The sequence below is a fragment of the Ostrea edulis genome, chromosome 6 (assembly GCF_947568905.1).
Source record: "Ostrea edulis chromosome 6, xbOstEdul1.1, whole genome shotgun sequence".
In the NCBI taxonomy this organism is placed as follows: Eukaryota; Metazoa; Mollusca; class Bivalvia; order Ostreida; family Ostreidae; genus Ostrea; species Ostrea edulis.
The window spans coordinates 32,069,412-32,204,411 of record NC_079169.1 but is presented as its reverse complement, the minus strand read 5'-3'; the positions used below and the strand labels follow the sequence as shown (position 1 = coordinate 32,204,411).

General features: G+C 34.7%; 6 protein-coding genes and 1 long non-coding RNA gene across 7 annotated transcripts in view; 2 read left to right on the top strand and 5 right to left on the bottom strand.

Moving 5' to 3' along the window:
• Positions 1–12,657: 12,657 nt before the first annotated feature.
• On the bottom strand, positions 12,658–27,978 carry LOC125647175 (homeobox protein Hox-A1). The gene is made up of 2 exons (XM_048873861.2): positions 27,288–27,978; positions 12,658–14,382 (listed from the first exon to the last, which is right to left on the bottom strand). The coding sequence occupies exons 1-2, from the start codon at positions 27,835–27,837 to the stop codon at positions 14,048–14,050; spliced, it is 885 nt and encodes a 294-aa protein (XP_048729818.1). The 5' UTR covers positions 27,838–27,978; the 3' UTR covers positions 12,658–14,047.
• Positions 27,979–28,936: 958 nt separating this feature from the next.
• On the top strand, positions 28,937–30,053 carry LOC130046720 (uncharacterized). The gene is made up of 2 exons (XR_008795708.1): positions 28,937–29,286; positions 29,836–30,053. It is a non-coding gene; the product is annotated as an uncharacterized LOC130046720 (long non-coding RNA).
• A 41,493-nt stretch (positions 30,054–71,546) lies between these two features.
• LOC130047011 (uncharacterized) lies at positions 71,547–72,201 on the bottom strand. The gene is made up of 2 exons (XM_056141127.1): positions 71,923–72,201; positions 71,547–71,822 (listed from the first exon to the last, which is right to left on the bottom strand). Exons 1-2 carry the CDS (start codon positions 72,136–72,138, stop codon positions 71,556–71,558), a joined length of 483 nt encoding a protein of 160 aa, XP_055997102.1. The 5' UTR covers positions 72,139–72,201; the 3' UTR covers positions 71,547–71,555.
• Positions 72,202–72,767: 566 nt separating this feature from the next.
• Positions 72,768–74,840, bottom strand: LOC125647108 (zinc finger protein 862-like). Its single transcript, XM_048873799.2, has 5 exons — positions 74,013–74,840; positions 73,646–73,858; positions 73,330–73,536; positions 73,097–73,215; positions 72,768–72,993 (listed from the first exon to the last, which is right to left on the bottom strand). The coding sequence occupies exons 1-5, from the start codon at positions 74,838–74,840 to the stop codon at positions 72,768–72,770; spliced, it is 1,593 nt and encodes a 530-aa protein (XP_048729756.2).
• Positions 74,841–87,671: 12,831 nt separating this feature from the next.
• On the top strand, positions 87,672–90,580 carry LOC125661418 (uncharacterized). The gene is made up of 5 exons (XM_048893412.2): positions 87,672–88,210; positions 88,307–88,439; positions 88,660–88,801; positions 88,959–89,129; positions 89,646–90,580. The coding sequence occupies exons 1-5, from the start codon at positions 88,034–88,036 to the stop codon at positions 90,361–90,363; spliced, it is 1,341 nt and encodes a 446-aa protein (XP_048749369.2). The 5' UTR covers positions 87,672–88,033; the 3' UTR covers positions 90,364–90,580.
• A 1,565-nt stretch (positions 90,581–92,145) lies between these two features.
• LOC125661454 (uncharacterized) lies at positions 92,146–99,718 on the bottom strand. Its single transcript, XM_056141126.1, has 7 exons — positions 96,963–99,718; positions 96,068–96,389; positions 95,880–95,957; positions 95,398–95,753; positions 93,805–94,059; positions 92,760–93,627; positions 92,146–92,654 (listed from the first exon to the last, which is right to left on the bottom strand). Exons 1-7 carry the CDS (start codon positions 97,449–97,451, stop codon positions 92,293–92,295), a joined length of 2,730 nt encoding a protein of 909 aa, XP_055997101.1. The 5' UTR covers positions 97,452–99,718; the 3' UTR covers positions 92,146–92,292.
• Positions 99,719–122,670: 22,952 nt separating this feature from the next.
• Positions 122,671–135,000, bottom strand: part of LOC125647172 (uncharacterized) — a 29,964-nt gene continuing 17,634 nt past the window's right edge. The window contains exons 3-4 of the mRNA XM_048873858.2: positions 130,463–130,689; positions 122,671–125,429 (exon numbers count right to left, since the gene is read on the bottom strand). Of these exons, the coding sequence (XP_048729815.2) occupies positions 123,960–125,429; positions 130,463–130,689 (1,697 nt within the window). The 3' untranslated portion in view covers positions 122,671–123,959. The remainder of the gene's footprint in view (positions 125,430–130,462; positions 130,690–135,000) is intronic.

Here is a 135,000-nt window from a genome sequence, read left to right as displayed (position 1 = left end):
CCAAATGTGCTGAAAACACTGCAACGCAGGTAACAGATGTGCTTCAGACAAATTATGAGTTGCCTCGCTTACATTTATGGCATATCAAACGTCGCAATATTTAATCTTCTCTATTTGTTCAACTCCCTTGGCACGCAAAAGATCGTTTCCCTGATTTTTGAAAAAGAGTAGGCTCACTGTGGGCCGTCAAGGGAAACTCAAACACCCACAACCAAACATATTTCAATTAGTTAACCGCTGTAAAATGGCTAAAATATATTACCAAAACGACGTAAAACTATAATCAATCAAATGAATGGTATATTTTCCATTTATAATGTATAGATTTTCATTTGTATCGTATGTTATCCATTTATATTGTATAATTTTCCATTCGTATTGTACCCAAGGGGTTGCTTATTTTGATTTGTTATGAAGGATTCCATTAGTCAAGTTTTAACCTGTAGCGTGATGAAAATGAGCGAGATGTTCCGGATGCTCAAGCACAAGATAAACTGGTCCCCAATTTCTATGCACGACTAGTTAAACACAAGGTTCTAAGAAAGAGAAAGTTCAGTATAATCTATATGTAAGTAAACATATATTGCTTGATAATCGAATCATGGTTTAAACCAATGAAATCCCTCGTAACAAATCAAAATAAACAACCCCTCGGATACAATACCAATGAAAAATTATACAAAGCAAATGAAGATTCAACTGTCTCGTTTAAAGTCAACATTTCGCAAATTCTATGGCTATTATAATGATCTAGTTTGCCAATACAACCTATCATTGGGTTTAATGTTGTCTGACGTGTTTCATACCGATTGTTAGGCCGTTCTTGGCACACTGATTTGTGAAGGGTACGGTGGTAGCTATGTTATTGTATTTATTGGCGGTCCATGTTTGTTTGATATGTTTATGATTTGTGTGGCTGATTTTCTTTTTTGTTTGCTATGGAGTGTTTTTATTAAGCGACTGGGAGGTCTAAGAATATATGATGAATATATGTGAAAACTTTCACCCCAGTTGTTATGGTAAGTTATATAATTATGTTACACAAATTGTTGCTAGGAAGATGTATTTGAGTTTATTTCAAGTTTTATTATTCGCTCAGACCACATTTAGTGGTATATGAAATACAAAACATATTTAATCATTGTTCGATTACAACAAAGGCACATGTGTATAAAGGACATTGGCTAAGAAAAAGTAAAAAGATATAAGAAATGCACAGTGTACAATTGGATATGGACCCATCGTTAAGGAGGACAGGCATGCATTGTTCTGTAAATCTACATGAAAAGTGAAGATAATGAACAGTGACGAATCTCATAAATCCCATCAAGAATACAAAACTAAGAGTAGGAAAAACACGTACCCCTGGACATACAAGAGGTGGGATAAAGTGCCTAATATGAGTGATCATCCCCTGTTGACCGGTTACATCCGTCATGGACCCTTTATCTTGATCAGGTAAACGAAGTGGTCCATAGTCCAAATCAGTATGTAAAGAACTGCCTAACAATACGCCAGTTTCGAGACAAGAGCTCTCCTGTGTAGGAGGTACATTTAGTAGAACTTTGAGTGCCTAAGTGGACAGAGTGAACCTACAGTCAGTGAAGAAGACGATCAAATATATTAAAAGCGGTTTCTCTTTAAATATGTAAATGTAGGAAATACAAATTACTACCGAAAGAAAATTTTTTACTAAAGGAGAAACCAAAAACAATGTCATATTTGAAACTAATATCCTGGATATGAGACCTACGACCAACGAAATTACGTAATATAATCTGTATTTAATTACTCCCTGAATACTTATCACTTACTTAGCTTGTATATCAGTTGAATTCAGGTGATGAAACAGCGTATGAGAAAAATGCTGAGTACATTTACAGTGAATAATATTCGTCCCACTCCCGCATGTAAACAAGTTGTTTCGTGCCTTACTATGTTCGAGAGTTCTTCAAAGGAAAATAACTCGAACGTATCTCGAAACCAGCGTATTGGTATGAAACACGTCAGACAGCATTCAACCTAACAACAGGTGGTATTGCAAATAAGATCATTATAACGACCATCGAATTTGCTAAATGCTGACTTTAGACCAGACTGTTGAACCCCCGTAGCATCACCATATTTGTTAGTAGTTTGTCTCGATTTAAAAATTGATCACACGCAGAACATACTCTCACGTATCAAATCAGTTGAAAAACACAAACACCATGCATATGCAGGTGATTATGGAATGAAAGGTGAAGATCTAAATAAATATGGGAGTTGACGGTTGGAGAAGCTGAAATCGACCCGTTTGTCATAGAGTGGAGTTGTTAGCTTGCTGTTAACATAAATGTTCAACAAAATATCCAAATGTGAAGCAGATTCGGAAGACTCTGTGGTGTCTTTTATTTCAAGTTCTCTGGGATATATCGAATCAAAATATGAATAAAAATGAACATTGTTAATAGTTGATAAATAAAAGGTCATTCATAAAGCGAAATGTTGAGTTGAAGCCCATGGCAAAAGAATCTTTTTCTTTACTTGTAGAAGTTTTTGAATAAATTCTGCTTCATGAGAATATAAGAACAGGTCAGCTAATGAAAAAATCACAATTCGTGCCCATGGGCATGTTTTTGTATTGCAAGATTTAAATTTGCTCACAAAATTGTTTACTTTTTGTCGTTGACAATATCTTTCTCCTAAGTATTCTTTTCTTATTTTAAAGAAAACATTACATTCTAAAATAAAATGGAATCCATTGGCTATTTGAAAAGTGACATTAGGTACATAGTTTTTCGTTGATTTGAATTGAACGTATTTCATTGTATAAATATACAAAGGTATTGGTCACAAGTTCTAGCAGCTTAGACCGTTCGTTAAAGGAATATCAGACCATCTTCCAGTTTGATTTGTCGAACTTAATTTTACTATGTGTTTTTCTAAGTTTCAAAGGCAGATTCTGATAATATTCATAACAAAAATGGCTTTAAAATTCTATATATTTTGCCCTTTGAAGAATTAAACATTTCATTGAACTACTTTTGTATGATCTTTGTTTCTACGATACCTGTGACATAGTTTACATTAAAAAGATCCCGTCTGGTTCCATATGTCTGGTAATCCACACGTATTCAGAATATTTTGGATACACTCGATCTACGGATTGTGTACTAATATATTTATACAAGGTACAGTCTACTCCGGGGGACCGACCTGAATTGTTCATTATATACAAAGTTCAATATAACCAATGCTGAACTACACAAATATTGCTACTGGTGGATTTATTTAAACTTCATTATAACAGATATTTCAATATAACCGACTTCAATATAAGTGGAGTGGACTGTATTTACTATTTTATTTTCTGGTCCCAATGAAAGTTTTGTCCAGTATTTTAACCATTCTGGATTAAATATACAAAGGAAAACGACCTGTTTGACGATATACTTTAAATGAAGGTGTTGAACTTTTCGAGTGCAAGATATGTTTTAAAAACTTTGAATGGGTACATTCTATGACACATAGATTCGCATAGCCCCATATCTCGCATCCATATACATATTATAGTAATTCTAATTCAATGTATCATATTTTGCTGTAACCTTACCTCCCAGCTTCAGTTAAACAATATTTTATTGTGTATAACATAATAAGGACACGACAGCAGGCTGATCCTATATAAGTCTTCTCCTTTAAGGTACAAGGTAATGACCCTATAATGAAATAAATGAGAAATTACAATGAATACAACCTGCACAATGAATTATAATGATATCTCAATATACATGTATGTGGATTTAAAAGATTTCATCACAGAAAGTACATTTTGAAATAATATAGGAAGTATAAGAGAAAACAGAAAATAATTTCATATGTATATAGTGCACTAAACAGATGAAATAAATGATTTTCACGTCTTTCCACCACAAATCCTCATTATTGAGCAAAAAAACAAAACAAAACACACAACCAAATTAAAAAAAAAAAAAAAAAAAAAAAAAAACCCAAAAAAAGAAAAACCGAAAGAAAAAAAAAGAACCTGCGGAAATGGCAGTCCATAAAAGAGGATTTGTGAAAATATTTGAGCATAAAATACTTTTCTGATCAAAATTTATCCTTGCAATGTGTATTAAGTTTCTGATCTCGGCTTTAATCACTCCAACGTTTTGTTTAAAGTAGTTATTAGTTTCCCCCCATAATGTCATTATATAACCATGCAGGGTTTTTGTCTGTAATTTTTCTTTCTTTCTGTAATTCGTAATAACTATGCATATGCCGTATTCAATCCACATTTTATCAAATTCATCAGATTTTATTGTATTTGAAATTATCGAATTTGCGTACGAGAAATAATCAAACGTATCAATGATAAATACTACCGCCTTAAACTAAACAAGCGTAGTGAGGATGTCGGCGGGGACTGTTGATGAATTAGATCACCTGTTTTCTCCATTCATTATCATCAAACGCGAAGCGTTAGAGGTGGCGTAGGGATACAAGTGCAATGGTGTAATTTGTGATATCTTGATATAAGCAGTCAACTGAAGTACCAAAAACTTTTGTTTTCGTTCGTGTGATATCCTAAATATCACCCTTCGGAATATTAGTTTAGGATATCAGATTTTTAAATGGGCAAATAAAAGTCCATGATGCTACATGCAGGTCTCTGTAAGAATACGTTGGTCCCCAATATTAAACGTTAGCGAAATTTGTGACATAGAATCGAAACACGTTAACAATTGTTTATCAATTTTTCAGAGAGAGAGAGAGAGAGTCCTAGTACAGAGACGTCCATGTTGAGCTTTACAAAATAAAACTCTACTTATAAATATAATGTCAAATACGTCAAAGATCATATACTCAGTCATCACATTTTTATGTCAAGATTAAGTTTTGTCACATAGATCATGTACATATACCGGTAGTTTGACTTTGTACAAACTTTTAATTTTAAACGATTGTACAAACTTTTAATTCTATACGATTGTATAAACTTTCAATTTTGGTCTCTTTCACTGTAAGATCTTTTTTTTAAAACAAACTTATTCCGTTTTGTAATTCGCCAAATTGCTAAAAGTTCTATATCTTCCCTTTCTGTTTTATCGCAAGGAGAGTCCTCATTGTTTCATAAACTATATAAGAATTCTACTTTGACACAAACAACACTATATTCTCATGTTGTATGTTAATTTCATACCAATAAAACAAATCATTATATATCCCATTTTATTACTAATTACACAACATTTCCCTTTCAGTATTTTATGTCCATTAGTGTTTTATAAATATTTTCACTAATAAGAGTAAAACTTTCAGTAAAACAGACTGAAAGAGACTCTGAATTTCCATGCAATAAATTTTCTAATTTATGTTTTTACCGATGATTAGGAGCTTTTCTCCTGTGGCAAGATGACCCGCGGCCTGATGGATTGGTTAAACGCTTTTCAATATTAGATGGAGTGGTGATCATCCATCAGAAGCTGGCTTTGATCCAAAGAGACCGACCAGCGCTCAATGGCCGCGTGTGTAGGACTACGAGGTCCCAGTCATCCACCGTGGACCGTCGAACTCATAGAGGCGAGAATGATGCATCGACTCTAACCAACATTTTCAAATACTATATTGATCATTTAAAAATCAGTACACTTCCTAAACTTGAAATAACTTTTTTGTGTGAAAACAAACAATCCTATAACTTCCAGCCCGTGAATTACTACACCTATATACACTTTTGCAAATAATTCTTGTATCCATACTCTGAATTCTGAAACTAAGTGTAATTTTAAAAATAAGTTTTTAAATCTTTTGTTCTATGTTTATTCACAAAATTTCAGTACAGGTTAACTATAATCTTAAATACCTCTCTTGCAATACACATTTAGCAATAATTACTTTTGGGATTTAACAGAAGGCGTTTATTGGATTTGCGGATTAGAGCTGAAAATAATTTTGACGTGATTATCTTGAAATTAGAAGAAAAAAAGATAATTAAACCCTCGAGAATTATTATCAATCACAGGTAACAACAAACACGAAATTGTTTTCTGGGTACAGTTTGCAATTCTTTTTTTTTTTTTTTTAAATATATCATTTCTTTGTTTCAAGAACAGGTTCAGTATTAATTCTTTTAAATAAAATGTGTTGCCATTGTAAACAATAAAATCGCGCGCTATATTTCGTCACGGTAGACAACTCGTGAGTGCTGATTGATCACCGTTTATTACCATCCACGTGTGGTAGATCGGTGTGTTAGATTGGGAACTCCCAGGTCATTCTTAGCTTAACAGATTCCTTATAGAAACCTTTTTAGATTATCCGTAATTGGTTTGACTTAAAAAGGGACCCATGATATTTCAATAATACACTTTAAGATACGTAAAAATACTTCTACGTCTTTCTTCCATATTTTAAGAACTACGTTTTATTTGACAAGTTTACTCATTTACAGGTACTTATCTACTCATTTACATATAGATGAACTAATCTACTCATTTATATATACCTATCTATACTCGTTTACATCTATACTCGTTTACATGTACCTATCTATACTCATTTACATGTACTTATCTACTCATTTACATGTACATATCTACTCATTTACATGTACTTATTTACATGTATATATCTACTCATTTACATGTACATATCTACTCATTTACATGTACTTATCTACTCATTTATAAATACGTACAGTATCATATTCCGATAATATAAAAATCGCCAATTTATTTTCCTTTGATTAACCATGATTCAGAGCTTAAAGAGATAAACTTACAGAGTGTTTATAACGGACTTCTCGCCAGCTGTTAAATTGATGTTTTACTACCTTATCAATACTCAACTTAATAAAAAAAACCAGACATACACAAGTATGAATACATTATACATGTATGATGTTATAACAATGAAATATGTGTTAAATAGTATCATAAATTCTAAACAAATGTGTTAAATAGTATCATCAATTCTAAACAAATGTGTTAAATAGTATCATCAATTCTAAACAAATGTGTTAAATAGTATCATCAAGTCTAAACAAATGTGTTAAATAGTATCATCAAGTCTAAACAAATGTGTTAAATAGTATCATCAATTCTAAACATGTTTGTTATCAAAGTTAAAATTTTAAATTCAATGAGTTAAGAAAATATTGAATATTTGTCTGGATTTTAATGCAATTCTTTTTTTTAAAAATGATGTCGAAGTCTATATTTTGAAAAAATATTTGTAATGAAAGAGATGTAATCAAAATTTTATGAAAATAAGTCTCTTTTTTTCCCCATCTTTTTATTTGATTTACAAAACGTGTATAATTCACCGTAATGTATGTACATACTGTACTTGTACGTTTTGGCGAATTTGATCATAATAGCTAGGAAACAATAACATTTAAAAATCACCTATAATACTTTTCCCCCCATATTGCACATTAAAAAGCGAAGATAATGATAAAAAAAAAATGAACAGTTCTATGATATCAAATAATTTTAACTTGTACATATCAGTCCCTTGTTCATTGTCAGTTTGAATAATCGGCAAAATCGAGCAGCACTAGTTACTGAAATAAAGATACAATCCATCTTCCTGAGTGCCAAATCACACACGTCTTCCAAGTGCAGTCGTTATTATGAATTATTGTTATTTCTATATCATTAAACATTTATCTCTTGTGATCATACAAAGAAACATTGACCTAAGTGACGTTGAACTGGAGAGAAGGAGCAGCATGAAGCTTTATTTCCTTAAATGAAATTTATTTCACTTTTGTTAACCATGTAAGGTTAGAGTTTTTTTAAGTTTGTTAAGTTATTACACATGTACATGTATATACAAATGTCAGTCATCTCAGGGAGGTGAATAATGCAGGTTATAATCGTAGGTAAAACGCTTACTGAATGCAACAGAAATTAGAAAACACAGTTATCATATTTCAGCATATAGATATATACACATGCATAGGGCGACATGTAGTTTACATAGGTATCGTGCACAGTCTCCTTTTGTGTTTGTGAATTGTGTGGGGTTTTTTGTGTTTGTGAAATAAAATCCTTAATTGTGTTTGGGTTTTTTATTTGTGTTTATGAAATAAAATAATTGCGGTTTTTTTTTTTTAATTTGTGAAATGATATCGTGAACTGTCTTCTCTTGTCTTCGTGAAAAATCATATCTGGATTATTTTTTTTTAATTTTTTGGTTTTTTTGGTTGGTTTTTTTTTTGTGTTTGTGAAAGATCAGTTTCCTTTAATTAATTTGTTTTTGTGAAATATTGTGAACTGTTTCCTTTTGCCTTTGTGAAATAAAAACTTTAATCGTGTCCTTTTGTTTTCATGAAATTATGTTGTGGGCCGTCTTCTTTTGTTTCAGTAAAATAAAGTCAAAATTCGTATCGTTCAATTTATATTTATACATATTTAGATTTATTTAACAGTCTCCTTTAAAGTAAGCATTTCGCAAATTTTATGGTCGTTATAATGATCTAGTTTCTCAATACAACCTATCATTGGGTCACATGTGGTCCTTCCGATGTGACTGCAAAACCCGAGGTCCTGTATCACAGCAGATGAGGCACGATAAAGATCCCCCTGCTCAAAGGCCATTAGCGCCGAGCATAGGCCTAAATTTTGCAGCCCTTAACCGGCAATGGTGATGTCTCCATATAAGTGAAAAATCTCGAGAGGGATGTTAAACAATATACAATCAATCAATCATACCGATTGTTAGGCTGTTCTTGGCACACTGATTTTGACTCCGGATTACTCCGTTTACCAGATCAATATATAGGGCTCACGGCGGGTGTGGCTGGTCAATAGGGAATGCTTACTCCTCCTAGGTACCTGATCCCACCTCTGAAATATCCAGGGGTCCGTGTTTGTCCAACTCCCTATTTTATATTCATCATAGAAGCTATGAGATTGATTTCTTTTCGTTATCTTCACCTTTCAGACATTTTTTTAAAAATAATATGAATTGTTGATTCGTTTGTCAAAAATACAAGAGAATTCTTGAGAAATTGTTTTCTTTGTGCGATATATTTACCGTTAAATCTGCAATATTTTTCATTCTATAAAACGGAAAACATAAAATCTAATTGTTATTTACTTTATCTATGAAAAGGGTGAAGATAGCAAACACTGGTTAATTCCATAAATCCTTTAAAAATACAAAATCAAAGACAGGAACACCTGGAAAAATACCAGATGTGGGAGCAGGTGCCTAAGAGGAGGAAGCATCCCCCTTTGACCGGTCACACTCGTCTTGAGTCCTCTATCGGCTTCACAACTTGTATGAAACACTTCAGACATCACTGGATGAAAAATGCAGCTTCAGCAAGGTTGAAAGACAGTGAAAGCTCTGTGGGAACGTATGTATATGTATGGTTTCTGCCAAGTTTCCGCGCGGAAGTTACATGTTTAATCACGTTTCTACAGTGCGGAAACTTATGGCTTCCAAATGGTTTCCGCAACGGAACTAGCTGAAACCTGAAGTTTACGCAAAGTTAAATTTTGCAGAAACTATTTAAATGCGTGTTGTTTTTATAGATTTCCGCAACGTCTCAGATACGAATTAATATGTTTATACATGTAATATAAATTTCAAGCGGTTTATGATGTAAATTGTCCTTACTGTGGAAACTGAATGAAACTTATTGTCTATGTTTTATTTTGTTTGATTTTTTTCTTTGCTACTGTAATACTGTTGATATATTCAATGAATATACAGTGGTTTATTAAAAAAACATGGATCACAATGTTACCAAACAACAATAGTACTGTTTACTTTGCAAGTAAAACATGCACATTTCTTTTGATACCGATAAAATACACACACCAAAGTATTATCATACAAAGTGTAGCATATTTCATCCAATGATTGAGGACTACATGTAGTACAACTACATGAAGGGTATTTTTTTCAAATATGTGGGTTGCCAGGGTACTAAAGGTCCTTGTAAATATTAAAATGATTTTCACACAAGGTACACACATATTATCTTTACAGTTTCTAAGAACGAAGATGTGATGGACAGACGGACAAGGTGGTCCCATAGTGTTGTTATGTTTCGCAGATAAATGATTTTTAGGCGAGGGGAGCTTATCAATTATACTAATTAAATTTAAATTACTCTATACAATACTTTTTGTACCATAAAAAAATACCAAACAATGAAAAAACATCCAAACAAAAACAAGAAAAGTTTATTAAATAAATATACGTCTCCCCCTACTCTAAGATAGAAAATGATATAACATCTGATCTGAAATTCAATGGGATTCATCTGCTGTTGAAAGGTGAAGATAACGAACAGTGATCGATCTCACAACTCCTATAAGCAATACAAAATAGAGATTTGGGCATACACGTACCCCTGGATATACCAGAAGTGGGATCAGGTACCTAGAATGAGTAAGCATTCCTTGTCGACCGGTCAAACCCGCCGTGAGCTCTATATCTTGATCAGGTAAACGGATTATCCGTAGTCAACATCAGTGTGCCAAGAACAGCCTAACAATCGGTATGAAACACATCAGACAGCATTTGAACCAATGATAGGTCGTATTGGCAAACTAAATCGTTATAACGACCATAGAATTTGCAAAACGCTGACTTCAGACGAGACTAATGAAACCCCTGCACCATCAATTTGTTTGTCAGAAGCCTGTCTCGATATGAAAACTGACCATACGCAGAACAAGCTCTTGCATATCGAATCAATTGAGAGATATAAACACCATATGCAGGTAATAATGGAATATTGCTATATAAATATGGGAAGTTGACGATGGAGGAGCTGAAATCATCCCGTTTGTCATACAGTTGAGTTGTCAGTTTGCCGTTCATATCTACTTTCAATAAAATATCTAAGTATGAAGCAGAAGTAAACGACTCTGTTGTGTCTTTTATTTCGAGTTCACAGGAATATATCGATTCGACATATGAATGAAAATTATTATTGTTAATAGATGATACGTCGTCGATATATCTAAATGTCGAATTGAAGGTCTGGTATGTGACGTTAGATGACCATCAAGTAGTTCAAAAACATTTTCTCTCTCATGAAAGGTGAAGATAACGAACAGTGATCAATATCATAACTCCTAATGTCAATATAAGATAGAGAGTTGGGCAAACACGGACCCCTGGATATACCAGAGGTGGGATCAGGTGCCTAGGAGGAGTAAGCATTCCCTGTCGACCGGTCACACCCGCCTCGAGCCAGATATATTGATCAGGTAAACGGAGTTATTCGTAGGCAAAATCAGTGTACCAAGAACGGCCTAACAATCGGTATGAAACATAGGAACTATCTATATTTGCATACTCGAAGACATAAACTGTGACGCTTGTCATTAGCAACTGCATTGGAATAAAATTATGAAACATACCCAATTCTCTATCAGCTGATATTAGATCCAACGACGGGCTCTATTTGCAAACTAAGTCATTATAAACACCATAGAATTTCCGTATTGCTGACTTAAAACAAGACTGTTGAAATCTTTGTATAACATCAATCTGGTTAAAATCACTGTGTGTAGCGATATATTACCGGAGTGGATCTAAGCTCTTATTTCAATCCGATTTTTGTAACATAAACTTGTTACCATTGGTCTGCCTCGGTTTAGAAATTATCGTACGCAGAACATGATCTTGAGTGTCGAATCAATTGGAAGACATAAACACCATATTCAGGTGATAAAAATAAATGGAATATTGCTATATAGATATAGGAAGTTTCACACAATAGAGAAATGAAGCCACTCCGCTTGTCATAAAGTTGAGTTAGTTTGCCGTTAACGCCTGTATTCAATAAAATATCCACATATGAAGCAGATATGGAAGACACTGCTGTGTCTTTTCGTTCGAGTTCACTGGGATATATAGAATCGACATATGAATGAAAGTGAGTATTGTTAATAGGTAATACGTCGTCGTATCTAAATGTCGAGTTGAATTTTCTTCTTTTGATGTAAAAGACTCTGGATGGATTCCGCTTCATGGGAATACAAAACAGTTCTGTTAATAGAGAAACACAAATTGTGTCCATGGAACTCCAACAGACTTTATTTACAACGATATTGTCAACAAGGAACTCCATCATCTTTTAAATATCAATTTCAGAGTACTTGTATGTAAAATCAAAATGATGTTTTAACTGAAGTCATTTTTAGGTGACTGATTACAACATATGAACAATTTAGAGTTCCATTTGTACATGAATATTCTATCTATACAGGATGTTCATGTTAGCTTCGCCAAATGTACACAAATTCTGGGCAAAATGATTTTGCTCTGGGTAATACTTATATTTTTACAAGAGAGAGTTGAGTGGGTTTTTTTGTATAACATTAATTGCGAAATTATTTTTGACTCCAATACTAATTGTGAGTATTAGCTATGTACGGAATAATCCAAGAGGCTGGGCGTGAAGAGTTTTAGTTGTTAACAAAATCCAATTCACAAAGGCTTCATACTCGGCTGTGTTCCCCGAGAACAAAATTCTCAACAAATAGAGTTGAAAGCGGCCTTTGAATCATTTCCCTGGCCATGGTCTTTTAGATCATTGACCCTGGGTTTCCACGTCTTTACGAGCTTACACGTAACCTCTTAGGCCAGGCTAAGGTCAATACTACCGTTTGTCCGCCGAAAAAGAGACACATACAGAAATATTGCACCAAAGTAGTTTTATTGCTCGATCATTGATATAGAAAAACAAAAACTTATATATAAATAATCGTGTTTTTTCATAAAATTCAATAAATATATCTACCTTTTGAGCTGAATATTCATATAAAGTAGTGTTCATATAAATTCAACGCAGTTGAATATCTGTATGAAAGAAATAATAGGGAACCCACTGAGTTAAACGTTATGTATGATCACATTCCCGACATAACTCGGCTTCCACAGAACGCCCACCATCATTAAATAGCATTACATGTAATTTTTTAAAATTGCAGCATTCCTAAATTGAATTTTTAACTACTGATCTTATTAAATCATCTTACTTTGAAGAGTCATTTAATAACAAATGCATAGTAGTTACAGATAATTCATAATTTTAAAAACTAAAACTTTATCATTTGATCGATTAAAAAAATTAAACCGAAACGAAAATCAACTTTGATGATAATAGGGATATGTAACAACTGATTTGATACACAATGCATATTTATCAGAATCTTTCAGATGCAGGATGAAGAAGATCTATTTTTATAAACGTATGCCTTCGTGTAGATGATAGGCTTATAATCTGGAATGTTATCGCAATTATATTGAACACAATATGGATATAAACATAACGATTTTCAAGTGCATCAAAATGATTAGAATCTACTCATTATTTTTTATATCAAATATATTACATTATGCTTTATTCATGAGTAAACTAATTATACCAGGCGGGATTGCTGGTACCCAAACAATAATATTTGTAGGAAACAAACAAAAAATATCGCTTTCATTCCTCCTATAATATGACTAGTATAACTGACAATAATGAAACGAAAAATTATAGTTGGGCAACATGAGGGGAAAAATAGATAAGTGTAAATCAAGATAAAAACAATAAAGTCATATAAAATTAAAAGACCTTTTTTCGTCCTTTAGGTCTTTAACTGATCAACTTTTCATTCTCTCCAAAAGTAATTAGATACGCAATCATTTTTATAATCAACATGAACTTGTTTGCGTATAGGAATAATTCTTATGGTGTGCATACGGAAATAAAAACCCTGTAATCATATGTAGTCTGGGCAATAGACAGTAGAAAAAAAATGATTGTTTTCGACAAAGAAAAACAAAAAGCAAGTAATTTTTTCACATAAAGGGACCATATCTGGGACTGTTGTTTATCGGGTACTCCAGAGACGGGAATGAAGCTGTGAGACATTTTATACATATCATGGGCTGTTCCATTTTGTCATTTTGTCCAATAACAACCATGCAAAGATTATATACATATTGCACCAGTGTTAAATATAGCACTCATATTCCACTCCATTGACATAATTAATGATAACGACACTTTGTAGGAGGTTAACATCTTTGGAATCGATTATCTCCCCTCTTGACATAGAGACATGGCTGTCATTGTAAGTCCATCAAGTCCACTTAGTGAGCAGTTATCGCCCCTATTTTGATCAAACTGCGCCTCACGTAGGCGCTTTTTCTGCTTCATTCGCCTGTTTTGGAACCAGATTTTCACTTGAGTTTCGTTCAGTCCAAGCGCCGCAGCGATCTCGATTCGTCGTGCACGTGTCAGGTACTTATTAAAATGGAACTCTTTTTCGAGCTCCGTAAGTTGTTTGTTTGTGAAGTTCGTCCTACCCATATTAGGCTGAGGTGTCCCGGGGGTGGGAGGGTAACCATAGTCATTGGCTGTTTTCGCTACTACAAAAGAAAGAAATTAAAATCAAGAATTGATATTGATAAAAACAAAGGATAATCATGTTTCATGATTATTTCTTTATCATTCCAAGAGCCAGGGGAAATCGGTGCAATGAGTTACAGCTACTCTACCAAAAGCTAGAGTTATCGGCCTTGCTGCATGTGTACTCTTAGTGACAGCTTTGACTTTGGTGCGTACCGGGGCCCTGACACCTTAACGCCGACTATAATCACCAACAACCGCAACGTACAGTTTCCCTGTCAGAGGAATGAGATTAATGAAATCCTGGAGCGACTACCACAGACATTTAAACGGTGCTCTGGGCAGAAGGGTGACCAAGCGGCCATTACTCGGTCGTTTGTTTACTGATGATAGCAGAATGTTCAAAATCTTCTGGATAATTCTAATTTCCTGGTTATTAGCTAACATACGTAATTGATATTTTTATTTACTGAATCTGCAAAATTGAGCATATGATTAACTTAAAGGTGTAAAGGAAAACAATGGCGGCATATAAGAATTTACAGAAAATTTTGATTTCCTGGTTAACCCTAAGGTTGCACGCAATGTCTGGAGTTAACAAACACCAAGTCAATATTTCGATTAATTCAATTCTCCCTCCACCCTTTTTTGTATTTGAATTATTCAAATCAAGTCAAGTACAAAGACAATCCTACTTTACCATCTTATTTTCGATATAATTTATTCCATTATTAAAAAATCGTGTTTGATCTATTTATAACGATGTTCAGTACCATAGAGATAGAGAAAAAAATCTGTATACATAAAGCCTCCACAAAACTATTGTGCATTGTGGCTGTAACGGAACAGAGGGTGATGATGTACGGCTTGTACACGACAGAAACCGTGAACATTTTGCCCACCGGCGGAAAACATTGTTATGCTTTATATCAGCAACACTTCCGGGGAAATTATAAAATAACACATAACGACATCATTGTACCCAGCGACAGTCATATATTGCTTCTCACTACTATACTCAAACAATCTTACATAAAAGAAAGATCATAGCAAGAATCTCACAACCCATAAATAATCTACCAACAGTCTCTTGTCTCGTAATAATTGAATTATTAATCAGGTCGCGACACCGATGCACATCTACCTTAGTGAGATTCTAGGCTATTATAAACCACATATATAAACAATCTCAGTCTGCTTAAATATTTATATCATGCAGAATACTTCGCCCTTAAATATATCAAAGGATTTTCTATCCCATAAAGAATATTTTATGACAAACGAGTGTCAAAGTCGTCTTGTTAGCATCGAAAACCGAATCTTATGACTTGAAAGCAGAACTAATTCACTCCTACAAGCGTGGCAACATTTTCGGAAAGTTCAGCTTAATCTATATGGTGCTCTTTGGTAACAGTTTCATGATTTTTTTTTAAATTCTGGTTTTCTAATTTAGGTTCGTGTTCAGACTTATCATTGCTATATCTGTGTTTTAAAATTTCAAATCACGGATGAGATTTTCAAACAATTATTTCAGAAATCTTAATGCCAAATTTGAGAATGATTTATAACTAAATATACAGCATATCTTAAAGACAGTTTTAAGAAGGCGGTGCTTTGTTCAAGCCGATTTCCTTCCCTGCAAAGAATTACAGAGCAAATCATAACCATGATTACGTGCAATAACCCAACGCATGAAAAGGTTTATTACTTTATCAGATAATTATAGGCCCTTGCATCATATCAGAACAAAGTTAATACGTGTACGTATCCTTTTTAACCTTGAATATGTACTTTGTTCTTCTTTTGCATTCTGTCATCTCTGGAGAGGTTCATATTTGACCCCAAGCGCCGAGGACAGCCCCAGACTAACTACAATGTATCGACCTCTGTTTTGTTGAAAAATGGTTCTTTAATTTATGGAAAAACAATCTTTGTGATCAAAAATATCTTTTGGAAAAAAGTATTCTTCTCAGCATGAGGGTATGAAATGGAGGATGGTTTAATTATGGCCTTGATGAGACAGTGTGTGTAGAATTATCCCCAGATTATTAGAATCTGTCACCACGTGATTAACGAGCACAGGTCGTTATAGTTCTGAGTAAACGGCCGATGTGGAAAAAAGAAGTAAAAAAAAAAAAAAGGTCTAATCTCGCTGACGATACTCTGTGAAAAGGGCACAGATTTAAAGAAAAAGATATCATGTAAAGTCCGTTTTGGTAATCGTAATTTATTGAATCATAATTTAATTACATCTAAGGTATTGTCCATGTAAAAGATTTTTCGTTTTGAGAAAAGCTTATCTTAGTTTCTTGATTTCTGTTAGCCGTCTATCTCAATGGATTCACATATACTTATGTACAGTAGTTACAGTATATATAGTAAATGGAAAGTGTAAAAAGTTTTATATTTATATCAATGCTGTACAAATGAAAGAAAAGCTATGGTCTTGTATTTGATTTTGGAAATGAAAACTTTCTTTTACAAAAACTTTCGTTTTCTAATTTTTTTTCTCTCAACTTTTATTTTCATTTGTCGGTATCGGTTGTATCATTATGCACTGTCTTTCTTGAAATTGTCTTTGTACAGGTGTGCTTTGGTTTCGTCCTTCTGTTGTTTCATATACAAAGACTCAAAGAAAGAATAATAAAAAATCATTAGCATCGAAAGAAAAATCATATGCAGTCGAGCTGAAAGTGTTATTTTCTTTTGATAGTTCGTGAAATGTCCTCTCTCCGGTTCATTGTCTGGTCCCTTGATTAAAGCTTTTGCCGGGAGAGTAGCGCGCATGTTTTCACGATCAACCTTTGTGGCGTCCATTCATCATCATCTGACAGTGAAATAATCACATTAAGTTTAATTTCTGTGTGAAAATTAACTCCAACCCAACTGCCTTACGTGCTAGATGCTGAATCGCGATTACGACCGAACAAAAACACCAAAAAAAAAAACCCTGCACACCTTCACTTTTTCCATATTTCTTCTATTTTATTTTTCATAGTATCAGTAATTTTAGAATTTCTCTCCTGATTATTTTTAAAAAGCAGTAGCAAAACGACACTTTCAAATTCCGTAATCAAAACCTAACGCACTTCATGAATTTTGATTGGGTTTCACGGGTTTCAGTAAAAGCATTGTTTGCTAAAACATTACTATTTTAGGTGATTTTGGCAGGTACTGTCTGTTATTTTGGCCCTTTGTCAGGAGTCATCTCCCTTGTGGGGTCCAAAATCCGATGTGATAAATTGCTGCTGAACACAGAGTGTAACCAGACGGAGGTTATTTAATTTTCAAACACTCCAGAGGCATGCAGATTTTCCCGCATTATTCAGATATTTTTTTTCTATAACAAAATGCAGTTCTATGACCATTTTAAGCGAACAGTAACTCAAAAACTTTGTATGACTAAATTCATAGTTGTTTTAAAAAACAAAGTATTCTCGGATAATTGATCATTGGTGTAGAGTAAACCTTAAGTCCGCGAGGTTCAAATTCCCCAGAAACTGGAGAATTTTAGATGCTAAATCGAGAGAGTAAAATCGTAAGATGCAATATAGACAAGGAAATGTTGAAATCAAACGCAAATGTTCAAAATTCTTAAAAACATTTATTAGAACCTCGTTCGTTTGTAGCATTTTAGTAATTCATGAAATATGTTCTCCGGTGTAGTTATTCCGTTCCCCTATCCCGAAATGACCCCAGTTAACCTTCGCCCATTATGAAGGAAGGTCAGTGTGGTTCATACCGTTTAGACTATTGAGCCTTGGTTCGGACAATCATCAACTCCTAAATGATTCGACAACAGTAAATTATGTTCCACTTGCTGGCAAATATGAAAACTATTCAAGTCACTTGTATGCAAATGTTATTTTAGAAATTGTTAATTGTTTCATTTGTCGTATTTTCTTCAAAATGTCAACTTAAGTGGTTTACGGGTGCCTTTATTCTATTAGATGGTTTTTTTTTAAATTCTCCATGGGGAAAATGTTTAGAAATGATAGTAGAGCAACGATCTTCAAAATTATTTACAGATCCATACATCTTGAAACTTTAGCCAAAATAACTTGATATTCATTTTTTTTTTAGTTTGAATACATACAAAAAGAATTTTTTGTACATTGCATATAATATACCTAACATAAACATGAAAACTTTTTTATAAATATACTACTATATATTCTCTTTAACTTCAATATTCCGACATGCACCATTCTATTCATCGAACAAACACTCTAAAACGCTCCACTGCCACCAAATGCAGCCCCGCGTCACAGCTACGAGGATAGGCGCGCAACATTTCACAACATGCAAACACTCGCTGCGTCTTCTGTGAGTTACGGAATCTGACAATGCCGTCGGTTTTCAGCGTTAACTCCTGGAATTACTGTTTTGAACTTGACAGCCTTGATTCCACACAGATAACCCATCCATCATTACTGAAAGACTGGGTCCTTCCCGTCAAACACAGGCCTGACTATAAAATTGAAAAGCCTCGCTTTAGTCCGACTGAATTTGTGTATCTATTTGTTTGATTGTTTTTGTGTAGAATATACCCTGCATATTTACAGCCAGTAAATTCTAAATCGTGGGTAGATGCATTCGCTCATCGCTAGATATTCTTCAGAATGCACAGTCAAATTAGCACCATTGTTAAGCGTATTACCCGATAATTGGCTGTTTAAAAAGAAAAATACGTTAATATTTTTTAAGCTGGAAAGCGCAAATTGCCCCCTGTATTTTATGACTTCGGCACACGCAAGGAAAGTCTGCAGTGTGTACGTTTGTTATTCTTTCTGACGTTGGACGACATTTTCCTCATTTCTCTAAAATATCTCTAGGTTATAATTAGTAACTTGTACTGCTAATCACAAAGCATAATGAAAAAATGAACAAATCAGCAAGGCAAATATCTAGAGGGTTGCATATCTGGTTCACACATTCATTACTTCATATCATTTTTAAAGGGATTTTTGTCAATTATGAAAACAATCATTGATGTTTTAACACAGAGAAGGAACGAAAACAGTAATGAGCGTTTGTTTGATTCCTTATTTATTTTTATATGAATAAAAATCACTTGAATCTCAGACATTAATTACCTTGCCAATTTCGGTTACCGAAAGTCGACAAATTGACTTAAATAATATATATATATATATATATATATATATATATATATATATATATATATATATCCATCCTCAGGTGAATACAAATATTGAATATTATATTAGGTATTCAATTTGTATTCACCTGAGGATGGATGTTAAAATCCAGAAAGCGCTAGTGATTTAAATATATTTTGGAACTGCATATTTTCCTGCTTTTTTATTGAATTATTTTGACTGTGTGATATCAACTATTTTTATTTGGATTATATATATATATATATATATATATCCAACGATGACTAAGTACACATGATCCACATTTAATTAATTAATTAAATGTGGATCATGTGTACTTAGTCATCGTTGGATATATTTTTTCTACTTATTACCTATACCATGAACATTTTGTGCAATTTTACTATCTCTCTCTCTCTCTCTCTCTCTCTCTCTCTCTCTATATATATATATATATATATATATATTCCTTTGATATCTTTACAAATTATAATGATATGCATGTGCTGCAGTTATAAAATTTCGCTTATGAATTTTGATAGATACAGTACCTCTATTTTAACGACTGGAAATTCCAACAGAAATGAAAGTAAGATGTATGATTTTTTTTAGATATAAGAAATGAATTTTCATTTTTGAAAATACATGAGGGCATGAACTTTGACGTTTCACGCCGGCATACTTTATGTAGCGCGTTAAAAATTAGCGCTTATTGAAAAGTATACCGTTGTAGTTTATACCATTTTTTAAAAATGAAATTCATTTTTCAAACCAAGATGTGCTACATAACCGTACTCATACATAACGCAATGTTTCCGAATTCGTCTTCAAAAATAGAAGTTAATTTACAGTGAAAACGCCAATGACATGTTTTAGTTCAAATCTTATTTATGCAATAATCTGCGCCGTATGCGGTGAGAATTACATTAGCCAGACAAGGGACACATTAAGACACCAAATGAATTTTCAATGGCAAAACATCCGAGAACCTAGATACCAAGGTACCCGTGTAAGCGAGAAGGTTAGAAATTGCACTAAAATACTGTTTTCCGGATTTATATGTTCCCCAGAGACACGACAGAAAAAGAATGTGAAACCAAACTGTTTATTCAGAGATATAAATCTTACTTAAATTGTACATAATTCAGTTTTGATGTATATATATATATATATATATATATATATATATATATATATATATATATATATAAATCTCTCCGCATTTGTGTATAATGATTATAATTTTCCCGTATTATTTTACTTATGTTATACATGTATTATGACAACTAAAGCGTAATAATATACTGGTGCTTTTTGATAATCTTACTCATTTTATATGATATTAATGTAAGTTGAAGCAGTTTATGCATATAAGAGTGTCAACTGTTCCAACTTACTTTATAAAATGAGTAGAAATTACATCCATTGCTTGAAAACAATAAAATGATGATGGCGTTGACGAACATGTTAACCAGTTGGATAAAGTGGCAGTTATCTAAATTTTCAATACTTGTATTTTCCAACAAAAAAAAAAGAAGAAATTATTGAGTAAAAGAGTGGCACATTTTAAAATATTATTTTTCTCAGAGCTTGACTCTTCTCACTTGAATTGCCTCACTTTTGGAAATTTTGCTTACGCACTAATGATGAGTCTGATTCTAAACTGCGTATTTAGGATTTCATTGGTAGGATCAGAGAAACAATCATTAATTATCCCGGGTTAATTAGGATCTGGTTTTCGTTGCACACTTCACATTATGACAATAAAATATAAAATGAAGACGTTCGACACAAGATGACAAGCGAACATCACAAGATCAGATCTTATTTTTATGTGAACTATCGCGACATGCCATGACTGCGGTTAGATCTGTTGATGAAATTATCAAAATCTAATAAAAGAGGTAAAACGTAAAGTTTTGCATGTCACCACTTCCGGGGTGTGGTCCAAATTTTACGGATCCTGATCCCGTGGGATGGTGGGGCGACAGACAGACCGCTAGACACTCTGTCCCGCTCACAACTTATTTACAAGTATAAAATCAGACAAATTGGTGATGATTTTATATACTCGATCAACAATTAAAATAATGATATGTTAAATAACTTTTCATTCATATGTCGATGCGCTACAAGCGCTTTCATCTCTTCTCTCTTTCAATATTACTATTAGAACATTAATAATAATAATCTTTAAATTGAAGCCCAATAGAAAGCTTTTTCCTTTTCATTGCGTAAGAAGTTGAATATTTAGGAATAGGAAGTGAAGACAATGCAACCTGTATTGTGGTTTCCTAACACTGTTTATGCCTTTGTTTACCTCGGGATCACGTTAAAGAGCGGCTATATCTGTTAACATTGAATTTTGTTTATTTCTACAAGTTCCTCAAATTTTAGTACTGAAGGTATAAACGTCTTCTTGTTTTAAAAATATTATAATGGAGATTCTTAAAATAATATCCTCGTAAAATAAAAACCTTAAAGTCTGTAAGTAATATTTAATGAAACGTGTCACTTATTGCCCTCCAAACACTTTTTAGGTTGCCTTACAATGGATACTGGGAAATCAAAACGGCGCCGAGTTGTGTTTTGGGTTGGAATGCTACTGCTAGTACACGCTCATACTACTTTTGTACTACCACACTATATCCAAGCTTCTAAGTTCCAAACTAAGAGCGGTATTTCGACGATTTTTTTTCAAAGAAGATTAACGTACCGTCGTAATCAAAGACACATTCTAAGCTATACTTTGTTACTTTTCCCCGATGTGTTTCATTTTTTTCTTTAGTATTTAGATGTTGTACACAAAACTGTGACCAACCTTTATAAACCAACCACATTTCCACAGATTCACAATTTACGCCCTGGCATTTCGTCCTAACTCGGTTGATTTAATCATCAAAAGGAACCAGGGACACTTTTCAAAGGATAATATTCTAATAAAATGCAAAAATGAAGCAGGCGAGCCTTAAATACTGTCGATTTTTGACACACACCAGTGTCAGGCGCCTTATAGATCTAGGAGAATGTGACAAGCGAAAAATATTCCAAGGACTATAAATTCTAGCTTTATCCACCGCCTAGAGTAAGCTTCGGGGGGAACAGTCAAAAACACGGAAACTTTGAATGAAATATACCTGAGTCATGGTCCTGGAGATTTAAGGGGGAGAAATGCCTATTTAACTTTCTAGAAAGGTTTTGTTTTACTGTGAAGACGGTGGGTGGTATAAAATTGTTTCAATAATGTACATGTATAGTGTCACCGCTTTTAACAGACCAATCTTACAAGATAAAAAAAACAACAAAACTCGTGCGCCGCTGTTCGTTGGAGACGGTCGTAAAACCATTAGCCTCTGTTTTTGTTTGATTACAATGCAGCGATTTTGTTGTATCTTCTTATTAAAATAGTTTCCTTTAATTTTAATACATCAAATTCATCATACCAATGCTTCACTTTGAATTAATTTCTTGCTTTAGTAACATATAACTAACTACATGTACGATAAGTTTTTTTTTCCTAACGAGGTTGATTTTATCCTTTTGCCTTTGTAGGACATCAAAGATCAATGGGAATGTTACGTACATGCGGAGTCATCTTAAATCGTCTATTTATTATATCAGTTAATACTTTCATACAAATCTTAAATTTTACTGTTCAATGAAAAATTGAATAGTCATTGTCTCTTAACGACATAAACTGTTCTATACAATATATATATATATATATATATATATATATATATATACACATATATCTGAACAGATGTACATAATCATCTGCGTTCATTCATGATTTTTGTCTACCAAATAAAACACGTTCATTCCGGAACTGAAACAGTGGATTATGCAATATTTTGATACGAGTAAAATCGCGATACAAGATATGAAATTAGGTTTTGATTTTCATTAGTACACGGAAATGATTTAAGAAACCGTTACTGAACTACAGAAGTCTGTCTCCGTTGGATGTTTAAGGGCTTGTATTGGGAAACGTGCAAGCAAGTCGCCATTCAGGATTTTAAAAAATATAGTGGTATATTTTGCCAGGAAAATAAGGCTGTATCAATATCTAAAGAACATAAACCAAAGAAAAAGGATACAATACATGCGAAAATTATTATCTTAATTAAAATAATCCATCTTTTTTTATCAAATTTTTCTTTTTCCTCTTTTTTAATTGTTAATTCAAAAGCATCCTTAATTCTTAAAATTGCATTAAGTATGATATATGAACGTGATGGAGGACAGACGCATTGCATGTTGGGTATTACCCTCAGGAATGCCGAGGTCTCACGATTGAAGTATGTGGAGCCTCGGTAATAATTTGATGTGTCCATCAGTACCGCATCTGTTTACAGACTAACACCAGGTGACAGTCGAATCATTTGTCATCACCATACTTAGACTCAGTGTTATGCCGACAGAACTAAATAGGTCAAGAGATACGATTATTTACTTTTCTCTCAGATCCACTTCACTTTCTATGCAGTCACACCGTAAATTATGATAAATACATCTATGATATTTTCTAAAAGTGTGTTGAACTGACAAATCTAAATCTCTTGTCTTGAATTAAGCAAAATATTTTGTTTTTAATTACGCTAATGAATTAAAACTAATCAAATTCTTTCAAAATCATGGAAAATGATGATAAATTCTATGGTTTCAATATTTTGTTTCATATTTGGTTTTTTTCTTCTCTTAGATATATTCAAATATTAATGCAACCAATATACAACTGCGCGTCAATTTTGTAAGCATAAATCACCAACTTAAAATAATATTGTGATAGTTTGATGGTATTTTTATACTTTGGTGATAATTTTTACAAATCAATTCAGTTCCCACTTAGATCATCTCTATATAAAAAACAAGAAGAATCTTGTTGTATTGCTGTAGGGGAATTTTGGCCGATGAAAAGTCCGATAAAAATTATGAAGATCTGTTAAGAATACTGCAGGCACAAGGACCGTGATTTACACAGCTTTGGCTAGATAATTTATTGACAGGAAGAAAATTAATTAATCACAATATTTTTCTTTAATTACTTTCATTATCTAGATCATTTATGATTAGTTTTCGTCTTTCTTTATCTCATTCATTTGCATTTTTCATATATATTTGTATTCTGCAAGAGAAAAATATTTTCAGAAATTGGTTGCTTTCCAAAGATTTGTACTTATGCTTTTTTCTTTTATGCAGCATTTTATATATCGTATTAATCCATCTACCCACCACACGAGTGCCTCAGACTCATTACTGCACGTTTTCCTCAGCACAACTGACGAGATAAATGAAATATGATTGAGTGGAAATTGAAATACGATAGTCGAAGATTTAAAACGTGTAGCGTGTCCCCCATTAGTGAAACAAAAAATTGACAACCCGTCAAGAAGGGAGACACAATCAAAACACAAATGCATCCGAAAGCTAGAAATCCAAACTGCCTAACATCCGGGCTTTTACATCCTGTGCAATGACGTGCGCACCCGACGTGTGGATGCTGCTCACATCCTGCTGAGTCGCTATTACTGAATAAAGGCATTTGTAGTGAGATTGAAGTCACAATCAACAATTTTATGGTTTTATCCTTTAAAAATTAGTTGTTTTAAACATCTAACTTGTATGAATATTTTCCTACCCCTAATCCTCTCTTAGATTACAAAGATCATACTATTTTTTAATGATTATTTGTATGTATGTACAGGTGTATATGATTTTTAAAATGCATTATTTATTAAGGAAGAAGTAAATAATACACATTGCATCTTGTCAGATAATCATCGGAGCCCCTCAGGTGTGATCGGACATTGCAGATAACCAAAGCGATCCGATTACCCGTGTTTCGGCGACCAGCAGCCATTGATACCCTGTCATTCAAATTTCCGGATTACAGGCCTGTCATTTTGCTATCGATTCCGGCAATTAGTTTACTGTGGATCATTCGAGGACAGGCCGTTATTTAGCCATTTGGATGTGACACCTTGTACAATTTAAAATAGTTAATCTTCAGAGTCAATGACAAATACTAAATGTTTGTCATAAAATCTTTTAACCCTTAAATCGTATATTTAAGTCATTAAATTCTAACGTTTCAGAGGAATTGTCCAAAAAATATAAATATCCATTTCTACATATCATTTACAACGTACTAGACTTTACTAGGAATAAAAATATACTTTGTTTACATGTAACAAAAACACGAGAGTTATACTGTTTCAAACAATCAATGAAATTTCAATATTAAATAGTTTCTTTTCCTCTAATATTATCTTTAAAATCAATGAATTATTTCACAATAGTATGTAAAATATTTAGAAACTTGTAAAATGAGAAATATCAGCAACGACCATTGTAGTTTCTGATATCCGATCACCTTGAGCTGCATTAACTGCCAAACCGAATTACTGGGGGGGAAATTTTAAACGCAGAACTTTATTCAGAAAAAAATATGAATTTGATAAGTGTATTCCTTAGAGATTACAGAGAAGATAAAATATCTCTCCACAAGGACGGATCTACAACAATTTCAGCAGCTGATTAGCACAATTCAACTCTTTTATTTGTAATTACAAGGATATTTTGTAACCTATACAATTCATTAACAAGTGCCGTATTTATTCTGCAAATTACATAACGGTATTGGTGAAATCGGCGATATCATCATTAATTAATAAATGTAGGGATCGGATCCCGGTGACACAGAATGTCCAGGTATTGGAAAACATGCCGGTGTTACTGTGTAATCTCCCGATTTACATGGTACTTAACAACTCTAGCATAATGGAAGAGTAAATTTTAAAACAACTGATTGTTGGAAATTGGCAATCTGAAGAGATAACCGTATTCGAGTACATAATTAGCTAGGACGTTTACAAAACGAGCGCATAAAAACTAAGCAAATATCTGTCTGTGCAGAAATAGACATTGTCGAGGGACGTCTGGTCGTGCATGCACGTCCGCCTAGGCTTGGAGACCAGTACCCGGGTTCCGGTCGTACCAGGGTTTGCACAACTGCTCGCAACTCGGTATTAGCGTCTAGATTCTGAAGAGAGCAAACATATTGAGCCGTCTGTGTCAAGTTAAAACAAGGGTCAAATTTCACTAGGTATTAAATATACAGGCTTCCAGCCTTTAATTCTGTGTTTGGTTTTGAATATTATTTCTGAAAAGTAAATATATCACAGTCCCGTTCTGTTTGGTTTGGATATCGCGGGGGAATTCTCAGACTTGACTTTACACAGTATTTCCGTGTTTATCTTGTAACAGTGGTCATTAGTATTAAAATCATTTTTATATGGCAAAAAATTACAGTATTTGTGTCTTAGAGTTTGTCAACAATACTACTAGTATGATTCACAGGTGTATGAGAGAGTTAGAGCATCGCCCCGGGGGTCACTAACGTTAATGTCCTAGGGTCAAAAAGTCTGCCGCGGATCTCTTTTTAGTCATTTTCCTACCGAATTTTTCTCCTCATAATCACCTATTCATTATCTTTTAAGAATTCAATATATAATGACAAAAATATAAATGACGTGGTTTCGAAAGTCTTTACGTGGAAAAGCGAGCTATCCATATAGTCAATATATATATATATATATATATATATATATATATATATATATATATATGGTTTTATAACTCCGTGATTAAATCACTTGTCAGCCTCTATGATATTCAAGTAGAATAAATAAAATTAACAAAGAAAAGAAACATTTTTCTCTTGCCAATTCCTTCAGTGATAAATTTTAAAATGAAAATAACACCTTGCATTAAGATTGTGACCAGAAAATGAGACGTACCTGGTTTTGGTGCATTTCTCTTGATCTGCATCCACCTAAATGGTTTATTTTGTAAGTTTTGGCCGGTACTGGGCTCCGCTTTAACTGGTGAGGGTACCTGTTGATGTATTGTCGCACCATACACATTAGAAAGAGAACAAGATGTCAAATTATCAATACACGTTGTCCCGAAGTTTGAGCGACCAGAGTTTATAGTTTGTCCGGATCCGAGGTCCCCCGCCAGAGCCGCGTGGGAAGGAATATAGTGATCTACAACATGGGTCTGTGTGTCCCCCAACTCATAACCCTGATGCCTCGTGGTTCGCGGTACGACCGGCGTGTTCACTTGGTAGGTTAATCCCTGGTTTCCGAGAGAAAGATCGACCCCTGAAAGTCCAGGGGGAAGCATATTTTCTGACCCGTAATAATTCTGTTGTCCAGTGTCAATCGCACGTGCGTTGATGTTGTTATTGTATCCGTAGATCGTGTTAGGGATTTCTGATGTCGTATACCCATTGACGTAGGGATGTGCATCCAAGTTACAAATCGTGTAATCGGTGTCTGTATTCATTATATCTCAATGTTGTCTTGTCAATGAAACACTTAAATCAGCTGTCGATAGCGAGATAAATCTAAAATAAATGGAGCTAAATTACGACTTGAATATGACAGGATTAGAAAGACAGTGGCGCCCACGTGACAACTTCCATCCAATCAAAATCAATTTATCTTTCGCGTAAAAAGTCCTTTGATAGATGGCCCGTGGATAAAACGAAGTTACTGATGCGTAGATCGAACTAACATACATTATAAAGGCATGATCGGTGTAAACACACGAGAGTAAGGCAATCCGAACGTTGCGTCACCTGAAATCAGAAGAAAAACCTCGCCAATCGTTCATAGGGTTCGTTCTATCACGTTTCCATAGCAATTTGTCTTTAAAACTGTCAAAAATAAAACGATCAAAAGGTTTCGGGAATCAGAGGTATTCAGTGGATCACCGATCTATTCTTCCTCCGTTCATGCGTGATCGAATACACAGTGTTTACCTTTTGCCGAAAAATAGAAAATAAAACACCACAACGTGCGCGCGTACACACTGCAATGACAACGAAAAATAGTAAATCAGACCATGTGGTGGTTCTGCTTTTTAAAGGTGGATGCATTGTTTCAGCAAAATGATAGGCTTCCCGCTGAAAAATCATGTTGTATTTTTGTATTCCTTTCCTTTAAAATATTCATAATTACATACGGCGGAAAACAATGTCCTCATTTTACAATAACATAATGTCATGGATTTCTTTGTAGAGAAATACAATAGAATGCACTGATGCTACTACAAAATTGAAAGGGGACTTTCAGAGAAAAATTACTAAGTTTATGTATTTACTCGTAATTACAAAAACTCCTCTGCTTGCGTAATAATCTTATCATCATGTGGTACATTTTGGGAAAGTATGATATTTCACTATAAGAAAATTAATTTTTAGCAAAAGCGTGTATTTAGAAAGTGCTTCATCTTCATTTGTGAAGATCGCTAACAAATTAAAACTCGTTGAATCGATTGATTCAGTTTTACAGTACTATGAGTTATGTCATGAATTTAGAAAGATACATCAGCAGTTTTGAAGATTCCCCCTTTAGCCTGATCATTTCTATCACTCATCTTCAGTCATTCTTCGGTAGTGTATAGAGAACGAAGGTTCAAAACGGAAAGAAAATTCTTTATATATGCAGTGTATTGCAAAGAAAGCTTCAAAACGAATAGAAATTTTTATATATATCTATATATATATAATTGTCTATTCGTATATATAGACAGTAAAAATTTAAGAGGAGGTTTTTCAGGATTTACCCTGAGTGGAAAGTAATGCGATGTGAGACATGTAATTGGAAACACATTCTGCCAGGTTGCGTACACTTTTCTCATCATATTCTCACAAAATGACAGAGCGGCACAAAGCCTGATTAACCCTCTCACTCCGGGAGGAGCCAATCACTTCAGCATACCGCTCTCACGGTGAGTGTCGGGTTCTTTTTACTTGAATCAGCAAAATTAACACAATTACACATATTTGCTCATAACATGATTATCAAGTTTTGTATATGACATTGATTGCATCATAAAAAATACTGATTATGCTTTTATTTTATTTACTTTTTTGAAAAGTAACTAAAAAATTCAAATCTTTTCAGGCTGTGTTTTAAAATTATTTATCTATTTTTGATTTATATATTCACTTCATGCATGTTACAAATATTCAATGATATTATCCACAATTACCAACCCATTTAAAACTTTTAGGTAAAAAAAGCCTTTATCAAATATTAATGTCAACAACAGTCCTCGCTACCTAGTTAATTTTTATTGGCCGCCATGACACACTGCAAAAAATATGTCCATAATTATGTGTTATAAATAAGCGGGATCCAAAATTTGAATTCTAAGAAAGGAATTCAAAACTGTAAAACAAAAATTATACCAGTCATAATTATGTCACTAGAATTAGATTTATTATCAAAACTGCGTGATTACCTGACATTTATGGCCTTGATCATATCTTCCCAGATGGAAACAACGGCAGGTTTACGGGAGGTATGGTGGAGTATCCCCACCCCCGGGCTCCGTGTGCCCGCGGAGAAGACAGAGGCATGGGTATCGTTTGTAGTCTAACACTTCGGTACAAGACTTTATGGAAAGATTATGATGTGTTATTCTGTTGGTAGAATAACCTGAGGTCTTACCATGTTTGTGTTGGCTTTGTAAATAAAGAAATAAAACAGAAATTTTGTTTTCATTTCTAGTGTTTTAGATTATAGCTGTCTAAATATCGATACTTATTATATTTGATCAAAGGAATGCAAGTCAATGTTTACTTTTGCTAAGTGAAGTTACAAACAAAAATATTGACTTTTCTTTCTTTTTATTTCGATTTTTGATGTTTCTTTATCTTCAGAGATTGTCTATATTTAATTATAGATATAAATTCTAAAATTTCATATGAAGAATATTCTCTTTTTTATTAATTGTTAATTTATATTGATTGACTAATCCTTTATTTGGAAGAATACGCGGGTACTGTGACAGTAAATACAGATGTACGTTAATTGATCTATACGAAAACTAACGTCCTTAAATGCTTGTTTAAAAGTGCAACTTAAACAAAAGGGTATTACGTTTAGAGAAGATGAATTAAATTGACTCCTCGCTCTGATTTCATTTTCAATTCAAACACAAGCACAGCTTGTGGCATCCGATGTGTTACATGTAAATATTAACTGAAAAGTATTAAGTTCCGCGACCAAGCGGTCAGGAGTTATTTTTTAAAGCAGAAGAATAAAAAGATTTTTTTAGATAAGAGGCCTAGTTCACTAGCTTCATGTTATAAACATTTCTAAAATTTTGATCCTATGTGAAAGGCATTGTTCATATATAAAGTAGATTGATAAGTGTTTTAGGGGACATTTTATTCAAATTCATAAAAAATTAAAAAGGCGTAGACATACATACGAAGAAACAAAAACACACACTATCATGCGTTTTAAAATGTAGATTCATAATCAGCTTAATGACATGTATATGATTGAATATACTGGCATATGCATGTAGTTTTCCCTTACTTCCACAAGCACCCTTTTGATAAGAGTGAACAAGAAGAAGAAGAGTGAAATGAGGTTGCGTTCTGAGGTTAAAGGTCGAAGTCTTCTACATCTGATGTGATAATTAAGGTACGCATATGTAATGTCTCCACATAACTCGGTTAACTTTCGTTTCTTAGTCCCAAGCTATAGCAGTTACTTAATTATTAGTAAGCGTGTGGTATTCATGATACATATATGTGAATATAGATATTTACACATGCATTATGCAATATAAACTCAGGTAACCCTTGACCCTGATCGTACATATTTGCACCCAGGTAACCTGATTAGTTAAATATGCACATTATTTGCATCGAGTCATCAATGCTATTTACATCCTGCAAAGTCACCCGTATGTAAAATCGCATTAAAACACTACACTTGGTATTCAAAGTGTTTGAAAGTCTTAAATTACAAAAGATGATGCGTTTTCTATGATTGAACGAACGACAAATTAAATTTTTCTGCAGATTATTTTGATATGGCTATAACAATTGGGCCTAATGGTTGATAAATTTGACAAAAATACTGATAAGCAATAAGGATAAGGATAAATTAACGTTAGTTAACTTAGCCATGATTACATCAAGTCAAGTTAATATTTTTAAAATGAAAAGGTAATATGAAGCCTTTTTTTCTTTTATGTCACCAATAACATCAAAAGTATTAATATCTCTACTATTTAAAATTGATAAGAGATTTTGTATGAGATAACAGCAATTACAAATGGGAACTTGGTTAAATATTCATCACAATTTGCCAACAATAATTAAACATGTTACAAAGGGACACAGTACCGAAACAGTGATACAAGTGGAAAATAAAAACAAATTACCTAATTCAAAATTAAGAGGTAAAGTATCGAAGGATTGGGGTGGTCAGACATTTTAGATACCATACACATCCATTATTTAATGTTGTTGAAATGTATATAACTTATGGTTCCAATAATGAATAGCACTCTTCTTTATGGTGTTTTTCTTCTTAAAGAAATACTAACAAGAAAAAGAAACTACAGTCAACTAATAAACATATACTATCTCCTCCGGGGGGGATAGCGCCCCCATGGGGGTATTTATCACGGGTACTAATTATGATATAGCTATATGAAACATTACTCATCTATTTCTAGTCTTGCAGTATGATATGCTAGTCAAACAAGTCTGATGATGTATAGTATTGCATCTTTTGCTTTTTGAGGATGTCCAGTTACATTTTTGCCATAGACCTGTAGGTAGCTAAACCTGTGTATTTTGACATAGGTATAATTGCGTTATGTGCTCCTTTGTGTATGTTTTTTCTGGTTATGGTATACCATTGTTTTACACCTTCATGTACCATACGGTGTGTTTTGTATTTATCATTGTTTTAAACATGGAGGTGTTATTTCTATTGTGTATTTTTTCGATGCCATTTATGTTCTTCTGCACATTTGCAATAGTCTTACATGGAAAATAAATGACATTCAACTCTCTGATGATCTTATTTTCTATGGGTGTGAGGCAGACATATATAAATACTATTTTCTATTTTCAGGTATATTTTATCTTGAAGGACGTATTTCAAAAGCAAAACTAGAGAAATTACAAAGTTTCTGATATCATTTACTAGTATATAGAGTGACCTGCGGTTATATAATAGGACTAAGTACTCGCATAATGCAATAGGTATGTCTCCATGTTTAAACCGACCAGTTGAACAATATACGAGTATGTTTACCCTGGTTGTCTCACATTATTCAAACATTCTCGGTACAGTGTGTGTACAGAGGGCGTTTTCCAGATTAGTCCTTTATTTATGAAGCAGGCGAGGAAATTCTCGCTTGTATATGAAATGTTGAAATAAATCAGGAAAGATACATGGACATACTTTGTAATACATGTGTATAGATTAAACTATTAATTATATCGTCTATCTTTCAATATCCAAGTTACACGTATGAGAAAACAGCAAGACATGGAAAATCGTTTGGATTTTTTTGTATGCATATCATTATATACAGTATTGAATATGCATGCGTAAACATGAAGATAAGGCAAACACTTTAGATTAATGATTTCAAAAAAGAAGTTAGATATTGACCATATATGCTTAACAAAAATACTAGATTATGTCATAACTACAGTTTACAAACTTTGATTTATAATGCTTTAGTAGTAAATGTCTGATATTATGTACGAAAAGGTGAAAATGTAGTTTACTATTGATTTACTATGGAATAAACCTTTATACTTTTTATCATATTGAGTAAAACGTATTTGATATTTGGAATACTTTTGGTGATAACTTTGATGATTTATATTCGTGGAATTAATAATATTACTGTAGCATAAACGTTGATACTTTCATTTACTATAATAAAGAATATATATATAAAGTCCCGATATGACCAAAGACACGAAAAACACGATAAGTCCAAGGGACGACCCTTCCTTTCTTCAGGACAAACGAAAAAGTTTAACTACTAATAATATAAATAAAGGGCTGGGCAAACACGGACCCCTGGACGCACCAGAGCTGGGATCAGGTGCCAAGGAGGAATGAGCACCCCCTGCCGACTGGTCACACCCGCCGTGAGGCTGATAAAATAAGTCGTACGTTGAATCAAATTTACCACCTAATTAGATTTGAACGAATCACTGTTTATAAATACAAATACAAATACGTGCAAGAATCCATAACAATACAATAATGATATGATTCGAAATCTCAAGTTCGAAGCGAAGCTAAATGATTTGTGCTTGAATTGCTGTTTTAAAATGAAAAGATTCAATAATAGTACGATTTAGAAACACAAGATCGATACTCAAAGCCGAAACGAAGCAATCTGGCTTAAATGTTGAAACACTGTTTTGGGAGACTTTACATGAAAGAATCTGGAACAATACAATAATGGTACAATAATATCACATACTCGACTTGAGGTATATATCATCTCATTTCATTTGATAACCTTTAAAGTGATGACTTAACAACCATGCTGATTGGCTGCAAAACTCGTGTGATTCTTTAATAAAAATTGGTCTGGGAGTTCACTACACTCTTTGTGTTCAACGTCTCCTCCAACACAACGTAGCATACACCAAGTCACCGCCTGTCCTCTTCCTTCATATCTAATTCATCCTTTTACCATTGCACCTTTCATTTGGCGTCCAATCCCTTTAATTCGGCTCAGTAAATCCACCTGACCTGAACGCACATCCAATTTAGATTTAGTGTTGTTGTTTTCATTGTTACGTACATGTATTCCTATGCACCAATTCAAAAACGTTAATTAAAGCTTTATGATGAGAGAAACTATTCGTTTTACTATTTAAAACTTAATCAAATGATAAAAAAATTAATTTTATAATTCATTTCTTGATGGCGGTATCATAGGGAAAATTGACGTGGAACTTTTTCATCACTGTGCTACGCTGTTGAAACGCATGTATCATCAACTTATTTGTCAGTAGCTTGTCTCGATTTAAAAATTGATCATACGCAGAACATGCTCTGATATATTGAATCAGTTGAGAGACATAAACACCATATGCAGATGACAATGGAATATTACTACATGAATATGGGAAGTTGACGATGGGGAAGCTGAAGTAATCCCTTTTGTCATAAAGTTGAGTTGTTAGTTTGCCGTTAACATCTACATATATGTTCAATAAACTATCCAAGTATGCAGATGTGGAAGACTCCGTGGTGTCATTTATTTTGAGTTCACTGGGATATACATGTATGGAATCAACATATGAGTAAAAATGATATATACGTTATTTAAACAGGACATAGACACGATCTGAACTAAAAATTTGCAATGTATTTTTAATGGTCAGCAAAATTTGAATGTCAGTTGTTAAATTACAAGTGAAATACAGCACACACAATTCTTTTTTTTTTTTGTATACATACAATATAGAAAATACATGTTTGAAATAAAATGAGATGTGACAAACACTAGAAACTATTTCATTGTGTTCAGAATTAACTTGTAAATTCGAAAAATCTGCTTTAAACGAAACTCTTACTAGTTTATTTAACCTATGTAAATAAAAACATTACACGAGCCTTGTTTACATAACAAAGAATTTTGAGCTCAATATCTCTGTTGTGTCTCGATAACTGACATTCAAAGTTTTGCTGACCATTAGAAATACCTTAGTTAAGAAATATAAAACATCAAAAATGGAAGAAAAAAAAGATTTGAATATTTTCAGCTCAAATCGTGTCCATGCCCCTCTTACTCACTATTGGGTTATGTTTTGCATCAAAGTTACTTCAAGATCAGATCTAGAGGACCTTGAAATACCGTTTGAGCAGGGTCTAGTCGAGCACTATCTAGTCGAGCATTATCTATGAACGTATTTCTGTCCTTTTACAAAGTATTATGTACAAAAACTGGTAAATGCAATGCGATAATAAAATAGATTGATTTTCATCTGATATTATCAAAATTTGGCACATTGGTCGTTATTTAGCCTGTACTTCTAGAGCGTAGAGAATTCGGAATAACACTGGTGTGATGAGGTTCATAACAACGTGAAATAAAGTACATATATTTACTGTAGAAAAAATCAATACTATATTATAATTATGTAAGGATGGGTTCTTGTCATAATTTAACAAAAATGGATGATGTGCACAAAAAGTGTATGCATGTTTATCAGTTTGGTAGTATGCATATGTACACATGTTTGTTATATAATCAAATTGCTCTAGTATCTAGGGGTTTGTCTAATACATGGAAATTAGAAAACAGCCAATTCCACTGTTCTGGAATGGTTATGAGTTTAAGGAGGAATAATTTTACTCACACGAGGAATACGATATGAATAGAAAATGGAGGATATGTGCTTTACTGTAACGCACGAACTACGGATCAGTAGTAAACACGTTAAACTACAGTGCTGGCCAGCTAGACGATTAGATTCAAAAGGAATATATACATTAATTGTTGATATTCATATATTTTCATTCTAGTTTTATAAAGGAAGTCCGCCATTATGATGATGAAGTATTCCTCCGCAGGGTGGTATACCTATACACAGTATGGACTTCCGGGGAACCGTATTTTTGATGGAATCAGTAGTGGTATATCCCAGTTTTTACATTTGTAATAATCAAATTTTTAATGCAATTACAGCTTATTTAATGCATCTTGATTAAATTGGGAAATGAGTAATTTGTGGGGAAATAGTATCGATTGCAAATTTCGTGTGATTGGTTTATTTTTTAAAACCCAGCTTTGGAGGTTTCTACCAATACCGTAATTTTTTTTTTTGAAATCCGAAGTACAGTACATGAATTGTAGTAGCATCCTAAGGTCTGAAAGTTATTATTATTATTTTTTTTTTTTTATAAAATCATGACTATTTTAAAATTTGTTCTAATTCTTGAATACGAATTTTCACATTCATTAAACAGACCTATGAATAGAATCGTCAGTACTATATATAGATACACTTACGGTTTTGACCCCAACTAGAGTATAAACAAGTAGTATTTACATGGAGTGTTTATGGAATGTTCTCGCATCCCTTTTGTATGTTCCCGTTAAACTTAAATGTATATTGTATTGTTTATTGTTAAAGATTATTATATTTACAGTTTGATTAATGTTTTTTATGGCAATCGTACACTTGGTAAACCGTTAGATTACTTATAAAAACCATAGAGGTTAATAATCAACTGTAATAGTCTGAAATATCGTTTTAATGTCAACTTTCTAATACTGATAAATTGTTATGATTGTAACTATTAACGTTGATCAATAAACAATTTCAAGACCGTCTGTGGTTGGTGTTATGTGTATCAGGGAGGAATGAGGAGACATGGGTATTCTATTCTAATAAGGCTTTAACAATCCATACATCGATGCATCGTGATTTACAGGTAGTTGATACAATACATATGTACTTGCTGTACTATTCGGAAATAGGAAAGTAAGTAGGGATTATTTTGTAGATAACAAGTACGTCAGGACAACAAAAAGCTGTACTTTATATGATTTGAATACGAAAAACCTTTTATTTTCCTGCAATTCTCGTGTACATTGTATATATATAATACCCAATTCAGAGACGAAAATAATTTCAATATTGAATCAACATTTTAAATCAAGATTGACTTTAAATACAATATTATATTCGAAGGCACACAATGAATTACACGTTTAGTAACATGCGACTTGCAGACTCCATACACGTATTTATACAGTCGTGTTGAAGACCTTTAGAGAGACGAGCAGGTAGTTTGCAAATATTCATCTACAGATTTTCTCCTAATTGATTGTTGTATAAATCACTGGAAACTACATCAATGATTTTTGTCTTTGATTTCGCTGGTGATTCATATTGATTAGATATGTTAATGAGTGAGCTCTTCAAAGTGTATTTTTTCCAGTGAGGAACAATCGACGTTCATCGAACCAGCAAGACGAAATAGTTGTGGCCTCCAGAAGTGCCTGCAGACTAGGTTCCGGAATAAGCACCTCTGCGGTCAGTGGTCCCATTACCGTACGTTGGCGGAACCAAATAAATTTCATCCTAAGGTATATTGAACAGGCAAAGGAACTCCAAACTGCAATGATTCATTAGAATTCCGTCAATAAGAGACAAAGGCTAAATGTTTATTCCAGTTCTATACTATATCATTATTGTTGCTTTTTCTTATTTTGTTCTGGTGGGTTGTTTTTTCAAACAAATTAACACATTGAATTTTATTTTCGCTTTAACCTGTACAATTGTAAGGCTCAGTTCAATATGAAAAAAAATTGACAGGGGGTGCTATTTTGAACGTCATATTTATAAGAGTAACATACAGTTAAAACAATTTATTAGCTCATTACAAAACCCCCACAAAACAATTGAAGTGCTTTCCTCATTACACACAGTTGAATCACATGACATTAATGTCAAAATATCTTTGTTAAGGATGTTATTAAAACATTGAGAGACTGCTCCTGGAATAAATTTAAATACTTCCAAAACCCGGGAACATTGATCAGTCTATAAAGAACAGTTGTAAGTTTCCCTAGAAATTGTCCACCAACCAAACTACTGTACGTTACAAGATAATATGATGCAAAGTATCAAATCGGTCGCTAACATTTTAAATATTCTAAACTAGTTCCAAAGAAACACACGGAAATTGTAATATGAAATATTCTATTTCAAATTGAGGAAACAAAATCACGAAACAATTTAATTTGTAAATTTCCTTTAATAAACGTGTACTATCATTTATGTAAGAGCACTTTTAAAAGAGTTTCTTTTAAAATCATAAATGTATGGAATATCCAAATTTTAAGCTTAAATATTGGATGTAATTCATTTTAAAATCAGCAGGTGCGCCTCAAAATATCTAAATCTTACAACTGCTATAACATGTATATCGAGGAAGTTCTGCGAAAACATAAAAAAAAAAAAAATACGGACATCACCCACGTCTGTCTATAAAAAGATTCTAGACACAGGCTGCCAAGAGCGTAATCAAACATGATTGGATGAAGTTTAAAAACTGAAACGTTATTTATTTTCATATTACATTGCAGCATGTGTTTTTCAAAATTCTGTTAGTCTCACACCATATTTCATTATTTAAGGAATGGCTTTAATTCTGGGGCAAGTTATACGAGTATAACATGGTTTGGGTCAGTTTATGCTTTATAATCCGCGAAGCTGAATTGATTGATAAAACATTGAAGTGCCACCATGACGGTTTGCAAATGAAGCAAACATGAATATTAGAAGATTTTGAGTTTCAGTTGATTGCAAAAAGAAAATATGCTTCAGAAATGTGCTTAATGTGTCATATTATAGTTTGTCAATAGAATGCCTAGGTAAGATATACCTCGGATCTATGTCACGTGATGGCGATATGATATTTGCTGGACTGGCTATACTGTGCATGTCTGCAACTCTGATCTGCACGTTGTGGACAATAACCACAATATACAAAACAGAAGAAGTTACACCGCCTCGATGATCACAACATGTACAGAGGCCTGGGATGTCAGACACCCGACTACCGATATACAGACGCACAATATACAAAACAGCAGAAGTTACACCGCCTCGATGATCACAGCTCGTACAGAGGCCTGGGATGTCAGACACCCGACTACCGATATACAGACGCACATGCAATGTAATTGGTCAAATGGTTTGTTAATTAAGATTTCGTTCGACTTGAATCTTCATATGAAAATGTTTCAGGCATTATAAGTTTTTCCACAATCATACAGGATACAGGATGAAATCTTTGAGGCCATAACAGTAATTTAGCTACATGTGGTACTGTTTAGAACATATCTGATGTTCTGAATATGATTTACCTATTATTGTTTAGAACATACTTCATTGAATACCCGGTAATGTAATATAGAAAAGGTTCTTTATATATCATATCAAGTTGCAAATTAAAGTTTTCACTTGATTATCATTATACACTACAACAGAATTGACATACAGATCTATTACTTATTTTGACATTCTATATTACCGTTACATACAGAAAAGACATTCTACCGTATATATAGAATTGACAAATTCTGAAATATTCACATTAGTTTTCGTTTAGGAGAATTTATATAACACAGTTTAAATGCATATATTCGGAAGTATTCGTACTAGTAGTCTGTTGGGAGAATTTATATAGCACATTTTAAATCAAAACATTCGGATGTTAAAGTGATTTATATTGCACATTTTAAATGTATACATTTGGATGTTAAGGTAATTTATATTGCACATTTCAAAATAAGGTATGCATTAGGAGGTATTCATATTAGTTTCCTTTTGGGAGAATTTATAAATAGCACATCTTAAATGTATGCATATTCCTTTTCTGGACCGAATATTGAATATGTTTTAAAACCCTTATTTAAACCCGGAAGTGATAGGTTAATGTAGCTCCTGCAATAAGGTTTTGTCAAAAATAGTCAAACATATAATCGACAAGATTTGTCAATACCATATCTTTTATAAAAGATATTTCTTTGTTTTTCGAAAGCGATAAATATATGCGCTTATAACCGAAAAAGATATCTGAAATTTAACAATCACCTTAAACTATTTTTTGTCAATCCTCTCCAGGAATATAAGGTTACAACGAAATCCACAATAGAAAAACCATATGGCAATACATGTCCCTGTTAGTTATTCTATTCGTATATGCACTATATCATTATAATATTGAATACGTATATTTCCTTAAAACCCTCGATATTCATATTGTAATTCGTAATACAATTCCACAGTCCTTAGATATGGAGAAAGGTGAAGATAACGAACAGTGATCAATCTCATAACTCTATAAGGAATACAAATTAGAGAGTTGAGCAAACACGGACCCCTGGATATACCAGAGATGGTATCAGTTGTCTAGGAGGAGTAAGCATCCCCTGTCGATCGATCACACCCGCTGTGAGTCCTATATCTTGATCAGGTAAACGAAGTTATCCGTAGTCAAAACCAGTGTGTCAAGAACGGCCTAACAATCGGTCTCGGCTGAGAATCGGCTTGGCTGAATATTTGGACTGACGCCTTCACCGAATCTCAGAGCAGTCCTTCATAATTCATGAATGAAAATTTACTTTAGCTTTGACCGGTTCTAGCTACATGTATCAACGTGCACTTGATATGATATATTATATGTACTTATTAATCAGCGTCATTATTTTTGAAAGGAGTTGTAGATTTTGCAGAACTAGTAACAGGTCCAGCCTGTAATAACTATATATATAGATAGATCCTAGTAGTAACAAAAGTAATGTATACGTCACTAACCTTATCTTACATAAATTGTAATGCTGGAGAATGGATTAAACATTTAAGTTTCTGTTTAATGATTGCATGGGAATATTTTGTACATATTTATTGAGCTCCTTCCATCATGTTTAATTGAGGAGGATATATAGGAAATGGGAGGAAAGTGAGTCATATATATATAATATTAAAAAAAATATGAAAAGAAAACGCAGAAATCCTCCGTAAAGCTTTATGGAGGATTTCTGTGTTTTCTTTTCATATTTTTTTTAAATATTATTATCCGATTACTGAGACTCTATTTCAATTTTTGATATATATATATATATATATATATATATATATATATATATATATATATATATATAGGCAACGATGGTATAAGATAAAAGGTTTTGAGAATACATGTAGTTGTACGTATAAACCGAAATTGATGAGAAAGTTTACGTTTCACAAGAAAAGGATATATTTTCGGAACCATTGGGAAATCTCATTTTTCATGTGAAATTACAATGTTTCCTGACAATATTAAGACGTTAACACGACAAAAGTGCATTCCTATGCAATGAATGTAAACATTACTTTGTTTATTTGTGACGGATTGCTGTTTACATTCGTCCAGAACTACTCCACCATATAGTAAGGTTTTTGAACTCTCGATGTAGATAAATATATATATAATTAAACACACCAATGTACACCCCAAATGCTGTAAAATATAGATAAAACTAGCTCACACTCTCTCATACATAGAAAATATGTAGATATGAATATTGGAATTTATCAATATGTAGTTGTTGCAACTCTTGATGAGTTCATTAACATGAATACATCTTTATAATCACTGGGACACGTACGATACATTCTTTAAATCCTTGAAGATGGAATCTTACAGGAATTTTATTTCTTTGATACGAAACCATTCCCCTTAAGGAAATCAAATTGAAAAATCGTGCAGGATTTTTTTTTTTAAAGAAGTCTATTGGATTTTAATATTAGATTACAATTAACCAATGAATATTTCGTGTCTTTATACACACACACACACACACACACACACACACACACACACACACACACATATATATATATATATATATATATATATATATTAATTACTTTTCGCAATGATCGGTAAAAGTATAGGTAAAAAATAAAAAAGATACACAAAGACGTTTAGTAAAGCTTTAGTGCTTTCATTTCAAATCTTCAGAAGCTTTACATTTAGTAACATGTTACTAAATGTAAAGCTTCTGAAGATTTGAAATGAAAGCGCTAAAGCTTTACTATACGTCTTCGTGTATCTTTTTTATTTTTTACCTATATATATATATATATATATATATATATATGAAAAATGATGATTGTGAACAAATTTGAGTACACCCTTCGTTAAACACACAAAAGTTTACCATGAATTTTCCAAAAATTTAATGTCATTACGTGTCATAACTAATACCAATAATCACGTTGTTACCCTTAACAGATTTTGACGACATTTCATGAAATATATATTCAACCTGAATGCTATACTGCGGACTCTTGAGCAATTTTCTTGGAAATTGCAATGGTAGTTTGTTAAACCCAGTTACATCTTCAGAGGACTGCATGCATTCATCCAGCACTGTAACTTGAGTTTGTTTTCTTTGTCGATATATTTAATATTGTTCTATGAATGATAAACACACAAACAATGAAACTTATATGATTACTAGTATGTAAATTAACGTTCGTCTATATTGGTATCAGAAATTTTGACTTTAGGATTACGTTATGCAAATCATCATGAAAAGGAATTCACAAACAATGAAAAGCTATTTCATTGAAGTGTGATGGTTACCTTTGATCCTAGTGAGTCATGGTACAAAAACGCCAAAGTCATGAAAATCAAAAATATTCAAAAGTCATCCTCGGTAACTGCCATTTATAAACGTTTATCAAATGACATTTACATGTAGATCAAGTATAGTGCAAATGTATATTTAATACCTCATTTCTTTCTAGCGCCAATTTGAAATATTTTCATTGTTCTACTTATGTGACACATGTAAATGAACATGTTAAATGACAGGATGCAATGTTTTGTCCACAAGTCCTACATGTATATCGTACAGTACTCAGTGTAACGGTTTTATTTTTACCATACTGGATACAACATCTCTGAAGTTGGTTTCAACGATTAGCCAAAGATATAATTATAAATGGTATGTACAATTCAAGGAACGAGAAGACTTGAATGGATTCAATTAAGATGTAAACTGTGGGATCTGTTGTGCAAATGTATGATGTGAAAAAAGTACTTTCGCTTGACGCATCATGAATAAGTGAAATGGTATTAGAGTATTATATATTGTAAGACTACATGAGCTATGAGAGCAGATGCTGCTAATTATACAAATATATGATAACTGCAAAATAAATACACTGACATAGATTTAGCTACATTAACACTGCAGTAAAAGACTGAAGCAGGTGCGATAACGGGACAGAAATATACCGATATATAAGCGAACGCCCTCTTGTGAGCTTTTTATTGCAGAAATTAACACTTAACCCATCAGAAATACTTGACCACACAGACAACAGAGCTTTAGCGCGAGGTAAATGACTATCCACCGCGGAATATTTCCAAAAACTTCAAAAACAAACAAACAAGCTTTCTATGATGGGTCAATATTCTGACCGACAGCGTTTGGGTTTTAACAGCTCTGCTATAAGACTGTCAAAATCGCCATATAAAATGTTATTTATGACACCTTAAAACGTGTTATGTCTTCTTTAAGTCCTTACCAAGGTTCCTTGGCATGCTACTGTTTAGCAAGCAATGACACTTGTTCATTTTTTGGTTATAGTAAGCCAATGTCTCGTGAAGGGTTTTCCCGTGCCTTGATCCTGTCGTTAAGGGATCAATGTTTTTCTCTATATGAAATAAATAACATGTTTTATGATCATGTCCTCCGTATTAATTATCTGTTTTGGTGTCTATACATGGTATCCACAAAGGCCATAGTTCCTTATACCAATTCAATACCGTAAGATAAATATTACTTCGTATTCAGTAATAAAGAGTAGTTCTATTAGTACTGCGGGGCTACAACAGACTATAACAAAATAAATTTTATTTCCATCTGTTTAGATTAAGAAGTAGTTTGCCGGGGCGTTTTGAAATAATTCTGGTGATGCCATTTTTAATCATTTCCAATAACACATCGATCTGACGGCTGCCTCAGTACAACGATCTCGCTGAATGCTGAATAGTAGATGAGCAGTTCGCGTGATATTTGACAACTTGTCACATGACACACCGTGATGGCGGATAAAACAAACGAGCGTGCTTAATGCTTTACTTATATCCTGTATATTAAATGTAATGACGGTCATCCATTATCAGTGAGGAATCTGTGTCTGACCATTCTTGCTCAATTATTGCATTCACACACCTATATATCTCCAAATTAATCACACACTCGTAAATAAGTCCGATATGTGTTGATATAACTATCGGTGACCACAGATATATAATCATACGTCTATGTATACAGCAGAGAGACGGTGTTATTGTTATTTTGCAAAGACATTTATTTAGTATGTTTCATGTAACATATTTGGGACTCTTATTTCACCACCCCACCCCACCCCCTCATTGCAAATTATTCTGACGATGCTACCGTATAAAGATCACATTACATGTACCAGTGTTTGTAGAAACCATATCGAAGGTAAATAGTCAGGAAAATGCGATATCTCCATACAAAAAACTTTTGAGATTTCGTTTCCAAATATTGCCAGTGCGCACACTACATGTACATAACGTTTTTATAAATCGACTTTTTCAGTATGAAAAGGTAAATAACTTTGCATTTTACATACAATAAGCAATATAAAATTTGGTCAATTATGTTTTATGCGCATGCCACGTATCAAAAATTGTTTTCATCATATTCACCCATATTACTACTATAGTTATATAATAAAACAATTAAGATTTGTACACAGGGTAAATGTGGTATCAACACTTTTACTATTTTAAATCAACATATCAAATTTCAATTATAGTAATCAAAGCATTACAGACTTGTAATCAAAGTGTTTACCATAAAATTCCCAAATACCGTGGTTATCATGTATAATATTGGTATTCGTGGGAAACTGCTTCAAGTTATCCAATCTCTGTACAATAGTGTGAAATCATGTGTAAAATTCGATAGGGTATTAAGTGAATATTTTAGCAATGAAATGGGTCTTATGCAGGGCGAAGTGTTATCGCCAATACTCTTTGCTCTTTATGTTAATGATTTTGAGATAAATTTCATTAGTAACAATTGTCCATCTGTTGAATTACAATTGATTAATATTTTCTTACTAATGTATGCTGACGACATGGTAATTATGTCGGAGATTCCGTCAGGATTACAAAATATGTTAAATTCTCTCCATAATTATTCTAATGATTGGGATTTGATTGTGAACGTGTCAAAAACCAAGGTTGTTATTTTTAGAAATAGTGGGAAAATTATGGAAACTGAGAAATGGATGTATAAAAATCAATGTCTTGAAGTTGTAAATACATTTAAGTATTTAGGAATGTTGTTTAATTACAATGGCAAATTTTTCCAAACACAAAAACATGTTGCCGAACAAGGACGTAAAGCACCTTTTGCAATATCTAATACTTTGAGAAATCATTATTTTAATGTTGATACGCAATGTTCCATTTTTGATACTTATGTACACAGTATTCTTTCATATGCATGTGACATTTGGGGTTTTCATAAAGCACCTGACATTGAAAAGGTGCATCTTTCTTTTTGTAAAAAAAGTGTTAGGAGTAAACAAAAGAACCAACAATAGTATGGTATATTGTGAACTTGGCAGATTTCCACTTTACATTAGAAGAAAATTTAGAATTTTCAAATTCTGGTTAAAAATTAAAACCTCGAATAACTGTATTTTGAAAGATTGTTATGAAAATATGATTGCAAACAATGACAGCTGGATTGTTAATGTGAAACATGATCTGTCAAGCATTGGTTTAGAATATTTATTTAAAAAGTCGTCTGTGAATCAGCTTAAAGATTATAAAATAATAGAATTCAGAATATTGGATATTTACAAAGAAAACCTAATGTCGTCTCTTTCAAGTTCACCAAAAAGTGTTCTTTATCAACATTTAATAGATAACTTTTGTTTACAATCATATCTCAAAAGACCAATCAACTTAAAAGGGAAAAAAATATATCATTAAATTCAGAACGTCTTCACATTCTTTGAATATTGAAAAAGGCAGACACAATAATGTTTTAAGGACTGTGAGGCTTTGTAAATTATGTGATTATAATGATATAGAAGATGAGTTTCATTTTATCCTGAAATGTCCATTTTACAAAGATTTGAGAAAGAAATATATTAAGAGTTTTTATTACACAAAAACAAGTGTCTTTAAATTAATGTAGACAATACCAAATGACTCAATAACTTGGGGAAATTCTTAGTTCAAGCTGTGAAAATACGAAGTTTAGCATTGTAAATCAATAATATGATTATAGTATTTTTCTAATAACATGTTCATCTCATAATGCGATTACATATATATTATTTATATATTGTGTAATTTCTTCTCCTCCTATCTTCTCCTGTCCACTCACCTGTTGTTTATCTTATACAATTTGATATATTGTGTATACAAATGTACATATACTAGATGTATTCCGATGAGTTGTATAACTCGGACAATAAAGAATTGAATGTTTACAAATTATGTTGTTTATTTTACTATATCAAGGTAAATTATCAAAACTCTGTGGTATGTTTTCAATATATCAGAGGTTCTACATCGGTATTTAAATAAAATTAAGGAGTTACTCTACATCGTCATAATGGCCGACTTCCTTTTAAAACATGGATGAAAATATAAATATCAGCAGATAGTAGCTCAGCAGGTTAGCATGTCGACTGCTGAACTGTAGATCGCGTGCTCGAGTCCAGTAGGGGTTTTAAATTTTTTATCAGATTGCTTTCAATTAAAACTGTATTTTTTGACTAAATAAAGTAAATTTGAAAGTTTTCAATTTCAAAATAATGTTGTTCATATCCTCCACTTTTCATCCATATCAAATTTCTCTGGTGTAGCATACCTCCTTAAAGTCTTTTCCATGCATGATAAATAAAAGTATTAATGTTTGTATTATTGTACCATATCTAAATTTAAAAGCAGCTCTTTTATTGAAGTAAATAGATATTTTACAATCATGGGAGTAAATCAAAGTACCAATGTATACACCACAGTAAATTAAACTATTATAGTATATTTCTTAAAGCACTTAAATGTATGGGTATCCGCATTAAATGTACATGTGTGTAAACTCTTTTAGAATAGTTAGAATTACCAAGGGTACATGTAGTATCTTTTCATTTGCGAGTCAGTACTTGTGGTTTAATAATTGACAGTGATTATTGTCCACTCGATTGATGCAATGAAACTTAACTTGCCCAAATTTTCATGTTTGCTGGGTCGATATATAATACAACATTGTGTTGGAGGTCTGGATAACTTGAATACACCGTTAATTTAATTTGTCCGTATGATAAAACTACATTTTTACCTTCATTTTCATTGTGACATCGCGGTACAACAATTGTATTTTTACAGCAAACTACTGTTGCATGGTAAAAAAAAATCTTTATTTCAGTACTATTGTTTCTGTATTATATTTTACTTTAAAAACTACGCTTTAAAGATAGCCATAGAAACTACACTTCAATAGTGAAATATTTCAGTACACCAGACGTTGTCATTTAGCTGCGCCCGTGGCTGACGACCTGGTGTGTGAGGACGTCCACTGCAGTCCCTGTTCCTTAGAACCGTAAAACGCTCATGAGCAGGGCCGTTAACTCTTGCGACTGAGACACTAAAACCGTCACATAATTCTCTGCTCAGTAGAGTCAACCCTCGGCAAATCACCGCGATCAAACGAAAGAACACAGAGCATATGTATAGCTTGGATACAGGTAACAGATGTTAGGTCTCGGTGGATGCAAGGTGTTTCTGTTGTCATTGATGACTTACCTGTCCATGGAACAGGTAGAAACCCATATCTATATTCATTTAATGATGATCATACCGATTATAAATGTTAATAATATTAGTATCAAAGACTAAACAACATTTTATATAGAGTATAATAAACCCTGCATGGAAAATCACTTACTGAACACTTGTGTTAGGCAGGGCAATAAAAAGCCTATCACAATACTGTATAGATAGTTTTGTTAACAGATCCTTAGACTATTTCGCACATAATATAATAAAGATTATGCAGAGGTTTACCACAAACTGTGTTAAAATACACCTTGTGCAACTGATATACACATATCTTCCGTTTTCTTCTACATCTGTAATATAATTACGATTGATGTGCAATCGAACACACAATATCAATACGTCATCAACATTGGTAACAATTTGGTTCTTTGTTGTAATATATACATGGCATATATACGAACAAACACTTAGTTTTAGACCTTTTCTGCAGTATTCATTGTTATCTCATTTTTTTTTATATCAAGATGCAATTATGCTTTCACAGTTATAATATTTCAGAGCCTCAAAATACAATTGTGGACTTCATTTAGAAAGCAATTAGTTTTAATTTCAATGAAATGTAGTCTCATATTCCACTAAACAACATAGAGAAGATATAAATATACACACACTGTTAAAAAGAATTCAATTGATGTAATGCATTGCAAGGGTATACAGTTCACATTGTTTTAACCTGGAAGGGTAACTCTCTTGTAAATTATATCTACGCATTTGGTAAGATTACTCATAATAGATACCGTACCTTTTTACATGAAAAAAAATGAAAGAATTTTATGACATTTGGACGGTTTGTATATTTAGAAGGTAAATAAAAATTTCTACTATCACTTAAAGCTGAACAAGTCATGATAGAAATAAATCTTGCTAATGCAAGAATACTATTTCGTGGTACATTGGCTTCTAGACAACTTGTAGTCGAAAAAATACTGTTTGTAAATAAATTAAAAGTACACCATTTTCTGATGCATTACAATCTAAAACCCATTTCTGTTCTGCATTGTGATATTTATAAGAAGCGCACGCATATTACAACATAGAAGTAATCTATAGTTAGCTTAAACATTATACATGTGTATATCTAGGGATATTCTTGCTTAATATTATTTTTGTGCACAGACAATGGTTCCGCCAAAAGTTGTTTCATCTATATTAGCTCACTTTCAGATTTCCGCATTCAGTATTAAGGCGAAATGAACATTGCCATTTTGACAAATACACATGATAATATTTCTTATGATAATCTAGATAAGCTACTCAGGCTGCATAAATAATTGCTCTTATTTTCTTTGATTGCAAACAAATTTGTGAACACATTGCTGAAAGCAATAAATGTTTTTTGGAACCGGACAGACAGACAGACAGACGGGCAATGGACGCGAGTCATTTCCCGATGACAGGAATGATGCTCATTCTTAATTTGACCTTAGAGGTGTAATGATGAGCTACCGAAAGTGTCATCCCACGGACCCAAGGAATGTTCAGTAATTAATTTAGTGTCCATTTTCATTAGGACTAACACGAACAAAACAATGAAACGACGATTAAGCATAAACAGACCATACCTTGAAAATGATTATTGTAACGTATTTGTATCGGGAAATTTTATTGGTTCATTTTCTATTCAAAAGTTGCTTGAGGGATTCCTTAAATGAACCAAAGATGATTAGAGATACTGGCCCCATTCTTCGGATATAGTGTAGTGTTCAGTTGAATATGACACAGGATGCTACTTCATTATTTATCATAATGATATGCATTTCTATTAATATCTTGGCACGAAAAGGAAGTATTTGGGCATACCAACAAATTAAATACACACATGTACATGCAAGTGAAATTAAGACCACACTTGTTATATAAAATGCCCAATTGTTTGCAAGGATAAAATAATCATTAGTTTAACATAAAAAATAGAATTTAAATTTGTTTTAAAAAAATGTGTGACAGGAAAACTTTCATTAATAGAGAAGTAGAAGAAGAAATACATTTCCTTGTGTGTACAAAATAAAATTGTCTGAATCACTTCCTTCTCTTTTAAATAATACTACTCAATACAAGAAAATGATATCCAAGGGCCACAACGCTCGCCCGAGTCTCTATGATGTCACATACTAAATAAATCTAAATTGAAACCCCTCCATCACGACCCCATACACGTGAGCAAAGAATTAATAACTTGAACCAAACCGAATATTCAGTGTAAAAAAAAGAAGATTTTAAATTACATGTATTCTTCAATTCCTTAATTATTCCCCTCTTTAGAGGATTGGCATTTTACTTTTTAAAAATTTCATTGAAGGATTATTTTCAATTCATAATTCATAAAAATACAGAAAATGACTAAATTTTTGAAATGATAAGATAGCCAAATAAAGATCCATGGACAACTCCATCAGTTACCTTGCTTTTCATGAGTGACCAGTCCTAATGGTGATGGGAGTATCAAACCAACACTTGTATTGTTCTCTAAATGTATTGGAGATGTCTGCATACTGATTATCATTAAAATCTGACAAAAAGTAATTTATTTATGGCTATTAGCGAGAATACTCGGAAACATTGGTGTTCTCTATCCAATATCAGGGATCAAATGTAAAATACGATATCAACATTTTGATGAATCGGTCATGGCAGTCGAGTGGTTACAGCGCTTGTTTAGGTATCACACCGGTAATTATTTTCACTATATATTACTATAGAGGGGAAAAAATCATTAAAAATCAGTTTACAAAATTGATGCCGAATAACGCAGTCAGACACGTTCTATGTTACCTATCTCGTCTGCCGACACCAGAAAAACAACACCCTACGCGGCATTTTCGAAAAAAAATTACCCGCAAACAAGACTACCCTCAAATCCACGTGTTTTTCACATGTGTGTAAACAGCCGGAGTGCACCTCAGGAAGTAGCCTCAGCTACCAACAGCAAATAGTTCCTTTGTATACACTTGATTATTTCTACAAATTACACAAAATTTCCTAATCAGGGGTACAAAAATTAAGAGAAAAGAAGAAGAGGAAATGAGAAAAATCGCGCAAGGAAAAAAAATATTTCTTTAAATATATGGAACTACAATTGACTAAGTTCATTTTGATTGGACAATTACCGGTGTGATACCTTTAGCCAGCTGCATATCCAGATTGGATTCTCGATCCCGACGCCGCGTGATCAATCTTATAACTCCTATAAGCAATATAAAAATAGTTAGGCAAACAAGGACCCCTTGACACTAGAGATAGGATCAGGTGCCTAGGAGGAGTAAGCATCCCCTGTCGACCGGTCAAACCCGCCATGAACCCTATATCCTGATCAGGTAAACAGAGTTATCTTTCAAAATCAGTGTGCCAAGAACGGCCTAACAATTGGTATGAAACACGTCAGACAACATTTGACCCAATGATAGGTCGTTCGTATTGACTAACTAGATCGTTATAACGACCATAGAATTTGCGAAATGCTGACTTCAACCGAGACCATTGAAACCCCTGTACCATCAACTTGTTTGTCAGTAGCTTGCCTCGATTTAAAAATTGATCATACGCAGAACAATCTCTTGCGTATCGAATCAGTTGGGAAATATAAACACCATATACAGGTGATAATGGAATATTGTTACATAAATATGGGAAGTAGACGATGGAGAACCTGAAATCATCCCGTTTGTCATACAGTTGAGTTGTCAGTTTGCCATTAATGTCTACTTTCAATAAAATATCTACGTATGAAGCAGAAGTGGACTACTTTGTGGTGTCTTTTATTACGAGCTCACAGGGATACATCGAATCGACATATGAATGAAAGTTATTATTGTTAATAGACAAAACGTCGTCGATATATCTAAATGTCGAATTGAAGGCCACAGCAAGATGTTTTTTCTTCCCACGTAGGAGTTTTTGAATAAATTCTGCTTCATATGAATTTCGAAACAGGTCAGTTAACAAAGGAGCACAATTCGTGCTCATGCGAATTCCAACAGCCTGTTGAAAGACCTGATCACCAAAGACCACGACGATATTGTCAATGAGAAACTCTAGCATATTTTTTTAAATTTCAATTTCAGAGTACTTGTGCGTGGAATCAGATTGGTGTTTAACAAAGTAATTTTTTGGATGACTGATCACTAGATATGAATATTTACATTTTCCATTTTTGTTGAAGAAGCAACTGTCTATGATGTCAAAAAGTCTAGTCTATAATTTATCGTGAGGAATGGTCGTGTAATGTGTTGAAAAGTCATAGGTTTTGATGTTATTGATTTGGGAAAAGTTTTGCGATTTCAAGTTTACTAAGAGTTTTTTAGAATTTTTTAGAATCCACATTGATTAACACCACTTCTGGCATATGTAGTCGCACAGTAAGTTTGAAGTTTCTCCTTCACAGCTGTTAATATTTTCTTGAGGAGCAAAGATAGGGGCTTCGTAGAGCACTTACTGGATCCAGCAATGTATCTTTGTTTGTAAGTGTTTTTATGTAGTTTAAGAATCCAGTATAGGTACGGTAACTCATAGGATTATCTCCCTCACACATAGCTCTTATCCTTAGACGAATTTGACTCCACTTTTTGGCACACAGTTTTCCCCTAAAATAGCTCTAAAATTCGGATTTCAAACATTTCGGTTGAGCATCACTGAAGAGACATTATTTGTCGAAATGCGCATCTGGTGCATCAAAATTGGTACCGTATAAGTTTTACATTCAACTGTTCCTTTGCCAAGTGCCTGAGCAGTCAAGATTCGTTTGGATATGGCCTTGAATCCAAGGTCCCGGGTTGTATTAGGCTTTGCCAAGAAAACGAATCCTCACCTTTTCAGCCTTGACAGTCATGCCTAGGTCAAATTTTGAGGCATCCCATCTAAAGCTGGTGACGTCTCTATGTCATTGAAAAAATATCGTTTGGAAAGTAAAACACCATACAAACAAAGCGGAGAATGTGATAGATATTTTACTAGAAATACATTCACATCCAGACACACGCCGTACAAAGCAGAAAAGCTTACGGTTACTCATTCATGGACAAATATTATATAATTCATCAATGTCTTAAAGGGACTGATTCACGACTTTCCTCCAATTTTTTCCCACTTTTCATGATAAAAAGCTATTGTCTAAAATGTGTTTCAAATGTGTCACAAAAATCAAAGGTTATATATTATATCAAACGCGCATTATAAAGAGTTTATTATTTGTTGTGTAAACAAAGATCCGTATGTTATTGTTTACAAAGTTTTGAAAATGTACGGTTATCTATCTAAGTTTATGTTATATATCACATTTCAAGTATTCTTTAGGTCAAATGTAAATTATGAATTCATGTCTGCAAAATTGGGATGCTTTAAATTATAAAATTAACATTTTAATAATTTGTTTGTAAATATAAACCGAAATTTAAAATGCTAAAGTATTGCTCTTATGTATTAAGAAGGTACAATGTTTGATTGTCAACTTTAAATGTGTTGCATTTTCAATGTATAACGTAAAAATGGATCATTTTTAAAAAAAACCATTGAACCAATTTCTTTAACTCCGATATATATAATATAATTCATCAACGTTTTAACTCTTGGCATATATCATTTAATATATACTTTATTAGTATTTTAACTATGGTTCGTTTTCATCGAATTAGATCGGAATTACCGTGAAGACGTGCTGTGTGAATCATTACATAAACACTATATACAGCTGTGTATCTAGAACGGGGTCAACTTTCACATTTACAAAAACATGTGAAAAATACATTATATATCTCAACAAGAGGCCCAGGGGCCTTATAGGTCACCTGAGTATCATGTAACAACCTTCCAATGTTTGAATTAGGTTTGTGTTTAAATATAAAAATCTTACTTTTGGATGGAAGAAACATTGAATAGCTATGTGGTCAGCCCAGCCTTTGCACCAGAACCCCTGACCCAGGGGCCATAAATTTCAGTTTTGAAAGAAGCATCCTTGATCATCATTATCATACTATTAGTTTGTCTACTTAATACCCAGCAGCAGAGGAGAAGATTTTCAAAGAAATAAAATGCATTTTCACTATATGATCAATAGGGCCCCACCCTAATACCAGAACCCCTGACCCAGGGGCCATGAATTTCACAATTTTGAAAGAGGCATCCTTGCTCATCATAACCATGCTATTGGTTTGTCTACTTAATACCCAAGGACAGAGAAGAAGATTTTCAAAGAAATAATGCATTTTCACTATATGACTTATAGAGCCCCACCCTAGCACCAGAACCCCTGATCCAGGGGCCACGAATTTCACAATTTTTAACAAGAGGTACTGTGAGCAATGCTCACTAAGAATACCCCCCGCTTAACCCAATCTCCCAAAGGGTGTTGGTAATAGGTATAAACTACCTCTTTTCTGAGTGTTGCTACTTCGATGTCCAGTGCGCATGACGTTTGACCTTTTGACCCCAAAATCGATAGGGAACATCTTCATCCAATGGGTAGTCCATATGTATGATATGGTGACTGTAGGTGGAAAGGATAACGCTTTAGAGCCAGGAAACCATATTGCTACTTCAATGTCCAGTGCGCTTGACCTTTGACTTTTTGACCCCAAAATCGATAGGGAACATCTTCATCCCATGGGTAGTCCATATGTATGATATGGTGACGGTAGGTGGAAAGGATAACGCTTTAGAGCCCGGAAACCATATTGCTACTTCAATGTCCAGTGTGCTTGACCTTTGGACCCCAAAATCGATAGGAAACATCTTCATCCCATGGGTAGTCCATATATATGATATGGTGACGGTAGGTGGAAAGGATAATGCTTTAGAGCCCGGAAACCATTGTGTCTACAGACGGATGGACAGACGGACAGCCCGATTCCAGTATACCCTCCACAGCTTGTTGTGGGGGTTATAAAGAGGCATCCTTGCTCATCTTTACCATGCTTTTAATTTGTCTACTTAATACCCAGAGACAGAGAAGAAGATTTTCAAAGAATTTCTACATTTTCACTATATGACCAATAGAGCCCCACCCTAACACAAGAACCCCTGCCCCAGGGGCCATGAATTTCAAAATTTTGGTAGAGGTCTCAACGCTCATTATAATTATGCCCACAGTTTGGCTTCTTAATGTCCAGGAGTAAAGAAGAAGATTTTTTAAAATTACACTCATTTTGATGGTTTTTGCCCCACCCCTCAGGCCCCAGGGGGGCAGGGACCACGAATTTCACAATTTTTGTTCCCCTCCACCCACAGATGCTATATGCCAAAATTGGTTGAAATTGGTTCAGGGGTTTCAGAGAAGAAGCTGAAAATGTTCAAATGTTAACGCACGACGCACGTCGCACGACGCACGACGACGGACAAAAACAGATAGCAATAGGTCACCTGAATGAATTCAGGTGACCTAAAAAACTTAATTGTATGCGATAAATTTTATCTTACCGACGTGTACTAAGCATGACTTTGGTGACCTTTTATCCCACATTTTCTTAGAAATCTAGCATTTTCGTTCTGTATGTGACAAGAGGAAGAACTCGTACAGCTCTAATTTATATGTGTACACTAAACAGTTACACTGTACATTACACACCAAAAATTACCCCAAGGTTCAAAACATGGCCGTGTCAAAATAATCTCCGAATTTATTCTTCGGATTCAGGTGGTTTCGTTCGAGACAGGGCATATTTTTCTCTCTGAAATGATTAACTACCAGCCTTCTGATTATATCAGCTGTTGAAAATAAGATTTTTGTCACACAATATTTACAGACGGGGTGCTTAGACCTGCAACTTAATTTCTAGGATCTGCTAAACAAACTTGCATGTATTGTTGGATGTCTATGTTTTATCTACATAAATATTGAGAAAGAATAGTTAAATCTACCACGGTTATTGCAGTCCATTATCTTCCAATATGCCGATTAACAGTGATACATATTAAACTTGCAGAAGGTAAATGAATAGATGAATTTAAAATACAATACTTATTAAGACCATATCAGTGTAATGTCTTCGACCTGATTAGACGTTGTGCATTATATACTAAATAATTGAAATGTCTTTTAAAGTACTAGACCCTACAATATCACCTTTTTCGTTAGCAAAAAAACCAACAACAACAAAACAAAAACAAACCATGTACTCCGTTTCGGCAACTGCCATGACGTCATGAACTGACCTAATTCGTACATGTAGCTATATCGGAAAACAATCACCTGTATATTTTGAACCGTAGTAGATTCTTCCTTTCTTGGAAAATGCAGGATAACTTCCTCGGTCTCAAAATGCTGTTTTAAAACATTTTTCAACCTCGGAATCCATGGAAATGCGTATACTTTATTTCTGAAGTGTAACAAGAAGGATAGGAATGACAAAAACGATTGTTCCTGAGTTCTAGTTTTGTATCAAATAATAGAATACTCTACAGAATATAAACCCCGGAATATACAATGATAAGTAATAGCAATATTTCATAACAAATTGATGACAGTAATATAAGATTTAGACTCTCTAAATGTCACTTTCTTTCCGAGAACATGGCAGAGAAAGTAAAATTTGTTTACAACAGAGACAACCGGGGTGGATGTACCAACATTTCGACTTCGGTGACAAATGGCCCGCGTTTGATTTAAATAAGAAAAACAAATGTATTACGTATGAAAACTCCTATAAGGAACGCAAAATTACGATTTGGGCAAACACGGACTCTTGGACATACCAGAGGTGGGATCAGGTGTTAAGCTAGGAAGTGTAACTACCCCCTGTCGACAGGCCGTGAACCCTTTATTCTGATCAGATAAAGTGAGTAATCCGTAGTCAAAATCAGTGTGTAAAGAACGGTCTAACAATTGGTATGAAACACGTTTGACCCAATGCCAGGTTTTATTGCCAAACTAGACCGTTATAACGACCATAGAATTTGCAAAATGCTGACTTTAAACGAGACTGTTGAAACCCCTGTATCATCAACTTCTTTGTCAGTAGCCTGTCTTGATTTAAAAACTGATCACACGCATAACGAGCTCATGCGTACGTAACGAATCAGTTGAGAGATATAAACACCATATGCAGGTGATGATGGGATGTTGCTATATAAAAATGGGACGTTGACGATGGAGAACCTGAAATCATCCCGTTTGTCATAAAGTTGAGTTGTTAGTTTGCCGTTAACATCAATGTTCAGTAAAATATCTAAGGAGGAAGCAGATGTGGAAGACTTTATGGTGTCTTTTATTTCGAGTCCTGTGTAAGTACTCTGACTCATATTTCTTTGTCAAGTTGAGTTAGATATCAAATGAAAAGATGAAGAGTACTTGAATGTAGGTTTGACCCTTAGTATGAGCTGAAATTATAGCATCTTATGACTTGATATGTTGGATTGAAATAAGTCATATGGTTCCTGATCATGAGCAGGTATGTTAACATACAATCGTCAAAGTGTATTTAAAATTTAATTTCTTTTCCCTATATTAGCAGTCTGAAAACAAATGTATGATTTTTGAAATACAGCAATATATTATAAATGGTTTAGATATTTGTGTCTTGGACAATTGCACATTGTATATAATTCATGAGTATGTAAATCCTGATGATTGTTTACGGTGAACACATCATCAATTACAGACCAAATGCTGTAACACGTCTGTACGAAGAAATCTTTTCACAGGCTATTTATAAATCGTGTTGAACATATTCATACAAATGTATTAGGGAAGAGTAGGTCTTGTATCATATGGTTTATTGTCATAGATGTTTCACCATGCCAAACTCAAACACCCAAAGCAAATGAAAACATCATACTCAAGTTCTTGTCATGTAATTTAGGGTTAAGTTAGTCAGATTTCTAATCTAAGTGACTTTTGAAGCCGATCTTATATTCAAAATTCTATCTCTTTCCTGGAATACAGTTGAATAGTGGTGTGAATGTATATGTTAAATCACTCTTCAGAAGAATTTCCAGATTTCGTTGTGTCATAAGAGGGGCAACTTGTGCAACATCATTATATGTAAATTTTATTAATAGCATTCGTTTACCGTGCAGTACATAACACCATGTATTTCTAAAAATGGTATTTCTTTTATGTACATTCTACTTTATTTTATATTTTTGTCGCAATTCTCAGCCGTTCAATCTTTATCTGTATTCTTACAACTGCATTCATGAGAAAATGGGTATCATTACAATTTGTAAATAGCATTGGAAATGTAGATATTATCAAATGAAGATCTTCGAAAATTGTTGTGGAAAAGTTCTCTGTGAATGGAATTCTGAGCTTGAATTGAGACGTTGACAGAGGTACATGTAAGGTACGAAAAACAACTCTGTGTCGCAATAGATATCAGGGGTAGAGGATATCTCGTTCTTTACATTATGTGAATTCCAGATTATTATAGGTGTATAAATATTCGCGAATATCATGTTTACAGTATTCCACGAATTCCAAACCGTCGGATATCATTACATTTAAAGCAGTCATATAAATGCGAATGAAAGGTAAAGACAACGAAGTGATGTATACAAACTACTCCACAGTAGTATGTTCTTCAGTAAAAACAATATCTCTCTCTTTTTAAAAAAAAAAAATTCTTTTGATCTGAAAAAAGAATGCAGAAATACAAATGTATTACCAAGTGAGTATAAATAATAGTGATCGAGGTTACTAAAGTTCTGAGAATCCACATTTGATTTACACCACTTCTGGCAATCACAAAAGTTCTCAAATCAACCACATCAAAAACGTATGACTTTCCATTACTTTTTACCCGACAATTCCTCACGATAAAGGTAAGACTACGTGTTTTGATACCGTAGACAACTGCTTCTTGGACAAAAATGGAAAACGGAAGTATTCCAACTTATTTCAAGTTGAAGTCTACACCCTGTATTTCCTACATATATATTATGAATTCTGTCGAAGATTATGCCAGACGATGGGCTAAATATGAAGAAGAAGAACTTAATACATTGTCAGAATGGGTTGAAAGCATAAGAGGAATACCAAAACCCTGCATTAGACACTTTGTTGGCACGCTGTTTTTGGCTATAATAGCTCTAAAACTTCATTGTTATTTCGGATTTCAAACATTTCGGTTGAGCATCACTGAAGAGACATTATTTGTCGAAATGCGCATCTGGTGCATCAAAATTGGTACCGTATAAGTTTTTACATTATGACCCCTGGGTCGAGGCCTCTGCTGGTGGACTGTTAGTCCCCGAGGGTCTCTACAGCCCAGTAGCTAAGTACTTCGTTACTAGCTTGAAAATACGGATGTATATTTAATTGCTGTTATAAAATTTAGAAATTCATTTCAAAATTAAGGATTATCTCCCTCATGCATAGCTCTTATCCTTGGACGAATTTGACTCCACTTTGTTGGCACGCTGTTTTTGGCTATAATAGCTCTAAAACTTCATTGTTATTTCGGATTTCAAACATTTCGGTTGAGCATCACTGAAGAGACATTATTTGTCGAAATGCGCATCTGGTGCATCAAAATTGGTACCGTATAAGTTTTTACATTAAAACAAAATTACACACCATCTATCCTTCTGTGTTTAGTAAACCAGAAGTGATAACAGAATTAGATAGGTTACATAAAGAATATGTTTTGGTTCCAGCTGACAAAGCTTGTAACAACATTTGTCTTTGTAAGGCTCATTATTACATTATGTATAACAGTATTTTAAACGAACTTGGCAGTAAATCCACTTTTGGTAATCGTACTTATACTCCAACTGCCCTTTCAAAAGATGAAATTCTTCAAAACAATGCTAAAGTTTTAAACTCATTTAATATCCCAGTCAATCAGTCGAATGAATATAAGTTTCCGTATCTATACTGGATTCCTAAACTACACAAAAACACTTACAACAAAATTACATTGCTGGATCCAGTAATTGCTCTACCAAGCCCATCTTTGCTCGTCACGGAAATATTAACAGCTGTGAAGGAGAAACTTCAAACTTACTGTGCGACTACATATGCCAGAAGTGGTGTTAATCAAATGTGGATTCTAACAAATTCTAAAGAACTTTTAATAAACTTGAAATCGCAAAACTTTTCCTAAACTAATAACACCAAAACCTATGACTTTTCAACACTTTTCACGACCATTCCTCACGATAAATTAGAGATTAGACTTTTCGACATCATAGACAGTTGCTTCTTCAACAAAATTGGAAAACAGAAATATTCGTATCTAGTGATCAGTCATCCAAAAAATTACTTTGTTAAACACCAATCTGATTCCACGCACAAGTACTCTGAAGTTGAAATAGAAAATATGCCGGAGTTCCTCATTGACAATATCTTCGTGGTCTTTGGTGATCAGGTCTTTCAACAGGCTGTTGGAATTCCCATGGGCACGAATTATGCTCCTTTGTTAGCTGACCTGTTTCTATATTCATATGAAGCAGAATTTATTCAAAAACTTCTACGTGAGAAGAAAAAATCTCTTGCTGTGGCTTTCAATGCTACATTTAGATATATATACAACGGTTTATCTATCATTAATAATATTTTTCATTCGTACGTCGATTCGATATATCTCTGTTAACTCGAAATAAAAGACATCACAGTCGTCCACTTTTGCTTCATACTTACGATATTTTATTGAAAATAGATATTAAAGGCAACCTAACTAATTCAACTTTATGATCAATGGGATGATTTCAGCTTCTCCCATCGTCAACTTTCCATATCTATATAGCAATATTCCATTATCACCTGCATATGGTGTTTATATCTCTCAACTGATTTGATACACAAGAACTGTTTCTGGTATGATCAGTTTTTAAATCGAGGTAGGCTACTGACAAAGAATTTGATAGTGCAGGAGTTTCAACAGTCTCGTTTAAAGTCAGCATTTCGCAAATTCTATGGTCGTTATAACAATATAGTTTGCCAATACAACCTATCATTGGGTCAAACGCTGTCTGACGTGTTTCATACCAATCGTTAGGCCGTTCTTGGCACACTGATTTTGACTACGGATAACTCCGTTTACCTGATCAGGATATAGGGCTCACGACGGGTGTGACCGGTCGACAGGGGATGTTTACTCCTCCCAAGCACTTGATTCAAACCTCTGGTGTGTCTAGGGATCCGTGTTTGCCCAACTCTCTATTTTGTATTGCTTATAGGAGTTATGAGATTGATCACTGTTTGTTATCTTCACCTTTCATTCTTATCCCGTGATCAGTCATTCAAAACATTACTTTGTCAAACACCATTTTGACTCTAAGCACAAGTACTCTAAAGTTGATATAAAAAGATACTCGAGTTTCTGTGTGACAACATCTTTGGTGACCAGGTGTTCCAACAGTGTGTTGGAATTACCATGGACACAAATTTTGCTCCTTTATTAGCTGACCTGTTTTATATTCGTACTAGGTCGCATTTAGTCAAAAGCTTCTACACGAGAAGAACAAATCTGATACCTCAGAAGAAAAAATAACTTGCTGTGACCTTCAACTTGACATTTAGATATACCGACATTTGATCTATTAACGATAATCATTTTCATTCATATATTGAATCAATATATCCCAGATGAATTCAAAACAAGACTCCAAAGAGTCTTCCACATCTTCTTCATACTTCGACATATTTTATTGAACATAGATGTTTACGGCAAAAAAAAAAAAAAATAAAAAAAATTGGAAAATAATTGGGCGCTTCAATTTCTTTAATAAGGCCTTACTTTGAAAACTGAGAGGATCTACGCGGACAAACCAATTACCCACTTTGTAATATTTCTTCATGACCGACTATATTAACATCCTGTTACATTCGCAATAATTGTAGAAAATCAAAATCTTTGACACATTTTCAATACCCATACAAACACTCTGTAAAATGAGAAGATCATAACTTGAAAACTTGTGAGAGGAATTAAATGGGAAAATCATGCACCCTTCATGTAGCATTAAATTTAAAACAAAATGGCAACACTCCAGCAAGGAAGGTGAGAACGGATCAAAATTGTAACATAATTGGTCAAATGTAGCATTTATCTTCTTATAATTATGTCTGAAAAGGTAATCCCGATATATCTTGATTATACAAGATACATTCCTGACAAAGGCTGCTATTCGTACTGCATGCTTTTGTTTGACTCATTAAAAATTGTTTTTTCGAATAATAAATCCACTGCAAATAAGGATATAACGTCATTAGGTATAACAGTATGCAATAGAACAACAGCGAAAGGGGTTTTTACACGAATCTTGTAAAACTTGGTTTTGACATATATGTAGTGTAAGTGGCCCCTGGAAAAAAATTCTGTGATAGTAAAGAACGACAAATGTGTAACGGAGAGGAACGTTGACTCTATATATTGATTGATTTAGTCTACAATTAAAATATGAAGATTAAAAAAAAATTCTAGTGCTCCTCACCGTAACTGAGAACTATAATTATGTACATAGGATATATAGGGCACGTATACAGAACCTTTATGACATAATATGAAATGCAAGAGTCTGCTGAGAGGGTAAAGACTATTCATCAAAAGGATGTGCAAGTCATTCGTAGAATGTGTTGATAGTGTGACGACTATTTCTCACAAGAATATGCGAGTCACTATATATAGAATGTGCTGAGAGTGTGACCACGAGTATACCTCACAAGGACACGTGATTCGTATGTGTTGAGAGGGTGACCACGAGTATACCTCACAAGGACACGTGAGTCGTTCATAGAATGCGCTGAGAATGTCACTAGTATTCATCACAGGGGAATGCGAGTCATTCACTAAATATGCTGGAAGGGTCACAGATTATCCTCATTTTTTAATATCCGAGCGGAAGCATATACATGTATGTGACGAATTAGACATATTTTAGACATCCATGTAAGTGAAAGGACATATTTTCTACAGTGGGTCTTTTATACGGTCTTTCTTTGTTTTTAGGAAGGCATTTTTTTTTTAGTTAATTCTTACATATAGCCTAGGTAGCTGAACCTTGATGGTTCCATTGAGATCTAGGTGGCCGGATTTTTTATGCCTTGGTGGTATCGTATTTTAGTCTCTAGGTAAGGTGTTGAGTGGGATTGAATTTGTATTTTGGCGTGAAATGGATTGGTAATGAACAGATAATTGATAATATGTGATGCTGCAATCCTTGGTAAAGATTGTTTGTTATATTTTGTGTATTTGAATAGACTATCGCGAGTTGTGATAGTCTTCATATTTGAGTGTGTTCGAGGCAGCAAGCATCTTCACAAGTCAAGGGTTATTGATTCGTTACCCCGCACTAACCCTTGACATCAGTCGCTATTTAAAAGTTGGGCTCGAGAAGAAGGATGACGCAATACGCTAAAATTAATCAGCCAATGGGATTTCTTGTTTCAGATGAAAGTTTGGTAAGGGAATAAACAGAAAGTAAAAAATGGCGTCCGTTGACGAAAAGATATATGAAAAACATCAAATCGATCATTTGACTGAAAACCAAAAGCTTTCGATATCATGTATCAGAGAAGAAAAAGATGTTTTTATTGGGACTAAAACCGGCAGTGGTAAATCGCTATCTTACGAAGTTGTTCCCATTATTTTGGACAATTTGTTTAATTTGTTAAAACATAGTCGACAAACGTACTTCGACAATCCATCATTTTCATTCGGCTCATACCCCAAAACCTCGTCTAATTGTTTCTTCAAGCAAAACGAACTCCCGAAAATTAATCGACGGTATCTGTCTTGTACTAATTGGCCACAAATTCTACACCATAATGCCGTCGCCATGCGTGTTTACTGTTTAGTTTTGTTTTCGGCCGATTATAAAAGCCGTTGTCTGATTGGTTTGCAGCTTCGGGCTGCAAACCAATCATATGCTTCTTCTCGAGCCCAACTTTTAAATAGCGACTGATGTCAAGGGTTAGTGCGAGGTAACGAATCAATAACTCTTGACTTGTGAAGATGGGCAGCAAGCTGCATTTGTATTCCCTGATTGGGCCTAGCTTACCTGGAAAATAGACGTTGTGTTGATCTTTCCTTTACTTAATAGCCATACTGGTTGATATGAAGTAAAACTTATACGGTACCAATTTTGATGCACCAGATGCGTATTTCGACAAATAATGTCTCTTCAGTGATGCTCAACCGAAATGTTTGAAATCCGAAATAACTATGAAGTTTTAGAGCTGAATATAGCCAAAAACAAATGAAGTAATATATTTTTCACTTATAGCGATTGGAGCAATGTCTTATTCATTATATAATTCTTGGAATTGTGTTATTTATACCAGACTTGATGAAGTGAATCAGCTTTCTCTTCGGGTTCACAATTTTAAATTTAGAATGTGTTGTGAAATCTATTGTCTTGGAAGCCGAGGGACACTGATGTCCCAATGTTGCTAGTTGTATTGCAGTGTTTATAAGATTATGTGATCGATGATCATAATTTTTCAGAATGTGGAGTTTAATCCAGACGGTATCTCTTTCATTAATATTTCGACCTGGTGCTTGAATTTTGCTTTCAACCCTATGAATGTAAAGATTAGGGAATACCCGGCATATCTTACACTTGATAGGAGAACCCTTTTGCCTGCAACCAAAACATTAGGATACATGTACATTATTTTGGGTATTTGGAGAGGGTGTAGTATTATTTGATTTATTGAATGGATTGATGATCTATGTAGTCTTTTATGCCCAACACTTAACATGATCTGAATGCTGGAGGATATCAATAATTGAGAATATATTGATATCCTGATTGATTAATATTCGTGTGGAAGTACATGTGACGTATTAGTCATTCTTTAGACTTTCATGTCTGGTTGTATACAACATGCACGAAGGTAAGATTGATCGCGGGTCCCCCACACCCTTTATACGAGTGTTATGTTTGGTACTTTGAGCCTCTCGCGAGAGAGATCTGCATCTCCACACCATCAGACAGATGATCCCTTGGTGCTTTGCGTATGACAGACTGAATTACGCAAGATACCTCCCTGCATACTATGCTCGAATGACCAATCTTCATGACACTCATCCAGACATCTACGAGGCTTTCAAAGAAGGCAACTTTAGTGTTCAATCACAGAATCTAATCCCTTTGGCCTGCATACCTGTTGACCAAACAACTGAAGTAACCGTGAACAGGGATAGCCAGACAGTAGGTGGTACTACCAGGTTCAGTCTGAAGCTGTCAGCACCTCACAGCCGAGTACAGGAGTGGCTTTCTGACCAGACTCAGAAACGGTTCAGCGCAATAAGTGGGGCATTCATCATCTCCAGAAATCAAGGTGAGACCAAGACGAAAAGGCAGTCTCCTTAGTGAAAGAAACACTTTACAGTTGGATCAATTCCTTTGAGAACAACCTTTAATTAAGTGTTTCAACAGAGACTGTTGCACCGAAGGAGGTAGCTGAGGATCTCAAAAATGCACACACTGCTTTCACCACATTCATGGCAGAAAGACTGGGGACAGACTCACCAGTAAAGAAGTTTCATGAGCCTATAAAAGAGTTCTTTAAAGACATTTGGATCAGTTACTAAAATAGAGGCAGACAGAATGTACTGATGGCTGGCAGATCAGTTATCCTGAAAGGTGACAGATGGTTGTTTGGAAGAATGATCGTGATGGGACAGAAAAGATATCTCAACATGAAAGATGTGCTGTGCTTTGCTCTGGGACCACACTATCATTGTACATATCCCCTACTTTTCATCCATATCAAATTCTCTGGTGTAGCATACATGTACCTCCTTAATAATCTACAGTGTTAACAAGAATGGAACACTGATACATTGAATGGAGAAAAATGGATGTCTTCGTTGCAAGCGAGTCTACAAACGAATTATATATATATATATATATATATATATATATATATATATATATATATATATATATATATATAATGCCTAGGTAATATTTGTCATGTAATTTGTGCAAGACCGGTTTCATGGTCACTACAAATTCTGAAAATTGCGATTGACATTTCAATTTATCCGTCCTTTCTTACTTAGAATATCATTTATTTCATTTGCTCTTTTCATGTAATAAAGTAAACTACCAATAGTATAAAAAAAAGCTGCAATTTGTAGCCGGCGCGGTGGCCGAGAGGTTAGAGCGTTCGCGTTAAAGAAGAAATGCAGGGGCGGATCCAGGAAATGCGGTTACGAGGGGGCGCCACTTTATGAGGCAGGGGGTTTGGGGGCCGCCTTAAGGCTCCCGGTGGGTCCAGGGCGAAGCGCTGGTGGGGGCCCAGCTCCTGGATTTTACAGATTTTAAAGGGCTCAAACCATGTCTCCTATTTAAGTAATTTTTACTATTTTCTATCATTCTTAATAAGGTGAAATTAGTAAAATGACACAAATTTTAAGGGTTTTTGGAAAAAGTTCTCCCAATGAAGTAATTCAAGAAATCAAAAAGATGTTGTCATTCATTTCTCCAGGAGTGGAAGAAATTATTGCTTCTTTTATCGTTTAGTACATTTGTGTAAACAAGATACCACGATTTACCTTAAATTTGAAAATTTTAGGGGGGGGGCGCCGACTGCGCCACTCCCCCTCCTTAAATCCGCCACTGAAATGAGAGTTGTTATAACGTACGTTAACATAGTTAAACGACAACTTAACAGGACTGCTATCAATTTGTATTTCTAAATTCAAATTTGGATTAATGTTATTGTATAATTATCAGACGTAGATCTGTCACTGTTGATTTTAAAACGAATCCTGTTTTAAAATGCATTCCGATTTACTCCCAGTAATTCATTTTTAAAAAAAATAAAATGTAATATTACAGATACAAACTATATAAAAGATAATATGAATTATCATCACCTGATAGAAATGTTGACGCACAATTGTATAAACAATTTCCATCGCCTAGGATTTTAATAACTCTATAGTCATTCTCTCTCTCTCTTTAGCGAATCCAAAGGGGGGGATTGGATTGCAACCCCCGTAACCCCCCTCTAGATCCGCCACTGGGTGTGGATGTCACGGGTCCTCGGAGATGACCTTAAAAACGGGTGGCACGCTAAAGAACCCTCACTGCTCCATGGCCGTAACTACCGAGCATAGGCCTAAATTTGAAGCCCTTCACCGATCTTGGTGACGTCTCCATATGGGTGAAAAATTCTCGATCGAGACGTGAAGCAAGATACAATCAATCAATCAATCAATTTGTAGGAACGCGACCACCAATCACAAGTCAGAGTTGTCGTTCCTTGCTGAACATTTTGAATTATTAACACAGGACGAACGTGCTTTTTATAAATATAGGTAAATAAAAATCAATATATTCACCCAGGGGTGCATAAGCCGAGTTGCATGGGATACATTGTAAAATCAGGAATGATGTGGCATATTTATAATTGTGAAGAACTAATTTCAGTTTTAAACTTTTCAAGTTACTGTCCAGAAACCATATTTGTCTGAAGTTTTCAATCTATTTTTGGTCAATGTGACCTTCACCTTTTTTCTCCAAAATCAATAGGGGTCTTCCTTACCTGGTACATAACAATATCTTTAAGTATCATTTGAATCGGATTTAAACTTTCTGAGTTATCATCCGGAAACCAAATATTTCTGAAATTTTCATTCTATATTTGGTCACTGTGACCTTGACCTTTTTTTCCTCCAAAATCAATAGGGGTATTCCTTACCTAGTACCCAACAATATATCAAAGTTTCATTTGATTCGGATTTATACTTTCTGAGTTATCATCCGGAAACCAAATTTTTCTGAAATTTTCATTCTATTTTCAGTCACTGTGACCTTGACCTTTGACAATTTTTCTCCAAAATCAATAGGGGTCTTCCTTACCAGGTACCCAACAATATATTAAAGTTTCATTTGATTAGATTGTAAACTTTTCGAGTTATCATCCGGAAACCAATTGTTGACGCCCAACCGCCCGCATCACCAAACCAATAGCCGAGTTCAACTTCGTTGCAACTCGGCTAAAAACTGTAATTGACTCGCCCGAGCGATCAACCATATTGGCATTTTCACTTGCCCGATTGGGATCGAGTTATACAGTTATACTGTGTTTCTCTGAAGTCAGTATAGTTTTTTCTTAGATTGTACAATGTAGGGATTGATTATATTACCTTCAAAGTTTATAACTTTGTCATCATATTAAGTGTACATGTATGATGCATAGATGTATTTGTACTTTTGTTTGTTCAATTTCTTCCTTGACAAAGCTGAATTCAACGCACTACATCTACAAAAATTGAAATTAAAGTTATCGATGTACATTTGTGCCTGAATGGTCTCCTGTGTATCGCTCAACAAAGTACTTGAATTATAAGTGTTACAGTTGATGGTACACAAATGTAGCTTTTACACTCTGAGAATAGCTGGGTGTCAATCTTGGACTCTTTCTTCTTTACACTTTGTCTTTGTCAAATGTTCGTTGTTTTATGTCCAGTTAGAGGATTTATCACTCTTGTAGCCCTGATGTCACCAGCTGCAGTGCCACAATTTTTTTTAACCTATGCATGACACTCAAGACCGTAGCGAGAGAATTCTCTGTCGTATCGACGCTTACCATGACATGGAACATCCGTTACGAGAGAATTCTCTGTCGTATCGACGCTTACCATGACATGGAACATCCGTTTTTTGAGACCCGACTTTCTTTTCTCATGCCGGGCGCTTGAAGAAGGAATAACCAATACCTATGTTAAACACCGAAAGTTTGACGCAGCGCCGGCATCGAGAATTGAACTTGGATCTCTCGGTTGCAAAATGAGTGCCCTAAAGACTAGGCTACCGTGACCGGATTGACTTTAGTGCATTTGCATAGCAAATTTCAATTTGTGCCAAGTGTGAGCGGGAAGCCTGTAACATGTTCTCCATCACCACAATTTGGTCCAGACAGTATTTCCCACTTTTTCGTAAATTCAATTCAATTCAATTCTTTATTGGCACTAAAGCACATTATATAAGAATGTGTTGTTAGCCATACATAGATACACATATATATTGATACATTACAAAATATCAAACTGTTGAAAACTTATTTCTAACATTAAAACAGTCTCTGATGTATAGACAGGTTTGTTTTGTAGATACAAGGTTATGTGGATTTAGTAAACAAAATAAGGTATTAATATCTAGTAGTTTTGAATGCATTTTTCTAATATGTTCATACACAGGACAATCAAGTAAAAAATGTTTTTCATCTTCAACAATAGTTTGACAATGAAAACAAAATCTATTTTCTCTAGGAATGACCGGATTACAATATCGACCTGTTTCTACATACAACTTATGTGCACTTATTCTTAATTTGGTAAGATAAGAAACTAAATTCTTAGGAAGTGGAAGACATAAATATGGTTGGATTTCTAGTTTCATAACATCATGGTTGAATAATGTACTATAAAATGAGAGCTTACCACTTTGAGTGTTGTTAATATGTTGAAGTTCAGAAAAGAATTTATTTTCAAAGAATTTTTTAAGTTTAGGAATAAACATTTTACATTCAGTGTCAACGTTAACATTTAACATCTTTTGTATTGATTTTATACAAGTTTGCCAGCATTTTTTATTTTCACTAGCCAAGTGTACATCTTCCAAGTAAGCATTCCTTAGTAAAACATTGTGATTATCATTAGATTTTGCTAAATTTTCCAATCTAGAATAGTATTTAATAGCAAGCTGGTATATTTTGGCATGAATAGGGAGAACACCTAATTCCATTTTTGTTGCCAAGTTTGATGCTTTATTATGTACACCTAAGATGTTTTTCAAGATAAAATTCTGAATTTTTTCAAAAGGAGTTTTATCAAAATTATTGGGGTTTGCATTAAAGTCAGAGATCCAAATTTCTGAGGAGTATGTTAAAATTGGGACAATAATTGATTCATATAGTTTTAACCACAAGTTTGGTGAGAGATCAGAGCCAAAAGGTAGTTTACGCTTCAAGGCAAAGTAAGCTTTTCTGGCTCTAGCAGCAAGATCCTCACAGGCATGTTTTAAATTGCCATTTGATTGTAAAATTATACCAAGATATTTGTACTTATCAGTTACATCTATAGTAGAATTGTTATAATAAAATCCATAATTGATCTTTGTTTTCCTGGTAGAACAAACCATAACCTTTGTTTTTTCTAAGTTTACATGCAACTTCCATTCTATACAATATTTTGAAAGAGTGTCTATACAATTTTGGAGGCCTTCAGCTGACTCTGATAATAAAACAAGATCATCAGCAAAAAATAAGTGATTAAAAGTTATATCACCTAAAGATGCAGGATAAGTTACTACTTTATCAAAGTAATTTTCAAAGTCATCAACAAAAATATTAAATAAAGTAGGACTTAAATTGTCCCCCTGTTTAACTCCTAATGTAGTATTAAAAAAGTTACTACATAAATTTCCCTGTCTTACAGCACATTTTGTAGTAGAGTACATATGTTTTATAATATTGAAAAAATTTCCACCAATTCCCTTTTTTAGATTTAGGCGCGTTCAAATACCCATGACTCGGGGATATGACACATTGCCATAATTAGTCTTTGTGCGAAGAAGCAATCAAAATACTCTTAATATATACAACACATATGATTGATTGTACTATTGTTTTACGTCCCTCTCGGGAATATTTCACTCATATGGAGACGTCACCACTGCCGGTGAAGGGATGCAAAATTTAGGCCTATGCTCGGCGCTTATGGCTATTGAGCAGGGAGGGATCTTTATCGTGCCACATTCTGTGACACGGGACCTCGGTTTTTGCAGTCTCATCTGAAGGACCACTCCATTTAGTCACCTCTTACTATAAGCAATGGGATACTGATGACCTATTCTAACCCGGATCCCACGGGATTACAACACATATGCAATATTGGAGAAAGAGAAAAAAGATATACGGCAGAAACGAAAGGTAGCGCTGCAGTAGAAATGAGAAAAGAAGCCCATACATGTACTATCCAAGATGTTACTAAACAAGTTGGTGAATGGTAGATTCAAGAGGTATGGAGTTGGGGTCCTTTCTTAAATCCATTCTTTAACTTAACTTAAAATAAATGCATATATAAAATGTCTTTGTCTTTAATCGGGGAAACACAGTCATCAAATTTCTATCGGCCTGTGTTGCGGAGGTATTAATGTTTTTGATAATCTTGTTCAAAATAAGACAATATTCTCGAGAGGGACGTTAAACAACAACAATCAATCAATCAAAATAAGACACACTGTTGAATGTCCCCGTGTTTGCACTTTCTGATTTCCTCTCTGTCGTTTGAGTTGATTTTCTGTTCACATTTAATGAAAAGGTGAAGATAACAAGCAGTGATCAATCTCAAAACTCCTAAAAGGAATACGAAATAGAGAGTTTGGCAAACACGGACCAGAGGTGGGATCAGGTTCCTAGGAGGAGTAAGCATCCCCTGTTGGCCGGTCAAATCCGCCGTGAGCCCTATATCTTGATCAAGTAAAAAGAGTTATCAGAATGAGTGTGCCAAGAGCGGCCTACCAATCGGTATGAAACACGTCAGACAGCATTTGACCCAAGGATGGGTTGTATTGGAAAACTAAATCATTATAACAACCATAGAATTTGTGAATCGCTGACTTAAAACGAGACGGTTGAAAACCCTGTAACATCAACGTGTTTGTCAGTAGCCCGCCTCGATTTGAAAACTGATCATACTCAAGCACTTGCGCATCGAATCAGCTGAGATATATCAACACCAATTGCAAGTGATAAAGGAATATCAGAGTTCCCGAAACTAGTAAAAAATATGTAGGACAATTGTCCGGTAAATAATCAAAATTTACCGGACAATTGTGAAATTTACCGGACATTGTTGTTTTAAATAAAAAGAGATAAAATTAACATAGATCGGACTAATAATTTATTTCTATTTCCATTTCATGCACAGTTTGTTCAATTGCTCTGTCATTAAAGTCTTCTGTCTGTTCGTTGTCAGAGTCACAGTCCGTCTCGTAGTCACAGTCATCTGCAGTCTCAGGGTCCGATTCAGCAACTGTTGTATTCCTAGGTTCCTCATCCTGTGTCACTTCCTGAATCATAATGTCTTCGCCTTGTTGTTCGCTGTTCTTGTTGCAAGTAGATCTAGCGTAGGTCAATCTTCTTGGCTGCTTACTTGATGTCTACAAAATATGTTCATTATCATATATATATATACGTGATTAAAATCCAAACTACCGAATAAAACAAAAATTAAACTATTACAATACATGTTATAATTACCATCCATTTATTAATTGCTTCTGTTGGATCAAAGTTCAAAATATCAGTCGACTCCAGCTGAATAACCATGCAATCATCAAGGTGCTTGTTACTCAAACGCTGTCTCCTGTTTGTCTTGGTCATTTTCATCTGGTTGAAGGAGGCCTCATTGACAACAGAAGTGGCAGGGAGTGTACGCAGTAAGTCCATAACAGTTAGAATGTCCTGGATGCCCATGTCAGAAAAGCAATTCCAAACATGTGTCCACTTAACAGTGTTCAGCTTATTTCCATATCTTAAAACCAGACAGAAATCAATTTCCACAGAAATAATAAACTTTTGGCATTGTTATATACAAAGTTTAAAATATAAATGTTGTTACTTGTGTTGTAATATAGGTATTGTGTAATACGTACTTTTTTGCACAAGAGTTTTAAGCAAGGGCCACTGGTCCTGCAAATCATCTACATGCACGCCTTGCCGAGTTAAAGTGTCCTTAAATCGATTGGTGACAGCATCAACATGATCGCATCCATAGTCTAAAATGATTTAACAGATATATTTGTTGTATTTATTGTACGATGTCAATATGAATATGTTACACTGGATTGTGCTGGAGTGTGTTTGTTACAGGCTAGTAGCTAGTGTCGGAGTGAGATACAGGTAAAAAGCCGAAGCATGGGCATGCATAAATACATAGGCAAAGTCCCACTACAACTACACCTCAACCATATAATATTTCTATTTCTATGATAAAAACTTACATATCTGGTATTTTCTGAAATGTTCACATTAGATGTTTGTTTACAGACAATCCACATATCATAAATCATTTTGTAACCTCATTTACTATTATAATACAGTATTTAATCATTATTACCTTTCAATTCCTCCATCGGCCAGTTTCTAAAGTTGGCAATTTTTGTAAATTTCACTTCATCTCCAAGATCTGCAAATCTAATACTTATTGCCTTTGTCATGCCAGTAACCATTTTCTTAATTAAAGAATCACTGTCAAAGGGCCCTGCAGATGTTAATGGCATGCCTGCAACTTCCTTGGTTTCTTCCAAGTTTAAAAGAGTATCACTCTTCCTAAAATTAATTTACATATATAATAAACAGATTTCGAGACAATTCACTTTTCATTTTTCTCTTTTCACATAAATAATGTTGCTTACAACATTAAAAATCTTACTTCTGATCCAGAGATTTTAAATGGCTGAGAGTGGATTGTACCATCAAATGGACATCAGCTAGTGTCACATCCTTGGACTGTAGAAAGAGGGATAGTCTGACCAGTGGATTCAAGACATCCTACAAGCAACAAAACAAATTTACTGCATATTTCATTTTCAAATTGTTACTATACTAATGTAGACAGTAAACAAATTATCTGAAATACTACTTTAAATTTAGGTATACATGTACCAGTAACACTGTGGCATAAACAATAACTTGGAAGTTGCACATGATTTTCACCAGACCCTCTGCTTTGGGATTGGTATGCGACTCATTCTGCATATGAGAGACATATCCAGGAAAACTTGAAAAGAGCGACTTTAATGCTCTTTGCATGTGTGGCATCCAGCGACTGCCTGATACTCTGTGGGGAAGTGTGCCCTTTACATTCATCACCTTTAGAAATATTAATTAATATTTTAGTTTTCAGTATACAATTCAATTCACAGTACTCTTTTAAGTTATTACAGGACTTAGATATTTAAAAAGTGTAAAAACAAATTACCTCAAAGGTGTGTCTGAGATTACTGTGTTGCTTTGGGCTCCTTTTGTAAAAGTAGAATATACCAAGGAGTAGGGTAGACAGACGCTCATACTTTTTATCTCCCTTGACCATGTCACGAAAAGAAAGTTCTAGTCTATGAGCCAAACAATGACAGGCCAACAGTTCTGGAAAATCCTTTTGCAGCAGTGTCACCAGGCCTCCTTTTTTGCACATCTAAAATTGTTAAAATGAAGTTCCATAATTGTAATTCAAATTTAAAATTGTTCAATCTTATTGAGAAAGAACTTATGTTTCTATACTTTTTTTCACAGCTTGCTATTGAATGTTGCTCAAAAGTTTTGTGTCAGCTGAAAATTAATATATTTACCATATTTGCTGCACCATCACATCCAAAACCAATCAATGAGATGCCCTTATTCAATTCACGCTTCTTCAGATTAGTGGTAACAAAAGTGTACAAATCAGCAGAAGAAGTTGAGGCTGGCTCTCCAATTGTAAGAAATTTTGTACAAACGTCACCTTGAACACAGTATCTCACAAAAAGTGTCTCCTGCTCTATTGAAGCTTCATCCGTAGATCCATCCATTGTGAGGCTGAAAAACTTTGCATTTTTAACTGACTCTAAAATACCCTCTCGTTCGACTTCTGCACTGTTCTCCATAAAACAAGTAGCTGCTTTACAGTTATTGTACGTCTCGCCACTGTCAAGGATACCCCTAGCAATGTCCAACTTGTTAAGCCACAGAAAATCACTAATCGGTCTCTTACTTTTAACAATACCATGGATGTTTCTAAAGTAAAGTTCCAAAGTTTTCCGCTTGTGCTCTTGGAGAGCTAACAAGGATCTTCTAGCTGGTGCCTCCTTTGGATTCGTTTTCGTGGTCTCAAAATCTGTTGCATCTTTGTGAAAAGTCGACTTCTCATGATCTAATAAAGCGCTAGTTCTAAAGTTATTTGAACCTTTCACAAAATTTATTGGATATTTTGACCGACCTTTCCCCGATTCTTCGTAAGAGATGCAAACTTTACAAAACATCATATATCCATCATAGACCAGCCATTTCCAATCATCTAGCCATTTCTTGTGGAATTTTCTTTCCCTCTTACTTCCTTTATCCCCATCATTGTCTTTCTGACCGTCTTTTTCTTTTCTTTTAGTACCTGTGGCACCCGAATTCCACTTTATCGGCCACATGCCCAATGTTGGTCAACTCCAATAGGAAATTGTACGTGTGTAAAAAAAGAACCCGCGAATTTATCCGGATTAAAAAAATAAAACTACGCGTTTGTTTGGCTTTTCCCTCCACTTTTAATTAATAGTTATTTTTTGTAACTAATAAAATGACTATTACATTTAGTTATATTTGTTCAGATGTTTTTAAATTTCAAAATAGTCCATAAAATCTGCCGGACATTTTGACCGATAAAATTTGGATTTTGCCGGCCCCATTCAAAATTTATCGGGGATGCCTGATGGACCGGCGCGTTTCGGGAACTCTGGAATATTGCTACATAAATATGGGAAGTTGACGATGGAGAAGCTGAAATCATCCCGTTTGTCATAAAGTTGAGTTGTTAGTTTGCCGTTTTATGCTGATTTTCACTACGGATAGCTTCGCTTACTTGATCTGGATATAGGGTTTACGGCAGGTTTGCTCAACCAACAGGGAATGCTTACTCCCACCTTTTGGTGTTGCCAGGGGTATGTGTTTCACCTATTCTTAATTTTGTATTCTTTATGGAATGTATTACTTATTATTTTTTCTCTTTTATTAGCACTACTTTATTTCTGTCTTTACCTTTAACAGTTTTCACTGATTTGAGAAGATTGTCACAATGTTCAGGAAAGGGTAATCTAGATATTTCAAGTCTTGGATGTTTTGTATGATTCAGAGGCTACACGTCAGTCTACCATTTTCAACTCAATATAACCAAAATATTTCTCCGAATATGAATAAATTTTATCATAAAGACCCTCTTAATATATATAAAGTGATTGAACTCCTTATCAATGCAGGGTGACATAGCGTCTGGTAGCAGTTTCATTGATTTTCTTTATTTCATCAAGGTCGATATCCTGTTTACTGTTTGCATAATTTACAATTGGTTTTCTTTAGCTTTAAAACGTATAAAAGATGGTCACCACATAATTTTTTTTATCGTTTTCAGAGGACGTTGGTAAAGTAGACACTTTATAGTTTCTCGTGTTCTTTGATTTCATTCATTTTGTGGTTTGCCTACTGTCTTCGCCACGCCTGCCTTTTATCATATCATCAGTGCCGTTCGTTTGAGCTGTAAGACTAAAGGTACAAATTCTGCCAAGTCATGATAGCAGGAGAAAGCAACATAAAAGAGGATACATGCTATGGACCGTATCACTTGCATTTAATCAGCAATGCATATTCCCATGCAAAACCACAGCTTCCCTTGGTGTCCTCTTCACTACCCCTAGTGGTTGTGTTTAGAACTTGAATTTCAATGGTATGTACATTATTGATTTGACATAAAGTATCCTTGTGGCTTATACGAACTGCAAGGAGATTCTAGATATGCACTTTAATATACATATTCACACATTAGTTTGAAATTTGTAATGCTTTCATTTTTGAGAATAGTTCATCCCGTTTAACGGTTCTCCGTATTTGTTGTTTTACGCCCCATTTTATTTTTTCCCTCTATTGTAGAGATGGCGTCCGCTTTATGTGAAGGGCCAAAAGATTTGGCCTATTAATGGCGCTTACGGCCGTTGTAATGAAGATTATTTATCATCCTGACACGGGACCCTTTTTGTGTGTGTGTTTTTCTGCATAGAGGATGTTAAAGAGTATTTTAGGAGTTTGTGATCTGTTGTAATTACAAATTTTGATTTATGCAGATTTACATTTGTAACGCACAATGGCTGATGTACATGTATGCGACATTTTTGATAGTGTATCGTTTTATGCGTGCCTTACTAAGTTTATGGGAAAGATTTTCTCTAGAGGTTTGTGTAAGCCATGCTCCTATGCAGTGGTCTCTTCCGGGTATACTATGAAAGGTACAACAGTAGGGTGATCTTTGAGGGGGTCAAAGTCATCTCGACATAGTGCAAGGCAAATAATTTGAATCTTGCATACTTTCTAAGATATGCGAAAGGCTTTCTTGCAATAGAAAAGTCATTTGAACTCCTTGTTCAACCAGTGATTTAGGAGCGACAACTCGTGTGACTCTATCATATAAAGTCATTCAATGGGATATATTTCGCAATGTCGGTGTAATTAGCTTAATGAGAATGTATCCAACGGAACCTCTCATTTCAGTATAAGATGAAACAATGACAGTTTACCGTTTCCATTCTGAATTCGAATTCGTAAAGATTAACATAAAAATCCCTCTACTCGTGGAGTACCAGCATATTTCACATGTGAATGTGATATTGCAAAGGTATCATGGGAAAATTAGTTAAAGTTATAATAGCTGTCATGGCTGTGGTCCATATGTTTTGTTTATATCATGAATTTAAGGTGCAGTTCGGGGTAATAAAAAGGTTGTCCAGATAATTATCATAAGGATATTTCGCAACGGGCAATGAAATAAAACATCACACAAAACAGGAGTAACATCAACGCTATTTGTACTTATATCAAGGAGCATTTACACTGAGTACAGCTCTACGCCATTTGATAAAATTAAAATTCAAGAGTTCAAAACAAAACCTGCAGTGCGCTTTGACTGTATCATTAACTGAGGGCTGTTTAAATGAGTGTATACTTTTTCCCCCAGGTGAAACTAGCAAAGAATATTAACATATATAATTTCATAACATTATTGAAATTGAACTTTTAGCTAATCATATAATGAATTTTTCAACATTATTATTTTTCAGTTAAAATAATTGAGGGAGGGGTACTTTGAAATTAAAGTCAGTCATATTAAGCTTCAGGCCTTTCAAACTGCAAATCCGTGTTATCACTGTAAATGGTTTGTAATTTTTCGTTTTAGTTTTTACAATCAAAAGCTACGCTTTTCATTAAATGATTATGGATTATATATAGATTATTGCTAACTAATTCAGTAGCCGAGTGTATTGTTCAAGGCACATAAACTTTCTTCATAACAGCCACCATTTGAAATTAACTTGTTCCTGAAACGTTTGTTTGAGTGGCGGAGGGATTCCAAAACCCATACATCCGGCAGTGTAATATAATCTACGTTCTCGAACAGCGAGAAAGACAGTAAAATACACGTACAAATGTACTTTAAAACAGAGAGAAAAACAATGTAATGTAGGTACTTTAACAGCGAGAAAGACAGTATAATGTAGGTACTTAAGCAGTGAGAAATAAATATGTAAATAGTAGTGGAGGTATTTGAAAGTTTTACAAATAAATCACACTAAATACACATACCAGTCACATAATTTGTATTATTCCACTCCACTTTATTCTATAAGGAGTAATATTTCAGTTATAAATAGTAATGGAAAGTAATATATCAGGTGTGGATGGTTTTAAATGGTCATATAGGAAAAGAAAAGTCAGGATCTCATTAGTCGATACATGTTGCACTCATACTATTTTCCCTTTCTGTGTATAATGGGACTGGCATAGCGAGACAGTTACATGCAGTATTTTGAAAACATTTCGCATTCCATATTTATGAGCAAGTAGATGGAATGCGCGGAGTCATCAATGCTTTCCCTATATGGTATCCATAGCAACGCTGCAGTCGAACCTTGGGGTCACGTTTTTACTACCTAGTCCATTAAAAAGGATATAGTTGGTGGAGATACAGTGGAAAGTGCAACACTTGTAATTCAAATGCCGCCATGGAATTGGGCTAGAGCACAATCTGCACAGCCAGTTGATATGATATCTTTATTAGGGGCAAGCTAGAATGACCAGCTGGCATGTTCATCTGAATATGAAGCCAAAGGCATCACCAGGTTAAACAAAGTAGAAAATTGCAAATAGGTGAGAATGAAAGTATCGCCTAGAACATGGTAGTCAGCAAGCAAAGGCATCACTTTATAATGAATGGCGAGATGATGGAATTGTGCTAGTTAAAATATTTACTAGTTAACAAGGTTAAACGAATTAAAACCACAAGCATAATTTGTGTCAATTATATATAGGAAAACGCATGGACCACCACATGCTTTATGAAAAGGTGAATAATAGCAATAAAGATTTATTTACTATTCCAAGGTCTAAAAGTAAGACAAGAACTGGATCAAATTCATTGTAAAAATGGTTTCTATCACTGGGGAAAATAGAACGAGGTGCAAGTACTAAGTATGAATGACTGACTGCAATCATGACAACATTACTATTCATAACGCAACCGTGGCCTCCAAGATTTATCGATACATCTGTGTTACAGTCTATTCATAAATGACTGCTTCTTGTGACAGATACGTGCAACATATACCTAACAAATAACTGGTTTTTATTAGGCCCAGTTCTAAGCTACCGGTAATGTGAATGCAACTCAATTAGATCAATGAAGTAGTCATCGTACAGTTCATACATATTCTGATCTTATAAAAAGGTGAGGATAACTATACAGTGATTCATCTCATAACTCCTATAAGAGTACGACAATCACGGACCCCTGGGTATACCAGAGGTGGGATCACGTGCCTAGGAGGAGTAAGCATACCATATTGACCGATTACACCCGCCGTGAACCCTATATCTTGATCAGGTAAACAGAGTATGATGTATTTGTATTTTTATACTACAATGTTTTCAGAATCGTCTTTATAATGGTCAATTTCCGCAGCTAGTGTTTTGCTCAACTGTGTGGAAATATTAATAAAAGACGTGTGGTTGAAAGTAATTTATTCTCCTAAAATAATAAATGGCAATTCAAGCAAAGTTGGGAGGTAAGTTTAAAGTATGTTATGTCCTCAGCCCGCCAGTATACCAAGACAGACCGGTTCATATAGGGACATAAAATGGAAGAAGCTATGTTTGGAAATTAACACTTTAGAGCACTGTTCAAGGTGGAAGACTGTCATTTTTCAAATTAGTACTGAGATTTTTAGTAAAACATTTTCTTTTCTTTTTATAATGAAAACCATGCAGTACTTGTCATAATGGCCCTTAGGTGATAAGGGCTTAAGGTTATCACACATGTAAAGGAGAAAAAGCTTTCGATGAAATACTGACAAAGACTGCCCTAGAAGCACAATCTATAATCTTGACAGGATAAGTTCCTAACAGGATATTGTAAGCCTATTTGATGGCAAAACTGGTGATTAAAGATGTATGGCTAAAAATAATTTATGCATCTGTTCACACTTGAATATCAGTGGTGAGATTTTAAGGAATGGTCAGATTATCCCATTGAAAACTATTTTATATTGTCATTAGGGTCATTTTCACTGGTGGTCGTAAGCTTGAGACCCAATTTCACATACATGTACACCATTAGCAATTTTCAAGTTCATATTGTTGAGTACACTGTACTCGTAACATATTTCATTGTCACAGCGGAAAACACATTGAGTATAACACATTACCTGGATATTCTGCCTGAGCTACAGAGCTACTGATAACTGAAGTGTCCTATAAAAGCCCTGGTGCTTTTGTCTGATCAAAGCTGCTACAGCCTCGCTAATTTCTTTAAACTACTTAGGGAAAGACAGGTGTTCCATGATGCCACTTCTAAAGAGTTTTCAGCATATTGTCAAACTCGATTTAGAAGGACCCCATAAGGGTCAATGACATTCAGAGTTAGCACGATGGATCTGTCGACGGCGGAATCCCATAGGGAAATCCGGGATAGAATTGGTCCTCAATACCTTTTCTTGTCGGAAGAGGCGACTAAATGGGGTGGTCCTTCGGATGAGACCGCAAAAACCGAGACCCCGTGTCACAGCAGGTGTGGCACGATATAGATCTCTCTCTGCTCAAAGGCCGCAAGCGCCGAGCATAGGTCTAAATTTACAGTCCTTAACCTGCAATGGTGATGTCTTCATATGAGTGGAAGATTCTCGAGAGGGACGTTAAATAATATTCAATCAACCAATGGGCTGCGGAAACTGGCTCAGCACTCTAGTAGTTTTGCGCTTCATCGTCGTCGTGTGAAATTGAAAAGTAGAAGATAAACCCATGACAATTCTTTGTAAAATCAGAAATAAATTGTATTGAAACTGCTAGGCTATATCTGCGAGATATGTTTATTTCGACATGACGAAACTGTAACCCGTGCATTATCAAACACTGACAAAATACCACAACTTCATTAGATCATGAATACCTATAAAAAGACTTGCCTTATCAACACTGTCGATGAACACCTAACGTAGTATATAAAGTATTATCTAATTATCCAGCGTCTTTATTTATTGATTATGACGATGCGATATCTCATATAATGTATACCAATGAAAGGTGAAGATAACGAACAGTGATAAATCCCATGACTCCTATAAACAATACAAAAGAGATAGTTGGGCAAACACAGACCCCTGGGCACACCAGAGGTGATATCAGGTGCCTAGGAGGAGTAAACATCCCCTGTCTACCGTTCACACCCGCCATGAGCCCTATATCCCGATCAGGTAAACGGAGTTATCGGGTAGTCAAAATCAGTGTGCCAAGAACGGCCTAAGAATCGGTATGAAACACGTCAGGCAGCATTTGACCCAATAATAGGTTGTATTGACGAACTAGATCGTTATAACGACAATAGAATTTACAAAATGCTGACTTCAATGGAGACTGTTGAAACCCCTGTACCACCAACTTGTTTGTCAGTAGCTTACCTCGATTTAAAAACTAACTACATAGAACAAGATATTGCGTATCGAATCAGTTGAGAGATATAAACACCATATTCAGGTGATAATGGAATATTGCTACATAAATATGGGAAGTTGACGACGGAGAAGCTGAAATGAACCCGTTTGTCATACAGTTGAGTTGTCAGTTTGTCATTAATGTTTACTTTCAATAAATATTTAAGTATGAAGCAGAAGTGGACGACTCTGTGGTATCTTTTAATTCGAGCTCACGGGGATATATCAAATCGACATACGAATGAAAGTTATATTTGTTAATAGACAAAACGTCGTAGATATATCTAAATGTCGAATTGAAGGCCACAGCAAGAGACTTTTTCTTCTCACGTAGAAGTTTTTGAATATAGTTGCTTCATATGAATATAGAAACAGGTCAGCTAACAAAGGAGCACAATTCGTGCCCATGGGAATTCCAACAGACTGTTAGAAGACCTGATCACCAAAGACCACGAAGATATTGTCAATGAGGAACGTTTTCGATGACTGATCACTAGATATGAATATTTCCGTTTTCCATTTTTGTTGACGAAGCAAATGTCTATGATGTCAAAAAGTCTAGTCTTTACTTTATCGTGAGGAATAGTCATGCAAACTGTTGAAAAGTCATAGGTTTTGATGTTATTAGTTTGGGAAAAGTTTTGCGATTTCAAGTTTACTAACGCTTCTTTAGAATTTTTTTTAGAATTCATATTTGAGTAACACCACTTCTGACATATCTAGTCGCACAGTAAGTTTGAAGTTTCTCCTTCATAGCTGTTAATATTTTCGAGAGGTTCAAAGATAGGGGCTTGGTAGAGCACTTTACTGGATCCAGCAATGTATCTTGTTTGTAAGGGTTTTATGTAGTTTAGTAATCTAGTATAGGTACGGTAACTCATATTCATTCGACCCATTGACTGGGATATTTAAATATGTCTAAAACCGAAGCATGGTTTTGAAGAATTTCATCTTTTGAAAGGGCAGTTGGAATATAAGTACGATTACTAAAGTGGAATTAATGCCAAGTTCGTTTAAAATACAGTTGTAATAATGAGCCTTACAAACAAAGACAATGTTGTTACAAGCTTTGTCAGTTGGAACCAAAACATATTCCTCATGTAACCTATCTAATTCTTTTATCAATTTTGGTTTACTAAACACAGAAGGATAGATGTTACGTACTTTTGTTTTAATATATCTAATGCGGGATTTTAATATTCCTCTTATGCTTTTAACCCACTATGACAATGTGTCAAGTTCTTTTTCATATTTATTCCCATCGTGTGGCATAATCTTCGACAGAATTCATAATAGAAATGAAGTTCTGTCGCCAATTGAAAGACCACCATGCAATGAAAGGTGAAGATAACGAACAGTGGTCAATCTCATAACTCCTGTAAGCAATACAAAATAGGAAGTTGGACAAACACGGACCAGAGGTGGGATCAGGTGCCTAGGAGGAATACGCATTCCCTGTCGATCGAATACACCCGTCGTGAGCCCTATATCCTGATCAGGTAAACGGGGTAATCTATAGTCAGAATCAGTGTGCTAAGAACAACCTAACATTTGGTATGAAACACATATTTCGGATTTCCAGAATTTCGGCTTGAGCATCACTGAAGAGACATATTAATTCCTGTGATTAGATTTAGAAATTCATTTTAAAATTAAGGTTTATTTCCCTCATGCATAGGTCTGATCCTTCGACGAATTTTTTTCCTTTTAGTTTTTACAAGTTTATTGTTATTTCGTATTTCCAAAATTTTGGTTTGAGCATCAATGAAGAAACATTATTTGTCGAAATGCACATCTGGTGCATCAAAATTAGTACCGTATGAGTTTTACATTACGACCCCTTGGTCGAGGCCTCTGCTGGTGGACTGTTAGTCCCCGAAGGTCTCTACAGCCCAGTAGCTAAGTACTTCGCTACTAGCTTGAAAATACGGATGTATATTTAATTGCTGTGATAAAATTTAGAAATTCATTTCAAAATTAAGGATTATCTCCTTGTGCATAGCTCTTATCCTTCGACGAATTTAACTCCAGTCTTTGGCACTCTGTTTTCCATTTTAGTTCTTAAAAGTTTATTGTTATTTCGTATTTCCGAAATTTTGCCTTGAGCATCACTGAAGAGACATTATTTGTCGAAATGCGCATCTGGTGCATCAAGATTGGTAACGTACGAGTTTTACATTAGACAGCATTTGACCGAATGAGAAGGTTGCAATGATGCTTATTACAAAATTGGTGTTCATACACACTGTCATATTACCTCCTTTCAATGAAACTGACGAGAATACTGGTTTACTGATGTTTTGATAAAGAGAATAGATCAGAATTTTTTTTTATGTTAATATATACATTGACCATTGTTCTGTCAGAAAGAAATCTATTTTCTCGATATAAACACTGACTTTTCAATGAGACATCAAAACCCCTATCCATTATAAAAAGTAAACGGCTTGCTAACATTATGGGGTATTCCTTCTGACCGTTGTTTGTATACCCCTATGATACAACTTAAATGATGCACTCGTTAGATGTATCCAACCACAAATTTAATAGACATTGTATTTAAGATTGTATACCTCTTCCGATTACAGCGACCTTCATGATCTCTATGATCGAATCCGACCACTGTAGTAACTGTCATGTCTGTTTTGTACTCATTCTATCCTTAATTAGCACGGAAGGAAACATTAACCTATTGCCCGTTGAATATTAGTAATTTTGTGGTGAATGACAACTGCTTAAGGAAGACGTACGTAAATTAACAAACTAACTGTCATTAGTGGAAAATATTGTTTATTAACATCATTTAGTATTTTGTCGGATACTAAAACTGTCTAAACCGGCATCATCTACCAATGTAGAAACTTTCCCCATATAAGATATTTCAATCAAAAAGGTGAAGATAACAGTGATCGATCTTATAAATCATATAGAAAATACAAATTAGGAACTGGGCAAACATGGATATCTGAAAACACTAAAGATAGGATCGGGTTCCTAGGAGGAGGAGTCATCCCCTGTTGACCTGCATATCCGTCGTAGGAGCTCTATCTTGATCAGGCAAACGGAGTAATTTGTATTCAAAACCAGTATGTAAAGAACAGTCTAACAATGAGTATGAAACACGTCATATAGCATTCGATCCAATTACAGGTTGTATTTGCAAATTAGATCATAACTACCATATATTATTCCTGACTTTAAACAAGATTGTTGAAACTTCTGTGACATCAATTTACTTGTCAGTAGCCTGCCTCGGGTTAAACTTTGATCATACACAGAACAGTTGGGAATTAGTTAGGAGATATGAAGACATAATACCGTATAAAGGTGATAATGGAATATTGCTACATGAATATGGAAGTAGACGATAGAGAAGCTTATATCATACAGTTTGTAACAAAGTTGAGTTGTTAGTTTGTCGTTAATGTCTGCGTTCTGTAAACATCCAAATATGAAACAGATGTGGAAGATTGCAGGGATCCGGGTTAGAATAGGTCCTCAGTACCTGTTTCCTTTTTGTAAGAGGTGACTAAATGAGGCGGTCCTTCGGATGAGAATGCAAAAATCGAGGTCGGGTGTCACATTAGATGTGGCACGATATAGATCCCTCCCTGCTCAATGGTCATAAGCGCCGAGCATACGCCTGAATTTTGCAGCCCTTCACCAGTAGTGGTGACATTTCAATATGAATTAAATATTCTCGAGAGAGACGTTAAACAATATTCAATCAATCAATCGAATAGACATAATTATGAATTAAAATGGCAATTGTTAATAGATGAAAAGTCTTCAATGCGTGGAAATGTGGAGTTGAAGGCCACAGCAAAAGCTTTCTTCTGGAGTAGAAACTATATAATAAAATATACCTCATAAGGATACAATAAAACCAAAGCAGCTGATTAAGGGGCATACTTCGTGCCCATAGGAATTCCAGTAGACTATTGGAACACCTAATCTGCAATATCTACATCGATACTGACCATGAGGAACTCCAACATCTTGTTAATATCAACTTCAGAGTACTTGTACGTCGAATCAGAATGGTGTTTATCAAAATAATGTTTGAATGACTGATCACAAGATGTGAATACTTACTAGTTCTGATTTATAGAAGAGACAGAAAAATACAATATACTTTATTTCCAATCATGCTCCCCCGAAAAGCGTATAAATTGACAATCATATTTATCATAAACAAATCAACCCGTATTCAATAAATACCAAGCGATCGGTTGAGAGATAAAAAGAATATACCAAGGGTCCGTGTTTGCCTAACTCTTAATTTTGTATTCCTTGTAGGAGTTATGAGATTGTAGCAATATTCCTTTATCACCTGCATATGGTTTTTATATCTATCAAGTAATTCGATACGCAAGAGCTTGTTCTGCGTATGATCAGTTTTTAAATCGAGGCAGACTACTGACAAACAAGTTGACGTTACAGGGGTCTCCACAGTCTTGTTTAAAGTCAGCATTTCGCAAATTCTATGGTCGTTATAATGACTAGTTTCCCAACACGTGTTTTCCTTTTCTTTGTTGTCCCCCAACGCAATGCGGAAGGGGACATAGAAATACAGGTGTCCGCGTATCTGTCCGTGCGTGCGTCCGTCCCACTTGACTTTGTGGACACAACTCCTCTGAAACCGCTCAACGGATTTTGTAGGATTGTTATTCACAATATACAGTTGATTATTTTGCACCTAACACAGTATAGTAGAAATCAAACAATACTCATAATGAAGCTGTATACCCGATTTAAAAAGAACATGCATAAAAGTGTAGAGATATTTTTAACTAATTGAAAAATAGGTTTTAAGATAATATTAACTGATACAATAAAAGTATTATAAGTCAACAGTGAATGACTAGGCGTCACACTTCAGCATTTGACGAGATTAATTATGAATAATCGACGTTAAACATGCTAACCAACTTCTTGAATATCTATTAATTATTCTCATCACCAATTCCTGTCTGATTAATCTTACATGTATGCCAAGTAATTTTGCTTCACACAGGAAATATTTTAAGCAAACGCACATCGTGTAAGAAATATAAATGCACACTCAGTAATACAATGTACATGTACCCCTACAATGTCATGTACAGATTTATATTTTTAAAAAAGTGAAGATAATGAACAGTCAACAATCTCAGAACTCCTATAAGGAATACAAAATTAAGTGATCATCCGTGTGTCCAGAGCCTCGGGTTTTTCCTTTGATTATATATTTTTTGTAGGATTGATGACATTAATCGCTGTTGGTTTTGAAACACAGGTTTTGATCCAAACAAGCCCCTTCGAGTCCGTCGAGCTACAAAAGACTGAGCGAATTTAATAAATCAAAGTATGCATATTTTGTAAAGAAGACAATCATTTTTCCCCTGAAGACGCCTGAAACAGGCCCTGGTATTTAATTACCAACACAGATCCCCGGTGCTAAGCGTCCTTACCTTGGGCAAATACGTACAATATGGATTATACCACTGTCAAATTATATGTGATATTGAAACCTACAAAACACCGATCCCACCATACCTTTCTAAGCTGTAAATATGTTATTATTTATGTTTCTAGGTAGGTGGTATTAATTTTACTGTATTTCATTTCAAATGATTATTCTTATTTTAATTTTTCCTAAAATGAGTTTAAAATATGAACGACGTTTACGAGTCTTGTAAGATGATTAATTTTGCTCTGGATTGCAAAAATATTTTCTCGGTGCAGAAGAGTCACGAGGTAGAGGTTTTTGTCCTTTTTATATACACATGTGCACATACTATAGATTAATTACATAAATGATATACTAAATCAATGAATGCAGCGAATAAACGCAGATAAATTGCTGATATTCGACAGGAATAACATGTCTGTTTGAACAATCAAATTAGTGGACGATTAACCAGCAATTCAACTTGTAGCAGGTGGAAAGTCGAATATATTTAAATATAATCTGGTACGTGCAAAATATCTTCTGAATATAATCAATTAATATTATACTTTTCTTGACAAAAAGACGTTGTTGACTACCTAATACCAAACACTACGATTTGAAATTATGGAGTACTAAGAGCATAAACATTCAATATAATAGATCAAAGTGCTTTGGGAGTTAGGAAACAGCTAAGCGACAAAACTGCCAACTAGGATACCAAATGAAGCACATATGTTGACGACAATAGTGATTTCGTCATGATGCGGGATGCCACTAGCTGCAATAATGTAGCCCTCTCCGATTTTTTTTTTTTTTTTTTTTTTTTTTTTTTGGGAGAGGGCTACAACTCCTTAGGATCTCCGTAATGGTGCAAATGCGGGAGTGATTCACTCCCGCAACATTTTCGATAATTATAAACATTTGGTGGCTTTCTTTACTGAAATAAAACTGGTAATATATGTTTCTTAGTCTATATATGAATTTAAAATCTGTAACTTACGATTTTTGAGGCTTTATCCTACGATTTTAAACAAATTCGATATACTCCTATTTCTCGATTCGTATTATCCGCCATATTTACTGTTCTAGAATTAAACTTCCGGCTGTCAATTATACTGCGTATTTGCATATTCCCCATATAAGGTAGTGTTTACATTATTGGACGAGTATGGAGGAGAAAGCGCTTTCGTCGGTGTTGGAGAAGTTTAAATTTGATATTAAGTTAAAAGAAGAACAGCAGAATATTATATTTAGTATTTTAAGGAAGATGGACGTTTTTGCTCTATTACCAACTGGATTTGGCAAGTCCATGACGTATATTTTGGTGCCTTTGCTTGCTGACGAGGTAAGTCGAAGCACACTCCGATTGTTCCTCTATGTTTCTAAAAATTTAATTTCAAGTGAATGGCAAAGAAGTAAAGTAATATTTTGTATATTTTAGTTAAAGGGAGGTGCACCAAGCCATACAGCGTTAGTTGTATCTCCACTGAAAGCGTTAATGAAGGACCAGGTGGAATTTCTCGGCCAGCACAACGTTAGCGCAGTTGCGTTGATGGACGACACAAAAAGTCAAGGTGATCATACTTTATTTAACTTAACATTTATTAGAGTGACTCGGGTGACCAAACAAATAAATAAAGAGAGAATATAAGTGTGTATGTGTTGGGCGGGGGAGTTATGTACCTATATATCACTTAGATTGGGACCGCTTTTGATTTTTGGTATCACACCTATAATTATGGGGACTGCACCAAATAGCCAGTTTACATTTAAATTTCATCATACTTTTAACAGATGTTGTGAACAAGCATTACAGCGTTATATATGCATCACCAGAGGCAGCTATACACCAACGATGGCGAAAAGTATTGAGGGATTGGCTGAAACCAAAAGTGTGTGTTCTAGTGTTTGATGAAGCACACTGTATTTCATCATGGTAATTGATTTCACCTACATTCATTTTCATGTAAAATATGCAATGAATTTTATGGTTACATACACTGCATTACACATTAATATACATATGTAATGAATTTGTTATTCCCTTCTTTTGCACTATTTATTGTTGAGATAGTAAATCAAAACCTTTTCAGGGGACTGGAGTTCAGACCAGCCTATCGACAGGTGTCGGGATTACAGAGCATAATCAACACTTGTACCTTAGCATTATCAGCAACAGCCACAAGAAAGATTCAGGAGGATATTTATGAGACTCTTGGCTTTCAAACGGAAACAACAAAAGTTGTTGCAGTCCTGCCAGATAGGTACCTAATAATATTAGTGCATCATTTTCTTCATCTTTGGGAATATGTACGAAACATTTTAAGGTAGCTCACTACACAAAAGCTTAAATACTCTGCATGACACCATGTCACAAGATGGCAATTTAAATGTTTTGTGAAATTTCTATCAATTGACTTGTTTGTCCATCATCGTAGCTCAGTGGTTAAAGCATTGGCCTGGTGAACCGCAGATCTCGAGTTTAAATCCCTAGAGTCTTTTGTTAATATATGTTAAAATGATTTTTTGAAAATCATGTTTTTATCCAAATTTTTATATTTTTTGTCTTTTTGGCATATATACTTCTTGTTTATCATCATATCTTTTATATTGAAATCAATTCATGCTGATTTGAGAAACTATTTGCGGGTGTAGTGAGCCACCTTAAGATACATTCAGTGCTCTATATTATTGCTAATATCCAAGAAAAAAGATGTGGAATCCTGTTATTATATAGCTTTCATTCAACTTTAATGAAAACACTTTTCCGTACTTTTTAGGCCAAATATTTTCTTAAATGTGAAGAATTCAACAGAAAAATTTGAAGAAGAACTAGCATGGATTGTGACACATATCAAGAGCAACCAGAGGCAGAGGAAGATATTACTGTATGTCAGGTCCATCAACATTTGCTACAACATTTATCTGTGGTTGCTATCTTCTATTGAAGACAATTTTTTTGTGCACAACACACCATCGTTAGAAAATAGAAGGATTGAAATGTTTCATGCAAATACAGACACAGAAAGCAAGGAAAGAATTTTGACTGAATATATTAAGCCATCAGGAAATATTCAAGTGTTGATTTCGACAGTTGCATTTGGAATGGGCATCAACATTCCAGATGTTGACATTATTGTGCATTGGGGGCTTCCAACTTCGTGTCTAAGTTACTGGCAAGAAATTGGGAGATGTGCCAGGGATGGGAGAGTTGGACATGCAGTATGTTATGGATTCAAAAGAAGTGTTTCCAAATGTGAAGAGGAGATGAAAAACCTAATAAAACTTGAATCATGTGCTCGTGTATCAGTTCTTAAGAATTTCCATCTACGTGGAATGCTGACAAGGGATATAGACAATCTAAAACGGAACATAATTTGCAATAATGACTGTGAGGGAAATTGCACATGCAAAAAATGCAAATGTTGTAGTGTGTGTAGCAGCCTTTGTAGCTGTCCCCAACGCACAAAAGATCATCTGCAATCATTCCTGACCTAGTTTATACATCATAATGCATGCTCCTTTATTACAAATGAACAGTTTCTCAATACTGTCAATGGTTGAATTCTAAATTGTACTTTGTTTCACTCAAAACATTAAGGTGTTGCAACTATGCTCGAAAAACATGACTTTGAAGTACTGTTTAACTTATAACATGTTCTCTACAAATTGCTTACTTTTTAAAAGGTAATTGTAAAAATAAATATAAAAAAATGTTGATGTCTTTTGTTCCACTAGAAATATCTCACAATATGCTTATTTGATTAGTGTATAATCTGGATCAGTGCATGGTCATAAACATATTTCCTTCTATGTAAACATTTTCACCAAGCACAATGAGTATATTTCACAATATTATAAATGAGTATACCAGCTAACTAAGCATTACTACAGATAGAGTAGCAAAGATCTACACATGATATGAATCCTTCACCATAAAACTTTAACATTATCATTTTAGCTCACATGAGTTGAAAGCTCAAGCGAGTTTTTTCTGTTCACCTTTTGTCTGTTCAGCATCTGTCTAAACTTTTGGCATTTTATCTTTTTCTCAAGAACCACTAGGCCAGAAAAGTAGAAATTTCAATGCAAGCATTCTGACATTGGATACAAGTTTGTACACACTCGTGGTCCACAGGAAAAGGATATTTTGAAATCTTCTTTTCAAGAACAATCATCTTAATTAATATGCAAGCATCTAATGCAACTTCAAGTTTGTTCAAATTTTGGCAAAGTTGGGCTAAAGGCTTTTTTTTTATTATCCACTACTATATAGTACTTTGTCCTACTTCTGTGCGAATTCATGTTCAGTTATGACCATTCGGAGCTTTTTGGGACTACAATATGGGGTAAAATTTTTTAGGTGAATAACAATTGCAAATTATCTATTAAAATCACACTAACTGAATGATGATACCGCAGCGGTGGCCGAGAGGTGAGAGCGTTCGCTCCGCATGCAGAAGGCCCGGGGTTCGAATTCCGGCCGCTACAGACCTAAGTTGTTAAAATAGGTAGTGATGGTTCCATTGCCAAACGCTCGGCATCAAGTGTGAATGTCACGGGTCTTCGGAGATGACCTTAAAAATGGATGACCCGTGTCACAGTTGGTGTGGTACGCTAAAAAACCCTCACTGCTCAATGGCCATAAGCGCCGAGCATAGGCCTAAATTTGAAGCCCTTCACCAGTCTCAGTGACGTCTCCATATGAGTGAAAAATTCTCGAGTGAGACGTTAAGCAAGATACAATCAATCAACTGAATGATGACAGGGCTATAGTGACTCGGGTGAGCAATGTGGTCCATGGGCCTCTTGTAGATGCAACTCATATTGAATATATTCAGGGCTTGTATCAGAATGTGAGCTTGTCCCAAGTGTTAAGGTCCTCGAACCATATTCACATTATTATTTTTATTAATCCTTAATTTCCAAGACCATAAACTGATAATAGACTTCAGTCAAAATTTCATATTATTAAATATAAATGTAAATATATTGAAAATAAAACAAATTTTTAATGTGTTTATATTTGAATATAATACAATTGTGCATCTTCTTAAAGGTATTTACCTGTTAATAGTAATTTTAAATCTTAATTTTGACTGCAGTCTGAATCCCCTTTGCCAAAAAATGGCTTTGTTCCAATTTGGTTGGTAAGTAGCCAAGAGGTCCAAGAAAAGAAGTCCAAAAAGTGAGTCAAACAGGACACTCTTTGATCAGAAAAGCTCAATGGAATGCTTGTTACACAGAAAATGATGAATAAATCTCCAACCAGATTTTTATTGTACTTGTCAGTGCAAATATTTTGCTGCATTTCTGAAAAATTAAAAAATACCCTATACATACATCTACCTTTTTCTATTAATTACTGAATTTTCACTATGAAAACATGGACAGACCTTAATTATTAGCAATATTGCATATATACAGTTAGTTTCTCTGCATTTGGATTGTAATTTCCCTATGATCTGCCAGTTCCTTTCTTAGTCTGATGAGTCTTTTTTTGAATGCACTGGCTGAGATTTTCCTGAATAGGACATGTGTAACATCTGGAAAAGTTTTAAAATGTCGACCAGGATTTGCCTTGAAAATGTTTTCTCCCCTCATCATAGACACAAATTCCACAATATCATTTTCTCTACAATGAGTATCTGTTGTCTGTACAGCAGACCTCTGCACAGAAGCCACCTGCTTCTCATAAACACTGCTGATGACTTTGCCAACGCCCACCATCTGGCTATGTCTGGCAATTGTTGCTTCTGTCAGTTGTCCTGCAGCATCTTTGACGCTTTCTTCAAATGATAGAATAAACAAACAAAACAGTATTACATACCTGTACATGTATGTACAAATCAATATTAATTTCGGTAAGAAAAATAATTACATTGTGTGCATACCCTTGTATTCTTTGTTAAAGAACTCCATCTGAAGATCCATTTCCAGATTCTTTCCAGGTCCACCATTTGGATTAACTGTTCTATTCCACTTCAGTGAATGCTGAAGTCTAGGGCTAACTGCACCATTAATTGCTGATAATAGTTGATGACAGACATGGAAGTACTTTGGATGATTGTGCTCGAAGAAATTTAACAAGTCAAATTTCCAATGCATGATAATGCGGTTCCCGTCATTTTCTCGTAGAGCATCACGGCGTACTCTTTGGTTCAACCCATGCCACATAACTTTTAAAGCGTAGCTTTTTTTGTGGTCTGTCAGGTTGTCAGCAACTGTTGTTTTCTTTTTCTTCCCGGGTTGGTAATTCCTGCATTCAGGTGAACACCACCAGTCTCCATCAGGTTCTTCCTCAAGACCTAAGCAGTCCAAGTGGAACCATCCCCCAAACATACAATCTTTATTTGCACAGTATATCATTTCAAGGTCTTGATGTTCTGTCCTGCACACACAAAATTCACTGTCTGGTTCCAGGTCATGGCCTCGGTCTTGTAAAATGTGTTTTACATATGGCTGAGTTGACAGGAACATCATATCGACTATTTTCCCTGACACATTATGAAGGAAATGCATTTGTTTGTCTTCTGTATTTGGGAAAGACTTGGGAATTTCATCCAAATCTTGCAAGTTCATAACATGCATAGCAGCTAATACAACATATCCATTTGTTGTAAACTCCAAAAACTCTTCATCATGATTAAATGACTGTTTGACATTACTCGTCACATTACGATGATTGAAATAGTTCTTCAACTGAAAGAGGGTGCCTATTTCCCTTCCACTTGAACCTTTGTACATCTCATCAAAAATGTCCTACAAAGAAAATTTGATACTGTATATTAGGTTAATTTAAACATACATTTAACTTTACCAATTATAATGTATATAACAATGGTAATCATTTCAAATAACATGAGATTACCGCGATCACCTTCTTCCTCATTGATATTTATTTGACAGCAGAAACTAATGTTTTAAGAGTATAGTTACCTGTAGCAAAAGACATCTTTTGTGCCATTCTTGAATATTCATTTGTAAGCCTTGTAACTGTGTCCATGCAGTATTTCCATTTATTCGGGCATTCTGGGCATTGTTACCCCTTTCAACGCTCAGGCCATCTGCATGCAAGACCAATGGGAAAGGTTGTCCATTTGGCTTAAGTGGAACATATTTGTGATACTCCTCAAGGATGTCTATGGTGTCAGAAACTCTGCTTTCATCCTTATCCAAAACACCAATTGGGACCTGGGATTGAATAACGTTACAATGCATTGAAAATGTATACATTTATATATTCCTCAAAGAAAGTTTCGTAACATATTATTTTTACACTGTTCCTTTTTCCTATCATTCTTATGTCCCTGAACACATAGATTCAGGAACGTATTGTTTTTACCCCATTTCTTATAATGTCCACAAACACAAAGTGCTGCCATTTCTAACATGAGTTGTTTGGGGAACATTTTTGTTGTAATCTCTACAGATTTGTAGCTTTTTTTTATCTGGTACTTTTATGTCCAGGAGTGTACTCAGAAACTACACAAGTGATTAAGATGAAAGGATGAAACATTTTTAGGATGATATCATTTTTTCTGAACATGCATGTGCATTGGACTTTTTGGTACACTAACTATAGAATCCATATAACTTTTCCATTTTTCAATGATATTATTTGAGATTAATATCGAAGGAAGATATTGAGACTCTTAATTGAATTAATAATCTGCATGTACATGGTGTACTTCATTTGAATTGGATAATACAACAAGAGGCCCGATAATACAAGAGACCCATGGGCCACCTCGCTCACCTGAGTCACCTTGGCTCATATTTAAAGATTTTTCCTATTCACACGCAAGAGTTTGATCCCTATTGTGGCCTCAACCTACTCCCATGGGCCATGATTTTTACAAATTTGAATCTGTACTATATCATGAAGCTTTCATGTAAATGTTACCTTCCTTGGCCAGTGATTTTTAATGATTTTCCCTATATATTTTTATGTAAAATTTTGATCCCCTATCTTACCACCGGGGATCAAGATTTTTACAAACTTCAATCTGCACTATGTCAGGAAGCTTTTGTGCTAATGTAAACTTATTTAGTCGCATGGTTTTTAGGAGAATTTTTAAAAAGATTTTTTCTGATTATCAATTATGTAAAACTTTGATCCCCCATCATACCCTCATGAGTTTCACAAACTTGAATTTGCACTACATGTATGTCATGAAGCTTGTAAATCGTAAATTTTATGGCTCATTGGTTCTTTAGAAGATTTTTAAATGACCCCACCTTATTTTTGCATTTATGTGATTATCTCCCCTTTGAAAGGGACATGGCCCTTCATTTGAACAAACTTGAAAGCCCTTCACCCAAGGATGCTTTTGATCAAATTTGGTTGAAATTGGCCCAGTGATTCTGGAGAAGAAGTCGAAATGTAAAAAGTTTACGGACACACAGACGACGGACAACAGACGATCAGAAAAGCTTACGCGAGCTTTCAGCTCAGGTGAGCTAAGTAGTTATTCTTTTCACTTCTTTGGAGAGAGTGTTTATATAAAGAAAAAGAAAACAGAAACTGACCAGATGACTTTTTGAAGCAGAAATCTGTGAGTATCTATGCTGGATATGCCAGTTTATAGCAGTTGCCAAAGGTTTGAAGATGGGAATATATTCACACATAATTCTGTTGATAATTGTGGTGAATTCAAACCGAAGATCAACTTCATCCATCTCAGATGGAAGGTAGTTTTCCAACGGAATGGTCTTTATACTTTCTGGTAAGGGAGGAACATCATTAAGATGAAGAGTTGGAACTCTGTCAAGTGCTGCATATCCTTGAACCATGTTAAACATCTTGTTCTTGTTGTCCCTTGTTTGATGTCTGACAGTAGTTCTTTGATTTACATTATCAAAGCACAAGGAAAATCCATATCGACCTGAAATTACAATTTCAACATTTATTTTTCATTTATCCAATCTTTTAAATGTTTCAAAATTAATATTCATTAGATGGAGAATGTGCCTTTCCAAAACTAATTTCAATACAACCTTGCATATTTCACCTTTTGGCAAAGACTTGTCACTATGAGACATGTTTTCCTCTACATCTGATGTACTTTTTGTGGAACTTAAAACCATATCTACAAAAATCATACACATATCTACAACTTAAATAAGGCATTTTATGAATATTTGTTCAATGAATTAAATCTGAATTCATTCCAAAGTAATTCCGAACAATAATATTAACCTTCGTCTGAATGAAGTTGTGGTGAATCCTGCATATGTGCTTGAAAATTTCCTCTTCTTATCGGTGAATTATGCTGTCTTTGAGGTGATGAAGCTGTTGATGAGGGAAAAGAATCAATTGAAAGAGTTGCTTCACTGTCAGCATATGGGATGGTATAAGCAGCAGAGGCTGAACTGTCTGACTGAAGTCCAAGGAGGTAGTCACTGATGTTGGTTTTCCACTTTAAAACTTCTGCGTCATAGCTTGTTCTTATGTGGTCAAGGTAGCTTCTAGTTCCTTTGATCCCAATGCACAACCCCAGATGATTTAATCTGCTGAACATCTGAAATTCAATAACAATTAATGGTATTTTTAAAATAAATCGTACAAAATGTACATGTAATTATAAAAAAAAAAATGGTACAAGAACAAGATGTGTTTCTAGAACACCGATGCCCTAATATGTCAGGAAACTTTCATGTAAATTTCAGCTCTTCTGGGCTAGTGATTCTTGAGAAGAAGATTTGTAACTGACCCCACCCTATTCCTACATTTCTGTGATTATTTCCCCTTTGAAGATGACATGGCCCTTAATTAGTTTTGCCAAGTTTGGTTGAAATTGACCCAGTGGTTCTTGAGAGGAATTCGAATATGTGAAACGTTTACAGACAAATGGACAGACAGACGGACGCCAGACGACAAGTGATAAGAAAAGCTCACTTGAGTTTTCAGCTCAGGTGCGCTAAAAAGTATATTGCCCCAAATTTCAATTACAGGTGCACAAAGTAATATGCACTTGAATGCCATTATCCTGAAAAAACTTTTACACAGTGAGCTACATTTCAGTACTATAAACAGATACACTAAACATAAGCAAAATTAAAAGGTAAAATTTTTGTCAGAAAGTTCATCTTACCTCTCTTTGACAGCCAGCAAGCCACATTTGAACAGAATTTAGTTGTTGGAAATAATTCAAAGTCTTTGGCTTTCTTTCAAATGTGATAATGGAGGCAATTGTGCCGATTACTGGTTTTGCAGACAAGGAAGGTTTTGATGCAAGTCCAAAATAAGGCATAGATCTTTCTGATGTGAGTGCTCCAATCAACACACTTGAGAGAGTGGGACACTTTGTTTGTAGTTCTGTGAACTGCTTTTCCCAGTCAAAACCACTAATTTCTCCCAGAGTCTTTCCACCTTTGAAGGATGATGGCTTGTCCCTGCATAAGCTTCTCACTTCAGCTCGAACTGTATTGTGGGTATAGGTTAGAATTGCTTTCCTAAAACCCTTCCTTGCTTTTATTAGTAGTGACAGGCCTCTACTGTATTTCCTCTGTTTAATACAATTGAGGGCCTTGTTCACTTCCATTTCTGGTGGAGTTAACTGGAATGTGTAATTATTCATCATGTATGTGAAAATTATGAAAACAAAAGGAAAAGAAATAATTATTTAAATCTATTGAAAACATATATAAATTCTTCTGCTTTAAATAATGAACGAAAACTATTTTGGCTACTCAACTCAGACAAGAAAGAAATTCTTGATCTTGTGGGCAGATCTAGTATTAATAACATGATATAGTAATGTATATCATCATCTCTTGTTATGGAAACATTTTATCAATTGGCTCTCTTCTTTTGATTTTTGTTAGTATTTTATGTTCGTCTATTTTGGACTCTAAATTAGAAATAAAGTATTCTGTTACAAGGTTACATATATATTCAGTAGTAGGTTACTTACAACATTTGCACAGTAATTTGTATTAGGTATCCTGCAGAGACTTTCTATCATAATTTGGAGTTTGACTAATTCTGATTGTTTATATGCACGCTCAGCATTTACTGCTCTATACTTTTATCTTAATGGGCAAAGGGGTATGTCTGTCAGCATCATAGATTTGTGATTGCGGATGTTCTCATGGGAATATAGGGGTTCATTGTTTAATATTTGTTATAAACATTAATTACTGGTGCTTTACGATTTTAGCTGGGAAGTTAGAGTCATTTCTATATTGGAGTTTAATACAGATAGATATCAATTCTGCACTATAGGCACAGGAACTGATGTGTATGTAATGAACTTAAAGTATTGGAAGTTGTTCAACATAAATGTTGTGTGTAATAATGTGTATATTTGTAAGTAAACTGTGATCATAACATCTGCCTTATTCTTGGACAGCATCACATTACATTATTATTACACCATTATCATCTCATAAAATGTTCTGACATTTATTGATATTTTTTAAAGTTTCATTCTACATGTATCTTTAAAAAAAATGCATGAAGGAAAACTTGTTCATTATAAAGTGGTATACATATGTTTATTCAGTTCAATTGCTTTAATCAAAATACTTTTTACCTGTTTCCTTTTCTTTGGTGGTGTGGGAACAGTTTGGCATTCTGGTTCCTGTAATTCATTGATACAAAAAATATTCATATATACGTTATTGGTAAATGTTAATTAGCTGTAGAGTAGTAACAAAATGAATAGGGTCTTCATCTAGATGCAATAATGTAGCCCTCTCTGATTTTTTTTTTAATTCTGACATCCTAGGATAGAGCTCTCAAAAAAAAAAAAAAACAACAACAAAAATTAGAGGGCTACTTCATTGCAGCTTTTTCTTCATCTACTTCTGGGCCATAAACTTAGACAAGCTCACTTTCGGATCTCAGTCTCACATACACAAAAAGAATTTTACTGTGGAAAAGTGCGATTCAGTTCAAAATTGAATTTATTTAACTCTATGACACAGGAACCTAACCAGGTCCAGAAATCTCTCTCTCTCTCTTCTTTCTTTTTGGTTATATAGCTTTATTAAACTATATAGCTTTATAAAGCTATACATATATTTGAAATATCATGATTAAGCTAGTTTAAATTGAATTCCTTAATTGAAGTTGTATAGCTAAAAAATCAAATAATAAACTTTCAATGTCTCTATGCAAGGTGAAGATATTAACGAACAGTGATCAATCTCATAACTCCTACAAGCAATACAAAAATACTTTGAACTAACCACAGCTCTATTCTAATCAGAGTTCATAACATTTGACAATTGTGAATCAAAATTCCTCCTAAGGAATTGTAGTTTAACTGTTTAAAAATAATTTTTTGTTTACATTGTACGAGTTGTTTGCACTTCAAGGATGAAATACGTTCACTCACCGAAATTCGATTTTTATGCATTTAGAATTTGATAACAGATTTGAAACAGTTAAATCAAGCTATTTCAAATAGCTTTATATAACTAAATATAGATGTTGTGCTGAACCTGCAAATGTCACGTTCATTTCCAAGAACTTACTTTTCGAGGAGAAGTAACCCTCATCTTCTTAATTTTTCGGGGGGTAGGCACCGGACTTCTAATTTTTTTAGCGAGGTAACTTGTCTCTCCATGCTCTCTGATCTTAGTTAAGGCTTCTTTCTTTGCCACAGAAGATTTGGCCATTGATATGACTGCCCACGAGCATGAAGCACAGAGGAAACGCTGGCGTTTCTGGTGGGGGGTTAATATCACATCAAGCTCCTCTTCAATCAAATCTTGCAGAGTCCTGTTTACTCTGTTTATGACAGCAGTCGATTGTAGACTCTTTCTTCCGCGTGACTTTCCTTTAGCTATAAAGGTCTTCCCACAGTTACAACAACTGCTTGATTCCATAATTTTTAGTTCATTTTCGCGCCGATTGTCAACAATGTTTTGGTTTTTCAGCGTTCTGTCCATATATGGCTAAGCTCCGCCTCTTCCGCTCAACGAGATCTCGCGTGAACAAGCATGGCGGAGCAGACGAAGAATTTTACTTCTTGTGCATGATATTTAATGAAAAACACCTTTATTAGACACACCCAACCAAAAAGTTAGTACTCTTTTTAATGTAAACGGCATCGGGGACTAATACACAGAGATTATTATCGGTTATTCATTAATTTATTTTGCACCATTACGGAGATCCTATGGAATTGTAGCCCTATCCTGAAAACGTCAGAATAAAAAAAAAATCGGATAGGGCTACATTATTGCAGCTAGGATGCCACATGCTCATAAAACCCAACATTACACTAAATGTCGTCGAGACATTCTAAAACAAATCAATCAACTATACGTTTAGCAACACTTATAAAGCATATGATTGAGCGAATTTAAGAATGATGATATATACACGAATGGGTATTTAGAAAAGGGAGGTAGACTACTATCGGTCGCGATGATTCCGTAGTTAGTGCGCTCGCTTCATGAGCAGAAGGATGTGGGTTGGAACCCCGCTCGTACCTTGACCACGTCTGACTAAAGAGGTGAGAATAGGTAGGGGATGTTCTTTCGCCGAGCGCTCAACTTTTAGATGTGAGAGTTGTGGGTGTTTCGGATGAAACCTTAAAAACTGGAGTACCGTGTCGTTGCAGGTGTTGACACAATAAAGAACACTTAAAGTTACGGCCTTCAGCGCCATACATGTATATAAGTCTAAGATTGTAACATTTCACTTACAGCTGGTCAAGTCAAATCGGAATGGTGTATGATCAGTAAACACAAAATAAACGAAATACGCTTTATTCGGACTGCCTTGGTGAAGAGCCTTTCACACTTGTCTCATGTCGGGATATTTAGTGCCCTTGGGCAAGAATCAGAAAGAATAGAACATTCTACTTACTCCATAATTAGGTAAGAAGTAATACAATGATAAATTTTTATGCTCCCCGAAAAATTTCGTCCGAGCTCAGAACTCCTGAACCTTCCATCAGAAATTGGTGATCACAAATGTTCCTTGAGACATTAACTTTTGGATCAAGGTCTTTCAATGTCACTTTTGACAACTCAGAACATATATAAGTTCCTTATTTTAAAAGTTTTTAATATTAAAATTTTCCATTTCCTAAACCTTTCATCAGAAATTGATCATAATTGATGACAAATATTCCTTGAGACAGGGACTTTTGGACTAATGTCATGGAAAAGGTCAAGATCACTCAAAACATATATCTTATATAAGTAAAATGTTCTTTAATTTCAACAGTTTTTGAACAGGTATTGATCATATATCACACAAAACAGAGGTCACTCAAGGTCATTTTGTAAAGGCCAAGATCACGCAGAACATACATCTGTATGTATAAAAAAAATACTTCATTTCATTAGTTATTGATCTTTTGGACCACCGTCTTTCAAAGTCATTTTGGAAAGATTAAGGCCACTCAGGCCATATGCCATGTATACAAGGAAACAATGCCTTATTTAAACAGTTTTTGGACAGGTTTTGATTATACATGATTGATTGATTGATGTTTTCCGCCACACTCAACAATTTTTCAGTTATCTGGTGGCACCCATTTTGTATTGGTGGAAGAGAGAACCCAGATACAATGCACCTGGGAAGAGATCACCGACCTTCCGAAAGTAAACTGGGAAACTTTCTCACTTACCAGCGCGAGCGGGATTCGAACCCGCGCCGACAAAGGTGAGAGGCCGTGTGGTTTTGAGCGCGATGCTCTAACCACTCGGAGGCCCCTTGATTATACACAAGTAATAGGGAAATGATTTTCAGACAAAGGTCACTCAAGGTCATTTTGTAAAGTTCAACGTCACTCAATATATCTTATATCTGAAAAAGAAGCCGTTATTTCAACAGTTATTGATCATTGTGCGAGTCATTCGTCATATGAAGTAGTGCATTGGTTAGATGAACTTCGGGGAGCATTTATCACTTTTACTGATATTCTTGTATAAGGCCGACATCACCAGACTAGATTAAAAGCTATACAGTCACGTTTCGTAGTGAACACTTTCTTTATGAACACTTCCTGATGAAAAATAATGAAAGACTAGTGCAATTTCATTAGGTAAAATTGCTGTCTGATGTGTTTCATACCAAACATACAGGGGTCCGTGTTTGCCCAAATCTCTATTTTGTATTCCTTATAGGAGTTATGAGATTGATCACTGTTTGTTACCTTCACCTTTCACATGGCAGAGGTGCGATCAGCTGTGTTGGAGTAAGCATCCCCATGTTGACGGGTCATACCTGCCGTGAGCCCTCTATCTTGATCAGGTAAACGGAGTAATCCGTAGTCAATATTAGTATGTAAAGAACGCTCTAACAAGTCAGACAGCATTCGACCTAATGACAGGTTGCATTTGAAAATTAGATCGTTATACCGACCACAAAATTTGGGAATGCTTACTTTCACCGAGACTGTTGAAACCCCTGAACATCAACGTACATGTATTTCATTTTGTCAGTAATATGTCTCGATAAAAAAATTGATCATACGCAGAACATGACCTTGCGTATCGAATCAGTTGAGAGACATAAACACCATATACAGATTATAATGAAATATTGCTACATAAATGAGAAGTGAAGCCATAAAGCCGTTTGTCATAAAGTTTTGCAATTAGTTTTCCATCAACAGCTATGGTCAATAAAATATCAATGGAAGATTCTGTGGTGGTTTTTTTATCCGAGTTCTCTCGAATACATATAATCGACATATGAATGAATATTGTTAATAGACGTAAAGGTGAAGATAACGAACAGTCAATCTCATCAATCTTATAAAGAATACAAAACTAAAAGTAGGGCAAACACGGACCCCTGGATAGAAAAATCAATGTGTAAAGAACTCTTGGTATGAAACACTTCAGACAGCATTTGACCCAATGACAGGTTGTTTTAGTAAATTAGATCGTTATATCGATAATACGTCGTCAATATATCTAAAGGTAAAGTTGAAGGCTACAGTATTGGATTTGTTCGTCCCGTGTAAAAATACACAAGTAGGTCAGATAATAATAGAACGCAGTTTGTGCCCATGGAATTCCAACAAAATTTTATAATTCCGTTATTGAAGCCTCGTCATGCAGTATAGATTTATGTTTACAAAAATCAAAGTTTGGAATTGAAATACTGACCTTTTTAGAAATCTTCTCAAGAACCAAAATTCTAGAGCTTTTCGAAATATTAAATCCACTTTGCAATTACATGTATCATAACCAATATCACAAGTATCAGGCGCCAACATATGTCTTCTGAGGTGCAAGCCCTCACGAAAATATTAACGGCTGTGAAGGAGAAACTTCAAACATACTGTGCCAAAACATATATCAGAAGTAGTGTAAATGAAATGTGGATTCCCAAAAAATTTAAAGAACTTTTAATGAATTTGAAATCACAAACGTTTTCCAAATCATCAGCATCAAAAATCAAAAAGTACGATTTTTCAACATTGTACACGACCATTCCTCACAATAAATTAAAAACTAGACTTTTTGGCATCGTAGACAGTTGCTTCTTCAATGGAAAAAGGAAACATTAACTAGTGATCTGTCATTCAAAACATCACTTTGTTAAACATCAATGATTCTACGTACACGTACTCTAAAGTTGATATTTTAAAAAATTATGGAGTTCCTCATTGACAATATCTTCGTAGCATTTGGTGATTAGATCTTCCAACAGTATGCTGGAATTCCCATGGGCACTAATTGAGCTCTTTTGTTAGCTGAGCAGTTTTTATATTCTTACTAGGCAGGATTTATTCAATATCTTCTACATAATAAGAAAGAAATCTCTTGCCATAGCCGTTGACATTTAGATACCTTGACGACGTTTTATCTATTAACAATAATCATTTTCACACATGTACATGTGTATCGATTCGATATATGCTAGTGAACTTAAAATAAAAGACAACAGAGTCTTCTAGATCTGTTTTGTACATACATGTAGCTATTTTATTAAACATACATGTTAAAAGCAAACTAACAACTCAACTTTATGACAAAAGAGATGACGTCAGCTTCTCCATCATAAATTTCCAATACTTTATGTAGTAGCAATATTCCATTATCACCTACATGGACGGTGAAGATAATAGACAGGTGGGACCAGGTGTCTAAGAGGACTAAGCATCCCCTGTATAACGGTCACACGCACCGGGAGCCTTATAAACGGAGGAATCCGTAGTCAAAATCAGTGTGCTGAGTACGGCCTAGCAATTGGTATGAAAGACAGCATTTGACCCAATGATAAGATCCATTGGCAATCCAGATTATAAATACCACGAAATGCTGACTTTAAACGAATGTTGAAACCCCTGTAATATCAACTTGTTTGCCAATAGCGAGCCTCAATTCAAAAACTTATCATATGCAGAACAAGATATAAACACTATATACAGGTGATAATGGAATATTGATACATGCATATGGTACTATACGATGAAGAAGCTGGATTCATCCCGTTTGTCATTAAGGTGAGTGGTTAGTTTGCCGTTAATATTTATGTACAGTAGCAATATTCCATTATCATTATTGCATATGGTGTTTATGTATATCAACTGATTCAATACACAAGAGCTTGTTCTGCATATGAGCAGTTTTTAAATCGAGGCATCCTCTCAGGAATAGCAAGGGTACAGTGACGACCATGATATACAAAGAATCAGGATGAACCTGTCACAGAGTTTTAAAAGCAATACTTAAAGAAAATTCAATTACTGAGGTACATTGTATGGTCTTGGACCTCTTATATTTCTAATTGTAATAAGATTATTTTACTATAGAATGCGACTGTAAACATTTAAGTGCACGTCAAAGTCACCTTTTAAAGAATAAAGTATGTGTATCGTTATTCTATGGGCTATAAAGTTTCGCGGATCTATCTATGTGCTGTTCGTTTCTGTGCAGCTATCCTTATCAGTACACCCAGTAAATGGACTTGTGAGTACATTTCAAAATCCAGGAGTAGATCATTGCTGTAAATTTTAGTCTATTAGTATATACAATGGGCAACCTGTCACTCCGTGGGGAGGTATCTGTACCTCAGGCACTGTAAATATCGACAATGGAACCTTGGGTAACTTTTGCATGAATCGGCACTTAAATATGGTGGTTTCTCGAAATATTTTCCGTGTGAAACATCGGAAATACTAGTATTGCAAACCACAAAACATACGTTCCTACAAATTCACATATTCCCCACACTGGTCAAAGCTCTTGTCAAAGTGTCGACCAAAGTTTTAAAATAGACGTGGTTAACATTCCATATGTTTATCATTTCGTGTGTAACCAAAGATAGGGTGAATCGTGATAATGAACACCTGAACAAAAATGAGATGACATTTATTCGCAAAATGCGGAACAGTTTGATTAAGACTAAAAGGTTTTGAAGAAACATAACCTTTTCCCAGATTTAAAACTTCTAACCGAATTCTATTAAGATTAATTTTATTCTCAAGAAACAAACTCAAACAGTTTTCTGGAAACAAGCCGCAATGTTTAATATAACAGTTACTCAGATAAATCTGTAGTTGATAGTACAGATCGCGATTGTGGCTTTCTTCATAAATCTCTATATTGTATAATTTCATTACATTACAAAAAAGATAATTCTCAATTACTTCAAAAATAAATTTTAAAATGATTATTCGGAATTCCTAAAATAACACCTTTCCAAACACCACTTGACCAGAAAAGCAAATTCGAGCAAAATGATCACGTTTATTAATACCATTAGGGTTGAACCGCAACATGTTTTTGAATTCCGATAGAATGTAGAGAGCGAAGCCTTCCTCCTAAAACTATTTCAATTTAAAGTTTTACATGAGCATATGTATGGTAAACTTCTATCTGAAATTTGAATTATGACTTTGAAACCAGATGGGTGAAACATTACATTAGAATATTCAAGAAAGGTATTTGAAAGTCGTTATTAGAAGGTAAGTACACAGTCTTAACACCTCACCCTTCATCAGGCAAATGGCGTGACCACTACATGAAAACATGCAATCTAATCAGAATTATATGTTAGATGGGCTAGCGTAGATTTTTTTTTTCATTATCAGCAGGGCTATACAATCAGGCAAATAATATTCAAGTTTGATAGAAGTACGACCTCATGATCAGAATAGACTTGCGGCTTTTAGAATATAAATATGGATTTCGCAGTATATAACGCTACGTAATGGCAGGATTGACCTCTTTCTTAAAAGTACGGGTCTCGTCTCTGTGTGAGGTGACTGGTGAGCACTGTGGTCCATAGGCTTATTTTGGTCAAATTTCCTGTTTTGATTTAGGAATACTCAAATCATTTCTACGGCTGTCATCCGAAGCATCGTTAATAATAGCCTTTTTTTTTAAACAAAAAAAAATAAAACTTGCATGACTGTCTTGGATAGCGAAGTACGGAAAGACAAAGTAATTCTTTTGTAACATTAGGGTTAACAACACGTGATATATGGACCATTTATTATCTTCAAGCGACAGCTCTTAAGGAAATATCTACAGCTCCCCTGCCCACTGCTGTTGTAGGGAATGGTTTGACAAAGTGACAGAGTCCAGAAACAAGCACACTCATCGTATAATTTCCCTCTCATTTTATGGAAACTTAGGCTACAGTTCTGTTGAAATGTTTTACCAGATAAAGAGAATTCAGTCACTAAGAATATTTCCTCATTATGAGAATTTTCATTTCTGACGTGCATTGAGACAAGCTATAGCACCACATCGTAAGAGCTTACGACCTTCAAATGTCTGGTTGCTACCTGAAATGTGCAAACAAGTTTGTTTATTTAACAAGTCTTGCAATTAGTGACAATTACACCAAGATATTTCCTTACAATTTCCATGATTCGGAGACCATAAATTTCTGTCTGGTTATTTTTGGCACAGATGTCCAACCCTGGCAGAAAGATTTATGCTGGAAGCGTACACTCGGGTAATGTGTAATTTGGTGCGTTGGATTATTTCTGAGATTTATGTTATAGTCATTAGCTTACGGTGTTTCATACTTACATGTACTTTCTGTAAAACCTCGCTTTTTGACCTATCCAGACGTTTTATATTTACTTGGTAAGATAGGGTTTAGGGATTATACACATGCAACAGTATGTCTCAAACACAGAATTTCCTTGCAATTGGAAATGTCGTAATGAAGCTAATTCTGCAGGCCGGCACATTCACCATGACCAATGACCGTAGATCAAGGTCACGACATAGTTTTCCTATATCAAAATGAGCTTCCATAAATGTGTTTCCATTACAAAGATATGGACATACTGACGGACAACTGCAGTGTGTAACCCCCAATCCTTGTACATGTAACAGTAATATAAATCTGTGTTTTAAAATAATATATTTAAACAATAAAATGCTTTTTACGCGGGTTATGATTTTTTCTGTAATACTACATGTAACTACATGTAACATGTACCTTCATCAACCGATAAAACAACAAATAAAGACATTTTGTATGTATTTTAAATATATATATATATATATATATATATATATATATATATATATATATATATATATATAAAAGAGATGTAAGTACTAAAATATATCGTTGACCATTTTGTTACTTTATACGGAACCGCCTATGCAATCTTTGACCTTGACGACGCTCCATATTTGGTAATGATTACGCGGACATTGGTAACTTAAACAAGAGGACCATGGGCCACATCGCTCACATTGGCCCATATTTAATGGGTGGTTCCCGAGAAGATTATTAAAGATTTCCCCTATATATTTGTATGTAAAACTTTGATTCCTTATTGTGGCCCTTATCATACCCTCGGGGGTCATGATTTAAAGAAACTTCAATCTGCACTATGCCAGGAAGCTGGCATGTAAATGACAGCTCTTCTGGTCCAGTGGTTCTTCAGAAGAAAATTTTTAAATGACCCCATCCTATTTTTGCATTTTTGTGATTATCTCCCCTTTGAAGGGGGCATGGCCAAACTTGAAAGCCCTTCACTCAAGGATGATTTTGGCCAAGATTGATTATAATTGGCCCAGTGGTTGTGGAGAAGAAGTCGAAAATGTAAAAAGTTTACAGACAACAGGCGATTAGTAAAGCTCACTTGAGCTTTCAGCTAAGGTCAGCTAAAAACGGATATTAGTTTGCATCAAATTGTATTCATTAACTTTGATTCTTTAATGAAAGCAAAGCCAATAAAAAAAATATCAGAGAAAAAATTCAGTAAATGTGAATTGCTGAAATCCATATTCCACATGATAAATGCATTTTTTTAAAAAAGGAAAACGTTTCAATATAAAAGCATTGAAAAGGCCACAAAACTGTTGGTTATTTAAATCTAAAATTTTCGACGCAACCCGCTTCTTTATCAAGAGACATATATTGCATAAACAAATATCACACATCACGAAAAAATGACAAATATTAATAATCTACATTGTTACCAAGAATGATACACTTATGCCGAACTTCACCTCGGTATTTCGAACATCGATATTTCGAATAGCATGAAATGAATATGTCGCATTCAGTTAGAATGTGTTTATGTGTATAAAACCTCAATATCACGGACCTTTCTCTGGGCCACATCACGTTCGAGATAACATCACGTTCGAGATAACGAGGTTAGACAAGATACACACACACACATTATATTCTTGAAGAAGTAAAGAAAATTAACTACTCTTCATCAAACTTAATCGTCGGCTATCTGATATTTTTATTATACTAGTATTTGTGTCGAATTGTCCATATCTTTATATGTGTGTGTGTGTGTTACATAATATTCAATACAGACCTATCTTTTGCATATCAAAGATTTCACTTTTGATTGTAATTTTAAGGAATTCAAATAAATTTTTGCTTCAATAAAAATGTGTTCTGCATTTTATTACTAAGTATGTAAATAAACAAAATATCACATGCCCTTTTCCACATCACACCCGTATCAGACATAAATATAAGCCCGAGGGCCGAAGGCGTATTTATCTTGCAATACATAAATAATGTAGTTTTTGACAAATAAAATTTCACCACATATAGACTTCAACGTTTTTTGTTGTTTTTTTTGAAAATCTAGAAATTCAAAAGGGTGTGTAATATTATCTAATGATTAATAATAAAAATATCACGATTGAGTATACTCGGCTTTATGATATTATTGTACTTGTATATATTTCCCTATACTTCTTCTGGATTATATATATATATATATATAGAGAGAGAGAGAGAGAGAGAGAGAGGTGTATATAAAATAGATTGTCTTATTTGCACTGTAAGGTTTTCCATTTAAGACACAATGAAATGTACATCTTAATGCTCTTGTGTGTTTCTCATTTGTATAATTTGTATTATTATATATGAGCCCTACACCATTTCCTTCTGCATTCTATATGCAAATATGTTTGTCGCGTTATGATTAAGGTATTAAAGATTACCATGTTAAAACATTTGCAATGTAGAACTGCATCATTCGTCATCACTTCGCCACTTGACACAACAAATGATAACATAGAGTACTATCATATGTAACATAATGATTGTAAACGGACATTTAAAGAATCACAACACTCGCCGTAGACACTGCATGTAGTCCAGTATCTGCACTTGGTTCTCTTCTCGTTACGTGCAAGCGGAATCGTTGACCCAAAGTCTTCAGTTGATGGAAGGACATTTCAAATGTTCATGTAAATGTGTAAACTTTTCCGGCATGACGAACCAATGTAAGTCTTGCTATGATGAATTTACATGTTAAAGACTAATCATTATGTCATAAGTAGATCCAGAAATAGACCGTCACCTGTGGCAATCCCGGGCCTCAGCATAGAAACTATACAGCCCTGATAAATGTCTGCACGGTGCGTGACTGAAGGTTTCCCAGGGACACATTTACCATAGTTGTGAGTTGCACTTTTCTGAAAACTTCGGTTTTGACATGACAATTATACCATCTTAACAAACAGTGTTATAGCCACCTCCCAGCATTCTGACAACCAAACCTTGACATGATTAGACCAGCCCTCCCCTAATGCGGTATCTCGCATTTTTCGACAGAAAAAGTTAATGACCGCTCAAGACATGACAGTTTACTACCTATGTATTTAGATTTTATTTTTATCAAATTTGTCAGAGAGAATCTCCTCAAAGTTTAGGTTGGGTGAATTATTCTTATAAACTGCCATGATGGTGAAAATTTCGACGCGTTTTTAAGCAATAACTTGTCACAGGGGGAATACATTTTCATAATTGCTGCTGGAGTTGTAATCGTAATTGAAAATAATGTCCAGATTTAATTAAAATTTTACAGGCCACATTTAAAATCCTATCCATCATTTTGTCCATTTCATGATAACTTTGAATTCGGTAAACCCTACACACAATAATCTTCATTATACAATGGATACTTAAGGGCAATTATAAAAAATCAATTAAAAAACACATTGTTTATTTTGTCTATTAATGTCACTCAATACAAAAATAAAGTTTCACAACTTAATATTCCTGTGTGATAAAAATGTATTTGTAAATGTTTCGGACCTGGTTTTAATTGTCACGAAATTTTTGATATACTCTGTTTCGTGAAAACGTCAGGGGGTATACATGTACTCATCATATCTCCACTGAATCCGGTCTCGTGTTCATGTCGTGTGTATTCACAGATTCCTGCCTCGTATCCATGTCCTGTAATCCCGTGGGGATCCGGGTTAAAAAAGGTCCTCAGTACCCCTTGCTTGTCGTAAGAGGCGACTAACTGGGGGCGTTTCTTAGGATGAGACGCAGGTATGGCGCGATAAAGATTCCCCTCCTCAAAGGCCGTAAGCACCAAGCATAGGCCTAAATTTTGTATCTATTCACCGACAATGGTACGTCTCCATATGAGTGAAACGCAAGAGCTTGTTCTGCATATGATCAGTTTTTAAATTGAGGCATGCTACTGACAAACAAGTTGATGTTACTGGGGTTTCAACAATCATGTCTTGTATATCCACTGACTCCTCTCTCGTGTTCATGTAGTGTGTATCCACATATTCCTGCCTCGTGTTCATGTCCTATGTATCCACTGACCCCGTGTTCATGTCCTATATATCCACTGACCCCGTGTTCATGTATATATCCACTGACCCCGTGTTCATGTCCTATATATCCACTGACCCCGTGTTCATTTATATATCCACTGACCCCGTGTTCATGTATATATCCACTGACTTCGTGTTCATGTCCTATATATCCACTGACCCCGTGTTCATGTCCTATATATCCACTTACCTTGTGTTCATTTATATATCCACTGACCCCGTGTCCATTTCCTATATGTCCACTGACTCCTCTCTCGTGTTCATGTTCTATATATCCACCGTGTATGTGTGTACTTACAACAGGGAGTGTGATATGTATAAAACAACAATAATTCATGATCTTATTTAGTCAACAAGTTAAACATCTTGTGTTTGATTTATTATTTTTTAACTAACAGAGACTTAGTAACCGCAGCACTCCAATCCTAAATAGGGAGGACTTCTGGCACTTCATTTCTAAACTAAATACTTGTATAGCTTAACATTTAGATTAATAATGAGATTACTTTTAAATCCATTCAAGCATAAATTCTGTGTTAGTTTTTAAGCTATTTCATATATTATGAAGGAAATCTGTTAATTCCTTTTACTATGGGTCGTAAACTTCACCCTACTTTATATTGGTTCTGTATCAATCTTTCTTTCCCGTTGTATCTCTTCGGTTTCAATTAATTAATCGTTTTGCTGTTTTCCACCACACTCAACAATTTTTCAGTTATCTGGTGGCGCCCAGTTTTTTATTGGTGGAAGAGAGAACCCAGATACAATGTACCTGGGAAGAGACCACCGACCTTCCGAAAGTGAACTGGGAAACTTTCTCACTTACCGGCGCGAGCGGGATTAAACCCGCGCCGACCCTTCAGTTTCAACACTAATCCACAGGATATCGGTAAGTGTACGAATTTTCACATAGATTCATCCCAAATGAGGCAAAACTTTTTTTCTACACTGGACTCGCAGAAAACTGCAGATATTATGTATAGTTGTTCAGGAAACAATGAAGAGGAGAAAACTGCAGATATTATGTATAGTTGTTCAGGAAACAATGAAGAGCAGAAAACTGCAGATATTATGTAAAAGTTCACTATACTTGGATCCTGGATAATTCTTTGAATTAATGTAATTGTTGTTAGTATATTGTCCTACGCCCCACTCCAGATTTTTCACTTCTATAGAGACGCCAACTGCTTTAAATGAAGTGCCACAAATTTAGACCTATATTGTATGCATGGCGCTCAGGGCTATAGCAGATAGGGTCGTTTTTATCGTGTCAACACCTACCGTGACACAAAACCTCCCATGGGAAGGTCATTATCACTAACAATGTTAAACGTTTTATAAATACAAGACTTATTCATGCCCGATTCCTTACATACGCACTTGTACAGTATAACCTCCAATTGCATAAGGGAGGTTATAGCGTTAGAGAGAGAGAGAGAGAGAGAGAGAGAGAGAGAGAGAGAGAGAGAGAGACGTATACTACTTTAACTTAATTATAAACCAAGACCATAAGATATATTTCTATTTTACACCCAGTTCCATTTTACCTTCTATTTATTGCATCAGCTATATTTTGTTTCATTTATTGTGCATTTGTTTTGGAAGGTTTACCCTCTCACACAACATAGCAATATCGGGTTTTCTAAATGATATGAACTACAGGTTTTCAGGGATGAACACCAAGGGACAAAACTTTTTAAAAAACACAAGAAGCCCACAGGCCTTATCAGTCACCTGAGTACTAGTTAAAAGTATCACTAGTCTCAAGGGCTATGGAATCTAGAGAGAAAAAATTTCTGTTCTGAATATCCAAGCTAATTTTAATATCTAGCAACATTATAAATCTTAAACTTCAATGCCCTCAAAAATGCATACACTGATGAAAGGTTTTACATGATATACATGTATGTATTAACATTAAACGATATGAATAATTTGGAGCCATCCTAGAGTCAAAACCCTGGGGTTGCGAAATTCACCGTTTTTTTTACATCCTTTTCTGCTATCCCTAAGTATGCATTGAAATTTTATACGGTATTAGCAAACTTAAAGAAGTCCTTCAAGTCTTTATGATAATTTTTGCACCATCCTGAAACCAAAACCTTAACCCTTAGGATCATGAAATCTACAATTTTGGTAAAGGACTGTCTACTCCTTCTAAATATCCATTTAGTTTCAATTTAGTGTCAAAAGCATTAAAACAGACATTTATGTTTTGCACATATACACTATATATACCAGGTTTGCCCCACCTTGGAGTCAGAACCTCTACCCCGATGATCCTGAAAGTTACAATTTTGGTAAAGGTCTTCCTGCTCTATATCACTATGCATTTAGCTTTTTCTTAAAGATATGCAGGTGTAGAGAAGAAGTTTGAAAATTGGTCTTTTTTGTTGTTGAAATTTTGCCCTACCCCTAAGGCCCCAGGGGTGCAGGAGTCCTGCAATTTAGTATAATTTATGTCCCCTTGTCCCAAAGATGCTTCATACCAAATTTGAAAAGAATTGGAATGGTAGTTATGAAGAACGTAAAAAATTATATTACTCATACATCTAATAACTGACCAATTTGGCCCCACCCTGATAAAAAAAAATCCTTACCCCTGTCATCAAATTTACAATTTTGGTAAAGAACTACCTGCTCTTTCCAAATATCCATCTGACCGTTCACACCCCCGTGATCCCTTTATCTTGATCAGGTAAATGGAGTAATCCGTAGTTAAAATCAGCATGTAAAGAACAGTCAAACAATTGGTATCAAACATGTCAGACAACATTGAACCTAACTACAGGATGTATATGTATTTGCAAATAAGATTATCACAACAACCATAGAATTTTCGAAATGCTGACTATAAACGAGACCGTTGAAATCCCTGTAACATCAACTGGAATTTGTCAGTAGTTTGCTTTGATTTAAAAATTTATCATACACAGGGCATGCTCTCATGTATCGAATCACTTTAAAGACAAACACCATGTGTACATTTGTAGTTGAAAATGGAATATTGCTACAGAAATATGGGAAGTTGACGATGGAGAAGCTGAAGTCTTGCCATGACACACAGATATGTGATCTCATTTGATAGTGATATCAATACATTGTATAAGTTCGTCACTCATCGATATACCTTACTGATTTTGTTATAGTGATATTAGTATTACGTCGTGACTCAATGGTGAAAGGTGAAGATAACGAACAGTGATCAATCTCATAACTCCTATAAGCAATACAAAATAGAGAGTCGTGCACACACGGACCCCCAGATACACCAGAGGGGCAATCAAGTGCCCAAGAGAAGTAAACATCCCCTGTCGGCTGGTCACACCCGCCGTGAGCCCTTTATCTTGATCAAGTAAACGGAGTTATCCGTAGTCAAAATCATTGTGCCAAGAACGGCCTAACAATCAATATCAAACAATGCAAACAACATTTGACCCAATGGTAAGTTGTATTGGCAAACTCAATTGTTATAACGACCATAGATTTTGCGAAATGATGACTTTAAACGAGACTGTTGAAACCCCTGCACCATCAACTTGTTTTTCAGTAGCCTGCCTCGATTTAAAAACTGATCATACGCAGAACAAGCTCTTGCGTATCGAATCAGTTGAGTGAAGCAGAAGTGGAGGACTCTTGAGTGTCTTTTATTTCGAGTTCACAGAGATATATCGAATCGACGTATGAATGAAGCTGAAATCATCCCGTTTATCATAAAGTTGAGTTGTTAGTTTGCCGTTAATATCCATTTTCAATGAAATATCTAAGTATGAAGCAGAAGTGGACGACTATGGAGAGTTTTATTTCGAGTTCACAGAGATATATCGAATTGACGTATGAATGAAAATTATTATTATTAATGATAGATAAAACGTCGTATATATATCTACATGTAAATGTTGCATAGAAGGCCACAGGAATAGATTTGTTCTCATATAGATGTTTGAATAAATTCTGCTTCATAAGAATATTAAAACACGTCAGCTAACAAAGGAGCACAATTCGTGCCCATTGGATTTCCAACAGACTGTTGGAAGACCTGATCACCAAAGACTACAAAGATATTGTCAATGAGGTACTCCAGCATAATTTTAGTTTCAACTTCAGAGTACTTGTGCATGAAATCAGAGTGGTGTTTCACAAAGTAATTTTCTGGATGACTGATCACTAGATATGAATATTTCCGTTTTCCATTTTTGTTAAAGAAGCAACTGTCTATGATGTCAAAAAGTATAGTCTTTAATTTATCGTGAGGAATGGTTGTGTAAAATGTTGAAAAGTCATTTGTTTTGATGTTATTGATTTGAAAAAAAGCTTTGCTATTTCAAGTTTACTAAAAAGTTCTTTAGACTTTTGTTAATATTTTCGTGAGGAGCAAAGATAGAGGCTTAGTAGAACACTTAATGGATCCAGCAATGTATCTTTGTTTCTAAGGCTTTTTATGAAGTTTAGGAATCCAGTATAGGTACGGTAACTCATGTTCATCCGACTCCTTGACTGGAATATTAAATGTGTATCCACCTGAATTATTCGAAGCATGGTTTTTAAGAATTTTATCTTTTGAAAGGGCAGTTTGAGTATAAGTACAATTACCAAAAGTGGAATTAATGCAAAGTTCGTTCAAAATACAGTTGTAATAATGAGCCTTACAAACAAAGACAATGTTGTTACAAGATTTGTCAGCTTGAACAAAACCATATACATCATGTAACCTATCTAATTCTTTTATCACTTCTGGTTTACTAAATATGGTACGTACTTTTGTTTTAATATGTCTAAAGCGGGATTTTAATATTCCTCTTATGCTTTTAACCCATTCTGACAATGTATCAAGTTCTTCCTTTTCATATTTATCCCATCGTCTAGCATAATCTTCGACAGAATTCATAATAGAGATGAAGTTCTGTCGCAATTGAAAGACCGAGGTTCTGTGTTTTAGACCTTTTAGAATAAGTGATTTGAGGTCCTAGTTTTCAACTATAATATCAACGTTACTAGTAATGATCCTTATAGTGATATTAGTATAGCACCGTGACTCAATGATATATTATTTCATTATAGTGATATTAGTATAATACCGCCTGAATTTGGTTTATGATCTTGTCATTCAGATACCAATTGGTATGAGATATCTTTTTCTTTATTCCTGGACATCAAGCAGTCAAACTATTAGCAAGATATTAATGAGCAATGCGTCCTTAACCAAATATTTGAAATTCATGACCTCTGGGTTCAAGGTTCATGCTTCAGGTTGGAGCCAAGTTGGTCAGGTATGAAAATTAGATAAATCACAGTTCGTTATTTTCACCTGTTCATCTTAGAAACTCCTTTTCTTTACTTCTGGACATCTTGCAGGCAAACTGCGCATGATTATAATAAGCATTAAGCTCTATTCATTACCCCTGGGTCAGGCCCTAGGATGGGGCTAATTTGGTCATGTATTGAAAATGCATTATATCTTAGAATATCTCCTTTACAATTCTGAACAACAAGCAGTCAAACTGTTGGCATGGTTATAATGAGCAAAGAGACCTATATCAAAACTGGACGTTTCCATATGAGTGAAATATTCTTAAACAATATACAACCATTCAACTATACCAAAACTGACTTAAGTCCAAGCGGTAGCTCAGTGGTAGAGGGTTTGCTTCGGGAGTTTGAGCCCCGCTCGTGCCTTGGCCGCTGTAAACATACGTAGTGATTGCTCCTTCGCCAAACACTCGGCAACCACGGGTCTCTCTGATATTACCTTAAAATCGGAGGTCATTTCAAATAGAGGTCCTTTAATCGCGGCAGGCGTTGGCACGTTAAGGAATCCTCACTGCTACGTCCTTGAGTGCCGGTTAAGTTGGTCTCAAAGTGAAAATAAATTACATCTTGAAGAATCTTCTTTACTTCTGTACATCTAAGAGGCAAACTGTTCGCATGATTATAATAAGCATTCAGCCTACATGTATATCATTGACCTAGCTCCCATGTACCAGGTTCAGGATGAGGCTACATTGGTCATATCATTATGTAATGAAAATTTAATAGAATATTGCCTTTGCTTATGGACATCAAGCAAACAAACAATTTGTATGATTATAATAAGCAATGTGAAATTCATGCCCCCGGGGTGTCAGGCCCCAGGGAGGGGCTTAGTTGATCATATGTTGAAAATACAATATATATTTTTTTTTTTAGAAAACCTGGACTCCTGGACATCAAGCAGGCAAATTGTTTGAATAATTATAATGAGCCCGCTTTGAAAACTGTAAACATTCATTTGCCATTTTAGAACTCAAATAAAAAAAATTCACATTTCGCTGTGATGTAATAAAACTTACTCTCTTATAAAAAGAATTCTAAATCATGAATTGATATCAATATATCTATCATCTCGTACAAAGTATAAAAATGTAGAAGTATAACACACACAGGTAACACAATCTGTTCAAAAATATGCATCCCAGGGTGTCCGTTAAGGCCCATGGTCCTCTCCATGGTCCTCTTGTTTAGATGAAAACTGGTCAAAATTTATTGCATGATTATTAACGCTCTCCTTACAAATAATATCAAAAGAGGCTTACACACACTGTAACATTTTCATAAAAAATTTAATATAAAAGGAAGAGCGAAAACAACCAAAGGAATTGGACGGTTGATAGTAGGTATGGATTGACTCGTAAATTCAATGGGGGGGGGGGGGGGGGGGAGGTATTGTTAGTCCTTCCTGTTTTCCTTTTAAATATTGCATCATGCCACGTTGTACATATTAAGTACACACATGCACGTGCATACTATAAATCTGCAACTTCATTTTATTCTGCCGACAATTAGTATTCCAAACATGGTTGCTGAAATATATCTCTTTTTTGTACGAATGTTTAAGAATGGGGACTGATGAAAATCTATGATATATTGCCTTTTAAGAGCAGGTGTAAATTGTTTTATGTTAAAGCACGTGTCGAACACTGCAGAGTTATACCTTTTTGTTACAGAATGCACTAGTCAGATAAAATACAATGATCAAAAAATTTCTTAAAGTCGGCAATATTTATCTCCCGTCATATATTTCGCTTTAAATTTTCACTGATAAATATCAATTGTTGCAGTAGTTTTCTGATGCGATTATAGTTTTTCCTGACTGATGACAAAATCGATTTTCGCTGAATACAAGTTATCTACCCTTGTACAAGTAGAAATGCAAATGGTTTGCAGTAGCTATTGAATCATTCAATTTGTTCTACTTTTCTTTTGTGATTGATTGATACCTGTGTTGTATAACTGTAACCTTTAACGTTAATGACGGCTACACAATCCTTATTCATCGTAACACTAATGAACACCTACAGAGGACGATCGTTAATTATCAATATACAAAAATAGAAACATTAGAAAATACAAACAATTGAAACCATGGTTAAATTCGATAAATATAAAATGTGAAACTCTGAAAGCGAAACAAAAGACCGTTTCAGACATCACGGAAATCAGGATATGATTCCGATTTATTTCTGTATGAGATTGATCACCGTTAATTACATGTATCTTCACTTTTCAAATCCACGGGTAGACGGAGACAAGTTATAAAAGATATAGAGAGAATTGTGTTAAATTAAAGTAAGAATGGTTGGAAAAAGGTCTTGAATAAAATATTTATTATTGAATACATCACTATCGTGAACAGAAAGTACATGTATTGTTATTGTTTTTTCATATGTGTCACAACTGGTAATTATTGAAAGAATATTCATTTATATATAATATTTCTAACCTACCTGCTTTAGACATGAAGCATTCAAAATATTTGGATCCTGTATGCATTTTGCTTGCAAACAGTAGGTTAAATTAAAGCTGTATGACCCGATGTTCATCTATTATTTTTGTACATAATTACTTTAAAGCAGATTAATTACTTTATAAAGTTATTCACGTTCCCTTAATTACATGCTTGAAAACATCTGCATGTAAAAGAAAACAGTGTGAATATTATTTAGAAAGTAAATATGGTGGGTACATATATAAATCATCCCATAATAGACGTCTATAAATAGACCCACGCGCGTCAGGGGAATCCCAACATGATGTATTAACTCATACGTAACTGTCTAGTTTTAAGGCTGAAAGAGCATAAAACAACGAATTACTAAGAGGTATTTGATATTTTTATTTCTATTAAACTTATGGTATGGTACTGTTATAACAAAATACACAGCTTTACACAGATAAGACCACCGATGATCTGAACGTTTGAACTAGTCACGTGACTGTCACTTGAAATGGTAGAGTGAAGTGGTTATTTGTAAACATCGATTTAAAATCAAATAATTTGGGTTAAAACAGGTGAAATAATTAATAATATGTCGTACAGCCTCATAACTACATACGTGCGATGATTTAATAGCGTTTTGACGAGATGGAAAAAAATATTGTAATTCGGACCATACAGCTTTAATATTGATAATAATGTTATATGTATTCACCTAAAATCATCCCCTGTTTCTGATAATGGTACTGCCCTTAGATATTTGAAAAAGTTTGGTTATTCATAATGTATATCTCATTGTGTTCATTTAAAGTTTGTCTGAAGTCTGTATTACATGTGTAACGCTTTGTTAAATGCGTACAGTGCCTCAATGTGAACAATGGCAGTAGTGATTGTTATTTACTTACATTGTTATAACTGTAATTGCTAATTTATAGTTTAAAAACTGTACATGCTCCCGAGGGCCCTTAATTGGTAAATAAAAACATACACAGACCCACTACAAGTTCTTAAAATCCCCAAGCACTTGCTGGATTCATAAGTGTACATATTGTATATACGAGTATAATACTCACTTTATGTAAACTTGAAGGTGGATGTCAAATATTTTTAAAAAACCCAAACATTTGTGATTTGCTAATTATTCCGACTGTATAATGTGTGTGCGTGAGCAAGGTGTATGTATGTATGCGTGCATGAGCGAGCGAGTGTGTGTGCATCATGAGAGAACGAGCGTGTGTTTTCAGGACATTGATGGACCAATAACTTCTGCTAAAAAACAAATGAAGCTTATTGTCCGAAAAAAGTATTTTACTTTAACTTCAAAATCTTAGCATACTATCTATAGATGATTATAAATGACAAGCTGAGCAGCGGTGAGCGCATCTGCTGGAACCCACACAAGTATATCATGTAATCAAACTACATTATCTTTTTCAGCAGCAGGTCATGATGAAGACAGCTCTACACTTTAAATCAATCATTTTACAACCATCAATACGTGGCGACACATCTACAGAGTAAATACGTACATGTAGTTCAGATAATAAAATCTTATTAATTGGATCGTGTTCCTGTTTTTCACGGGTTCGCCATGATCTAATTTTTAACACAATCGTATTCTTATTTCATAACACCGTCTGTGTTTTTATAACAATGCGCTTATTGTGTATAATAGCCGTAAAAATTGATTGTATTTGACTTGCTATAAAGATTTGAGAAATGTTAATGCTTCTGTTTTGTTGATCATAAAGCAAATTATCTGCAATACCTAAAGTGATGATAAATATGAATAATAGTGCATCGCAGACTGCGTGACATACTGTACAATACAACGCCGTGTCATACTATGATATTTACATTTCTTTAATAAGTATTTTAATGAAGCTGCATGCTACGTTCTGCTTTCCCTTGGTTCAGAGTTCTACTGATTCCGGAATGTTCTCTACTTGTGGAATATCGTTTTTGTTTAGACAGCAATTTCCATTGCAACAATTGCAAGCCCCGCACGTCAAGATCTTGATACAAAGCAAACAAACAAATCTGCAGGAACTCGCTCAATCCGCTGGGGCTTGCTATATCAGTGTCTTAACCAAAACATATACATATGCTTCTTCAATTATCTTGTTTGCTTTTCTAGAAAGCAATATCCCAACCACGTAAAAAGAAAAAATAACCCTCAAGACGTTTTTTGAAGTATGCATACTTGTAAAAACTATGAGAAAACCAATGCGATGTTCTTTTTGCTTACATAAACGGGAGGTGAACGAAGAAGTGAGATTCCCTGCTCCGTCAGCGCGCTGTCAATCCAATCCTCTCAAGGCGAAGCATGCATTGTTTCCTGGGACTCGTCAGTTTCAAACACGTCCAGATGGGACCCCCGAACCCAGCTGCTCAAACACTCAGAAAAAGGTGATACAGTAAACAATTTTCCATCATGTACATAAAAAAAAACTTTCATGAACTTTTTTCGTAAACTTTGTTTGGCCAATATTACCGATCGAATTCTTAATACCATTAGTGATGTTCATTTTATGTTAAAGAATTTTCTATCCTCTAGTGGTAGAATGCGTTATCATTCATTAGTAATAAATTTAATGATTATGGAGTATAATGTAATAAAAATAAACTTTATCATCATTGTCTGAGAGAGAGAAAGATGTTTGGTTGTTATTATGTAAGCATATTGATCTTTTAAGTTAAAACAAAGTCTTATTTCCTATAATCAATCTTTAATTAAATTTTACTTTTTGACTTCCATCAAATATTTTCCTAATTTTAAAACACATTTGACGATAGTAGTGCAGAACAGTGTATTAGAGAGCACCGGACACAAATATCTCGAAATTAAATTAAACCCCACTATTTAGGAAAACGAACCATTTTTGTGTTTTTCTTTTTTACATAACGGAAAAAAAATGAAAGAACTTTAGTTTGTCTGGAATTGTGTGACTTTAGAAAAATTGTTATTTTGTTTTTAAAAGGAAAAAAGATTATAAATTCCAATAGATCGTACTGTATAATACAATAATATAATACAATCGCAAATAGCCATGTTTTACTTTCGTGTGTTTCATGTAGTGTGTCTGCAGATTGAATTGAAAAAAGTTATCAACCAAGATTTCCTGTATTATTTCCAGCCTTCAAATTGTGACAGCTACTTAAAAAAAGAGTGATGGTGAAGAAGTTTAAAACCACTATTTATAGAATTATTCTACATACCGGTAACGCATTGAGGGTAGAAAAGATGATAACTATTTGACTGAAGATATTTCATTTCATTTGTCATCTATCGTTTCTCTGTCCAATCATTAATAAGTTCGTAAAACTACTGGCATTAATTGCTGTTTGTCTTTCAAAATTACCCACGATGCAATTAGTTCTAATTTGTAGAATTGACAAAAGTTGGGCATCTTTGTATCCACTAAATTATGTTTACTTTACAAGAAGACTTACATTTCAATACTGTAAACCACACACTGCATGACAAACCGGTATTTCGACTCTGGGAATTTCCTTTTTAAAACGTACTACGAACAAAAATTCGAACATAAATAAATATTTATTTTAGGTATTCTCACAATTTCTCGAGGAGAGTTTTGATCGCCAACAATAAAATACGAGTGACACATTTTGTATTGTTAGAAGACAACAGAATTGTTTTCAAAGTTAGATGTATTTTTTACATATAACAGGTGTTTTTTCCATAATATTAATAACATCTAAATAAATTTCTCTACATTACTTTTGTTCTTTTCTGTAATTTCCATTTTATTTAATTATAAACGTAATTTAGATTCTAAACACTATGCTGAGATGGTTCAATATTTTTTTTATCTACGTTTGTTACAATTAAGTTCCATGTTTTAACTATGTATTGATTTCACTTATGCCATTAATATTGGAATATTTTGAGCCTGCACTACTGAAGAGTAGTTATTAAAAAGAAATTATTGTTTGACCAATAAATAAAAATTATTTTTAAAAATCATGCAGTCTCTGTGTGATCACACAACATCTAGTTTAAATAAAAACCAACACAGTTGAGTTTTTGATATTTTTATTATTTCATAAGTAAGTAAAAATCATTTTTGTGTTCTCCGAGACATAAGTGAAATATTGAAAGAAAATGTAGCCATAGACATACTCATTGAGCAAGAATAAAAATAACAGAAATGCAAACATTAACAAAAAGTTCTACATAATATCAAACCGGTATAATACTTATGAACAAACAACAAAAAATGTAAAAATTGACACGGAAAACAATGTAACGAATACAAAAATACTTGAATTTTTTCCCCGTGAGGAACCCCTGGTACTCTGAAATAAAGTGCGTTACACTCCAGTTGAACAACCAATCGCAACGAAGCTTATAATATGAATGCTTTATCTAGCACCTAAAAATTCGCCTAGAATTGATTGGCATACAGATATTGAGGGCCTGTCTGGGAATAGCTGGGAACAAAACAGAAAGGCAAAACTGATAGGAAAAGGGTATTTAAAGCCATTAACTCGACGGAGAAAAAAAACATCCAACAAAAACGGAGGTTCAAGGAATATCTTTGGCGTTAAATGATATTAATTATGCAAATTTGCGTGTCATGTGATGAAATTTAATAAGCAATAATTCTCAGCTGTACAATTCATAGATATAAATAATACTTGTGTGGCTTAAGAAGCACGATTTCCCAATAGCTAACCTAGGATTAGGAAACGCGAGATCTAATCACGGACTGTGAATCGCACGGGTCGCGGACAGTGAGCCGGGGGAGCTGGTACCCTTTATTTTACGCGCAGATCAAGATAAAAAACATTTCGTCTCAATTCAGCGATTTAAAGACTTTATTGTACAAATACCCCTCGCATTTTCTATTACTGTGGTCTCGATTTGTATACGTAGCGGGGGGAAATTATAAAAGAGCATTTTATTTTGAAAAAATCATACCCTCCTTTTGAACAGCAGATCTAGAAATGCATGAGTTATTATGATGAAACATATCGATAACACTTCATTTGAAACAAGTTATTGTTTTTATGACATGTGTAGTTTTAAACTGAACAAAATCTGAACACTTCTGTCGAATGCAAATCATAAATAAGCTACGAGGAGTTGTCGGCAGTAATTAACATTAACAATCATGGCCACTTCAGACCAGAAAAGTTAGCTTATTATTACCCGTTCTCCCAACTCACCATAAAAAAGAAAGGAATGAAAAGAGAGATGTAAAACAAGATAACAACAACGTCTTACAACAATAAAAATCCCGGCATCTGAAACCATACCGCATCGACAACTGTTGTAGTGAGACTCGTACAAGGTTTTAATTGGCTATATCGCCTGGTACTCCGGTTGTTGTGAATTAAAATACTCACTAAAAATACTCGTAAAATCGCTGGACGAGCTGGCCTCATTGTAACTGTTGGCGAGTGGGTATTGATCAGAACCATAATGGGGCTCAACGCCGTGTCCGGCCGGGGCCCGACCTATAGAATCGCTAGAGCGATGTAGTGGACGAGAGGGCGACTGACATATTGAAGAATTTACGACTTGATTGACACCTTCCGAAAGGCTTTCCCTGTAATTGATTCCATAAAGCGAAGTTGATGAGTGTTGGTCTATTCCGGGCATCTGTTGGGGATAAACCGAAGATTTGGTCATATACCTAGAATTAAAATGGCGGTTTGGAAGACCAGGCATTTCGCTCTCCCGAGGATTGAAATTATTGACTCTAGAAAAGTTAGGCGAATACAAATGATTTCCATTCATACCAAAGCCAATTCTATTATTGTGATAATTGGTATTGGGAGAATTGAGCGGATTTGCACCGTCGTAAGTCCACGAGTTAAATCCATTTCCGCCAAATCTTCCCGCTCTGTGACCAGAATCTTCCGGACTATCGTAGAAGTTCTCGGTGGAACTATGCTGATTGTAGGCAGTTGGCTGTTTCTGTAGGTAATTCAAGTTATTTGGGTATGATGGCTGATAAGACGAAGGGTTTGAATCATGACCATTGTAGCTTTGAAAGACATAGTTTCCATCCATGACAGACGTATTATTAGTGTGCATGGCGTGCCCCGGGTCCTTAGTCACGGGCGAGATACACTCAGGAGATCGCATGGTTGGGTGTGAACCTTTGTTTGAGTTCAGTGTGTCCATACACGAACTCTCGACTTCGGTCATCTTTCCACACATACTTTTCGACATTATTCCGGTTGACGGACAATTGAGACTAGACTTAGACACCGCCTCGCTTTCACTGATAATTTTATCCACTAAATCCACAGATCTGACGTCAGCAGAACCCAGAGGTGATGACGCAATTGGTGGCGTAGGCAACATGTTTGAAGTAGCCGACAGAGGGCTATTGATACTTTGAACACTTCCTATGGGGGAGCGTTGTTGATAATCAGACAGATCTGACACATTTGACCGTCGTGCATCGGAGAATCTATCCCGTCCCGATAACATCGTGAGTTCCACAACATCGGATCCTTCTGGTTTCACCATAAGCCTGTCCGCGCTGAGAGGTCGTCTGTGTTGCTCATTATCACATTCCATGCCGGTATTCATTCCATCCTGTGAAGACTTGTCGGCAGAGTTACAAGTATCCTCCCGATTGTCGCTACAACTTTCATAACTTTCCTGTCTCTCCATTCGATCACAGCTTTCATCTGATGACGTCGGACTGTCTAGATTTCCATCAAACGTCATCGACTTGAAATCTGACTCTGCTTTCTGCCGTTGAGACTGTGTTTGTCGTTTGTATTTCATTCTCCGATTTTGAAACCATACTTTCACCTTCAAGCAAAAATCGAAATGATAGGCCATTATCAAACATTTACTACCTTGAAATTCACTTCAAAATATCTAAGTTTAGTGCAACCATCTCATAAATGAGGGCAATTTACAACAATCAGATAAATATCAGTGTAATTGAAAAGTTTAGAATTTAACGGTTTAAACCATTTTCCCCATTTAAAACATTTCAAAAGCTACCATTTATGTAAAATGGTATAAAAACTATTTTTAAAACAAAACAAGGCATTTATAATTTTCCCATGTGCATCTATATTTGTTTAAATGAACGTTGAAGAACATATTACTCCATGTCCAAAGATTTTATGATGTACGGCTATTTTTAAACTGTATCTTTAAATTCAAATCTTACGACAATCGTAAGGCAAATTACGAAAAATTATTAACTTTTAAGATAAAGTCAGATTTAGAAATTACAAAGCCGAGTGTCCACTAACAAGGGGAAACAGTCTTCAATTTAGTGATTTTCATATTCCCAGCTTGAAGTCAAATTCAACTGGTTTGCGTAGCTAAAAATTTAAGAAGGGCATCCGTTTTCATAAAATAAAAACCATTCCTTTCTAGAATTATATGATCAGAATGCTGTTGTACATTTTATACATGTAAGCATCTTACAAATGATGGAAAATTTCATTTAAGGTTCTTTTAATATGATATTAAACGCATTGAATTTAGTCAGTATATGACATTGTATATCAAAACATTTGTCTTCTCGCAAAGATTATCATTACAACCACCACTATGGCTGCATTGTGGTGTTAGCGTAAGTAATTGATTAGAACAATGCCACAGTTCCCTAAATACAGGACGGTACTTAAAACCTCTACATCCACATATCAAGAGTTGGTATGTCAGATACATGTATCGTTTTATTCATTTTAAAAAAACATATTGAAAGTAGCTATTTATTACTTGCATTATGTGATATTTTTCCTGAATAAAAAACAAGCCTTATATCCCTTCTATGGATGTTTCAAGAAAAGAATGTATGTGCTAAGCATTCTAATAATCGTTCTAATTAACAGGGGAAAAAATAAGATTTAACTAAAACGTGATACTTTGGAATCAGCCGTGTTCGTGGGAATCAATGTTCGTGTAGTCCGTGAGTCACTATTACCCATGAATTTACGCCCAACGAACATTTAAGTACAATTCATGTTTCTGTTTTAAAGCTACAAAACTTTAGACACCTAACAACGTTATTTGTTCCACTATTGATTTAATCCATAAAATAACTTTAATTTAATCATATTTTAGCCTATATACAATGAAAATACCAGTAATGGTACATTATAATTGCACAGTCACAATTATAATTAAATTACGGTCCAACACGATGTTCTGTGCGATTTTTTCGTGAGTGTTAATTTGCCAGTTTTCTAAGCTTGAGAGTGTCAATTAACGAGTTAGCATGGGTTGGTTTTAGAGTTAAAGTTACCCGCGAAATTATGTCCCCACGAACCAGTAAAATTTTAGTTACCCACCAACATCGATGGTAACAGAGCATTTCTACACATTAACCATCAAGCAAACGGACGAACGAAAATTCAAACCCTACATAAAATGAAAGGTCCATGCGCCACGTCGCTAGCTTAAAGAGTTAGAAAACATAAAAGACCAGTGGACTAATTTACCCAAGTTTTTGTATTTTTCCTAGGCATTAAAATACAAAATTGTAATTGCATCCCCAACTTTTCGCACAAAGCAGTGTGAACAAACGTATATCTACCCTGTATCCTGAATTGACACATTATACACTTGAAGTTCCTGAGAAAATTCCTTTTTATACGCCCGTTTAGATCTTTAGACGGGATATATTATGGTACAGTGATGTTTGTACGAACGTTCAGGGTTTTCCGTTTCTCTTCTCACCTTTATGCCACATAGTAAGCAGAAACTTCCTGTAGGTCACTATATCATGTAATTTTGATCCATTTCGACCTCCCTTGTAGAGATTTTGCTATTTTATTTGAAATTTAATGATATATAGAGGGTATATGATTTGTATGTCTAACTTCTCCCAGAGTATTTCTGTGAGGAACTTCTTATTTTACTGAGTATTTATATGGGTATTGGAGATGTGCATGTAGCAAGGAGTGTGATTTTCTTCCATTTTTTGTGAAAATTACAGGTGTTTGAATCTAGTAATATTTGAGGAAATATTACATAGAGAATATATGATCTGCCCATCTACACAATGTATCTCCTTCCCATTTTTTCAAGTGAGGACCTTTGAATTTTACAGTGTCTGTATAGGTATTGAAGATGTTCATGTGGCAAGGACTTTGATTTTCCTCAATTTCTGAAAATATTGTAGGTTATGAAACTTACTAATAAACGGTTTTGAGGAAATATTACAAAGCAAGTACATGTACATGGTGTGTCCGTTTCACTCCTCTCACGACTTTCAAACTAAAGGCTCTCTAAACAACTTGAAGCTGTAGGCATTGCAGAGATTTTGATTCACAACAATTTTCTTTGATGTTCGAAAAAAAATTCAGTGTTAGGGAAATATTTCACACACAAGGTCTTGGTTTGTCTGTCTACATGTACCTCATGTCAGTTTTAAGCTAGGACCTTTGTTCATACGATGCAAAATAAAGTATATTACAATTTGATGATGGCCGATACTAACTTAAGAAAAGTTCTACAATTCATGACTTAAAAAACACACTCTATATAAACATGTGACGGGCGTCTACAGTTCCCGATACTCTTGGTTTAAAAAATCGATATCCTTCCTGAGGTGCCAATCCTACCCACGGGACGATGTCGTGAACAAGATTGCATCTACAATATACGTTGTGACTATGTGGTTCTTGAGAAGAAAGTTTTCAAAGAATTTTTCCATTCATTCATTCAAAAAGATTTTAGCCCCCACTGGAGTCATATTGAGAACAAACACGAATCTACACTACGTCTCCAGAATATTTGATATTTGACATATTGCAATCTTGCGGTTTTTGAAGATGTTAAAGGAATGTTCAATATATTCCTTCTGGTTTTCCGATGACTCCATAGTTCATCGTGTCAACAAATTTGCAAATCCTATAAAATACAAAATTAAGAGTTGGACTGACACGGACCCTTGGACACAACAGAGGTGGGAGCAGGTGTCTAGGAGGTGTAAGCATCCTCTGTTGATTTATCACATCCGTTGTAAGACTTTTATCTTGATTAGGTATGCATAGTAACCCGTAGTCAAAACCAGTAGGTGAAATTGGTTTGAAACACATTAGTCAGTATTCGACCTTATAACAGGTTGTATTTGTAAATTAGATCGTTATCACAACCATAGAATTTGCGAAAGGCTAGCATTAATCGAAACTGTTCAAACCCCTGTAGCATCAACTTCTTTGTCAGTTGCTTGTCACAATTAGAAAATTTATCATACGCAGGACAAACGTAAATCTACACCACAAGAAAATTTGCGTATCAATTTGACATATTTGTAGTGTACCCTATATTAAAATCTAAAAGCTCTCTATTGACCCCATGAAAACACTAGGTGTTACGGTATAAACAAATTTGACATACTCGTAGTGTACCCTATATTAAAATCTAAAAGCTCTCTATTGACCCCATGAAAACACTAGGTGTTATGGTATAAACAAATCTAAAAGCTCTCTATTGACCCCATGAAAACACTAGGTGTTACGGTATAAACAAAGCTCTCTATTGACCCCATGAAAACACTGGGTGTTACGGTATAAACAAAGCTCTCTATTGACCCCATGAAAACACTAGGTGTTACGGTATAAACAAATTTGAATCTACTCTAAACAAGTATACTTACAGTTTATTTTTACAAACACTTCAATGGTGGTTCTTATAGGGAATATATATTTTTTGTTATTGTTTTTTTATCCCGTACATTCCTATATTTTAAACCCCCACCTGTGGCCCCAACCTGGCTTCAGGAATGATGATTTAAAGAAACTTTTACTATTCATTTCACAAGAAAAGCACCTATAGTTTTCTGATGTTGTGGTTCTAAAAAAAAGTTTGATTTAAACATCCAACCTATTTTTACTATCTCTAAAGTAACTCCCCTTAGAAGGGACATGGTCGTTTATCTAACAAACTTAAATCCCCTTCACCCAATGATGATTGTGTCAAGTTTGATTGAAATCACTCCTGTGTTTCTAAGAAGAAGTAAAAAACATTACTAGTTAACAGACGATGGACAAATTTTGAACAGAAGAGTTCACTTAAGCTTTCAGCTCATCTAAGCTAAGAAATCCAACATCTCATTCCACGACAGGATTCGTAATTGACAGCGTTAAACTAAATAAGGATACTTTATATAAAGATCTACATCAGTTCTGTTTACGTTGCCTTAAAGAAGCAAGCATTGTTAAAGATAGGCACGTGAAACGATTCTCCAGAGAGAATGCTAGAACATTATTTAAGTTTATTTCACGAAGTGTAACCTTATTGTTCTTGTTAAGAAGAGCTTCTAGAGACGTTGCCATGACACCTCGTACCTCTATCGATACCCCTAACCATCTAGAGACTGGTCAAAGAATATTGCATCTTCACTACATGAGGGTATTTGTAAGTCAATTTCATTGCAACCTTGTTGTTTTTACCACTAATAGTGGACCATCCTGGCCCCGCTAAACAAGGTCTTAATAGTTATTACGCCCTTTGTATCAATCATGAAAAAATTGAAGTTTTCTCTATCTAAATGTTCTAGTAATACTGCATGTATGTATTAAATTGGACCTCTAGGTTGACCCCCATTTCAAGGAACCTGTTATACACAAACATAATTGAGTCTATACTAGCCTACAAAGGGCAACCTTACATAACAATGAATGCTCGTATTACAGGTCATGTTTTATCGGGTTTTTATCCATACACATATCGATAAAAAGGTACCTAATGTTAGAAGGAAAATAAAAATGAGGGAACTTCAAATAAATTTTAAACAATTATAAACAGTAATATAATTCTACCCAATTTTAAGTCTGCATGTATGTGTCTATTAATATCACTTTCAAGGGGTCTACCTGTCGTTCTGTGAGATCTAAGGAGGCAGCGATTTCGATTCTCCTCGGTCGACATAGATATTTGTTGAAATGGAACTCTTTTTCCAACTCCAGAAGTTGAGTATTGGTATACGCAGTGCGTAGTCTCCGTGTTCCTCCACCCCCGTTGCTATGGGAACTTGAATTACTCCGCGGTTCTTGTGTTTGTGATTGGGTGCTTGTACCAGTCGCTGTCGGGCTTGGAAAATCTATAAATATATAAATTAAAATGCAAAGTATATTATATTTGAGAGAGGAATTCTGATTTTGACATTCTTTTGACTTTGAAGAACTACTTCGCTTGAATAACGACTTTGCGAAAGATCCATGACCCTTCAGTAATTCACATTAAATACAAATATGCTGTCTGTATCTCTGTGTACGAGGCACGTTGACAACAAATGGATGAGATGTGAGACTGAATTGTTTTACAAATGTATATGCAATGATATCGTTCTTCCTCGCAGCATTGCTGATTTCCTTAAAGATATATGCACATTGCGTTTACCCCGTTCTCTTTTATTTGATAAATCGTATATTCAGGTTTAACATCATTGTAGTTAAAACTGTGTTGTCCATCTCTAACAGCTTCATACGATGTGAAATCATTTTGCAGATCTACAGATAAGATTCAGTCTTACATTGGAAATATCACACTGTCAGAAGCTCTACGGGGTGCTGAATTAATATATTATATCATACAACCTGTCATTGGGTCGAATGCTGCCTGACGTATTTTATACCAATTGTTAGGTCGTTCTTTGAATACGAATTACTCTGTTTACCTGATCAAAATATAGGGCTCACTGAGGGTGTGACCGATCAACATAGGGTGCTTACTCCTCCTAGACACCTGGTCCCACCTCTGATGTTTTTCAATGGTCCGTGTTTGCCCTACTCTCAATTATACATATTCTTTATAGGATTCATGATTGATCACTGTTCGTTGTCTTCACTTTTTAATACATATATCAGAACTGTCCTAGCGTACCAAACGCCCCAATATCAGTTTTTCAAGTATATGCTAAGACATGAGCTTAATCGCCAGTAAAAGTCAGAGACTTATTCTACAGAGCTTATCGATAACATTAAAGGAAGTCGTGGGTGTAAATTTCCAGTAGACCTTTTACGTCATGGTTTCTATCACTCTCTTGTTGAAAACTGCACAAACTGAACCTTGATTACGGAATCGTTGAAATAACCCACTCAGTCTTGAAATAAAACCCCAACCGCCAAATTATTTCATTATCCTCAAATAAAATTCCTGAACATCGGGATTATTATAATTCATATAATTCCCATGTATTAAGAAATTAAACGAGTTCTTGATTTGGCGAAATCTTCGTTCAAAATCCATTCGCGGGAATGTAAATTACTACATAAATAAAAGCGAGATTTGGGTTCTCGATAGATGTTCTTTGCGAGTTAAAGCGATAATTAATTCCTCACGGATTTACGGAATCTTCAGTAGATACATGGATAGTTGTAACTACGACATTTATACAGGAATGAAGTGTATGTTTCACCGAAATACATGAGTGAATGAAGATATGCTTTTCTTGAAGTATCTTGTTTCGAGTAGCAGTGTCTTTTTGGTAGATACATTGCATAATGACAAGATACAAAACAAGTTTGGTTTTTGGGTTGGTTTTGTGTGTGTGTTCTATCAATGTTAAAATGACAATACACTGGAGAATAATGATATGGATATACCATGTTCATTAATCATCATACCTGAATCCCTGTCAGTGATTCTGTATACGTATCTGATGTTAAGGTACATGGTCAGAAAAAAGACTTCTCGTAGAATTAATTCCAGAATACATGTATATAAACAACAAAAAGTGCATAAACTGTATGTTGTTTTGCGTCCATTTGGCGATATTTCAGCCACCTCTCGGCAAACAGAAAAGGATCACGCAGGAACCGTCATGGTAATAAGACTCATTAATATTCATGACAAAACATGTCATGTTGACACACGGAATAAACAGCGGGGTCCCCTATCATAATTTCTATCTTTCTGGATAATTCACGTCAAATGTATTTAAGGCCAATCTTAACAAGGTGACACTGCGCACTTTTTGCACCGAGTACTTAAACAGGTCACTGCAACGCAATATATTACGTTGTTGTCAAATTTTAATGACGTCATGAAAATTGTAAACCAGCATTAATCATATTCAATGAAAACTAATAGAATTTGTAAGCTGTCACTAATTCACTCGGAAGTTACAATCGGAACTCAATTGGGACTTTGTTCGGCCTTTACCGTAAGGTTGAGAAAAGCTCGAGTGGAAGTCCAAACATGCACTCATTTTCGTGGTGAAAATGTGACTCGCCTCCGGCGTATTACCGACTACGCGAGACAAATGCGACAGAAATTATGACTATTATTTCTGTTCCGTCTTTTTACATGTAATATCTTAATTGGCTATATTTTATATAAGTACTTGCAGTTTTATTGTAATAAAACATTTATTTCAAGAAATAGAACTCTGCTTAAAATTTACACATGGTATCAGAATTAGCAAACAAAATCAAAGTGTGGAGACTGTTAACTATTAAGAGTAAAAAATGGAATGCATATCTTAGAAACGGTTGTCAAATAAATATGAAAAAAGTAAGTGTCCGTTGACAGTTTTTCTTTAAAAAAAAGAATCAATGGCAACTTAGCCTTTGGTACCTACATGTATAACTCTTTGTGGTCAGCTACAAAACATGTAAACAAAGGGCGACGCCATATTTTTCGTCATGTGACACAAATAAAGAATTATATATGGGTGACCTTTTTCTCGTCTAGACGGAAAAATCCGAGCGATGTTCCGATTGATGCAGTTATTTAGGACACCTGAGTCACTAGACTTCGGTTACCACGTATCGCGATCCGTTTCCGTCCGGTGTGCGTAGACTATTGTATCATGATTTTGATTCAACTAAGTTCATTTCGGCAAAGACAAGGTCATTAAAAAAAGAAAGAGATAAACCGGTCTCGCAGTAGCTAATAGAGTAGTTTAGGTTTAGGTGCTCGATTTGCAAGACTCGATCCTGACGCAGTATAAAACCTCAAACGTTTTACAGAGGTAGTGGCTGTTTCTTCGCCGAGCGCCCTACATTAGAGGTGAAAGACACACGGATGTCTTTAAAAACATGTGTGTGGGCACGTGTCGTAGTAGCCGTTGTCACGATAAAGAAACCTCACTGCAATACGGCCATAAGCACCATGTATAAGTCTAATTTTGTAGCGCTTCACCTACAGTTGGTGTCATGTCTACATGAATGAAAAACATCGAATGGAACGTGACAGATTGTACATGCACCAAGAAATAAGAGAGACAATAGCAACTTGGCATGGCTTTTGGTCTAATTTCGTTTGACTAAGTTTAGAGTCAATGGGCAAGAAAATTAATAACAATCCTGCATTTCTTTACATCAAATTTAGTGAGGGCGGGATATTATAAATGTTTACGGTACTTGGGACAAAGATTGCATATTATCAGAGTGTCTCACGACCTTGGATTTATGTCAATTACCGAGACATGGCCACTTGTACAAAATACCGTTTTTATACTGTCCAACATGCTTCAGATCAATTGTTAGACAGTTCTTTACATATACATGTAGTTTTGATTACGCATTACTCTGGTATATCCAGGGGTCCTTGTTTGCGCCCTGATCTTAATTTTGTATTCTTTATAAGAATTATAGATTGACCACTGTTCGTATCTTCAGGTTTTTCATTATTCCTGAATCACTTTTCTACACAGTTGCCCATGGTCACATATTGTATTGTTACCTTTGTCCAAGATCAAGGTCGTCTCTATCTATTTATCTATAATGTTACAATTTGTGAAATAAATCTTGTAATAAACAAACATTGAAAGGAATAATGTGACTTTGGATTACAAAATAACACATACTTTCAGAATTCGTTACTCCATCAACATGCAATACTTCCAATTCAAGATATTCGTTATACATGTTACTGTGGTGATCGTTGAGGCTCATAGGCCTGCTGATTATCAGATTAACGTAAAGATCCTAAATCAGTATAAAAATTTGTGGTGTATTTGTGTAACGTGGTGCTGTAGAAAGATTGTATTGTTAAGCTCGGGTTTTTTTGTGCAGCTGGATAAGAAAGGGAATGGTTGATTGTTTCAGCATTGAATACTACAGAGACAATAGAATGGATTAGATTGCAGAGTAGTATCAATATTTTATACGGTTTAATAAGTTCGTCAAAACAAATCGAATAGACGACCCCGGAATGTAATCACGGAATGAGGAACGTTGTAGTTGTAAAGGGGTTTTCTAAACATGCAATTCTCCAGGCATTTCTACACAGTCGGACAGGTGTTCCAGAGGAGGCTGACGTTTACTAATCAAATTTCACAGATGCTTTTCTACCACCATCTTTAAGTCTGTCATTTAGATATCACACTTTCTGCTACAAAATTTGTCTAAAGCGTAAAAAACATGTTCCATTTTGAGTAATGGCATTTTAAATATTGATTTCGTCA

Bases quoted from the DNA above. Each gene is read 5' to 3' on its own strand.
- LOC125647175 (XM_048873861.2), bottom strand. From the start codon at position 27,837: ATGAATACAGACACCGATTACACGATTTGTAACTTGGATGCACATCCC. The intron at 14,383-27,287 runs GTACGTCTCATT...TTTCTTTTGTAG, and splicing joins GAGAAATGCACCAAAACCAG to TAGCGAAAACAGCCAATGAC.
- LOC125661418 (XM_048893412.2), top strand. From the start codon at position 88,034: ATGGAGGAGAAAGCGCTTTCGTCGGTGTTGGAGAAGTTTAAATTTGAT. The intron at 88,211-88,306 runs GTAAGTCGAAGC...TGTATATTTTAG, and splicing joins TGCCTTTGCTTGCTGACGAG to TTAAAGGGAGGTGCACCAAG. The intron at 88,802-88,958 runs GTAATTGATTTC...AAACCTTTTCAG, and splicing joins GCACACTGTATTTCATCATG to GGGACTGGAGTTCAGACCAG.
- LOC125661454 (XM_056141126.1), bottom strand. From the start codon at position 97,451: ATGATGAATAATTACACATTCCAGTTAACTCCACCAGAAATGGAAGTG. The intron at 93,628-93,804 runs GTAACTATACTC...TTTTCTTTGTAG, and splicing joins AAAGATGTCTTTTGCTACAG to GACATTTTTGATGAGATGTA. The intron at 92,655-92,759 runs GTATGCACACAA...TATCATTTGAAG, and splicing joins CTTTAACAAAGAATACAAGG to AAAGCGTCAAAGATGCTGCA.
- LOC130047011 (XM_056141127.1), bottom strand. From the start codon at position 72,138: ATGGGCATCCAGGACATTCTAACTGTTATGGACTTACTGCGTACACTC. The intron at 71,823-71,922 runs GTAATTATAACA...CATATTTTGTAG, and splicing joins AAGCAATTAATAAATGGATG to ACATCAAGTAAGCAGCCAAG.
- LOC125647108 (XM_048873799.2), bottom strand. From the start codon at position 74,840: ATGTGGCCGATAAAGTGGAATTCGGGTGCCACAGGTACTAAAAGAAAA. The intron at 73,859-74,012 runs GTAAATATATTA...TAACAATTTTAG, and splicing joins GTGATGGTGCAGCAAATATG to ATGTGCAAAAAAGGAGGCCT. The intron at 73,216-73,329 runs GTACATGTATAC...TGTTGCTTGTAG, and splicing joins TTTATGCCACAGTGTTACTG to GATGTCTTGAATCCACTGGT.